At 40.4% G+C, this 133,438-nt stretch overlaps 2 protein-coding genes across 2 annotated transcripts; one reads left to right on the forward strand and one right to left on the reverse strand.

Moving 5' to 3' along the window:
* The first annotated feature begins 4,058 nt into the window (after positions 1-4,058).
* TLK1 (tousled like kinase 1) lies at positions 4,059-76,618 on the forward strand. The gene is made up of 21 exons (XM_063116402.1): positions 4,059-4,323; positions 37,827-37,945; positions 38,420-38,491; positions 40,240-40,315; positions 42,930-42,976; positions 45,355-45,441; positions 47,839-47,928; positions 49,788-49,880; positions 50,900-51,010; positions 52,815-52,951; positions 55,391-55,579; positions 56,621-56,687; positions 61,477-61,574; positions 63,935-64,016; positions 68,144-68,235; positions 68,318-68,407; positions 68,678-68,847; positions 70,118-70,253; positions 72,540-72,651; positions 72,922-73,029; positions 75,989-76,618. Exons 1-21 carry the CDS (start codon positions 4,119-4,121, stop codon positions 76,163-76,165), a joined length of 2,358 nt encoding a protein of 785 aa, XP_062972472.1. The 5' UTR covers positions 4,059-4,118; the 3' UTR covers positions 76,166-76,618.
* A 26,050-nt stretch (positions 76,619-102,668) lies between these two features.
* GORASP2 (golgi reassembly stacking protein 2) lies at positions 102,669-125,313 on the reverse strand. Its single transcript, XM_063116400.1, has 10 exons — positions 125,138-125,313; positions 114,972-115,052; positions 113,295-113,498; positions 111,898-111,984; positions 111,351-111,481; positions 110,506-110,638; positions 109,969-110,089; positions 108,464-108,541; positions 106,369-106,479; positions 102,669-103,569 (listed from the first exon to the last, which is right to left on the reverse strand). The coding sequence occupies exons 1-10, from the start codon at positions 125,198-125,200 to the stop codon at positions 103,208-103,210; spliced, it is 1,371 nt and encodes a 456-aa protein (XP_062972470.1). The 5' UTR covers positions 125,201-125,313; the 3' UTR covers positions 102,669-103,207.
* Between the last annotated feature and the right edge of the window lie 8,125 nt (positions 125,314-133,438).

A 133,438-nucleotide genomic window follows, 5' to 3' on the forward strand; every position in this document is an offset into this window, starting at 1 on the left:
TGGTCCCACCCTGATCTCTGGACGTTCTGCTGCACTGTTGTTGTTAGATCGTTAAACCACCCTTCACCCAAAGATATTTTGGCAGTGTAGAAAACAAAACTCCAAAATCATCATATAATTCTACGATGAAAACAAAACAAGAACGCCATCATAAAAGAAATTAAAAGGCAGTAAAATATAAAAGGACAAACTAAAATGCTAGCTAAAATGTCCTGACAAACAAAAAACATTCACCTAGGCACCAAAAAGATAGTAAAGTCATAGGCAGTCACATTTCTATTTGGAGGGAGTTTAACAGACAGAGAGTGTCATCACACGGGGGTGGGTGGGTATGTGTTTCCCTACTGTTGCTTCTCCACCCCTGCTTTTGTCCCTCATTACTTCCTCTTTCTTTCCAGAGGGGATAGAGGAAGTAAACAAACACCGCGTGGCCCATTCAGGGACTGTTTTTATCACACCACTTTTCCTGAACACAGCAAGAGGTCACAGTGCATTCCTTTAAAAAAATGGATTAAAAGGGGTCTACTTTGTGATGGAAAAAAGAATGGAAGGAACAGGAGGTGTGCGGGAGGCAGACAACATTGTCTAAAGAATGTGTGCACATCCATAAGTGGGTGGTAGTGAGCTTACGATAAAATGCTTGTCTTATAAATCTTAGAGAAGGCTCTCTCCCTTGTTAACACATAACTTATGGAAGGTACTTTGAGAGGACCTTCTCCAGCAGGCAGGTATAGGGTACTTTCAGAAGTTTGGGTCCCAAGCCGTTTGGAGCTTTAAAGGTCAAAGCAGCTTCATGAATTGGGCTTAGAAGCAAATAGGTAACCAGTGCAGCTCTCTTAGAATTAGTGTAATATGATCCCCTCTGGTTGCAGCTATTAACATTCTACAAGCTGCATCTGCACTAATTGAAACTTCCTGGTCATCTTTGGGGCTAGTCCAACGTATAACACATTATAGTAATCCAATTGGGAAGTTACCAGAGCACGGGACATCATGGCCCAATTATCCTTATCCAGGAATGGTTGTAGCTCATGGACCAGACAAAGCTGGTAAAAGGGCACTCCTGGCTATCATGCATGGACTTTTCTGCTTGAATGGAAATTCTAGGAAAGACAGGGTTCCTGTCTGGGTGTATAGAGCCTATGCACATAGAGTTATATGTGTATAGGGCTTTGTTCAGACATCTTTGTTCAGACATCCTAGATATATTTTTGCTGAAGAAAGTCTTGTTGATTTTTTTTTTAGCCTATTTTCAAGTAAGCATTGCTTAGCGTTGCACCCTTATTTTCATTTCCAGTTAGGTATAATGGAGCTCTATAATTCGTATGTTAAAAGTGCCTTCAGTTCAAGTAACCGCTGTTCAAGAAAAGCAGACGTGCATAACCTCTTTCAAGTTGAGGGCTGAATTCCATTTCAGAGAAGCTTTTGGAGCCACATTCCAGTGGTGGGCGGGAGACAAAAGGCAAACAGGGTAGAGTTGGAAATACAAAAAAATAATAATACCAGCATAGTTTAGTTTAATGCCTTTCTGCCAGTAACTAAGCCTTAGGACAGGTATTTTATTCTCTTAGAATGGGGGGAAAAACTGCACCAAACCATCGATGGTTATGGGAAAGAGGGTGGGGCCAGTTTGGGATCTCTGGAGGGCCAGATTGAGATCCCAGGAGGACCAAATTTGGCCCTTACGTTCAGCACCCTTTTAGTAATGGGTGGGTGGAAGAGCAAGCTACTTACCAAGGAGGACCCTCGTTGCCCTTCAGCCTTTATCTAGCACCACCTAATAGGGCTACATTCTCCTTCATAATGCTATCAGTCTGACATATTCCACATTAATATAGATAGGTTGATGCCAAGAATGAAATGAGGGAAAGGGGAAGGGGAAGCCTCAGACCTAACTATCATCTTGCTCAACGAGAAGCAGGATGGAACTGAAGAATCTACTCATAAAAATCATAAAATGGGCCATCCTGGATCAGATCAAAGGTATATCTAGTCAAGCATTGTGTTCCCACAGACACCATCCAGATGCCTTTGGGACAGCGATAGGTTTACATGCATACAACAGCACCCTTCTGCTTGTGTTCCTCAGCAACTGGTATTCAGAGGCATACTGCCTGTGATACCTGAGGTAGTACATAGTAATCATGATTAGCAGCCAGTAATACCATTGTCCTCCATTACTTTTCTAATTTCCTTTTGAAACGATCCAAGTTGTGGCCATCATGATAATGTATTCCATACTACGCACTGAATGAAGAAGTACTTCCTTTGGCTGTGATTAGGAATCTCCCACTATTCAGATTCATTAGATGATTACAGGTCTTAGTATGATGAGAGAGGGAGAACAACTTCTCCTTATCCATGTTCTCCACACCATGCATAATGCTATTCATCTCTATCATGTCCCTTGTTAGCCACACTAAAAAGAAAAGCTAAATTGCCCCCTACATTGTAACCTTTCCTCATAGAGGAGTTGCTCAAGTCCTCTGATCATTTTGGTTGCTCTTTTCTGCATCTTTAAAGCCTTTCTGAAGAAGAGCTAGAAAGGGAGGATTGGATTAGGTTTGACTTGCTTTGACTCCAGCAAGATGGGAACTAACCAGTCACTCCCTTTCATTCCCATCCCCCCCCACTGCCGGATATGGTGGGGTGGAGAGTAAAGTGTAACTCAGAAAACTAACAACACACACACACACACACACACACACACACACACGGACTGTCAATTGTGTGTGATCCAATACATCCACTTCTGGGTTATGTATCATGAAATGGCAACTCTTTTGTACGTCATTGCTTGCTGATGATGTTTCGTAGTGGGCAGTATTTTCTAAGGTATTTTTTCAACAGTCTATTCTGATTGGTGTCTAGGACCCATCTATTTGAATGGCAGCTAGAGAAAGAGTTTGGAGATACAATGTGGTTAGCAAGAAAGAAACAGTCTTTGCTGGTCTCCAAGTCCTATTGGACCCACATATCGTAGCCAACCATGGTCTGGGAATCCAACATCTGGAGGGCCACAATTTCCCCACTCCTGTATGTTTATTTGGAAGCAAGCCTCACTTTTCAGTGGCATTTACAACCTACTAGGGCTCAATCCTATGTATGCTTAGACCAAAAAACAAGAAAAAGCCCTACACTTCCCAGCACTCTCCAGCCAGGAGTTATAGATTTTTTTTCCTGTCTAAACATGCATAGGATTGTGCCTTACCTGTGCTTAGTATTGCAGTCCTGAAACCCCACCTGACCCTATGACCACGACCACATCTTCTGAGAGCAGTTTCCAAGTTGACTAAGAGGTTGGTTCGGAAACATGCCTACAATATAATGATGGAATCCGCATGTGCGCCCAGCATAAAGAGGCTTCCGTTGAGGGCGTATATTGCTCTGTGTGTGTGTGTATGTGTATCTCCCCGCCCCCCCCCGACAAACATATACATATAATGTGCGGTGGGAGGGAGCCGCGAGGTGTCACAACCAGGGAGGGCTGTGTGGGAGCGCATGATGTAAGCGCCTGAGGTACTCTCAACGAGGCCAAAGAGGGCGCGTCGCCGGCGGCCTGCTGTGTGGAGAGGCGGGAGGAGGAGCAGGTGCCCATGCCGGCTGCGTGTGCCTTCCTTCTCCCAGGCGGGCTGTGATGCGCAGCAGCGGCAGCGTCGGCGTCGCTCCCTCATCATTTGCCAGCTTGCGATAGTGTCTGCGCATGACCCCTCCCAGCCGCCCGCTCCCTAGCAGGGGAGAAGGTTAGGCTGAGGGAGAGGATTTCCTCCGTCTTTAGCATTGGCGACTGCTCGGAGGCGACGCAGTGCAGAGGTGTGGGCAGGTTGCTCCGGCCTGAGCCGCGGCTTCTCCCCCGTCGCCCGCTCGGAGGGAGCGGGAGCCCCCTCGCCTCCTCTTTCCCAAACCCACGGCGGCCTCTCCGCACCCCCCACCCCTTCCGTCGTGTTCCCGCGCCTGGGGTCGCTGCTCCCCTTTTCCTCCGCCCCACCCCCGGCAATGACCACGGCGCGGGCGGCGGCGGCGTTGCTGGTTGTCCCTCCGCCGCCGCGCCGCCTCTTCCTCTCCCCCAAGTGCTGCTGCCCCCGGCGGCTGCCGCCGGGCTCCAGGAAAGTAGCTTGATGAGTGTCCAAAGTAGCAGTGGAAGTTTGGAGGGGCCGCCATCTTGGTCCCGGCTCTCCACGTCCCCACCGAGCCTGCAGGGCTGCTCCGCGGCGGCTGCGGCGGCGGCAGCGGCAGCAGCAGCAGCAGCGGCGGCGGCGGCAGCGGCCGTGGCGGCCTCAGCGGCGGCCTCCCTGCTCCATAACAACACGGCGCTCAAGGAAGGTAAATGGCGAGGGAGGGGGAAACGCTTCGTCTCTGCTTCCCCGGCGGAGAAGGGGAGGTGAGGAAGGAGAAGATGACTGACTGGTGTGGTGGGGGAATGGGCCCTTGGGGAGGGAGGGGCACGGCCGTGTCAATGGCAGCAGCGGCAGGTTCGGCAGCCGCCGCGCCGCCACCGCCTGAGGCCAGTCCCAGGCTTGCGGGGCCGAGTGCGCGGGGAGGGCACGGGAAAGGAGACAAGACATGTCTTCCTTCCCTTCTACATCCGACTGTGGACGGTCTAGACGGCTCCCCCTCCCCCAGTGAGGGACCTTAAAAAAAACACAAAAACCCACAGCAGCCTCAAGCAGCCCAACCCTAATCTAGCTATTTATTCGAGACACCCACCCCCCTCTAAAATGTCGTCTTAATTCCTCCCACCCCCTCACTTTCAATAGCTGCTGGAGGGGGTTGATTTTAATGGTTCCACAGTTCTTTGACTAATCCCCGGTATAAATGTCTGAAATCGATATCTTTCTGCTCTTTGTTTTTAAATGGATTTTTTTTAATGGAAAGATTTTGCATGTTTCTTCCCCCTTTTCCTGATAGTTAATTCTTTCTTTTATATTGTAAAGTGGGGAGAGGGAGAAGTGGGTGCTCTTTTTTTTTTTTTTTTCTGGCTGATGGTGATTATGATGATGAACGTGGCTGTTGCTTAAATGAAAAAGGGTCGAGTCGTTTGGGCATCATGGAGGTGTAGGATGGTGGAGAAGAGACAAAGATCGAGGCACTTATTGATACAAGAAAGACACTTTCTTCTGCCATTGGTTTCCGACTAAAGTGACGGAGACACGTTAAAAGCCAGCACAGAATGACTGCAACTTTCTCCTTTTCCTCCATCGCATCTTGGATGATTCGCCCCCTCTTCCCTCCCCCTTCTCCTTCCCCCACCCCTCTTGTATTAGAACGACAGTGAGAGAGCAGGGTGTTGTGGGTGTTTGCAGGGAATATCTGTATGAAGGTTATGTGCAAACAAGTCTTTTTTATTGTTTGTCTATTTCCCCCCTTGTTCCTTGCATTAAACTGTGTTGCCACAAGATGTAGCAATTATACAGCTTATGAAATGATTAATGCTCTTTTATTTGACTTAAAATTATGGTTAGCAAGGGTTAGAGGGGAACTTTAATACAACAACATATGGTATTCTGGAAGAATGAATATTGCATATTCATGATTTTTGGAATGTTATGGCTCTCTGACTGTTGTATTGAATGGTTCTTGCTTTTGTTTGCATTATGTGTTAAGTAATTTTTTTTAGCAATTCTTAGGAAACACAAAAACTTTCAATCTTATAAATGTTATAATGTTTTTGAGAAATTAGATTTTTCCAATTCAGAAGACATTGTTCTTATAAAGAAACCCTTTTGGTATTAATCAGTGAAGATCCTTAAAGACTTGATTAAAAGTGTTTAGAACCATGGAAATGTATAATGGGAGTGTATGCCCTCTTTCTCCATTCCAGTACTCAGACTTGCATCACTCCTTGTCACTTTTGCACACGTTCCTAGATAGGAAGCTGACAATAGCAAGCCCAGATTGGCATAAAAGCGTTCTAGAAAATACCTGAAATGGTTGGATTTATGGCATATGTTAAAACACTGAAGTGGCAGGCATTTTGTTCTTGGCTGTTTCTTTTGGAAAATTCTCTGAGGAGAAGAAAGCATTGTATTTATCAGTTTGAACGAAGTTTATTGAGCTCTCAGTTGGATAATTGCTTAACATCAGTAGAGTGTATTATACTCAGTCTTTAATATTGTATCAAACCTTATTTTTAGACTATACCATAGAAATTTAACTTAAACCTTTTGTTAACATTGCCTGAAAATTTTAATAAATAGAATAATGCTCTATTTAAATAAACAGAAAATGTTTGTTTTCTGACTGCTTTTTCTAGTTTGCAGTACAGAAGTTATATATGCTTTTAAATGGCAATCTGTTCTACTTAATATTTACTGTGTAAAGGTGTCAGTCTCTAGATTTGTTAATTCAACTTTTAAGGTCATCATAGTTCTTGATATTCTTCTAGAAGACAACTCATTAGGATTTTATTTTATCTTCTGGCATGGGGAACTAGAAATACTAACTCAGTAATATGAAGAGAATTTGCATGACACATGAAAACTTTAATCCAACCTCATGCAACCTTCAAAAGTGGTTATGATGCTGTATATTCTCCCTCCATGTCTGTTTTGAGTGTGATTTAAACTGTAAACCCTAAAAAGATTACTGTACAGTACTTAGAGTTGGAAGCATAATTGTAAATCAGTGTAGTTCATTCTGGTTGTGTGTATATTGGGTACAGGCAATAAGCCTTCCAAACTTTCCAGTTTGACTTTTAATATCACTAGAAAAATACATTGATAGTAAAGGAATGTGGCAGCAAAGGACAAAGGATCTCAATGTATGTTCAGACTATTTCGTTTTCTAAGCCTCAGTTGTCATTTGAAAGGACTATCTTTGAATATAGACACTTGTCATTTCTTTGGAGTGCACTTGATCCATCTAGTTTGGAAGATGCTGCTCACTAAGAAGGGGCTTCACGTGTTTCTCAGTAGAAGAATATATTCTTGAAAATGAAATGCCTCATAAGATACAGAGGTAAATGTTTTCTTATAATTGAAACTAATCTTGGAAGTCTTCAGCTTTTGATAAGAATAAGTAGTGTCTGAACTGACACCATTGTTCAATAATCTGAGAATATGTAGACCCACAGCTCAAGATGGAGTTGCTTATTGTAATCATAATGAAGACAGAGCAACAAGATTCAACTGCTAGAATCTACTATTTGAATTGACTAATATATATTTATTAAAACATTTGTATTCCACCCTATATCACAAGGATCTCAGGTAAAATTTATATACTTTGTGCATTTTGTTTAATATGCACTTATGGGAATGCAGTTGGTAGGTGCTCTTCTTATATAGTAGTCTGATACATGTTAATCCCATTAGTTTCAGTGGGATTTAATCTCTCTCTGTTAAGGCTGCAATCCTGTTTACGTTTACCTGAGAGTGTCAGCAGCAGGTAACTCCTATCTCCAAAACGTTGTAAGAGCTGCCACTCATTTTACAGTGGAAGTGACATCATAATATGTCCGTTAGCAAGTAATACCATCCCTTGTGTGACATAATTTATATTTACATGCAAACAAATATGCAAATTTACGTTAGTTTCTTCGCTAGAAACATATTTTACTGTTATTAAAAGTGCCTAGCATCAAGTGTGTGTCAAGTGAACATGGGCAACTATGATCCAGTTATAGTCTTGGTTTGGGGAACTGGAAATGAACAGACCCTTGATTTCCAACTTTCAATATAGACAACTTTAACATATACAGTGTTATGAAATAAATAATAATACAGCTTTTCAAAGTCTTTGACTTTCCTCCATGAACAGTTGAGGCAACAGTTTGAAAACGTTAAGATACTGAGACTTGGGGCAGTATCTAATAATGCTGTTGTGCTTCACTCGTTCTGTTGCGCTAGCAGGGCTCACTGTTAGTGCAATGGGGAGTAAGTGCTTTCTAAAGCAACCCTGGAAATGAGCGGGAACTCTCATTTCTGGTTTTGAAACAGAACAGTGGAGCTCCCTTCTGCAAGCTCTGCTTCTTTCTGGAAATGAGTGTTTCTATTTGTTTCCAGTTGCTTTAAGAACTGCTAGCTTGCACTAGCAATGGGTTTCACTGGCATGCAAGCAGCATTAGATACTGCCAATGGTTTGCGCTATGAAACAACCCATGGTTTGTTAAACATGGCTTGTTTGGGAGAAAGCATGCTGGCTCCCAACTTTTTGCCTGTTTCTAGTGCACCAAACAGCCCAGGGATGCTGCGTCTCTGGGTTGTTTTCCATGACATTGAAACCTGGAACCCTGTCATAACCCATGATTTGTTCTTGGGTTATAACTCTGGGTTGTTTCTCCCTTAACCCAAAGTTCTGGTTTCAGACATCATGGAGAACAACCTAGGGACAGAGACTATTTTAATGAACTGGAAATGGGCAAGTAGTGAAGAAGCCAGCATGCTTTTTCTTCTCTGGGTTGTTTCATTGGGCTGGTTCACATGATCAAAGCAAGGCACTGTGGCTTAAACAAATTACCATGACTTCTTGTGAGCTGCGACATGGGCCGAGCACATTTGCATGATCACCGCCTGGCCATGGCTTATCGTGTCATCTGAACCTAGGTGGCATGACTTGGAGGGTTAAACAGCCCATGGGTTATTTGAGGGTTGTTTAATCCTCCAACAAGACATGTTGCATGGATTCGGACAACACAATAATTATTCAGCAAATTGTGCTCTACATTGTTTTGAGCATGTGAACCGGATTCAGTGTATGAATAACCCAGAGTGTCAGGTTCAGATGTCATGATAAACCACAGTGAGAATGTGTGGATGATGTGCGGACTAAATTGCTTGGCTTTTCTCTGGAAACTTGAGAAACATTGTTAGAGGAAAAGTTCACCTTATCCCACTTTTTTAAAAGTACAATGTAGGGTTACATTTTAGACTCCCCTAGTGAACAAGAGACACATCTAAACATACTTTTCCAGAACTTGATTTATTTCTCCTCTCTAAAGTTACCATAATAAGTCAAGAAACTAATTCCCTTAGTTTTAATGAGTTATTTTTTATCCACAACACTCTGTAATCCATTTGATTTCAATTACTGAGGCAAGAAAGTATTTTGGAATACTAAAAGAATACTAAATACTAGTATCACACATAGATTGTCTACTTGTTGAAAAACTGACCATCTATGTCAATTGAGTTCTACTGTTTTGTTTTGAAAAGTATATTCCTCTGCAATAAAATGAAGTTGCAGAGGAATTAAGGGTTAATAAACAAGGGCACTCCCTGCCCCCTTAAAAAAATAAAATAATTGAAAAACGTTAGGGTGCCAGGTTTTACGTATTGTTCTTGATCAGCTATTCAGCTGGCAGAAAGAAGTAGCGAGGTGGAGGGGGGACAGCAAGCTAAAGAGGTGTGTGTGTGTGTGTGTGTGTGTGTGTTGGGGGAGAGAAATAGGGATGCTAGGGGCTAGGAAGGAAGAGAAAGAAGAAGGCTAGGGTTAGAGAAGGGAAAGAAATAGCGAGGAAAGGTGTTGAGGGAGAGCAATAGTGAGGCTAGAGGCTGGGAGTGGAGAGCGAGAGCGAGAGAGCGCTCAAAGGGGAAGAAACGGAAGAAGATTGTGTGGATGGAAGAAGATTGGGTGGGCCAGGAAGCAACTCTTCCATTTCTTCCTCTTTTCCAGGCTCACTATTTCTCTTTCTTGCCCCCTCTTGACTAGCCAGTCCCCCAGACAGACATTATATGACTAGTTCCATATGCCATTGGAGCCATTTTGTGGTGGTGCCCACAGCAGTTCCCAAAATTTCCAAATGTGCCTGTGGCTTCAGAAAAGGTTGGTGACCCCTGCTGTGTGGTGTCTTACAGCTGGGTAGTGCTATATTCCCCTACTTAGAGATGAGAAGGCTCAGGAAAAACCTGGAAAAACACAGGAAAACCCCAATTTCCACCTATTTAGAATGATGAATAAAATGTTTGTTCATATATTGCTACCCAGACTTTACTCCCCCAAAAGGATTTCAAAAAACTAAGTAATAGAAAGACTTAGAGATGTAAAATATTTGGAAATGCTAAAGCCACAGGGTTTGGGTAGGGGCAATGATATTCATAGAATAGTAGAATTGGAAGAGGCCTATAAGGCCATCAAGTCTAACCCCCTGTTCAATGCAGGAATACACCTTAAAGCATACCTGACAGATGGCTTTTTAATCCTCTCTGTGAGATTCCCAGCATAGTTATTTTCCCCGTTCTTTATTAAAATTATTGATGTAATGTATCTTTTACTGACAGATATTTAAGAATGCCTCAAGTCATGCTCAGTTTTCTAACTAGTTGCCATATACGAAGAAATGTTCTTTCTTGATACTTTGGGTTTTGTTCTGGTTAGATGCTGTGGCAGCCAATGAGTATAGTTCCAAAATCCATATGTGACAAAAACACTGAATGTTATCCTGGCACTATCACCACATGAGATTTAACCTGTAGGTGATCCCACCAATTTATTTTTTTACATTAAAAAAAGCTTGGGTTTATGGACTTAGTGCCACAGGTTTTAATAAAGTTCCCAGTTATAATTCACTATTAGGGAATGATTCCTCAGCTATAAAATCTGACAACTCTTGTCACCAAAATAAACCCTCCATACTTTAAAGCAGCGGTTCTCAACCTGTGGGTCAGGACCCCTTTGGGGGTCGAATGACCCTTTCACAGGGGTCGCCTAAGACCATCGGAAAATACATATTTCCGATGGTCTTCGGAAACTGTATTGACTGAACTATGTCATGTATCATCTTTTGTATTATTAAAGCTATTGTTATGTATTATTTTCATTAGCAAACCATCCCATGACAATGGATCGTATAGAGAAGAACAAAAATAATTTTATGGTTGGGGGTCACCACAACATGAGGAACTGTATTAAAGGATCACGGCATTAGGAAGGTTGAGAACCACTGCTTTAAAGAAACTCTGTAGCCTTTTTCCTATTTTGTAGGCATGGGACTGACACCATCACTAGAGATCACTCTTCAAAATGAATAAAAATTAGAATGTAAATAATTCCCCTTAATAAACAAGAGAATAAAAAGTCAATGTTCAGATAATAGGTTTTCATTGCTTAAAGGTTCTTAAATGAAATATACTTTGTTACCATTCCAAAATGGTAAGAGATTTCCCCCAGCTAAATTAGTTCTCAATGGCCCAGTTTGCCCAATCACCTCAACTTAAACCAGGCACGGCACATGTTGGTATGTTCTGGCTGCCATTTGCCTAATTATCCACCCAGGCGCGGCTTGCTGTGTCATCCAAACCTGGGTGGCATGGTTTGTTTGAGAGGGAAACAACCCTCAAATAACCCATGACTTGTTGTTGGATTATTTGAGTGTTGTTTAAACCACAGTAGTTATGCAAACCAGGCCAGTAACTTCCTCTTAAGACCAGGTTTCCCTACACCTCAACCAATTTCTTACAAGCAGGAACAGATGCTGTACACCACTCTTCTTCTGCCTCAACTTTTTCTGCTGCTTCTGAGGTTTAGTATGATTCAGTTGTTGCAGGGACTACCCACTAAAATTCCTAAAATGTATTATGTATAACATGATGTGTTCAAATAATTATCATATTTGGTATATAAAATGTTAAAGTATAGTTTATTTGGACAATAATTACAAATTTGCTAACTGTGTATATTTAAATACCTTGAAATTTAATGATAATTTTATAAGTAAACAAATTGAAACATAATACTTTTTGTTTGGCGTTTGTAAAATTGTTTGTGTCCTGGGTACGAGGTCAGAGCCAGAAAACCACGCTATCCTCCCCCTTCATAGCCGGCACAGGGGGAACCACGCAAGCTACCTCTCTGTGCTCAGTAAGTGGAGTGCGGAGATGGGGGAAAGGGGCATTCTTAGATTGGGGTGGCTGCCTTATGCTGAATCCAGAGGCCGCCCCAACCCCTCCTCTGAAGTGCCACTACTAGACGGGTAAAATCACATGTCTAGTACAGAAATGTGGGGCAGCTAGAGCGTGGAGGCGAAGGTTGCTTCTGCAATCCGGCCATCCTGCATTGGATATTTGGTAGTCTCCGAGTTTGGAGGGTGCTGACTATTGACATAGGATTGCGACCAAAATGAGTTTAGATCTGTAAAGAGCACTAAAATAAATAAATACATATTGCATATATATATTTTTAAAATTATTTTTTCCTGACCCTTTTTCTTGTTGCTTTCTATTAGTGCAACTTAACTAGTGTTAGCAGCAGGACAGCATTGGATCTTTCACTTAGCGTTACAGGGGAAAATCAATATATACAAAATATTGATTAATGTGCATGGAATAAACCTGAACCATGTCAGCATAACTTAAAGTGGATTTGGTCTAGCAAAATGTGCACATGATTACTGGTTACAGAATCTAAATGATCTGAATGTCAGTGGCTTGAGAAGTTTTCAGTCTTCTGAGTGCTGCTGTTTTTATAGCTAGTATATTGATGGGATTGATGACCAATGCATGGTAATTATTTGTGTGAATTAAATTTCATGTTCACATGTAAGCTGTGACCCTCAATCAAAAAAGCCATGTTTCTATGTAAAAGAAAATATCTGTCTCCTCAAGTTGTATAGTAAGTGATCCAGTAACCCAGGTATTTTTGGTAACCCACTGGACTTTGGTACACTCCCGTGATCACAGATCATTCATCCCCAATCTGGTGCCCTCCAGATGTTTTGGGATTCAACTGTGAGTCCCAGACAGCATGGCCAATAATCAGGAATGTTGGAACTTGTAGTTCAAAACATCTGGAGGATGCCAAGTTGGAGAAGGCTGTCGCATGATAGAATCCAGGAGATGCTATTCTGTACCTCCACCAGGTTCCTCCAATGGTCCGATATGGGTGATCGTGTATTCCTATTTTATGATCTCAAGACACATTACAGAGCTCAGGTGGACACTTCTCAAATCATGAGTACTAACTACCAATAGTCTACAGCCATACTACCCTGAACACACCCGATCTTGCCGGATCTCGGAACCTAAGCAGGGGCAGGCCTGGTTAACTACCAATCACGTATCATGGACATTAAGTTTTCATCTTTATGGAAAAGCACTTATTTTATGCAGTACCATCCCTTTATTCTGCACAATTCTAGATACTTATCCCAACCTTATACATGTTTATTTTAATGTAAGTTCCATTTTATTTAGTGGGTTGCTATTTAGAAATAAGTACGCCTAAGACTGCATCCTTAGTTTTCAGATTGGTGTTGGTATCTTTGCATGTGTACAGAGATTGAAACAAATGTGTCCCTAAACAGACATAATTCAGCAGTACAACAGGCATGTAGGCTCCATGTCCAAAGGGCTTGGATTATGCTCCTTGGTGATATAAAGTCTCTAAATAGTTGCAAACCAATATATTTTAATTATTTTAGGAACAAGCAATATGCATGCTTGTTAAGGAAATAGAATCATAGAATCACAGAATAGCAGAGTTGGAAGGGGCCTACAAGGCCATCGAGTCCAACCCCCTGCTCAATGCAGGAATCTACCCTAAAGCATCCCTGACAGATGCTTGTCCAGCTGCCTCTTGAATGACTCTAGTGTGGGAGAGCCCACAACCTCCTAGGTAACTGATTCCATTGTTGTACTGCTCTAACAGTCAGGAAGTCTTTCCTGATGTCCAGCTGGAATCTGGCTGCCTTTAACTTGAGCCCGTTATTCCGTGTCCTGCACTCTGGGAGGATCGAGAAGAGATCCTGGCCCTCCTCTGTGTGACAACCTTTTAAGTATTTGGAGAGTGCTATCATGTCTCCCCTTAATCTTCTCTTCTCCAGGCTAAACATGCCCAGTTCTTTCAGTCTCTCTTCATAGGGCTTTGTTTCCAGACCCCTGATCTTCCTGGTTGCCCTCCTCTGAACACGCTCCAGCTTGTCTGTGTCCTTCTTGAATTGTGGAGCCCAGAACTGGACGCAATACTCTAGATGAGGCCTAACCAGGGCCGATTAGAGATGAACCAGTACCTCACGTGATTTGGAAGCTATACTTCTATTAATGCAGCCCAAAATAGCATTTGCCTTTCTTGCAGCCATATCACACTGTTGGCTCATATTCAGCTTGCGATCTACAACAAATCCAAGATCCTTCTCGTTTGTAGTATTGCTGGGCCAAGTATCCCCCATCTTCTAACTATACCTAAATACCTTAAGTCTAAATGATTTAAATCTGCCTTGTTTTGTTTTTTTGCTGGTTTAAATTTCCTTGATTTAAATTAGTCCATTCTTGTAATTGATAAGATTTTATTACCTTCTGTTAAACTTATCCATTGAATTCCGTCAGCTTTGAAATGCCAACATGGGTGCATATGCCAGCATACACGTAGACTAGAGCAGTTTTCCCCAACCTGATGACCACCAAATGTTTTGTATTTCAACTCCCATCTGCCCCTGCCAGCGTGGCCAGGGATTAGGAATCATGGGAGTTGCAGTCTAAAACATCTGGAGGGCACCAGGTTGGGGAGAGTTGAATTAGAGTATAGAAGGACTAGAGGACAAGGAGAAAAAAAGCCATGGGAAAGATTAGAGCCAAGAGGAAACCAACTGCTGAGAATCCTTAGATGTCCCTGAAGAGTAGCCATATTTTTAGGAATATGCTATATATGGATGGACACTGGATCATTTCAATGAAGGAACAAGATTCCAGAAGTTCTTTGAGGGCTGCTTTTTTATTAAGAGTGACAAATTTCTACTAATACTATGGTTTGTCCTAATTTTGTTTTAAATCAGAACTACACATGGTGTTAAGTTGGATAAAAGCTAACATGACTTGCATGATTATTATTATTATTATTTTGGTAATTGTTAACTTACTAAAATATTTTATTTATCAATACAATAACAAATGAAAGATGATTATAACTAAAATTACAAACAAAAACTTGAGTCTTGTAATGGATATCTTGGCTTGGATCTTAACTCTTCATTTTGTGAATGGAAGGAGAGTTGCATTCATGGGTTTTTTCTGTGTGTGGTTTGTGTGTGCGTGTGTGTGTGTGTAGCCAAAAGTTAGGGTCCAGTTTATTGTGCCTTTGGGAGTAATGGAAACAAAATAATATTTTATAAACGCTAAACACAATGATCCGATTTACATGATTGAACAGCCTTCTATGGATTATTTAAGCCATGATGGGCTCCAGTGCATTCGTCCAGACATTTTGAATATTCACCATCCAGCCACAGCTTGTTGGGTCATGCGAACCCCTGCAGTGGGGGTTATGTGATTTATTTAAATGATATTTAAATAAATGGGTTACTTAAATAAATGGGTTATTTAACCCTTGCACAACCCATGGCCTACTTCAGGATTATGTGAGGTTTGTTTAACCCTTGCACAGCCCCCACTACCCAGGTTCACACAAAACTACAAGCTGCAGCCGGGCAGTGAATATTCAAATCCTGTTCAATTTGCACCACACTTGATTGTGTGAACTGGATCATTGGGTTAGATTCAGCTTCTTTTCTCCCAGTGGGAGGTTTCTTTGAGCGAAGTTCTACTTAGAACATTCCTGCCAGCATGAAGGAAGGAAGGTGATCTTTGCTGATTTCCCCTTCCTCTGCAGCTCTCCCACTGTTCTGGAGGGTCACTCAACCCCATGGAGCAAATTTCAGGGGGGAAATAGAAGACTTCAATGCAAGGGAGGAATCAACAAAAATGGTCTCTTCCTCAGTTCCACCAGTAGGACTCCACTGTTTCCACTGATGATCATGGATGGAGGAAACCATGGATGGAGGAAACGCTTCCAGAGGCAGATTCTGTATTTAACCCAATTTCCTTGTCTGATCCCAGTAGCCGCAATTTGGCTTGGAAACGCCCTTCCAAAGTTGGAGACAGTGCTTCGACATCAGAAGGGGGAGTTGGAGATCCTCCCACTTGCAGCTGGTGTGGAGAGAACAGCGCGGGCTGCCTCTCTGAGGTCAAAAAATCATCCTCGGAGAAAGGAAACAGGGCGTTCATGTGGGTGGGGATGAGTTTGGAGATGCCAGGACATGATTTCTCCTGAGCCTCCTCTAGCCTATTTCCCTCTCGTTCCAAAGCGCCCTCACTAAAGGGGTTGAAATGCCCATCTAGTGAAAATATAGGAGATTGGAGGACAGGGAGGCAAGGATCACCTCAGTCACTCCTCCTGCCCTGCCAGCTTCAGCCTGGTGTAGGAATCTCGGAAATCTCTTAAGTTCTAGGGTTTCCGAGCCATGAAGTTGCAGTGCATAGGGGATTGTGTCCTTAACAGTGTTGAACTGTTGAAGCATTTAGATTACCCCGTGTCACTTGTTAATTGGATTAATATTGCTCAAGTGATATGTAACTATCTAAATTAAGCTTTCACTTGAGATTGGCATTATAAATTCTGAATGAAGTACTCAGCATTTGCTTTACTTTAAGCTTCTGGTTTTTTGTTTTTCCTTTTCCTTCCACAATATGTGGCCATTTCATTTACTTGAATATTTTTAGGCATACTAGACCAAGAATCCATTTTGCAGAATTATATGGAAATGGTTGCAAGACATCTTAGAGTTCAATGAAGACACATATGATGAGTTTCGGATACACAGTATTTATGGTTTTGATGTTTCTAGGTTGCTTACAGACTTTAGGTAGTGTTATTACATTAGTTTACATTTATCTTCTTTCAGTTAACATAAAGGAGCAGTTTATCAACCTTTTAATATAGGGAAAAAGAAGGCTAATAATTGTGATGGTGATTACTACTGGGAAAAGACCTTGCCATCTGTGGCAAGTTAATCTCATCATGGGCACACCTGCTCTGACCTGTTCCACCTTTAATTCCCAGAAACCTCTTTTAAAGATGTCGTATACATAATTCTGTCAACTTGAATGTCGTGGTTGTCACTGCAATGGAAACGTTAACAGACTTGTAGATTAAACTTAATAGTGTCTGCTGTTTTTAGAGTTTAATATATATGGTTATGCAAAGCATAAAATAGCACTTTGAATTATTCAACTGTAGTGTTACATATTGATCAGGTTTTTTTGTATTATTCAAATATAATGTTTTTATTAATTAATTAAATGTATACTACTTAACTGATAAGTGTCCTCAGGGCAGTTTTCAATAATAAGGGATTAAGATGTTAAGGACTACCTGTTAAACATGGTGTGAGTGGACATCCACTCACACGAAGGACTTCTCCTGTTCCTCCTCCCTGCAGACCACTACACGGCATACTTGTGCTAGCTACATGGCTACTCTTTTGGCCTCATTGTGTAAACCATATTTTTCTTCTTTCTGTACACCGTGGGCAGGTTCACATGTCACTTTAAGCCATGATGGTTTATAAGCTACCATCATGGGTTAAAACAACGTGCAAACCTGCCCACAGTGTATAGAAAAAGGAAAAATCCCGTCGTTCCTTGAGCCACTACTACGTCACCTGCATCTCTGATTGGCCTGTCCTGTGATAGGGGCATATTCTTCTGTCCCTTGTCTCCTATCTCTGACAGACCTCCACCGTTATCAGCATATTGTTAGCTGCTTTTCTGCCCTCCCCGCACAACCAGCGGCACCCTGATTCTCAAGGCATTCCTTCCTGCTCTGTCCCCTCCTCCCACCACCATTGCCCACTTCCCAGCTGGTTTTCAAAGCCATTCTCTTTTCTCCACCCATGTGCACCAAAAGGGAGTTGGGGGTGCTAACTCCTTGACAGTTCGCTGGAATGGGATGAAATTCTATAAGCAGGGTCCTCTCATGGGGAGCATCCAAATTTTGTGTTGGTTAACCGCATGACTTTCTTTTTTTCATGGAAATGTGATCAGAAAAGAAAAAAGGAGGGGGCAGGCTGTAACTCCATGGAACTTTGCAGGACTAAAGCCCAAACTCACAAGTGTCTTTTGTGAAGATGCACCTGATGCGAAAACCCTGTGCAGCTGCCGCTACACACTAAAAAAAGTGGGTAGGGGCTGTAGCTCTGCAGAACTTTGGAGGACTGGAGCCAAAACTCAGACACAGGTGTCCCTCATGGAGATGCACCTGATGTACAGCAAAACCCTTGTGTGGCTGCCTCTGCACGCTCAAAAAGATATTTTTTGACACTGCCAGGGGAACGGTTGAGATTGGCGGAGACAAGACAGACAGAAAAAGTTGCCGAACGTTGTGCCACAGCTACGTCATGTTCCTCCCTGCCACCTTCTGCTTCTGCCTTATCACCACTGATCTAATCCCTGCTTTGATCCCTGCTTTGATCCATCACCCCACCCAAGCCACGCCACATCACTCTCACCTGTCTGGTGCCCAGCCGGATTTCCATGCTTTCCCCTTCTACCCTGCCTACTTGCATTCCCACCTCTCCTTGCACTGCCGCAGCAGGTTGTAGCATGGCCATCCATAGAACTAGATTTTTCTCTCAGCATCTAGCAACTCTGATTAGGGAGTTCATGCCATGCTGCCCTTTGGTGCATAAGAGCAGGCCTGGCTGTTTTTCTTTCAAGCAGTGCTGAGTTTCTTCTATTCCAAAGTAGGAAGAAAAAGCTTTCTATCTGAATGATTTTTTTATCTGAAACTATTTTTGATAATTGGCTACTCTTCCACAAAAGAGTTCTATATAACTCAAAGGCTTGCATATTCCTCTAGGAAAGTAGCACAGCCATCAGGTTTCTTTCTATTTAAAAATCTGGCATGGTAACAATTGTTCATGTTCTCCTGGAGGGAGACTAATGTGAAAATTGCTGAATTGGAATGAATTGTGAAGTTTTAACATTGTGGAATTTAGTCTACAAATCCTGCAAATGTGTAGCTCTCTACAGAATGTTACTGTCTTCCTTGAGATTTGAGTGTTACATTACTGAACTTGCTATGGCTATTCATCACTCAGGGGTTGCTAAAGAGGATGAGTTTACACCCACATTAATTAGACTTTGCTTTTGTTTAAATTTTGTTTTTCATTTGTGTTTTGCATCTTACTTTAACAGGCCTGGTGTTATATCTTGTATTCAATGGGTTTTTGGCCTCATTGCATGTGTGTATGTATTTACACGCACACACTTAGTGGCCCGGTGGAAGAATTAAGATGTTAAGGACTATAGGTTAAACATGGCGTGAATGGACATCTGCTTGCACAAAGGACTTCTCCTGCTCCCTCCTCCCCTCGCAGATCTCTATATGTGCCCCCCCCTCTGCTCTAGAGGGTCTGGAGCAGATCTGATGTATGTGTAGGGGACTGCAGGGGGGAGCCTTCAAAGCTCATGCCACAATAAATGTGTTTGTTTTGAAGGTCATTATTACTGCTAGCTACTTGTTTAATGATACAGTGTATGTGGATTGTTTAGTAGGCCTAGTTCCAACTACTGCAAATATTTGGTGCGTCCTGAAAGAATAAAAGGATATGAATGTCATAAAAGAACATTGTGATGTCAGCACGTTAAACTCTATTGCCCAATGTAAATTTCAGTGAAAGGAATTTATCATCTTCGTGATAGTTGGCTACAAGTGTGTTATTTTATTTCATGGTGTGAAGGTTAGCTTGCTTTTCTAAAATGCAAACTTTTAAAAACAATATTCATGTTGAATGCCATCAAACAGTGAAGTTAGTATATAGCATTTCTGAAGTTTTATATGTGCTTTCTTAAGCTCCACAAAGTCCACTTTTGTTGTGATCTCCTCTGACATAGCAAGTTGATTAGTATTTTGAATGCTGTTGTTTTATATAGTTCCAGCAGTATACATGCTTTACAGAATAACAAATCAAGAGATAGTTCCTTGTGCTCTGGATTGTGCTTACAATCTAAAATTCAACAGTGGGGAAGCAACAGGAGAAAGATGGCAGCAATAATAATAAGATAAGTTAGATTTCACCTGAAGTAATAAAACACAGCCACTCAATTCAGGTGTAATGTCAAATTATGGTTTGGTCAAGTGCCTCTCTGGGCTCATGGGCTCCCTCTTCCCCTACTGCATGTGGGTATACCACATCCTGTTTTTTGCTAACCACAGTCAGTATGCTGACTGTAGTTTGGAGGTTAGTTGGGACCCATGATTTGTTATCCATGGATTGTTTGGGAGCGAGTGTACTGGCTCCTGACCATTTACTGGCTCCTGACCATTTACCCACTTTCACTGCTTACCCACATCCTAGGGGTTGTTCTCCATGCTGTGTGAACCTGGAGCTCTGGGGTATTGAAGGAGAAACAACTTAGAACCCAAGAACAAGCCATGGGTTCTAGCTCTGAGTTGTGTCTTTCTCAACAACCCACAGTTTCAGATTTGCATGTCATGGAGAACAGTCTAGGGATGAGGCGTGCTTGTGTTGTTTAGTGCACCAGAAACGGGTGATCAGGTGTATAGTTCTGGTCACCACACCTCAAAAAAGGATACCATAGAGCTGTTTAAAAGTGCAGAAAAGGGCAACTAAAATGATTAAGGGGCTGGAGCATCTCCCCTAGGAAAGTTACAACAACTGGGATTGTTTAGCTTGGAAAAAAGGAGGCTAAAGGGAGACATGAAAGAGGTGTACAAAGTTATGGATGGTACGGAGAATGTGGATAGGGAGACATTTTTCTCCCTCTCTCAAAATACCAGAACCCGGGTTCATCTCATGAAGCTGATTGGTGGAAGATTCAGGACAAATAAAAGGAAGTACTTCTTCATAGAGCGCATAGTTAAATTATGGAATTCACTACCATGAGATGTAGTGATGGCCACCAGTTTGGATGGCTTTAAAAGGGGGTTGGATAAATTCCTGGAGGAGAAAGCTATCAATGGCTACTAGCCCTGATAGTTATGTGCTACCTCCATTATCCGAGGTTGCTGGGGAACATGGGTGGGAGGGTGCTGTTGCACCATGTCCTGCTTTGTTGGTCCCTGGTCGACAGCTGGTTGGCCACTATGTGAACAGAGTGCTGGACTAGATGGACCCTCGGTCTGCTCCAGAAGGGCACTTCTTAAGTTCTTAAAGAAAAAAAGAAAGGAAAATGTGACCATGTTCCCTAATCGGGGGGGGGGGGAGGTGAAAGGTGAACAACCACACATTAATACCAGTGCTGAAGGAGTCTGCAGAAGACATACCAATTAGAAAGGACTGTAAAAACTCTTTTAGGACATGCGCTAGTTCACATATTACTTACAAGGGAAGAAAGTAGCATGAGTGACTTGAGCCTCTTATTGTCCTTGTTGTGCAGAAATATGTAGTGTAGTTAAATTATGGAATTCACTACCATGAGATGTAGTGATGGCCACCAATTTGGATGGCTTTAAAAGGGGGTTGGATAAATTCCTGGAGGAGAAAGCTATCAATGGCTACTAGCCCTGATGGTTATATGCTATCTCCAGTATCCAAGGTTGCTGGGGAACATGGGTGGGAGGGTGCTGTTGCACCATTGGTCCCTGGTCGACAGCTAGTTGGCCACTGTGTGAACAGAGAGCTGGACTAGATGGACCCTTGGTCTGATGCAGCATGGCACTTTTTATGTCCTTACAACATGTGGCATGAACTGGGGTATCCTTATGCCTTTGGAAAATCTTCACAAAATTAAACTCATTTAGAATACGGCAGCTAGGTTAACTGTAATGTTGTAAATTAGCACATTTCAGTAATGCTTAAATACCTTCATTGGATCTCACAATTCTGTTTCTGGTTTTGATCTGTAGAACCATGAATAATTGGGAGCTAAAGTACCACAAGGTCTGTCTTCATGAACCTGCCCAGCATCTGAGATGGTTATAGGATGCCCTTATCTGAGTGCCCCCACCCTTGGGGTTAATCACATGGCTACACAGTGGAGAATAAGGCTTTCAACTGTGGAATGTTTAACTGGTGCTATAGGCATTGGGCAAAGTGAATATGTATTTTTCACTGCTTTTAGGCCAGGAATGGGCAGAAAGTAGATAGATCTGCTGGTAGACCTTGGGGTGATTTACCGTAGATTGGGAAGGATTTCTGACTTCCCATTGTTTAGCAACATCAAGAATGAAAAGATTCTCTCCCTCTGCCAATATTTTGGGCTGTTGAAATGAAGAAGGCTGGGGAAATGGAGACCAGGAGTGAAGTTTTGCTAATAATAATAAAAGCACTGAAAACTGCACTGATACAAAAACAAATTTATGGGCCGAGCATGTGCTCAGTGGCACTCTGTTTCTCAATTCTGGGTAATTATCTTCCCCCCCTCCCCCATTTTGCACCTGGCTCTGTTTGTTACACCTTGGGAGTTCTATTAAAAAAACAAACTAAATTCCACAAGCCTGAAGTTTTCCCACCACTATATTAGGCTATTTTACCAGCTAGCTGCTTTGAAGCTTTGTTCTCTCTCTCCTCTCTCTCTCTAACTGCTATATTTGCTGTTTAATATAGTTTTGTATTTAAAATTATGTAAATTTTGTTTTTGTATTTAAAATTATGTAAGCTTCCTTGAATGCCATTTTGGCAAAAAGGCAGGATGTAAAAATCTAAAATACTAGAATTTCTATGTGTGGTAGAAGATGATGCCCAAGCTTAAGGCTTGTTCCACACCTTGCTAGGTGTGCATTGTTTACACATTGCAATAGAGAGTGAATCAGACCAGGAGTGTTAGATTGTGGAAAACCAAAGAGGCAAATTATTTCCTGCCATTGCGTGTCTGACTTGAAATGTGTTTTTGCTTTTAAAGGCTAGTTATTCTTCGTGGCACTTGCCACTACAGAACTACATGTGATAGCAACAGCCCCATCTCTCTCTTCCACCCCCCACCCCCCCGGAATGTAGCTGCTACAGACTGTAGTCAAGTGGCAGGGTGGGGCAACCCTTCCAGCAAGCAGGACTGCTGTATGTGTTGAAACTTGTTTTTAAAAGAATGTTCTGATTTTGTTTTCATGTTGTGATTTTATTGTACATTGCTTTGACGGCCCTGGTGGGCAGAAAATCAATATATAAATACTAATAATAACGTTCTTCCACCCAATATTTTTCTTCCTGCAGTAGGGATCATTTGATTTAAATCAAATTGATTTAAACCATGATTTAAATCATGGTTTAAATCACTTCTCTAAGGACTCATTTTTAATGATTTAAATCACTGCTTAAGTCCCTAGTGAGGAAAATTCTATTAATCATCATTTTTAGTAGAAGTGCATTATTGTTTATAACTTAATAGATATTTAGAGATGTAGGTTTCATTAGAAGGTAGGTATTAAGCAATTGTTCTTAATTGTTTTCAGATTAATTTTCATCAAAAAATGGGATGATAATTTGGTCATTTTAGTACTAAAACAGAATGAACTTGTGAAGTGATTCTGGAGATGGACCAGCTCCAACTGTTCAATAAATCATGATATTTTTGTCATAATGTGCCAGAATCAACACCAAACAGGCTTCTAAACTTTAGTAATAAGATTGTTTATATTTCAGGTTTTCTTTTTCAACAAACAACATTAACAAAATATGCACATAGATTTTTTAATGGTTAACTATTTCAGTTTTTTAGATAAATGAAAAGTACTTAAAAAAATTTTTTTAGGCAATTTCAACCACGGTGGGTACAGACGCAAAATATTCCCAAATGGGGTCTCTTACGGCCTCTTGCTGCCATGCTAGTTATTTCCTTTCTACAGTGGAGGATACATGCAGCAGAAGTTTCCTCAGGAGTCAGGTCTGCATGAGTATGTTCTGTTAACTATTGGTTTCACTTTCTATCCCCCTCCTCTATCCCTTGCATTTATCCAGACTCCTCCTCCTCCTTCAGATCTACTCCATCTCCCCAAATTCTCTATTCATTGACTTTCTCTATCTTTGCACTTAGAGAGAGGCAAGGTCTTGAAAGAGCGAGCGAGCGAGAGAATGCAGTTGTGTACATCACTTGCAGTGCAGAATATGATTGATCAGGTTATCTCCCATCTTCATAAAGTGCTTTTAACGTATTCATAGAATATAATTGGAGGCTGTAGTTAGTATTCATTATGATATCTTTGACCTAGGCTCTGTTTTTACTAATTATTTTAAGAAAATTTTGGAATCTGATTTAATTTTTTTTAAAAAATCCCCAAACCCTGTTTTTTGTTCATCGATTTCTTTTTATCAACCCTGCCCTGCATCTCTCTGTTAATCTAGGCTCACTTCTGTCCTTGTTGTTTGGCTCAGAGAAGAGTGTGGGAGAAGTTGTGAGGGGAAAAAGGAATGGGCAGAGAAAGAGTTCCATTGAACTTACTGCTCTGGCAGATGATTCCATAGTTTGGGATTAATTACTGAGTTTCAGATAAAATTATTTGAGAAAGATACTAAAACTAGTCAGGAAATGATGTGTAGTAAGGTTGTACATGATTTGTGATACTTTTAGGCTTGTTTTCATGTACCATCATTTTGGAGAGCCATTTTTGAGATTTAGGCAGAGTGGTTTTAATTCCTCACAGTAAATAGTATTGCTGGAACAAAACATTTCCCTTGGGAATGCTACATAGCAATTTTGCCATGGACAATTACTAGGTGGCCCTTCCACCTACCTTTAGCACAACATCTTTATGGTATTCGTATCTTAGAATATGGTTAAGGAATTGAAACCATTTTCAGGTCTCGGTATTTAAATTGAATATTTGCAATACCACAAAATGAGATGTAGGTAATCTTCAACTGAGACAAAAGGCTGTTTAAGAATACATAGCAATACTACTGAAGGAAAACCTAGATAGGACAACTTCAGAACATTCACCTAATCAAGATGAATTTTTCTTTAGAAATCACAGGCCAGAAAAGATCTACTTGCAACACGTAGTATATTTATGTTTGCAAGAAGAGTTGTGTCCAATTTTTTGAAGAGAATCCTTGATAAAATTGATTTAATAGCTTTAACAGCCATACAAATTTAGAGGAGAAATTTGGGGCCCAGTAAAAAGTCATTAGGAAGCATTGCTTGCCTGCTGATATCTGTTAACTTGCCTCTTTCTGTGTCTTGCTACTGATTCAGAGGAATCTGTGCTAACTCCAGATTTTTGAGGGACCTTGGGCAAGACCTTCTCACCACCTGTTATTGCTCCTTATCCTCTTTTTCAGCATTGCTACTGTTTGCTTGCGGGACAGGCAGAAAGCCAGTGAACAAGTAGCCAGTGGCATAATCTCATCAGAGCTGTTGTCTGGGCCAGAGTGAGAGGTGGGTGGATAAGCAGGTTGTAATGAGGAAGAGGAGGAGCAACTCCAGGGGGATCTTATCACTGGGCCCTGCTGGGGTGTAAACCCTTAGCAGGTGCCCAACCGTGCCAACTGTTGATGGCAACCCTGAAAAGAATGAACTATTTTCTGTGTGGCAATTTATTCATTAACAGGATTTGTTTAGAGATTAAAATAGGAGTGTATACAAAGGTCTGCCTCAATAAGCAGAATGAAACTAAAATCAATAGAAACAATAGAAAGTTGGATACTCAGGTATATGTGCAGAATTAGACCCCCCCCACCAAGATATATAAAAATTGGATGCTGCCACTGAACATTTGAAATACCGTATTTCTTTGATTGTAAGACGCCATCGATTGTAAGACGTACACTAATTTCAGTACCACCAACAGGGAAAAAAAACCTAAGACACATCCGTGATTCTAAGATGCACCCCATTTTTAGAGATGTTTATATAGGGGGAAAAGTGTGTCTTAGAAATAGGATAGTAATTTATTCTCTGTGCAAGATGTGTATCTACAAATTTACTTCTAAAAATGTGAATCTGGCAACTCCAAATTTGAAATGCTTGTGTTAGCCCTGTTAAAGAGTGCAATCCTATGGACCTTTACCTTGGAGTAAGTTCCATTGAACATAGCGAGACTCACTTCCAAGTAAACATATATTGGATTGTAATGTAAAGTAATATTCCTTTTCCGCAGGTCTTCAAAACCTTTGCTATATGATAATTTAAAACATTCACCTTACCATTGCAATATTAGGCAGGTGTATACAACATAAAAACAGGAATTAGAGGCTGGCTCCAAGGTATAATAGGCCAAACAAAGAGCATTCAGCTAAGAAGCAGGAATATTCATAGATTATTTCACAGTTTCTGTGACCATTACACTCTAAGTCAGACTTGTAAATACCTCCACAAATTACAAGCCCACAAATAATAATAATAATAATAATAATAATAATAATAATAATAATAATGATCCCACATAACTTGCTTAGCTATTTTGTGGCTTGACATAGGAGGTTTGCAAAAGTTAGTAACCTACAAAGATTTGACTAGGCTGCTACACATGAAATCATTCTTTTCAATAGAATTTCTGGCCTTGGAGAAAACAAGGTTTGGAAATGCTTACTTTCACTGTAATGTAATGTCAAAGCATACTAGATAGAAGAATCATGACCACAGCTGCTGGTTCCTTTCACAGATTCCAACTAACAAAAAGCACAATAAAACTTCTTGTTTAGCCATGCTTGCACCTATTTACAATAAAACTACGCAGGGGAACATACCTATCTCTTCCTTCCCCTACCTCTTAACTTGAGTTGGGGTTTTCTGGGCTAGAAATCATACTGCAGGACTTTGCCACGAGACTTTGCAAAGCACACATGGACTAGTATATATGATCTCTGAGCACACATAAAAGTGAAATTAATTTATTCAGTGACCATAAGCCATCAGGCATTGCCCTCAGGCTTCAATAAAAGCAGCTTACTTTGAAGGCATCTGTAGGTATCTGCTACAGTTTCTGCAAATGCAGATACCTAATTAGATATCACCCCTTGCTTTGTGACTCAGAGCAAGGAAAAGTGAAGACAGACCACACTTGGGAGAACATAGACAAGTGTGTTGATTGAGTCTTATCTTACATATGTAAGTATAATATAATAAGTGTAATAAATAAATAAATAAATAAGTTTTTAATGCTTTATGTGTATATGTTCTGTGTTTTAGAATTTTAAATTTTGTATACTTGTTTTTATCTTAGTTTTAGAGTTCCTGTAAGCCGCCCAGAGAGCCTTGGCTATGGGGGCGGTATATAAGTATAATAAATAAATAAATAAATATATTTTTTTAGAAAAAATGTTCTTAAGAACTGGTGATTATAGGACCAGGACAGTTCCACTGGATCAGAAACTTCAAATTTGCCTAGCACACAAGATCAGAATTGCAACATGATCTGGTGGTAAAGCTGAAGAAAAAAGCCACCAAAGACATGTAGTTGGCATGCTGAAGTACAAGTTAAAATCAACAGTATTTAAGGGTGTCGAAACAGAAGAATGGTTATATGAGAAGGAATTGGGGCTCCAGTGAAGACAGGATGCTTTGTGCAGCTGCAAAGGAAAAGCAGAAATAAGAGCTAGCAGGATTGTATGGGGCACAGGCAATAATAGGTGAACATTGTTAAAAGGGCAAAGTATGGGAAGAAATATTGAGACTTATAGCCTTGGCTGCTAGATAACTCTGTTTGTGGAGGTGACTGCCTTTTTAGTACTTTCATGTAAGCTAAACTCTATATCTTGTGATTACATTACTTAGCTTTCTTTAACGGCTAATCCAGCTGTGTTTGACTTAAGGTGCTTTAGTGATAGAATCAATTGCAAGGCTCATGAACTGAACTTCTGTCAATGTTGGGCTTTCTGAGGGGCTGTGGGAGTTTGGTTTCCTCTTCTCCAGTCAAAATGTCAGCTTCCTAATAGTAATAACTGTCTTAGGAGTTGGGTGGCTCAGCTATATTGTGAGACAGAATGCCTTAGGGTTTGTACTAACTCACCTCCTGATAGGAAAATGATTTTTATGAGCAGTGAATTATATGTAATGGACACAAAAACAGAAGCTGTTGATTTGTCTTCTGGCAGTCCTGGGGCAATGGTGATCAGCCAACCATTACCATATAAGATGGTCTGCATGACCAGTAACTGTTCCAAAGCTAGCAGTAAATTTGCAATTTCCTCTTGTGTCAACTTTCTATGGCCATCTTTATGAAAGGATTTAAAAAAAAACATGTGTATAACTTACTACTACATGTGCATTTGGAAGATGCTGCAACGCAAATACTTATAGTTTGTGCATATTTAAATTTGTTATAATTTCTATTTTCCCATTTCCATTAATTGGAGATTGTAGCAGACAAAGGTTTGACACTTCATTAGTATTTACAGTTATTGACCTTAGCTAATCTTTTCTTCACATAGGAATATTAACATACTGTTAACATATATAGGAATAGTAGCATAATACATGCTTTCTGCAACTGAGAAAAGTTGCAATAATGATTTTCGGTGAGTTGAAAGAACAGGGTTTTCAGTCCAATTACTGCTTAGAAGAGCCCTGCCTCTAATTTGCTCCCTAGAAAAAAACCCAAAAATGATACCTAAGCATCTGTGCTGTGTGTGTGAGAGAGAGAACTTTCTGGAGAAAGGGAAATAACTGGCCTTGTTTTGTGTGCTTTTGTGAATCCTAAGGATGATCAAATGATCCACAGATACTTATTTATAGAAAATACATTGTCCTCAATTTGTGAGTGTTTTACAGAGTTAAAGAAGGAACAATATGGATCACTCTTCCGGGAAAAAATGTACCTGTATTAGAGTTATCATGAAGGTTCAAGGGATACATTTTAATTGGTAACTATATGCTGTGTGCCAGATCAACTTCCAATGAAGATTGCAGTTACAGATTGCTTTGGAAGGCTAGTATCACAGTCTTGTGAAATATATTATCCCCAGTACAAAGTATAGGTTTTTTCATTGTTGGGAGCTCTGTTCTAGACTTTGGAGTACAATCTTGCAATTCTTTATTTCTCAGATTTTTCTTGATATTGGTTAAGCTCCAGGAGACAAATTGTTTGGGTACATTAGATTCACTTAAATATGTGGTCATGAGGCATATTGATGAAGTTCTAAGTGGCATACATAATATTGCATCCTTGTTAAATGAAGTTACATCCACATCTGTAAAATTGAATGACACCAGGAACCTGGCAGGGAGGGCTTTAAGTCAGAATGGGGCTGAGGTTGTGAATTAATTTGAGCAAGTGTGGGGGAGGGTGCCATCTCATATCACAGTTTAAAAAGTGCCATTCATATAAGAGCAAGCTAGCAGAATGCGCGAAGTAGCCACTGAGAGTCGCTAGAGGGACAAAACCTCAAAGGCTGAATTATTGATGCCCTTCAAGTTGAAAGTTCAAGCCCCTCCCCCATTGAAATGGCCATGCACTCACAAATCCAGGCACCAGGAGTGAAAGTCCCTGGGCTCAGCCTCCTGCTCAGCCCAGCCCACATATTCCCTCTCTGAGTGCTATTATGTAGCACTTACTTCTAGAGTTGGCAGAAGCAATTCAAGACGATCAAAAGTCAGAATATTATGAGTCCCCATCTCAATGTTCTCTGGTACACAGAAGTTGGGGAAAGGGGATGTCCCGTGTGCATACTTGAATGCCAAGGGGAGCAAAGAAGTCTCATTGCTACTGCCTTTTCCAAAGGGCAGCCTAATATGAGATGCCACTTCTGTGTGCTCTAAAGCTCAGAGTAAAATAAGATTTCTACCCTCTGAGCCGTCTTTACATGCCAGAGAATTGAAGATAAGGTTCGTTGTGACCACAGATAAGGTCTGGCTGCTGCATTAAGCCAAAATGTGTGGGTCCCTGTCTATGATCCATTCAGAAGTGATGTAACTGGCTGTACCACTTGTTTCCAAACAGTTGCAAACCCACAGCTCTACTACTACAGACTTTGTGGCTAAATTATCCACGGAGCTTGTCCTGTGCACATTTATGCTTATAGGACATATGAACCTTAGAAACAGTGCCAAAAAAAAGCCCAAGGAATCTGCTTCAGGACTGTTGCCTCCTATCTGGCTTGGAGGGGTGGTGTGGTGGGTCAAATAATGAAATTGTGTGACTAGAAAAAGTGCACAAAATTATAGTAGTCCTGAAAACTTTGCTTGATCAGCCCAGCAATGCCCTGTCAGGCTTCACAGAAATTTCTCCTATACAAATTATATAGCTGTTACCATAGGACATATGTCCAGAAAAGAGAGTAAAAAAGCTACAGGGACAGTTGACTTGCTGTGCTATGTTTGGAGGTTATAAATTAAAACTATTCCTATTGCAAATGCTGGTTTTCAACAAAGAGGACATGCTCCAGGCCTAGAGTACTGGTGATTGGTAGCTGATGAGCAAAGGAGCAGCATGGTAAAGCCCCCCTTAATTGAGTTCAAAGGCTGTGTTAATTGGATACTGATAGCATAAAGACAATGTAAAGGTTTTGTGTGCATTCTCATTTGTCTTGGCAAAACATATTTGTGGTGGTGGTCTGGATCAAGTGTTGTCAATATCTTGAAGCTTCTACTTGTTTTAGTAAAAAGCAGTTGCACTAATTTTAGAGATTTTTTACTTGAAACTAGAAATCAGCATTATGCTTCTACTTTAAATAGGTATATCTTTAAAAAGAATATATATATATATCTGGTATCAGTTTCCTGAAACAGCCAGCTTATGTTAGTGAGAGGCAATTTAAGACTTTGGAGATTGACAGAGTGCAAGAGCTGAATTAGCAAGATGTATCGCTTGATTAAAAAAATAGTTGGTTTTGATCAGTTATAGCTGTCTCAGTATACCATACTAGCAGAAGGTTAACTGACACTGATATAATAAACATGCCTTTCCTGATTTCTATTACACGTAAAATCATTTTAACTAGTTAGATTCAAATTGTTTTGTTCAAAGTTATGTGCTTACATAAGCACTTTTGTCTGGTTGACAGTCTTTAAAGTTATTGATTGGGTTTGCACATCACAACAATTCCCAGGAATTATCAGGCCTCAGAGGCAGTGAATGAGCATGCTGCTTTCCATGCACTGATCACTTCCTCTTTCAATCAACCCATATACACCATCTGAACCTGGAACTCTGGGTTGTTTAGGGGTTAAACAACCTAGAGTTAACCTAATAACAAGCTATGGAAGATTGTTGTGTTAACTCTGTGTTGTTTAACCCCTAAACAACCCAGAGTTCTGGGTTGGGATGTCACAATAAAAACCCAGAAATGCGACATTCCTGAGTTGTCGACTGAAAATGGAAGCAACAAGTGTGCAGGAAGCAGTATGCTCACCCACTGCTGATCAGCCCTTACAATTCCTGGATTAAACAACCCAGGAATTGTTGTGATGTTTGAATGAGGTCATTGATACAATTCTACAAGATGACAGTATATGTCTTTACTAAATAAGCTTGCATAGTGAAATTCCAAGCCCAGTAATATTCAGACTTTAAAGAAAAAATCGTAAGTTGTTAATCTAGTTATCTGTGCATTACAGACTTTAGAAAATTGAGTTTGTTTTTGATGCACATGTGTGTATTATTTAAGTCAGGTCTGGAAAAAATATTTTTAGGTGTTGGTTTCTAATTTTTAGCATCCAACTCTCTATAAGTTTCCCCCCAGCTAATATTGTCCTAGACATTATTCTTTCCAAGGGGCAATTGGCAGTCTTAGAGCAAACATGACTACTTGTCACTGCTTCCTTTTAACCGAGGATGCAAATGAAAAAAACACCATGGAATGAATGTCTTCCAAGTTTAGAACTTTTGAATTGGAGTCCATTAAAATGTTGTTGCAGGAATATCATAACATACTAAGCTGATCTACACATTATGCAGAATAAGATGATGGGATTCTAAACTGTACCACTTCAGACTGCGAGATGATTCGTAGAGAGAAGCGTTTTACATTTCTGAATGTTCTCTGATGTCTTGAGCTTGCTGTGTGTTTTAAATTAGCACATCTGTGAAACAGGTATCTTTTCACTTACTTAGTACAATGTCGGGAGCAATTCTTTAAAAAAACACCAAACCCCATTTTTCTATAGTCTGAGAGTGTAGAGTCAAAAACTTTACCACCTCCTTCTGTGTATTGTTTAGGTTGACTTGGTTTGACAAATGAGAGATGTTCCATATCAGTGTGTAGTATTGTTGTCATTTGGAAGAAGTAATGCTTATTGATGTTACTCTTTGCAGCAAGTGCGTGTTTGTGATGGAATTTTTAAATTTGAACACTACTGCAAAGGTGCTTACATGGCAAATGATGAAGTTTAGCTCAAGCCCTGAAAATGAGCAAGTCAAAACTATCTCTTGTCATTGCTTTTGGGAGATCACTGAATAAAGGAAGATGGCTAGAATATGTAGGAATTATTCTTCATTATTTACTCCTGTTAGTTTTTGTTTTGTTTAGTTTAGTTTTTGTTTTGTTTAGTTTTTTACTTCAAAAGGCATCTTAAAATAGGATACAAGTTTAGCTTTCATCCAGATACAGTAACGTAGTGGAGATAATATTTCCATGGGAATGATAACCTGCTTGCATCCTTGTGAGCCGCCCTTTCTAATTTCTCTGATCTATTCCCCCCCCCCTTTAGATTGCCATTGTTGTATAGACCAAGGGAAATACTTTTTGGCATATTTTTTATTCTTGTCTTGTACTAGGTTTGAATGCAAGATGAGTTGTGGTTTGGTAGTTGAGCAGATGTCCAATACCTTGGGCACTTTACCAATGAAACAGTCTTTTGAGTTCTAACTAGACATTGTCGTAGTAGAAGTGTATTCTAATGCAGTTCCCTGCCAGATTCTTATAAAGTAGGGAGAGGAGTGGAGATGGTCTAAAGAACAGAAGGCTGGGTAGATGGGAGGGGGATACTGAACCCTTACCCTACCTGGACTCTTCTCACTTACATTTTCTCTTAACCATTTTTCTTGTGATCAGGTTTCAAGATGAGAAATAATCTCCATGGGGAGATAAGCAATTGAGGCAGTTTGGAAGGGTCATCTGGCTCCCGGGCTAGGTTGTGTTTTTGTACCATTTGGTGTAACTGTTATCTCTCCTGGGTCTAGTGATGTAGGGTTTCTGGAAAATTCTGAATTGGAAATTTTTCTAATGCCCTAGAGCAGCTTTCTCCAACCTGGTGTCCTCCAGCTATTTTGGATTTCAACTTCCATCAGCCCCAGCTAGCATGGCCAGGAATGCTGGCAGTTGTAATCCAAAACATCTGGTGGGCACCAGATTGGGGAAGATTGTCCTAGAGAGTGATCTAATTTTGCAAGTTCATTTTATTCATATTTAGTAAACAGCAAAGCTAAAAAAAAAAAGGTTCATTTCTGTCCCAATATACCACAAGTATTTGACCTGAAATATTTGAAGCAAAAAATTAAAGCACACTTAATGTGATTTAAATGTTATAGTATGCAGATATTTTTATTGGAATACTTCTAAAAATTTAAAGAAAATAGCATGAACATCCTTTAAACTATTTAAATTTAAGGGGAAAACCTAACGATACTGAAATTTTTTGACACACTGATAAATTTTAGTAACCCAAAGAACTGTGCTATGCTGACAGGAACTCATCTACAACTTTAAAACTGCTGAGCTTGCCTAATCCTGGATTTGCAATCGATATCCATTATTTTTACTAATGAACTATGAAATGTAATTTTTCTGTGGAAAGCACCAGAAACATTTCTGCCCCATATCACAGCCTGGGACTGGGAAAACTGTAGAAAATACAGTGCCATCGCTGAAGTAGATATTGGTAGCTCCTGAAGATAGTTTATCCAGAGGTTACGCCACATATTGCTACTTTGGTAGAAATTGAGAAGATTGTTCTGTTGGGGTAGATCTCTCAAGATTAATTTGCATATATTAGAGAGGATATATAAATCTTTTGGTGTAGAAATATGCAGAATGAAAACATGCTGGGAACAGGGTGGTTAGCTTGTGTATGTACGTGCATACATACATAGAGAAATGATAAGAGCTAGAAGGACAAGATGTTAAGTGTTCCTTCTCATCAAGAAGCTCTCATGGAGTCAAAATTGTTTCAGACAACATTGATGATTTCAATGCAGAATTATAGTCCTACTTGCAGTGAATGGTAATTTGTTGCTGACTCAGGCTTCTTTGAGAATCTAGACTAATGGTCTTGGATCAAATTGGGATGTTATACATTTTTGATCAAATGTGTCACTTGTATGTTGCTACAGAAAATAAGCCTGACCTTCTCTTATTCTTTTATTGCACATCACTTTGGGCAGGCAACTGATGGATTTTAAAGTGAAATATCTTCTAGCATGGTAGCCAGATTTCCAAGCTATAGCCCTCAGTGCAGTGGTTTGCACTTCAATGCAGAGTTAATCTGTAAACACTATGGCCCATAGGAGTACTATAGTATTATGCAGCCATTTCAGTTTTGAAAAGTGGCATAAATATATTTTTCATCCTAGCCCCTTAAAAATATATCTGGATTTGCATGCAATATCTTCTAGCTTCTGCCATCAGCAGCTTTCTTCCTCTGCCCTATTTATGGCTTTTCTTGGGGGCGGGGGTGTAAATTCAAAGTTGGTGAGTTTAAAATGTGTACTTTGTTTGCTGCCGTATACACTGATTTGTTCAACTTCATTCATTTGGTTTACTTGGTTCATGTGCAAATACTCCTTATTTCATTTATCAATGTGGTTTATTAACGTTGGCTAGTTCTGGAAGAAAATATAGCTCATGTTTACAGTGGCAATCAAGAATCAGATCTATAACTCATTTAAGCCTAAATGTTTTTGGATTTACGTAGAGCTCAGATCATAGCTTTTCAACTTAACTGGGTTAAATTTGTGTGTCTGAATGTAAAAATGAAGGCATCTGAAAGTCCTTTTGAGGAAATGACTAGCTCTTCAGTTGTGAATAGAGTTCATTGAATTCAGTATCATATGTTAGCTAAATGATGAGTACCTTTTCTATGTAATATGTTTTTAGAACATATGTTAATATGTTAATAGAACTGTTTGTGTTATAACTAATGGAGAACATTAGTGTGGATTGTCATTGTTATGGTTCTTCCCATTATCATTGATTTCCCCTTTTTATCTTTCCATGTCTTGAAGTAGAACAAATGAGTTGTGCTGTTTCACTGATTGGCACGACAACATGCATAATGGATTATGAAGTTTTCAATGTCTGTTAAGCATATAAAGTAAATTTAACATCCTTTGAAAAGTAAAAGGGACTGGAATGTATATCTCTTCTGCACTGGAATTCACACAATCTTTTGGAGTGCAATGTATAGTAAAAAAAAAAAACAGGCAGGGAACTGGATATCAATGAATTGATGGAGTTTTTAGATAGGTAGAGAAGTTGACTTTTCGATATGCATTTGTTTATGCTATTTCTCTGTTGCTTGTCTTTGCTTGACTCCTAAATGTTAGCATTGTTCTCAAGAGGAGTGTGGGATGGGCAGGAGGTAATATGTTAGATTTGCCTGGTGTCAATATAATACAGGGGTGGGGAACAGTTTCAGAGTGGTGGTGAATCTTCCAGCCCTTTGTGGGCTGGATGATGTCAGGTGAGAATTTCAATACAGAAATCTTAAAATATCAGTTTCTGGTTAAATGAATGAATCTGATGAAGTAAGCTGTTGGCTATAAAAAGCTTTTGTCCCAATCAGCTACACTGCTTAATATCTATAAAGCAAGAATACAGTGGCTACAATTCACTGCATAGTTATGTTCACGTAGGAAATCTCATTGAGCTTCATCCAAAGACTCCCCGCATGAGTTCCCTGCTAATAGAAGGCAGCTGCCCCCAAATTCCAGCAATTCCATGCCCCTGTTGCAGCCCAGTGCACCTCATCCCAGACCTTTCCTGAGGGTCACCTCAGCTATGGAGAGGGTTTTTCGGGGGCATTAGTGAGGAAGAAAGGGGCAAAAGTGCCCTGTCACATGAGCAGGCTTCTGCTCTTGTAACATTGAATGAAACCCATTGAAATCAATTGCACAAGTGTATCTGACTCTGCTGGATTGTGGCCTCTGTCCCTTTTAGAATATAGCTGGGCTCTTTAATCTTTGGAAATATATTGTTAGTTTTCCATTCTGATGTGGATTCCGTTTTAGTTTCATTGAATGATTCTTTGCAGCTTTCAAACACGTCCATTACAAAGGTATTTTGGATTAAAATTATTAGTATGCCATCTCCCTCTTTCATATTGACGCTATCATTGTTAAATGTGTGTTGACTTGTGGGGTTAAAAATGCACCCCATTGATTGCAAGCCTCCAAACTCAGAGGCTCACAGGCATCCAGTGCAGAGCAGGAGATGCGCTGGAGGCGGCCTTTGCCTTCATGCTCCTCCCACTCTGCATTTTCACTTGATGGGCTTTTCTGCCTGTCTAGCTGGGGCACTGAGTAGAGGGAGGGAAGGAGGCTGGAGAGGCCCAGGGCTGCTTCATAAGATGGCATCTCCAGTCCCTTCCCCTGCCGCCGCCGCACAGAAACGTTCCTTTTTCCTCCTCTCTGAGGTCGCTTTCGTGACTTTGGAGAGGCAGCTGTGGGATGGGTTGCCTGGATTCCTGGATACGAAGTTGGAGTGCTGTCTCCGACTTCAGGTCCAGGAATCTGAAATACCCTATGCCCTCTTCTCCAGATGTTGTTTAGGGGCCATACGTTTTCTCCCTCCAATCAGTAGTTTCAGCAGTTGTGTTTCATACGCCTGTGGTTGAAAGATTAGAGAATCTCTTTGGAAGACATATGTTAGCAATCTCTTTGCAAATGTGGTAATAGTTCATTAATACAAGTTAATTAGTGGCATTTTTCATCTTCTATTTTGGTTGTTGAGCTACTGTTTTTGTGCATTTGAAAAGTAGCAGTTATAACTGGTTATATACAGAGATGCACAAGTGTAAGGACATTCAGACAAGGGGACTTCCCTCCCCTCCTCCCTTCCACAGACCCCTGTGTCCTCTAAAAGGCTTTGAGGGGAGGGCTCAAGTGGGAATTGGCCAAAATCAGCTAATGCAAAGCGCTTCTGTCCAATTTCAGTCAATCCCCACTGTATCCCATCCCATGCTATTCCAGAAGATACCCAAACTCTTAGGAATGACTTTCCAGGTGACACAGTGGACTGTATTTGGAAAGGGTGGACTACATGAGTGTCTTTACACTTCTTCTCTGGATAAAGCCCAAGTGTATCTACTGTGTGATAACCCGGGAAAATCTTTCATGAGATTTCAATAACTTACAAGTGTCTATATCTTGATTATTTTTAATGGATGATATAGATTTTAAGTTCAGATTATATAATGAAGTAGTACTTTCCTTCTAGAGGAAGGAACCTGATGATAGTACCATTCATTTTGTCTGTTAGCAATTTGCAGAAGATTATTAGCTAATAAAGACAAATTTCCTTCATGTCTAGTCCCCAAGGTTTTAAAATTGATTTTGCTGGGGTGGGAAGGGGGACGCTTAAAATCCACTGTCTGTTTCATTCTTGACTACCTTTCACACTATGCCTGAACAATTAGTGTACACTTGCAGTTTTAGTTTAGGGAGAAATGATAGATTTTTTTTAATAATTATGTGTGTTATGGAGAAAGTGGGTTCTTTCCTAATACTAGAAACTGGGATCCTTCAATGAAACTGATTTGCAGGACATACAAAAGGAAGAACCTCATGCAGTGCCTGATTAATGTATGGAATTCACTGCTGCAAGATGTGGTGATGGTCTCTTGCTAAGATAACTTTGAAACAGGATTAGATAAATTCATGGAGGATAGATCTATCAGTGTTGCTGGGGAGCAACAACAGGAGATGACTACCGCCTTTATGCAGAGCTTTTAAAATAAGCCTAGAAATCTTTTGGAATACAGTTTGTTTCCTGAAAAAAACACTGCTATTAGTCACAAATATGCAATTGTGCATACAGCAATATAACAAGGATAATTTCTTCTAATTTTGGAGATGAAATGGGATATAATATATGGTATGTATCTTGGATTGCGCTTCCATAGGACATCTGTGCAGATTGAACACTGGTAAGTTTCTACTAGAAGAAAGATACCCCTTTCTGCGAAATGTAAAACTTCATTTAAAATGTAGGAAACAATAGTAAGAATGTTTGTAGTGATAAGATACTGTCTGCAGTTATACATTCTATAACAATGAAAAATGTTTTCTAGGTGCAATGGATGAGCTTCATAGCCTGGATCCAAGAAGGCAGGAATTGTTGGAGGCTAGATTCACAGGAGTAGTGAGTGGCAGCACTGGGAGTACAGGAAGTTGTAGTGTTGGAGCAAAGGTAAGTAGGTATATGCACTGCACAACATTAATGTTTGTCTCTTTTCAAAGGTGATCTACCTTAGTAAGTGCATTAAACAAAATGTCACAGTGAGGGACAAGAGAAAATGCTGAAGTTCACAGGCTATCTGGAGCTTTGCTCTACACATTTTCCCATGGAATTAATTTCATGTGTTATTGGTTGTGTTGGACCCCTATTTCTATTTACATGGTGACCAGAATATGTGTGGCCATCAGCCTTCCTTAACCTTGTGGCCTCCAGATGTTTTGAACGTTAGCTCCCGCCCAGCATAGCCAATGATCATAAATGCTGGGAATTGTAGTCCAAAACATCTAGAGAGCACCAGGTTGGGGATGTATAGTTCATAAGGGTTGTTGTTGTTGTTTGAAGCATGAACACTGCTAGTCAGACATTATTAACTCTATAATGAGCAGTTTAAAATGTTTATCATTTGACTCCTTTATTTCTTAACAGGCCTCAACTAATAATGAGAGTTCTAATCATAGTTTTGGAAGCTTGGGATCTCTAAGTGACAAAGAATCAGAGGTATGAAATAGTTAAAACGACGGTATTATAAGTTTGTCATAGCTCTATTTTTTTCATAGCTGTGTGCAATAGACTTTGTTCTTAAAAGGAAGACATGTACATGACATTTTCCTGTATAGTTCAAAATTTAGAATATTTGCATTAACCATTTGTAGAGTACCAATATTTTGGTGCTTTTTCAAGAAGATCAATTTAAGTGTTATACAGGCCATGTGCTAATTGAATTGGTACTATGCAAATGAAATTTGAGATAAATCCTATAAAATGATACTTTCTGGATGGCAGGTCAATGAACCAAGGACAGTTTTCTTTAGTATACTATCAAATTTTAGTTTTGTTTGGTAACTTGCTTGAAATATTGGATGTTTTTTAATGCAGAGAAATTATGTATCCCAAAATTGTTTCAGTGCATTGTGTAAATAATAGGATTCACACTGTCTTGATTCACATAATCATCATGGCTGACGCATACCAGCATGTACATTATCAGTCTCTGTAACCTGTTATTAGAATGTGTGGTGTCTACAGAAGCATCTGAGGAAGACTTTTTATAGTTGAAACGGAATCATATTGGTAGACTTCTTACAGCTACAACTTTTCTGTAAAATTGACTGCCAGATATAACTGATATTGCTGTTTGAAAAACTGACTTGCTTTCTATAACTGATATGAAAAACCATTTAGCATAATTATACCATCAAGTATTCTAAACTTTATCAAAAAATATATTAGCTGGTCCAGTACAGTATTGTCAGGTTTCTTACATTTGGACTGAGTTTGGACTTCATGATAACCCATGGGTTATCGTGTCATTTGATGGGAGGTTTTTAACCCATGATGGCTTATTTGGCCAAAATAACCCACTCTGATAACCCATGGTCTGCAGAGTGGGTTATTTAATCCATTGTGGGTTATCGTGTTGTGTGGCTGTCACAATGGGTTATTTTGGTGGCCTACAGAATAGCTTGGCAAGAACAGTTAAAGCTGCTGCTGAGTCTCTCTTCCAGCTGGCAGATCTCTGTTTCCACAATCTGCCTAGCAACTGATTGCACTTGCAGCCCAACCCCACCCTAACCCTTCCCTTAGCAGTGCGCTCTACAACCTCCCCAAATGTCAAACACTGTCTTAGTCGGGTGTCATTTTGCCTTGTGTGCATCATTGTCAGGGGACACCGTGTATGAAGTTTTCCTCCGCTCCTGCAAACTTCCATGGAGTTATAGCTTCCACCCCCTTTTTGGTGAAAAAGTGCTTTCCCTTGCTGGGTTTTGTCAGTACTCATGGTTTTCAATGGGCCTCATGTGCGTCCCTGCTAGGGGAGGCTGTGTATGAAGTTCAGTCCTGCTCCTTCTAACTTCCAAGGGTTTATTTACACCACCCTCTTTTTGGTGCACTCTGGGTTTTTACTCCTTTGTGCGTCATCACGCAGGGTTTTGATGATGCATTGGATCTAAGCCATTTTTTTACGCTTATAACAATAAATGTAACTGTTAAGAGGCTAGATATAGGAATGTTTTCAATATTTATAAACAAGCAGATTAAAGGAATAAAAGGTTTTGTTTTTAAATTAAAACATCTCAGTTTAGTATGATAATAAAATGAAGTAGTCCTGGTAACTTAACACAAAAATAATAAGTTGATTGTCTTGGAAATAAGCGAAGTTGCTTTTTGTTTGAATGCTTCTTTTTAATTACACACACGAGTAAAGCTGCAGTCCTTTTGCATTGAAAGACATGTTTTGTCTGTTGCAGACTCCTGAGAAAAAACAATTGGAACCTTCCAGGGGAAGGAAAAGGAAAGCAGAAAACCAGAGTGAAAGCAGTCAAGGTATGATATGTGTGGTATTGCATCAATTAGACCTCATGTACAGTTGTTAGCTGATCAAAATGTATCATTCAGTAAAGCTTCAACTTCTTGTAACAACGTTATACACTTCTTTGGGTTGTTACATCCATTCCCTTTGTTAGTGTTACTTTATGACTGGCATCTAGCTTTTGTGGCTGGGCTAGGGGGGAAAGTTCCTGGAACTTTTCTTATGGAAAAGTTGAACTCCACTCATATGTATTATGGTTGCTTCCTCACTGACCTGTGAACTCCAGCAGTGCTTTGCACAGTTATGGCTTCTGGAGTTAGTTTTTTTCCAGAAAACACTTGAGTGACTCATTACTTTTATAGTCATGTTGTCTCCATGTTTGTTTGTTTTTCATTTTCCTCTATGAATTAATACTAAAGTGTGACAAAGTGAATGGTAAAAAATTTTTAAAAGATTTTTTAAATGATTGTGAACTGCCCAGAGAGCTTCAGCTATTGGGGTAGTATAGAAATGTAATAAATAGATTTAAAAAATGAAACCAAGTGACATTGTTACTACCTTGGGGTCCTTCAGATCCTTGAAAATCTCAAATTAGTCTAGAAGGGACAGGCCTGCATGCTTTGTGTTTGGGTATACTCCTTTTAATAGGCATTCATAGCCTGCTTATTAGCATCTATAAACGATCATCCTGTCTCTTCAGTTATTCTTTTTTTAGATAGATTTTTTTTTTTGCAGCTGTATCCACCTGAGACGAAGTAGAGTATAACAGAAAAATAGCTTCAGGTTGGGGGTTACTATTAGAATTTTGTTTACACTGGAATTGGTAAATAGTATTCTTTACTGTTATGAAGATTTGGAACTGGAAGTTCTGTCTGGTTGCTGCTTTGTTTATTTGCTTCAACTTGTCAGTGATTGATTGTTGAATATCTCATCGTTCTAGCACAAAAAGGGGGAGATCAAGCAATGTTGTGGGCATACTATGTTTTGGGTTCTGGAGAAAATGTTGTAAAGTACATTTTCTTATCTTTGTAGACTGTTCAAAGTACAAATGTCTTTGTGCTTGTTGTGCATAGATACATGCTTATGCAGAGTAAACCTGGTTTCTGTGTCATTTAACATGAGGAATATGATGATCTAGATTAAATGTGACTGCACATATTTACAAAATGTCAGAAAGGTGACATGCATTATTTAAGCTGCTATGGCATTGAAATATGTGTGTGTGTGGTCATTGCAATGCTGCTGCACAGTAATTATATAATCTTGCATCTCTGTGTCTTCACTATCTGAAAATGAATTTAAAAATTGTAGTTTGAGTGCAGTCCACAAATCATGTTTTGAGCTAATGATGTGTCAAAGGGCTCACGCTACTAGACCTGGTTTTATTATTTAGTTATTACATTTTTAGACCTCCCAATAGCAAAACGTTATTTAAGTGGCTCACAATAAAAGTCAAGATCAAAAAATATTTACAAATAACATAATTAAACTATAAAATGTAACCCATCATAAAATCAGCAACAAGAAGATAAAATCAGTCTAGCAAACCAAAAAGTGCTAAAAAGCACATGATACAATGACTGGAACACAAAATACACAAAATACACAAAAGTAATAAATACATTTTATTGCAAAGTGTTTTCATATATATTATACATGGAATAAAGTCAAATATGCAAAGCCTAAAGGCTAATAAGCAATTAAACCCAACAAAAGATCCAACATTAAAATATACATATGTTGGAACAAAAGACACTAAGTTCAAAATTCCTAAATAGTAGATAATGTTTATTTTTAAGACATCTCCACTTGCCATGGTTGAATAGAAGCCAACAGACTTTTAGTTGGTTGTCTACAGGCTTCAAGGTGGATAGTAACTGGAGAGAACAAAGAAACATTTGACAAAATGTTTTAAGAAGACCTTAGTTTTTAGGTAGTTGATGATCATTTTGGGGAAAGAACTGAAAGAATTGTGTATGTGGCGAAAATCTTTGTTCATTTAATGGCAACTTCTGATGAAGCTCAGCAAAACAGGATATTACAGGATGATCATAGTTCCCATTTGCTCTCTTTGTTAGTGCCTGCTTACGTTCTTTGTTAATGTGTTAATTTTTTAAAAAATGCATTTAACTATTTAGGAAGTTTAAGTTGGAGCAAATTGGGACAAGATGATTTGGTGGTTTTTCAGCTCATTTGCAGTTTTCCCCAGTTTTAAAAGGTTAAAATTTCTCTCCTAAGGCATAGTTACGAGCAATCTTTGTGGACTCTGTGGCTCACACACAGGCCCATAGTCTTCTAAAATTTAACTAAAGTTAGTCATCAATTACTCCCACTTAAAGCAATAAGACTTAAATCAGTAGTAAGTCTAAATCTGGAGAAATTAGCCTTGATCAATATTTTTTTGAAAAAGTGGTTGTTTGGTTTATTATATTTCCATGTTTCAAATTGATATTTTTAAGGAAAATTGATTTAAATATTTGCCAAATTAAAGAGATCCTGCTAGAAAATAAAATGTGAACAAAACTTGACAGGCTGCATATATCTATAAATACTAGTCAGCATCAATTCTGCTTTTCGTCTCTCCTGATACCTCTAAAAAAGTAAATCATGTTTTTGTTTCTGCTTCAGGGAAAAACATTGGGGCACGTGGTCACAAAATTAGTGACTATTTTGAAGTAAGTTTGATTTTCATATACTTCATGGCATTTCTCTGTTTATATGTTAAATATAATTTTATTTGGTGGGATACAAATTTGTACTTTAGATTTCACATTAAGAAATTAGCAATGTCATTTTCTTGCGGGTGATTGTGTCAGATAAATTTGGCTCTGCACAAAGAAAAACACCAAACTCTTCAAAACTAATGCTTAATGCCGCTGGATTTTCCCTCTTTCCCCCTTTCCATCATTCTATTGTGCAGAAAGTGACCAAAGGTTCTTTAATTCTTAGGGATCCAAAAAATAATTCTTTCACATAATTACTTGTGTGTATTCCTAGAGGCTTTCAAGAGGCAGCTGGACAGCCATCTGTCAGGGATGCTTTAAGGTGGATTCCTGCATTGAGCAGGGGGGTTGGACTCGATGGCCTTATAGGCCCCTTCCAACTCGACTATTTTATGATTCTATGAAAGTTGGGGTTTTCAAACTTTGACCTGGTTTTCTTCAGGAGACAAACATCCTTTGTTTGTCTCATTGGACGAAAGAGGCCAAATTAAACCGTGTGGAAGGAGACTGTGAGGTATATCTTAGTAATTAAATTTCGAATTCAATTCAAAAATATTTTTGTATTTTATTTATTTATTTATTTAATTTATATACCGCCCCATAGCCGAAGCTCTCTGGGCGGTTTACAAAAAAAAAACCAGTGGATGTTAAAAAGTATACAAAAATTTTAAACCATAAAAATATATAAAAACAACAGTATACAGTAACTTGCAAAGATAACTTGTATTACTGCAAACAGAAAATATCCAGATAGTAGTTGGAAATCATAAATACATTTAAAATGCTCAAATTGTTCATATTATTTACTGGATAAGAGTTTAAGAACATTCTGTGGGAAGAAAAGACAGATGACACTCATCTTAATTAATTAGGTCTTCGGAAACTGTCAAAATGTAGAAAGAGGGTTTGTGTTCTGCTTTGTATTCTAACCATAAAAGTTTCAAGAGAAAATCCTGGATAGTGTTTCTGTTCCTCCCCTTTCCAAGATATGTCAATTGAAAACTTCTTAAGCTAATAGAATATGGCTTAGGCAGGACTATGACAAGGTGAGATTTATAGAGGAACGTATGGATCAGTGATTTTTCAGCAGTGCAGATTTTGTGAAAAAACTGCAGACATCCCAAGTTTGTACAGCTCCTCTGGAAACCTTGGAGCAAAGATGCCATTGTAAGTCTCTAATAATTTCTTGTCAGGAAACCTAGGACTTCTATAACATGCAGCTATTGTTTACCTTTTTGGCATGCGCTGGCAAAATGTGTAGGAGAATGGACTGCTACTAATTTCCTCAATTTTAGCTCTGTGTATAAATTTACAGGCAGGCAGCTGCTCAAATTTACATATACGGACTTTATGGCATTCTCTCCTGCAATGAGTATCTTAATAGATTTATATTTTATGGAAGGAAATGGATGTAAAAGTTGACTTTTTCTTGCCTTTCCTGAGAAACTTTAAAATCCCTATTTCCCCCCAAATATTACAGTATATGCCTTCAACAATTTACTTTTCCTTCCTATTATGTTTAGCTTGCTTAGAATTTCACAAAATCCAGAATTAAACAAAAGTGAAGTTAGGTTGCAAAATCATCATCAAAGTCTTTCAACAGTATTGTTGCTAATCATTGCTCACTGGAGGCTTTTCAAAACTATTAATTATGATAATCAACAAGCTATTGAGTTTGTAGGAATTAAATATCAGTCCTATTAACACCCCTGCAAGAGGACACTTTTGACTTAAATCTAAAGTTATAATAGAGTGACTAGCTGTGATAGTTTGCCAATCAACTGATGTTTGAGTAAAATAGCATTATACATAAAATATAAAGAATTGGATAGTTTTGAATAACAACTCACAGTCATTAACACATTTGTCTTTTATAGCTTCCCATGCAAATTTTTCTAATGGGTATTGTATTTTATTTACATAATCAAAGTTTTGCTAATACATTATGACTGGGTCCACACAACATGCTAACCCACCTAGTTGAACCATGGGTTATCAAATTGTCTGAATGCAGCTCTTTTTCTGCAGGGTGGTTTATTGTGTTGTCAATGCAGCGTGTTTCCATGGGGTTGCTCATTAACCATGCATTGTGGCTTGTTAACTACCCTGAACAACCCAACAACAGTCTGTGGGTTCTCAAGGTGGCTTGTTAATAAAAAATAAACCACACTGTATGGTTAAAAAGCAACCCTGCGAAAAATGTGCTGCATTCAGACAACACACTAACCCATGATGTGTTGGTGTGTTGTGTGAACCCGGGCGATATATTGGTTGTATTCAATAAACCTATTTTTGTTAACTGATAATTTTTTGGTTACATTTTTTCCCAGTACCAAGGTGGAAATGGGTCTAGTCCAGTAAGAGGAATGCCTCCTGCCATTCGTTCTCCTCAAAATTCACATTCCGCTCCTTCTTCTGTAAGTTTTAATATACATTAGTCATTTTTTTCAGCATCTAATATAAGAACTCTCACACGCTTTAAAACTTATCTTGCACCATCATCAGCATATTAGATTATGTTATTTTAGCAGCAAAATAAAATACTTCATTATTCTTAAGAGTTTGGTTTGGTGTGGGAGTGTTCCATTTCTTTTGTGTGCTTGCCCATACCCAGAAATCATGTAGTGGGGAATCATTGTAAGTAAATGGGGGGGAAAGCAGAATCCTAAATAAAAATAATGTGTTAAAAGGTTTTAAATGTCTTTAATAAAATTAAAGTGCCAAGCTTACAAACATTAGCTGATTTTATCCTAGTACTGTTTGCACAAATTGACCATACTGTGGGATGGTTGGATCAGGTTCTTGCCAAGGTATTTGGTAAAATACTGCCTTAATGTTTTACTCATATCTTCATAAGGAGAAGACTAAAAACCTGCCCTTTTAAAATTAAAGACTGCAATTTCAGGGAAGGGACTTGGAGTATCAAGCAGGCAGTTCTTAGCATTGAAAAGATGAAGATAACATCCAGCCTGTGGTAAAATGGGTTTTAGATACCTAGTTCTATGTTGGTGAGGAAAATTCCAGGCAGACTAAAATGGAAAGTTACAGACGATCTCAAAGAGGAGAATTTCCCTTTTCCCTTAGTCCTATTCCTTTGCTACTGATAAAAGGCATGTAATTTGATTGCCATTACCAAAAGAAAGTGAAGGTTCTTCTAATTAAATGCCTCTCTACATTTAACCTCCACTTAAGGTATGGAGCATTCAGTGCTACCAGATTACTTCATTGGTATTTCTTGCTCAAGTCTGCTGTTTGCAAAAATCTAGTTCCTAGGAGTCCCTCTTAAGTAGAGATAATTACAATAAAAAACACTAACCCCCTCTGGATTTTCTTTAAAAGCAATACATTTTTACAAGTTGATATACTGAAAGTCAAAAGGATAATTGAGAGAGGTTTCAGTTTTACATATTCTGAAGATAGATAGGTCATTTCCTAAACTACTTTAGGATGTTTCCAAGGATCATAGGTTTGGACAGCATAAATGCACCCCTTTCCAACCAAAGGTTCTATTCAACAACCAGCATTTCTTTTTCCCCAAGTTTCTCCTGGTTGTTTCTGCTTTTGGGATGGTGCCTTTGGCTGTGGTCTCACAAACAATCCCTCACCGCTAATTAATTATTTTCCCTGGAAGCTTCTAGTAAATTATTACCTAGAAATGTGTTGGTAGTTCTAGCATACTTGTTCTTTTACAGGTAAAGTTCTTTTAAATGACCCCCCCCCCAAAAAAAAGAATCACCCTGGGAGGCTGGTATTATGTAGACTAGCTTCAGAGCATAAAAAGAGAACAGACTAGATATTTCCATCAAGAGTAAGAATGTGTCACGATTACTTGTGGGTGAATTATAATTACCACATAACCTTTCTTAGCTACATGCAGTTGCAGTCCTCTAGTTGATATTTCGTTACTTATTGAACCTTCTTTGTACCATCTTGATATATGATGATATTTTTCAGAGGCGGTACTAATTTCTAATAGCTATAATTGTCGTGGCCATCTCTGACAGAATACTAGGTGCTAAAAATATTTTGAAGCTATCGCAAACTTCACCAGCGGTTACCCATTTGCTTGCATTGATAGTCTCTGTTATAGTGGAAACTTGTAGCCAGCTGGCCAGTTCCACTAAGGTGGATGATAATGCAGGAGAAGAATTATTCAAGTAAGAACTAGCACCTTGTGTTGTATGCACTCTAGTCTTAAGTTTGAAAAATAAAGCGGTAAAGTCTGAAGAAGTTATTATTTTCAATGCAAAAAGGGTCAAGGGTAAGATACAGAGGTCCCTTGGTGCTCCGCTGTCTCTCAGAGACCAATTATGTTGCCTTATCATTGCAGACTTCTCTTAAGATACTCTGATTGCCCCATTAGCAACAATTTGAAATGGGATTTTCATTGAAGGTATATATAAAATGAATTGAAGGTATTTATAAAATGAATTTGTTCCTTTCATCAGGGTCAGTTTTGATCCTTGTAGTGCAGGCAAAGAGCAACTTCCTAACCTTCTCTGCAGATGATATTCTCATGCACCTTGAGGAAGCTCCTGTCCTCTGAGCTCTGAGCAGTGGGCAGCCTTAGTACTTGAGAATAAAAAACAATGTACTTTCCTGTTGTGCATTCTTGTCACGTTTTGTAGAAGAAAGGGGTGGTACTTTTACTCAAGGCCCGAGAGCAAGGGATTCCACTTTTAAGTCTGAGGAGGGTGGAAGAGGCCAACTTTAGCCAGGCAGTCTCCCATATCAAATTAAAAGGAGAATTTAGAAAATGTCTCAGTTTTCTACTGAAATATAATTATTGTGTGTATGTGTACATATCTATCCAGGTTCGGCAGAATAGCCCTTCTCCCACTGCATTGTCTTTTGGGGACCACCCTGTTACACAACCAAAGCAGTTGTCTTTTAAAGTTACTCAGGTAAGCATTCAGGATTGTAATTCTATGTTTAATGCTAACAATACATGAAGACATTTTATTTCAATTTGCTCTCTCTCCTTCCTCTTTCTGCTTTGGAGCCCCTGCTTAGAAAAGGTTGCAGGTGCTTAAATCTAAACTGAAATATTTGTTATCCTGCAAGACTGTGAGTAACTAGAAACAAGCCATTCTGCTGCCTCAGCGTTTTACAACCGCTTCCAGCATAACACCATGTGATCTCCCCAGAGACATTTAAAACAAAAACAAATATTGACTACAACATTCTCAAAACAGATGCTTTGGGATTTAAGTTCTCATGATCCTGATAGTTGAGGTGGAAACATCAACCAGAGATTTGAAAGGAAGAAGGGAGGCTGCAGGTAATTATAATCGGGGCTGTTTACTCCACGATAAAATAAAAATTCATAGGACACATGATGCTGCCTTATACTGAGTCAAACCATTAATCGATTTAGCTCAGTGTTGTTTATTTTACACTGACAAGCAGCGGCTCTCCAGGGTTTCCAGACAGGAGCCTTTCCCAGCTCAACGTGAAGGTGCCCAGGGGGTTGAACCCGGGGTCTTCTGTTGCAAAGCATAATTCTCTACCACTAAGCTTACAGACCTTCCCCCTAATTCTACACCTGGAAAAACTAAATTCTCTGACTCTTATGAATTCAGCCAATTTGCATATTTCCTCTTTTGTTCCATTTTATTCTGGCTTTGCACCTTGGGGGTGGGGAGAGTCAAAGACCTCAAAGCCCCTCCTCCAATCGCTGAAAATCTTATCCAGCCATCCCTCTGGCTTTTGAAATTTCACCGGGAATTACCTACACACTTCAAGCATATCTTTAAAAAAGAAAGTTGAAATTCTCAGGAAGCCGATCAATTAATTGTTTAATTTGTATTCCAACTTAATGCCAAAATGGCCCTCCAGGCAGCTAACAATAATACAATACAAATTCTATACCCATCACCACGTTCTGCATTTTTCCCCTGTGCTCCTGCAGCATACACACAGCCCTGATTATAGTGGTGTGGCGTTACATGGTTCATGATCTTGCAGTGCTTAGAATCAAAGATCTGGGTCAGTGGAAATTTTTATCTTGGATTCTCTCCTTAGTATATCCCCTTTTCAAACTGAGATTTTTGACAAAGTTAAGTTTCTGACTGGACCTTGAACTGGCTTTCCTGCTGACACAAATCGCTAATGGGTCATCAGCTTGTTTCTTGGTTATCAGCAGGTTTAGAGTTAACCAAGGCCATTAAGAAAACCTTGCAACTAATTACTGAAAGGGGTGAGGAGGGGGTGGCTGATTGCTTGTCCCTCTCCTGCTGCCATGTCCCTCCCTTTAGACTTGGGAGGGCTCTTGATTCCAAGGGAAATGGTAGATAATTTATCCTGCAATGGAAAGTTGGGCACAACGACAGATTCCCTGCTGCTGCTTCCCTCATACCCAGGGTATTAGTGACACAGCAGAAAAATGTGCTGTGTCAGGTGGCTATGGTTTTCTGCTCGTACCTTGCAGGATTGCGTAGCTGTTAAGGCAGGAAAATGATATAGCTGTGTGTGCGATTATGGTGGCCACTTCAAACTTTCTCCATGAACCTCATGAGCAGCTGGTTTGACACTTTCTGAATAAAGCATAGGGTTATTCATACTGCTGATTTTCTCCCTCTAAGGAGGGGGAAAGCATGGACCTGCCACTTGTGTACTTATCTGGAGGCATTTGCTATTTTGCTTGTGTTGAACAGGCCAGTGGTAAATTAGCAGGCTGCATTGTGATGAAATCTATAATGAATCTGATGAATGTTTGCTTTCTATCGCCCCACCCCATCCCGTCCCCTCATTTCTCATGTAGACTGATCTCACAATGTTGAAATTAACTGCACTTGAAAGTAATAAAAATCAAGACTTGGAAAAGAAAGAAGGTCGTATAGATGATTTGCTCAGGGTAAGTGTGATCATGGTAAGATTAAGAGAGAAACTTGGGTAATGACATTGTAACACAAGATGTAACTGGATGTTTCTGATTATTTGGACCCATTTCATAGGGCTTTTTGCCTAAGATATAGGGCTGAGACTACTTTGGTCATCTTGGTAGTTGACTTATGCTTGTTCACAAGCTAAATTGAACCGTTTTGGTGTTCTATAGCCGTTACAGACACCATTTATTTATTTATTTTGCTATCTGTGTAGGGTATTGCATCCTGTGTGGGTGATCCAGCGGAGGGCAAAAATGCCCTCTGGAACTCCACAGTTGTCCATCCTTGCTCTAGAAGTAGCTTACACTACCACAATGTAATTTGTCAGCACTTGTGTTGAATAGGGTACTCTCCAATGCCTGTATTTAAATTAGAGAAGAGAGGGAGGAAATATTTATTTATTTATTTATTTATTTTATTTATTACATTTTTATACAGCCCAATAGCCGAAGCTCTCTGGGCGGTTCACAAAAATTAAAACCACAAAAAACATCTAACAGGTTAAAAACACAATTTCGAAATACAGTATAAAAAGCACAACCAGGATAAAACCACACAGCAAAGTTGATTATAAGATTAAAATACAGAATTAAAACATTAAAATTTAAATTTAAGTTAAAATTAAGTGTTAAAATACTGAGTAAATAAAAAGGTCTTCAGCTGACGACGAAAGCAGTACAGTGTAGGCGCCAGGCGGACCTCTCTGGGGAGCTCGTTCCACAACCGGGGTGCCACAGCGGAGAATATATGCTCTTTTAAAATGGCAAATTACTTAATTGCATTTGACTTAAGGTACCAGGAAGACATAAGATGGCATATAATTTGCTAGCAGTTTTTATAATATATTATTCCATTTGCTTAAATTTATTCCTTTTATTACACTGGACATTATTCTTTTGTGAGCAAATGTCACACATTGAACAGAAGGTGCAACACTGATTTTATGTATATAGAATTTATATTAAATATAATTTCCTTTAATTCTTAGGCTAATTGTGATCTACGAAGACAGATAGACGAACAACAAAAGTTACTTGAAAAATACAAAGAAAGATTAAACAAATGCATTTCAATGAGTAAGAAACTTTTAATTGAAAAAGTAAGTTGAATTTTATTTTATTTTTGTTTAGGATCTAAACTAAAGAACATTCAGGCACGCTGCTCCTGTAACTCAGATGAAGGGAGCAATCCTACAGCTCCTTAGACAGCATGTGAGGGGGCCATAGGATATTTCAGATTCCCTGATCTGAGATCAGAGACAGCGGTCTGACCTCAGGGGGGAATTGGAGCTCCGAACCCCCCCTTCCCCTAACAATTGGTGAGGAAAGAACTGTGCCAGATGCTCTCAGAGGTTGGGAACACTCCACCTTGGAGAGGGCAAAAAGGGGCGTTTCGGAGGGTGGGGAGGGAAGGAGACTGGGGAGGCCTGGATATGAATTACCCTGAGGCTTCTGCATCCTCCATCCCTCCTCCTCTGAAGCGCTCCAGCTAGACAGGCAAAAAAATCCCATCTAGTGAGAAATTCAGGCAGGAGGACTGGGAGGAGAAGATTGCCTCCGCTGCTCCTACTGCCCTGCATAGGGTGATCATAAGTCTCCAGGTTCAGGGGCTCATGATCATCGAGGAGGCAACCCATAGGATTGTGCCCTAAATTGCGATTGAATAAATTAAAACTGTGCCAATTCAGTAAGAGCCTGTTCCAATGGATAGTAAGATGGATAAGGACCTTCCAAAAGGGCCCTCTTATTGTGGCAGTGCAGAAATTGCTCCTCTGTGGGTGATTCCCACACTGTAATAGAGTGGAAATACTATATTTAAGGTGAGCCCAATTGCCTGGATTGTTCCGATTTTTGACATCTATCTCCTGGAATTAAAGTGACTGAACAGCCTGACAAGAAGCTTCTGTGCTGCTGTGGTAACATGTATGAAAGGGCCCTAGAACCACCCTGATTGTGCAGTATTTAAATACAGAAATGGATCCAGTGCAGCAACAGCAGTGGGCCCTTGGATCAACAGAGTTAAGGAAAGCAGCAGGCCAACTAATTTGGATTGGGGAGGCCCATTAGATAAAGGCCTGCAGAGCTGTTGTTACTGCCTCTGGTGGTGTTACCATCTTGCTGGGTGGTGGTGGATAGGGAAGTGTGTTGTATGATGTTGTGGGTGCAGGGCCGTGCACCTGGTCATCCTTTGCAGTATCTAGGTGCCAGTGCAAACTGAGTGGTTTCACTCAAAGTGTGTATGTGTGGTGGTGGGAACTCACTCAGCTTTCCACCTCTCTCGGCATTTCCATCCTCCCAAACATTCCAAAAGAGAAGTAGATTTGGCATGCTGTCTACAATGCTTGCGGTCTTTTCCAGCCACCGTGTTTTGTTTTTGAATGCAGGGTGAGTTTTCCACCTCTTTGAATTGGTGAGTTAGGGGCTGGTAGGTGAGCAGATGCTCTGCCTTGTACTCCAGTTCTTGAACAAGTGACTTGTCTCTCAGACTCACCAGTTTGCCCTCTGTGAAATGGCTGCTTTCTAACCACTATAGCAGCCATTTTGTAAATGGGCTTGCCCCCATGTCAATCATTTTGTGATAATGCCCACAACACTTTCTCAGACTTCCAGATGTGGCCATAGGCCCCAAAAGTTGGGGATGCCAATAGTAAGGTAATTGTATTCTACTCAGCAACCATATTCTACTCAGCACTGGCCATCATGGCTCATGTGCTTATGGGTGGAGATGTTTGTTTTGTTTCGCTTTCAGTGCTGAGAAATTGCAAAGTGCTCACAAAATAGAAGCCTTGAAGGAAGATACCTGGATGCTACATGACAAATAACTAACAATGTTGCATTTATTTTACTAAAAATCCATGTTGGGAAAGACTCTGAAATTAACTGATAATATCTTGGGTTCCTTAGAGTACACAAGAAAAGTTGGCAAGCAGAGAGAAGAGTATGCAAGACAGATTACGCCTTGGGCATTTTACAACCGTTCGGCATGGTGCTTCATTTACTGAACAGTGGACAGATGGCTTCGCATTTCAGAATCTTGTGAAGTTAGTCAATATTGTGTTTTTAAATTGTTAGTAATTACCAGTTCCCTAGAGTGGATGTTGTATATTAATTAAAACTGCTAGCATTGGAGCTACTATTTACATACGTCTTACAATTCTGCTTGTTGACATCTCAGAATTCAGTGAAGAACTTGCAGTCCACAACTGGCTATTGAATTCCCTACATTTGGTAACTTTGGAAAGGAGCACATGAGTAGATTCACCTTGTTCCTCAGTGAGCCTTAAAAACAAATAAGAATTTACTAAATGAGCACTATATAGACAGAAAATGGTAAACGTAGACTAGTGACTTTCAAACTGGCCCATGGTTTGTGCATTGCTTTGCTGGTCACATGGCATAGGCTCCACATCTGCCAATATAGCAGCTATCTAAGACATCAATATGCTTGTTTCCAAAGAAGGAACATCAACAAGGAAAAGAGAACCTAGTTAACTTTACTGTGGGCTTCTTCTGGGATAAAGGGCGGTGGCGGCAGGAAACCTCTAGTTGCCAGTGGCAAAACAGCTGCCTCAGTAATGTACTTCAGCAGAGATTTCTGAGAAGGAAGCTACTGGGAGATACAGAGACAGGCAGATAACTGAGGACAATGGGTGTGAGGAAAAGTAGAATTAGTGTATTCAAAAGTATGGCTTGCATAGATGGATGCCTTATGTAATCAACCTGTTTACATAATAAAGATACTGGGCCAAGGTTGGGAAGACAGTGTTGGGTGTCCCTTGAAGTGGGTACACATGTTGGATTTCTGATTTACTAACTGGCTGATTTGCATGTTGGATTGTTAGGTCTTTTACACATCTGGCACAATATCTATATCTATATCTATATATATTTAGCTTCCATTGCTGTTGACAAAAATTAAAGCATTTCATTAATCTGAGATTGAGATTAAAGATAATTCTAATTAAATCAGATTTTTAATGAGGTAATTTTGATAACAATGATATTTGGGATCTTTAATGAGCGCCCCCCCCATTTCTGTTTGAAACAAGAGTTGTTTTTTCAAAACATCTGGTGATATAAGTAAAATAACAGTACTAAAAGAATAACACCATCTAATCTTAACTGCTTAACAATGTCATTGTGAGGTTTAGTGACAACTTTGAGCAGGGGGTTGGACTCAATGGCCTTATAGGCTCCTTCCAACTCTACTATTCTATGATTCTGTGATTCTATATTTGAGGTCATTTAGACCCCTCCCCAATGCCATTGATGTGCGTACTTCCCTTTTTCCTTCCCTTTCTCAAATTCAAACAAATTTCATTGGGAGAGAGGGATTAAAACAGATGGCAGTATCCAAAGCTCACAGTCCACCAGTGCTCATTTGGTTGCACTAGCAGGAATGACCACTAGACCTCAAAGGGAAGCTTGTGCTTCCTAGAGTAACTCCAGGAACTATCTGAAACTAGCATTTCCAGAAAGGGATAGGTCAACAGAGCTCTGTTCTGTGAACTCTGCTGATTTGTTCCATTCCAAAATGCTAGTTTTGGATAGTTTCTAGCTGCTCTAAGAAGTGCCATTGATCATCCCACTAGCTCAAGGGCAGCTTTGGATACTACGCAGAATAAGAGCTCTTAGCTGAAATCCTATATACATTTCAGGATTAAGCTCCACTAAATTCAAGGGGGGTTATTTTTTTGAATAGACATGCATAGGATTCATCTATTACTGTAAGAAAGTAAATGTAATATGAAATGGCACAAGTAAGACAAAGGCTCAGTTCAGACAACACATTTCTCAACAGTGGTTTTAGAACTCCATGGTGGAATTTTTACACCACCGTTAAGAAATGTGTTGTCTGCCGGGAAAACTCCATGCAATGGTGGTGGTTTTTTGGAAAACACTCCATTATTATTATTATTTATTATTATTTATTTATATAGCACCATCAATGCAGAATATCCACAACGCAGAAGAGAGTTGCTGCACAACCATTGTGTTGTGTATTGTGTGGCAAGCTCTGTCGAGTTTTCTGTTGCATTGAGTTGACTTTTCTCACTGGCTACAGAGTTCTCTGGCAAGAGCCGTGACAGGAGCGAGTGCCGCTCTAAGAGAGCTGCCAGGATTGGTTTTTTTGCAGGAGTGGCTGAGGATACCATCGGGAGGACCGGGGGAGGAAAAAGGGTGGAGGAACAGTCAATCAAGCGTCGCGATGGATTTTACTTAACCCCACGGTAGCCCACAGTCACACAACGGTGGAGTTAGAACATGTTGTGTGGGGAATATCCCCTAGAAACGCAACCGTTCAGTGGAGTTTTCACACTGAGTTGACTAATGTTTTGTCTGAACTGAGCCAAAATGTTTTATATCACTTTTATATCCCTTTAGAGGGTCAGCTTGAATTCAGAAGTAGGAAAGTTAAAATATTTTGTAAAGGAGTACAGATTTTGAAATCATTTTAATACAAAGTTTTGGGTTTGCAGGCAACAGGAGTGGGTAAATCAACAAAGGGAAGATATTGAGAGACAAAGAAAACTCCTGGCAAAGCGAAAACCCCCATCTACAAATAATTCTCAGGCTCCCTCTGCCAATTCAGAACCTAAACAGAGAAAAAACAAAGCTGTCAACGGAGCAGAAAATGATCCATTTGTCAGACCCAATTTACCACAATTGTAAGTTCATACAAGTGTGCTAGTTATATATAACAGCAGAACAAAGCGCTTGTCCTGACTGGTTGCCACAGTCAGCTGTGTGTTGCCATTCACTTAAATGGTGTATGTGTGATTAAAGTGTTGTACATAGTGACACTAGGAGAGGAGAGCTAAACCTCTCTCCCAAGTTGAAGTGTCCCGGGTAGGGGTGGCCTTTGTGCCTCTTTCAGCAGATTTGTTAAATGCGTCTTGGTTGTTTTGGAATTCCATTGAGGAGCCTGCACTCAGGGTTCTGTATTTTGATCATGCTAGACCATGACAAGGAGATAGCACTGGGAACTCTCTCTTACATTCGATCAGAGACCCTGTTCAGACAACGCACTAAGCCACAATGGTTAAGCATTTTGAGCTAAACCTTATGGTTTAGTGTGTCATGTGAACCTTTCCTAACTGTGGTTCCTCCATAACCATGGTTTAAACACACTCACTAACCATTTGCTGAAAAAGGATAAGTGGCCTAACCGTCTGAACAGGCCCAGACAGTACAGTTAAAAAATACATCACTGTGTACCATTTTTCATTGTAGACTCAAAGATACATTTTCTGCCTTGTCTATTACTCCTTTCTATAGTTAAAACATGACCAAGCAAGTTCTTCTATGCCTAATGTGTAGTCCTGCATTATTTCCATATCTATTATCTCACTGCTTTCCTAACAGGAAGACTTGCAAACCAAAAATACTTGAGATGTGTAGCAACATCAGCTGTGTTTGAGTCAAACACCAAAGAGACAGTACAGTTAAAGAATCTCTACTTTGATCCCTCACTGTCTCCGTTTTGGGGAAGAGTGTGGAATGGAGTGTGGATGCAATCTTTGCTGTCGAACGTTTTGCTCCACAACAAGCTCTTGATTATCCACAATGTAACTGATTCTACAAGATGTTGGAGAGGCTGACATTCTCTTTTATAAGCTAGCATTAACATACACCGTCATCTTTTATTTATATGTAACTATTCTTGTACTTTGTTCAAAATAGTTCATTACCTATGCTAACTCTTTCAGGCTAACACTAGCAGAATACCATGAACAAGAAGAAATTTTCAAGCTTAGATTAGGACATCTCAAAAAGGTATGTTTAATATTTAAGATCTATCTTTTTCCTGATCACATAAAAATCTTAAAGTAGTCACTGAGTATGCTGCCTTACAAACTTTTTAAAAACTTTTTCTATTGTGAATATCGACAAACAGAACAGAAAATACATAGTGAAAACGGAAAAAAGCTGCCTTACAAAGTTTAAGCTCCTACTGAATACTGATGTTTGTCTCACTTGGCTATAAACATAAGCATGCCAGGCTGAATAGCAATTGGTAATCTAAATATGTACTGTACAAATAACACTAGCTTTCTTTTTCTGTTTTATTAATGTTTAAAAAATAATAATGTATTATTGTTGTTGTTATATTATTGTACATCATTAAAACATAATACATAGAATTATACATAAAACCACATACAAAGATAACTTTAAATAAAACCAACCAACAAGGTTCGTTGCATTCTTAATTTAATCAGAAATTCAAGGTAGTGACAGTTACATTTTCCTGAAAATATATGTTCCAGAAGACATCAGGTTCCAGTTTACTATGAAATTCCATATACTGACTCGCTCTCTCTTCCTTTCTCTTCTTGAAAGTGTACTAAATGAGAAAGGTTTTGTATATAAATTTGACACCAATTCTTGTTTACATTTTGGTATTCTATCTTCAGTATAACAAAGGAGAATAACTTTCATGTAATAAATGTCATTATTCTTGTAATTATTTCAGCGGCCAAAATCATTAATTGTTTCTACATGCCCACCACATATGAAAATCATCTGCTTTTAGTGAAGTGTATCTCCAACAAGAAGGATCTATTTTGCTTAACCTTAATGATGTGAAATGTGACTTCTAAAGAACTTTAAAATGGCTTTTCTTTGGAGCTTTTGAAATTGAATTTTAAGTTCGTTGAAAAAGACTGCTTTCCATTTATTTTCATTAATCTTGGCCCTACAATAGTTTGATGTGGAAGAAGAGGTGGGGGGGAACCCCACGAAAAGGCTATGAAGAAAAGAAGAGGCTGGCTCCGGTGCTATAAAATATGAAAGGAAGTTTTCTTTATTTTCCTTATCCAAAATGGAAAAATTCCAAAAACTTTAAACTAAACTTGTACAAACGCTCAACGTTTTGGATCTGGAGATTCTTTGTCGTTTTATAGCTCCTGACGAAGGATCTCCAGATCTGAAACGTTGAGCGTTTGTACTAGTTTAGTTGAAAGTTTTTGGAATTTTTTCATTTTGGATAAGGAAAATAAAAGAAAACCTCCTTTCATATTTTATAGTAGCAGAGCCAGCCTCTTCTTTTCCTCATAGCCTACAACTGTTTGACCATTCAATCTTAAAAAGCTGGATTTTCATTTTTCCTCTGCCTAGTATATTTTGAATGGCACTCCTTTACTGTCCTGTGCTTATACCAATAATTTTTAAAACCAATTTAATTGTTGTCCTGCTCTAAAATTTCTCACTAAAAAGCTTAATAAATGTTTTTTGGCTTTCTCCACCAAGATCAATGTTTCTCCGCTGCAGTGAGAGCAGCACTCAGAGGGATCATAGAGCCTTCTGAAAGTAGCTGCCAGAGCATCTCCTAGCATGCTCTGGTTTCCAGCACCAATAAGGCAAGCCTTTTGAGACCGGGTCCTGGATTATCTTCCCAGAAGCAGCATCACTCAGCATCACTGAAGGTGATCAGTGGTGCAAGGGGCAAAATCATCAGCAACAGAGGCAGCACGATTGGGGACAAATTGGTGGCAGTAAATTTGATGGTGGGGGTCATGGGGGTACACAACGTCCATTGGGGGGCACGGGTTGTGCACTCCTGGACTATAGGAACAAATATCTATTCATCCCCACATTTCTGTTTGTGGCTCCAAGGTTTTTAACCAACTCTTCTGTATAAACATTTTAACCCGTCCAAAGCAATTGGCGCTATAGCTGTACTTTGATTAGACTGAACTTTTTCCAGTTTGTGCATGTTACTCCATTATAGGGGTCTCTAAACCATACTGTTCTTGTATCGTGTATAAATCTTAAAAAGTCAAGAACCATATTGAGCGATCCACCATCTGCTGCTATATGTTTTATTTTAGGGATTCCCATACCTTCATTTAATTTCCATTGATACAATAATTAATATACAATTTGTGCTCATTTACAACTTGTTTCCTTTAAGTAAAATCTCATTTTTATAAATTTAAGCAGGAAGCCCCCACCCTCGTGCCCCAGGGTCCTGCCTTTCCCACTCAATTCCTCTTCGATCACTGAGCAGTAACATCGTGAGAGCATTCTTTGTTGTCTCTTTCCTTCATGAAGAGACTGAGCTGACTTTCTTAATCCCTTCTTTACTTTTAGCCTATTGTTCCTTTCCTATCTTATGTTCTTCCAGAATTTCATGTTTTTATTTCTGTTGTGTCTGTGCCTTTAAGTGCTTTGAAGGGCTTCCTTGCAGTTTATGGCCCTGAAAGCTCCATTCCATAAGTGCTCCAGTTGTGGCAGCAAACATTTTCCTTCAGACTTCGTGTTTGCTATTCCCAAATGAAGGATGTATTGTTGCCAACTGTCCTCATTGCCTCAACTTTACTTGCCAGTTCCAATGAACAGTCCTCCCAGATAAAGGAAATTCTTTGGGAAGAGACTAAGGGTGGCTAAGGCTTGACCTGTCCAGTCACAAACCTCAGGCCTCTGCTCTAAATTAGCACCAGCTATTGCGCTACGTGTCCTGGACGTGGTGTAGATTGTACCATTCCTTGTTGGTCCTGGAGTGGGTCCAGTATTGTCAGTACCCTCTGAAACTGCCTCCTTGGAATTGACTGCCTGGAACCCAACATACTCCTTACACTTACCTCAGTACCAAAAATGGGGCCTTCTGCTGCACCTCCAATTGGCACCTGCCCCACCTGCAGTAAATTTCTAATAACCCATGAGTGTGATGCGCAAGGACCACAAAGAAGAATGCTAGCTACTTACCCATAACTGTGGTTTTTCTTTGTGGTCTCTGTCATTCACACAATCCACGCTCGCTCCATCTTAAAAATTAGCAGTGGTGATTTTTGTTGCATGTAGAAGGCAAGCTCCATTTAGCAATTATTACATAGTACTGTTCCCTTGAGCGGAAAAGCAAGAGCCCACACCCTGAGGCATGTTTTTCTCAGCTCTAGAACATTCCAAATGAAACTCTTGTGTAGGCACAAAAACCATATGTGTGAATGCACAGATGACCTCTCAAGGAATCAAATTACAGGCAAGCAACCTGTCTTTTTCAACCCAAAATTTCATGCTATATCAGCTGTTGTATAGATTGCTTACTCTATGTTTGTAAGGGAAAGCAAGATATAAGAAATGTACTTTGCAGTAATGTTAAGAATTGTTACTGGAATGTTTCAATTATATTATAAGCTTTCATGGTACTCTGTAAAGGGACAAATAAACTAAATTGTATACTTAATATTTCCTGCATGTCTCTGATACTTCTTAAAAATTAGCAGTGGTGATTTTTGTTGCATGTAGAAGGCAAGCTCCATTTACCAATTATTACATAGTACTGTTCCCTTGAGCACTGAAAGCTTGTTGTTGTAAAGGAAGGCATTATGTTTCTGTAGAACATTCTTCGGGAAAAAGATTGCCAACAGTCTCTTGTTTTTATGCTCTTTCAGCTCTTTAGGAACAATGGCATCAAATGTCAGGATGGATAAACAATCATTTTGTAAAATTTAAACCCAATTTTAAAATTTTAAATTGTTCAGTATAATTTTTTCATAAAGAATAACTTGGTTAATAGCAAATATTCTGAATATAAGTCTGTACATCCTACAGTTAATCAAATTGAATTAATGACCCTTACCAGATACATTGAGTTAAAGGAGGCTTTTCTAAAACCAATTTGAACACTTTGAATATTTGTACTAACCTGATTTGCAGGTGCTTTGGATTTGTACCATTGTTTAGAAAATATATGAAGTATCCATGTGAAACCAGCTTTAAATCAATAATTTAAATCTGCCGGGTTTTATGCGGATTTAAATAATGGACTTAAATCACCTTGATTTAAATCAGGCCACCTTGTCTAATAATCTGTTAGAGTGCAGACTGTTGTGACAGATATGATAGGAATAAATTTAAATGTCTGTATAAAACAGGGTAGGTCTCCATAGAAGTTGCTTATAAAATGCTTTGGGGTAGGGACTGAATTTCAGTTTTAATCCGGACTTTGTATAATATTCAGCTCTATCGGTCATCTGTCTTTGCAACTATGCATCAACTGTGTTCATGCTAAATTTAGAATACACATGTACAACATACATGAGTTGATTCAGACTTTTGGATAGCACTTATTACTTTTAGTGTCTAAGGATTACCTCCAAGTAACCAGGCAGGAAAGATTTGCACTTTTTTAGGTGAGAAACCAGCTGCATTTCAGTTTGAGCAGTATCCCTGTGCTATAAGAAGAAATGGAATAACTAGAGGCCTTATGAGAAGAAATATTCCTTGAATTCCTCTTGAAAATGTTCACAAGTAGGGTTGTATCCAGTAGTGGCTTTTCCTTAGTGGAAAACATTTCTGTTTGTGCCACTTACGCAACTGACTTTTTTGCCAATCCCCTCTGCAGCCCTCTGTGACATACCCCATTCTGTTGTGGATGGGGGCTTAAATGAGATTTTAAAAAATTGGATGCCCCAACTGGTGTTAAGGAACGTCACCACTGGACATAATCCACTGTAAAGTTATGGAATTCTTTTAGCGCTACCGAAATGTAGGTATGGGTAAAGTTATCATTTTCTTATTGCTAAACCGAGCTTTCAGAATTCATTCTTTTTATTTGCAGGAAGAAGCTGAAATACAAGCAGAACTTGAACGTCTGGAAAGAGTTAGAAATCTTCACATACGAGAGCTCAAAAGAATAAACAATGAAGATAATTCCCAGTAAGACACGAGATTTTAATCTTGCATATTCTTACTAGCTTTGGAATAAATATGATACACAGATAACCACAGTTGTCTGTAACTTTACATAGTCTGTTTTTGGTTTTATGCTTGTTTTTTGTTTTTGTATTATTATTATTAATAATAATATTAATATTATATTTATTTGTATCCCGCTTTTTGCCCAATGCTGGGCCTAAAATGTTTTACTAAAGTTAGGTTAATAACAGACTATTTTCTTAAATTATACAAAGCGCTTTTGGGATTTCAGAACTGCTAAGTTAAAATACAGTAACATTCTCTTGGAAAAAAACGATAGTAGGGAATTGCTGGTAATAAAAGAAGGGTGCTTCAAAAGTAAGAAATTACAATATCCTTTTTTCCCACTCTGTTTCCTTTCTCCCGTCTCTCAACTAAAACAGCAAATTTTATTTATTTATTTATTTATTTTATTGTTGCGTTTATATCCCGCCTTTTTTTGACCAAGAAACCTAAGGCGGCGTACATAATCCTCCTCTCCATTTTATCCTCACAACAAGAACCCTGTGAGCTGGGTTGGGCTGAGAGTCTGTGACTGGCCCAAAGTCACCCAGTGGGTTTCCGAGGCCGAGTGGGGGCTAGAACCCGGATCTCCCGACTCCCTTTCCAACACTTTTCAGCCACTACACCACAAATTCAATATATACTAGAAGCTCACAGGTTCTCATCAGCTAACTTACTATTTCATACCTAGGGAGTTCTCTGAATATGTAGAAACCACCATCTTATTTTTGGGTGGGCTCATTTTGGTTTCCTATTGAATTGATTGCTATTGGAGAGAATAGCTTAGATCCGAAGCTTCACCTGCATGGAAGAGGTTCCTCCTCCCTCTACCTCCAGTTCTGTCAGCACTCCCAAAAGACCCCTCAACCACAGAAACAGCTTTTCAGGGGGCGGGATTGCAAAGGGCTGCAGAGGGAAGGAGGAAGTGCAGAAGTCCTGTTCCCTGAACGTAAACTTTCTTCTGTTCATGGAATGGTAGTTAGGATCCAAGCCAATGACTTTACATGAATATTTAGAACAATAAACCAAACATACAACCACTATACATTTTAATATATCCCATGTTGCACACCTAGACAAATTATTTTAGATTTTGCCTGTGTGTGACCCAAGATTTATTTAAATGGGTGTAGGTTTGGTTTAATTGTTTGTAAGGTAAACTGCTATAAGTTAGTTTTAATTTATTCACATTTTAATGTCTGTATGCTTGCATGTGCCTACACAAACAGCTTGTGGTGGTCTGGCAGTTAATATAGAGTGGGATCCAACATAGTTGCTCTATTCACAGAGGTAACTTCCGTTCACAAAAGAACCTCTTCTGTGGGTGCAATTCTCCTTCCATGAACAGAAGTTCCTTCCATTTACTATATTGGGTTCAACATAAATGTTTTCATCCCTATCCAGATTAAGAGTTTCAGAGGCACAGAAAAAGAGTTTCAGAGGCACAGAAACAGGGTTCTTCCCTGTTGTCACTGCAAGTGACCATCTATCTATCTATCTATCGAATGTTCTCCTTTTCTTCAGTGAAAAATGATCCCACAGTTAGTTTGTGAACCGCCCAGAGAGCTCCGGCTATTGGGTGGTATAGAAATGTAATAAATAAATAAATAAATAAGCCAGAAAGCTAGGCCGTGGTCAGAAGACACCTTAAACCATGGCTTTAACCACGGCGAATAAGGCTTTTTGCTTTATTCACCACGGTTAAAGCCATGGTTTAAGGTGTCTTCTGAACGGGGTCATAATGATCTGCTGAAATGGAAGCTGCTCATGGAGACAAGGAGCCTGATAAAATTGGCCTTTCACTATAGCTGCTAGAATGGCCCTGCTCCGCATCTTCCTCTGCTGCAGTTTCATAGAATGACTGCTGCCAAGGTGACTACTGAATGTCCCCTTGTGATTCCATTTTCCTTTTAAAGGGCTATCCATGTGCAGCTCCAGCTGCCGCAGGTGCATATTACGGGATCAAAGCTAAGCAAATCTACATCCTGTTGGAATCAGTGGAACAACATGTAAACGTTATGCTTGCATTCATTTACAGGGGAATAATTCCCATTGAAATCAATTAATTAGGATAGCACTGCATGTGACATTGGTTTCAGTGGAATCTACATGTGCCTAATTTTATCTAGGTTGCACTCCTAAATAACATCATACTATGTTTCTGTTACTATTGTTAGGAGTAGTAAAAATAGAAATACGTCTTTGCGGAGGCTTCATCTCAAATTTTGAACTAATTATTTTCTGTCATGTGTTTATAAAAGTAATAGCACTAAGTACTTGCCTTTCCAATTAATAATTTTCTGCTTGATTTTTTTAAGGTTCAAAGATCATCCTACGTTAAATGAGCGATATTTGTTACTTCATTTACTTGGTCGAGGTGGATTTAGTGAAGTATATAAGGTAATATTCCCTTTTTGCTTGGTTTCATTTATTTATCAAAAAAAGTACACCTCACCAATATGCCTCCAGAGAATACCACCTAACGCCATAAAAATATTATTCACAAAAATATATCTACTTAAAACTATATTTCCCACCTCTCTTATGCTGTGGATTAGTTGACCATATGGAAGACATGTACAACATACATGAGTTGTTTGAGACTTCTGGATAGCTGCTTGCCTATCACCTTTGGTAACTAAGGATTACCTCTAAATGACCTTGCAGGCAAAAATTGCATTTTTTAAAGGTATGAAACCAGCTTATTTATTTATTTATTGCATTTCTATACCGCCCAATAGCCGGAGCTCTCTGGGTGGTTCACAAAAATTTAAACCATTCAAAGTATAAAACAACAGTATGAAACCATAATATAAAATACAATATAAAAGCTCAACCAGATAAAAACAGCAGCAATGCAAAATGACAAATTTAAAACACCAAGTTAAAAAATTATTTATAGACCGTTAAAATGCTGGGAGAATAAAACGGTCTTCACCTGGCATCTAAAGGCATATAATGTAGGTGCCAAGCGAACCTCCTTAGGGAGCTCATTCCACAGTCGGGGTGCCATAACAGAGAAGGCCCTCCTCCTGGTAGCTACCTGCCTCACTTCCTTTGGCAGGGGCTCGCTATATTTCAGTTTGAGCAGTATCCCTGTAGTGAAAGAAAAAATGGAATATCTAGAAGCTTTGTGAGAAGAAATATTCCTTGAATTCCTTTTGAAAATGCTGTGAGGAATTCAGAAGCTTTCACTTCAGGTTTAGATTAACTGCAAGTTGTTACACTGTCAAAAACTGGACAACTGTAGTTAATTTGGATAACAAAATGGATAAAGAAAAATAATAATGCAGAGAGTATACAAGATTTGAAAAGATGATTACACAGAGGGAAGATAAAGAATAAAATATAATTAAAAAAGTATAACAAGTGAAATTTACAAAATGTTGTTGGAAAGTGAGGACCAACAAGATTATCTTAAAATGGTATGGGATCATGATTTAACAGGACAAATAAGTATTCAGAGCTGGGGGAAGATATGGGATATGTGTATTTTGAAAACCATGTCGGTAAGGATAAAGGAAAATTATTATAAGGTGGTTTGGAGGTGGTATCTAACACCAGTAAGATTAAATCAAATTGATAAGAAATTATGTTGGAGAGGATGCCAGGAAATTGGCACCTATGTTCATATGTGGTGGAGTTGTAAATATTTACAGAAATTTTGGCAATTTTAAAGAGATAAATGAAATAACTGGGTTAAGTTTAGAGGTATGTCCTACTATAGCATTATTAACAATTTATGATAAAGTCCAGGGAACCCAAGCTATTGAAGATTTAATCACAAATTTATTGACAGCAGCAAGGCTAATGATAACTAGAAAATGGAAAGTGCAAGGTAATTACCAAATAGAAGAATGGTATAAAGAGGTGTGGGATATTGCTGTTAATGATAAGTTATTAATTATTAGTATTTTATTAATTATGTATTAAGTATTATGATGTATTGTTATTATCAGTGGTGTGTATGTGTTAGTAATTTGATGTTGTATAGTGTTTAAATTACAATAAAATTATTTTTTTAAAATGATAAGTTAACATGTAGCATTAAAGTTAAAAGAGGACTATCGAATAGAAATGATTTTGAAAATATATGGGGAATATTTTTAATTTTGTTTTATCAAAGAGGAAAGGATGTACACCTTCAAAAGAGTCACTACAATTCTGGAAGGATGTTTAATTAGGCAGTTTAGTTGGTCCCTGTGTGTGTGTGGTGCACTTATTAGTATTATTGGTTGGATATGATTGTGTGATCATTTAGTGTTAGTTATATAATTTGCAAGTTATATATTTTATAGTCTATATGAAAATTCAGTAAATAAATTAAAAAAAAACAGCTATGGTTTCTTGACACAAGCAAATTATATACCACAGTTCTGGGGTCTCCAAAGTGCCTGCAGACCCCTCTCTTGGTCCTTGTCAGGCTCCCTGTCCCTCCTAGTTTTTATTTCTTAAGATTTTTTTAAAAAAATAAATCAAATTTTAAGACTTGGAGGTTGGCATGCTGCAAAGTGAGGAGTTGTCTTCCAGCACCAGCTTTAATTGAGTTCCAAAAAGTGGTTTGTGTGTTTTGGCATTCAGACCCCCACCCATGCCTTGTAATTAGTTTCTTGGGCCACTTCTCTTTTAGTCTCACCAGTTTGCCTTCTGAGAATTGAGTGTTTTGTGACTGAGCATACCCACCATGCCAGTCATTTTATGAATGGACAAGCCCCCTGTGGCAGCCTTTTTGTGAGAGTGTCCACAGCACTCAAAATTCCAAATGTGCTCAACAATCCCCCCAGAATGGGTAACTCCTGTCATAGTTTATGGAATAGGCTTGTTTCAACTAACCCGAGTTGAGATTGACCACAGTTATCCTTGAGATAACACACTAAACTGTGGTTAAATTTATTTAATTATTTTAAAAACTTAGATCCCATCTTTTTTCACCAAGGTGGGTTACAAAACAACCTTGTAGTAATAAAAAAAATCCATCAAATTATAAATACATATGATCATAAAACAACATGTCAGGAAAACATTCAGTCAAAGACCATTTTTAATCATGTTTTTACCAAATGCTGAAGAGAGCAAAGTGTTATTTTAGCCTAAAACAGAAGTGGAAACTTCTGATGCCCTTGCAGCTATGCCAGGGGACAATGCATGAGCCGAAGGCTGACTGAGGTTCATTCTAGTATTTGCTAAGTCATGGTTTAGCATAATGTCTGAACACAACCACTCTGCTCATATGCAGATTGAATCTGTTGACTGACCTGCATATGATCAAATAAGATCCTGCCTAATCTACAGTGGTCTCAAGGTGTCTTATGATGAGAGTAAAACAATTTAAGGCCCAATCCTATGCATGTTTAGACAGAAAAATGTTCTGCAATGCGCAGCATGGGTGTTGTCAAACTTTTTTTCCAAATAAGCATGCATAGGATTGTGCCCTAAACCCTATCAAAGCAGCAGGTAAAACAACCCAACTAGTAAAACCCATTTAACCATCAATATGCATTAAAGCAGGGACGGGGGACTTGTGGTCCCTGCAGATGTTGTTGGACTGCAATTTCCATCAGCCCTAGCCAGCATACCAAGTGGTTAAGGGACCCTGGGAGTTGCATTACAAAAAATATCTGGAGGGCTACATGTTCCCCACTCATACATTAAAGACAATTAAGGGTCTCCAAACAGTAGTAAAAGCTGTTAAATGCACAGTGGGCTGAGCTTCACCTGGTGCCTAAGGAAGGTGCTACAGTGGCACAGGTCTAGGGAAGGTGATCCATAGTTTGAGCACCACCATTGAAAAGACTCTCCTTCTAATACCTCCTGCCTAATTTCAGGAAGTGGGGGCAGAAAGACCTCTAAAGCAGGTTTCAATTTGTGGGCAGATTCATGTAGGAGAAGACAGTCCTTTCAGACTGTCTAAGCCTCCATTTCAATTCTGTGTAATAGAAATAATGCAATCTACCACAAATGAAGGACACTGAAGTAGTAAATATGCTAGTATTTATCACTATTGGAAATGAATGCTTATATTAGGAGATGGCCCTATTTATTGTTTTGCTTCCAAACATATCTTAGAATGTGTAGAAGTGATGGGGAAGAAAGGGTGGTGCTTTTGAATAGCTCCAGAGGCCTTTCAAATAGTTTGGTGAAATAAACAGAAACCTATAATGCTAAGTTTGCATGATTTCAAAGGTGCTGCACAAATTCTTTGACTCATCTGAAACTATTAACAATAATAGACTGCTTAGTGGAAAGACTCTCAGAAACTGTGCATTAGAATTCAGGGTTGTTGTTCTTCTTACAGCTTAATTGTAGGTCTGTTTGATAGAATTTAATTTATTATACTTTGTCTCTCAAACTATATTGAAGTTCCTGTACCCTGTATTGACAAACCCTAATAAATACACTTCACTGCACCTCATAATAAAGGGAAGCTATGTTAAATTTGTGTATTTGTTTGAAGGTTTATTTAAGTGGCTTGTGTGTGTTTTTAACCTCAAAATTTCCCTACTATTTTCACCCAATGGGTCTTGTAGGCTTTTGATCTCTACGAACAAAGGTATGCTGCTGTGAAGATACATCAGCTTAACAAAAGCTGGAGAGATGAGAAGAAGGAAAACTACCATAAGTAAGCTTTTTTGAAATACCTTTTTGTCTTTGTAGCAAGTTAAATAGTATTCTGGTGGTAATGAATAATTATCTCCTTTTAGGCATGCCTGCAGAGAGTATAGAATACACAAAGAACTGGATCATCCAAGGATAGTAAAACTCTATGACTACTTCTCCCTGGATACAGATACGTAAGTATACAAAATTACACCTCTTTTCTTTTTGTTTTTAGAGCAGTTGAAATAATATAATACCTTACTTCAAGAATTCTGGCTGAACATTATATAATTTAAATTTGGTGGTGTTCAGCCTTGCTGGCTTAGTATTTTTAAATATTGTAAAGTGAAAATGTATAATAATGAAATGTTGCATCAAATTATGTTAATATTTTTCTTGGGTGGTTGAATAATTAGATGGTCTTTGTTTTCTTAAGTAACTTTAATTTCTTTCCCCCTTTCTAGGTTTTGTACAGTATTAGAATATTGTGAAGGCAATGATTTGGATTTTTATCTAAAGCAACATAAACTAATGACGGAGAAAGAAGCTAGGTCCATTGTAATGCAAATAGTAAATGCACTACGATATCTAAATGAGATTAAGCCACCTATAATACACTATGATCTTAAACCAGGTAAATCAGAGATATTGGCAAACATGGAGACATCAGGCATTGCATATCATCTTCCTAAAACTTGTTTTTCTCTTCTTACTAATGGGCCAAGTGTTTGTATTTTTTTCTTTTCTTTACTAAATCCATCAGGGTGCACATTTATTTTGATGTTTTTTTCATACTACTTGGAACACAGGAAGGGTGTCTGGTATCCATTTAAAGAGAGAGAAAATGTTCCATTGCCTCTGATCTTTTACAGAAATATTCCTTTTGTTATCAATGTATTTATTTTTTCTCTCACTTGCCACGCTCTCCTTTTTCTAACCTCACGTGCTTATTCACTCCTTTCTACTGTTCCACTTGAAGGCTAATTGTGCTCCCTCTGTTTCCCATATTTACTTCCTAACTCATGCTACTACTCATTTTATGTTTTGGCTAATATATGTTTTCTTGACCTTTTTGCTTGCTTTCCATCTTCCTTAATGCATTCAGCTGCATTAGATTTTTCTTGCGCGCGAAGTCACTGCATATGCTCTCAGTCTGGTTTAGGTATAGCATCATTAGAAATAGCTTAAAGTAGCAATAAAAGTGTATTCATCTTTGAACGCGGATTGAAGCTCTTCTTCAAATTATGTTTCGACTCCTCAGTCGGAGCGCTTGCTATGTGTACAAATATATATCATTAAGAGGATATATGTGCACATCCCAACTTAAGACTCTGACCAAGCAGACTTTATGACTTTAACATCAAATTAGCCTTTCCCCCTCCTCTTCCTCTCCACCTGCTTTTTGTATACCTTGCTTAATGAAGCTAACTGGAGATCTAGAAAACGTATGCACTGTTTTGTGACCATTGAGTTGGGCTAATAAAGGTATTGTCATAATATGGATTTTGGATTTTTTTTCCGTATGGCCAACACTTTTCTTTTTCAATAAAATGTTATTTATCTCTTTATAGTGTGCTATAAAACAGCAACTGACTTCACTATATAAGAAGCTGTTAATGATGTGCTTTGCTTTTAAATATGCATGAAATTATGTTGCAGCCACTCTTCTTTCACACAGTTTCTTGAGGCTTTTGTTCTTGTATAGAATGTTACTCAGTAAATGAGAAAGTTTATCAAAACTGCTTCAAAAAATTTTCTAAGGCAAATGGAATAGCATTTTATGATACCAAAAGGTGCAATATTAAGGGAAGTCCATGATTATTTGACACATCTATGAATTACATAGTTATGGGGCTATGGGGCTGGAATTGCATGTTTTAAATAAAGTCTGTGTGTCTTGATAGGAAACATCCTTTTGGTAGATGGAACAGCATGTGGAGAAATAAAAATCACAGACTTTGGTCTATCTAAAATAATGGATGATGATAGCTATGGTGTTGATGGAATGGACCTAACTTCACAAGGGGCTGGGACATACTGGTAATTATTGTTTTCCATTTGCTAAATGCAATGCTTATTCCTATGAAGACTACTTATATACAACACCCATAAAGGTGTAGTAGACAGAAGGGAATGTTTTATGTCCTTGGTTAATTCAGATTATATCCTAACGGTATAGAATTTCTCTTCCAATAGATGAATAAAACAACTGAAAATTAAATAACGACTGTGAAAATGTTTGTTAAAGTTATTCCAGGGATCTGGTTTCTGGTTTCTAGCTGAGGTGTAATTATCTTCCCTAAATACAAAGTCTTGGTTTAGTTTTTTAAACATGAAGTATCAGGCCATAGCTAGACCTAAGGTTTATCCCTGGATCGTCCAGGGGTCAAACCTGTTTATCTAGGCAACACACAGGGGATCCAGTGCTCAGGCAGGGGTGAACCCTGGATGATCCCAGGATAAACCTTAGGTCTAGCTGTGGCCTCAGTCACTGTTGAAAAAGGGAGAGATAAAGCTTATTGGCAGAGATACTGCTCTTCGTCATTCCTACTTCTGTTCTGTTCATGGCAATTGTCATGTGTGTCACTGTTAAAATGATCAGAAACAGCATCGCACTAATATTTCTATGTGAATAAAATATATTGGGCAGTATATAAATTCCATCATGCTAGTGTAAGTAGGGTGACCATATGACCAGATTTGCCCGGATTTGTCCGGGGTTTTGATGGCAAATCCAGGAGGGGGAGGGGAAATCCGGATTTTTTTTCAAAGAGCAGCTCTAATGGGAATTAACAAAAATGCTTATAACTGTCATTTTTTAAGATAAAGACATGAAACTTGGCACAATGGTAGCTCTTAGGAACGGCTTTAGTCATACCAAATTTGAAATAGATCCGTTCATCCATTGATTTTTTAGGAATTTTTTTAAAAATGAGGTTTTAAAATTATTTTTTAAACTGTCATTTTTAAAGATAAAGAGCTGAAAGTTGGCACCATGATAGCTTTTAGGTAGAGCTTTAGCCATACCAAATTTGGGGCCAGTAGCAAACCCTGTTAACAACAACAGCAGCTTGAAATAAGTGAAGATAAGTCAGAAAAGATATTTGAGGGAAGGGGAGAATGTAACACACAGAGTATAGCAAAAGCTTCAAAGTACAGCAAAACCTACAAAGGAGGAGTGAGTGAAGTTAATTTCAGATACATTGAATCTCTCACTTGTTCTTTATTTCAGTGATTTTAACATTAAGATGTTATGTAGAACAGATTTGTCTTAAATGTGTGCTGTAAAATCAGACATGTGACCAAGGCTATGTTCGGGTGGGCACGCCCCCTTGGTACTGGACACGCCCCCTTGGGGCGACCATGTTGTCCTCCTTTTTGGATTCCAAAATATGGTCACCCTAGTGTAAGGGACTGCTTGCATAACACCAATACCATCAGCTGATGCACTGGGTTTTCTGGGGAATTCTGTCACACCAGCTAATGTTATTGGTATTACACTAAAAGCATTGCCCATTAAATGCATTATTTTAATTTTTATCATATTTTTATTGAATAATATATGCTTGCTTACATAGATTACCTTTAAAATGTCTAACCTTCCTTCTGTCTGCATGTACATTGATGGTGCTATATAAATAAATAATAATAATAATAATAATAATAATAATAATAATAATAATAATAATAATTCAAGGTAACTTAGGCCATGGCTAGACCAGGCCTATATCCCGGGATTGTCCCGGGATCATCCCTGTGCATCCAAATGACACAGAGGGGATCCCGGGAACAGTCCATTTGCCTGGGATAATCCTTAAGTCTAGCTAAGGCCTTACATGCAAGTCCTTTGTTCTGTAACAGCCCCACGGTTTGATAACCATGTCTGAACTTTGGGCTCCTACTTTCAGATTCCCTCTGTCATTTCTTAATTTGACCATATTATAGTCATTTAAATGTGCTGCTGTAAATTTGTGCTTACTAACTAAACCCGAACTGGAAACCACTGATTGAAGTGGGTTTCCACTCCTGGTTTGGAGAGCAAGCACAAACCATTGCTTGCTAATTGAGATGTAATGGCAAACTATGGTTTGCACAAACTTGGAAAGACAGGGGAAGAGAGGAGGCAGTGCATGAGCCTTAGTTTTTGGAGCCTTACCATGGTTTGGTGTTACAGATGAACTGACTGTTTATAATCTATTAAATTCCTAAGAACAGCCATAACTAGAATAGATAATCCCCCAATTGAATTGAAACATTGGACTCCTGACCATTTTTGATAGTGACCGAGCCTTTTTCCTTCTTTCTGTCCATCCTTTCTTTATTTAGGTATTTACCTCCAGAGTGCTTTGTTGTGGGCAAAGAGCCACCAAAGATTTCTAACAAGGTGGATGTATGGTCGGTCGGAGTAATCTTTTTCCAGTGTCTGTATGGACGAAAGGTACAAACGAACCCTTAAATATGAAGCTTTCCAGTATATTAGTCTACTCTAAAGTTTGTCTATTCCAGTGTCCTTTAAGTAAATAATTTCCTCAGATAGATACGGTTGTTCAGTCTACGCCCACTTATCTTTCCCAACGCTCTGAGAACTTGTTTTAAAATGGCAGAATTTTAGAATTTAAAAAGCAGTGGTGCTAGGTTTTTTTTTTTCTTTAGAAAGGTATTTGGACATTTAACATCATGAATTCTGAACATTTTTCTTCCCCTCCAGCCATTTGGTCATAACCAGTCCCAACAAGATATACTACAAGAAAATACAATATTAAAAGCCACTGAAGTACAGTTCCCAGTGAAGCCTGTTGTGAGCAATGAAGCTAAGGTAATGTTAATGGGCTATATATGTTGTTAGAATACTATATCGCAATGGATTTTTTTCCAGGGTAAAGTCAAGGGGCTCAATCAGAGATAAAGTTTAGAGGCTATCTTCAACACAAAATGTATGTAATTCTTTTTTATAACACAAGCATGTATGTCAGTAAAGAAATTTGAAAGCAAAGTAAAATAAATGTGGACATAAAATTTGTGGAAAGTGTGTTTACACAAAAGTGTGTGTGCACATATATATTTCCTGGAAATCTAGTTTTCAGATTCTTTCTTTCATGCATATTTTTAAAATATTGAACTATTATGAAGTTAATTAGTTTTTGAGGTTCCTAATTAACTGTGAAAATAGACAATTATTCCAGGTTGCAGCATCTTGTTTTCCACTTTATTAAAAATATTTTGATCACTTTAAACTATTTTGATATTCTAGCATCTTTAAACAGATGTGCCCTCTTAAGTTATCCTTTACTCTTGGTATGTATCCAAAGCTGTCACTGCAATTGACAATGATTCCCCTGCTCTCCCAGCATTTACAAAATCTGCTCCAGAAGTCTAGGAAAAAAAACCTTAGAGCAAAATTTTGAGCAGCACAAAGGGCTATAAGAGGGAAGAGAGAGGGACAAGGTGATGCCAGCAAATTTCTGCTAGTGCAACTGGATTATTGCTTTTCTTTATAGAAAATTTTCAGTGGTTGTTGTACCCTCACCTATTTTTAGTGTGTATTTGCAATTGTGGATTAGCGCAGACATAATGGAATGATTGAATGTAATGCTAAACCATGGCTTATCACTACTTGTATGAGCTGGAAGTATCCCAAGCAAAGCCTTATGCTCACACACTCCTCTTTTCCTCTCCTGCGGAATCCCGGCTTCTCATTGCATTCAAACTGGAGATCATTGTTTAAAACAAACTCTGGTCATTTTCTAAACAAGTCAGCTTCAAACCATGGGTTAGGAAGTTTGCTTGTTTAATGAACTAAGGTTTGTTTTAAGCCGCAATTTTTGGTTTGTATGTAATTACAAGCCGGAATTCTTTGAAAGTGAATTTAAACACTAGCAAATCCTTCCCCTGGCTTTTTCAGTCTTGTTCCACCTCATGCATGTAATGCTAAACTGTAGCATAGTGTCATGTACGAGCGAGCCGTTTGTCACTGTGCAGCTTGGAAAGGCAGCACTGTCTTGTTTGGGGGCCGGGGTGGGGGAGCCAGAATCCCCTGTTCAGTTAACAAGCTAAACAGAACATTTCTCGTTTGTTTCGCGGCTCATAGTAGCAGGAAGAGCTAAGTGGGAGAAAAATGGTAAGTTAGGATTCCTCAGGGTCCTGGTTTACCATTTCATGCAAATGCAGCCCATAGCCTTGTTATTTTCTGTGCAGCAAAATATGAGGTTGCATTTTCACCCTACCTATCACTGAAGAACTTGCTTAATTAAATACAACTATTAATCCTCACAGTATGCTATTTTTTTTTTTGGAAGCAGTAATGGAGATTTTTCTGTGTAAGCCCCACCCAAGATAAACAAGTTCTGTAAGCTATGCAAGAATGAGCTTGCCCTGCACTTCTGGGCTTAGATTTTTTTTTAAAAAAAGTGATATCAGGTACTGAGCCTTCTCTCACGGCTTCTTATCTCTGTCAGTCTGGCTGTCTACCCACCCTGGTCTATAATTCCATTCTTTCTTTGGGCTCTCACCCAGGTTCTTGAAAAAAAATTAAATTGGCGACTATATACATTTTAAGTTTCCATAATGTATTCTGAATGTTAACTTTGAGATTTTATTAGAACAGAATGCAATACCTTAAGTATAGAGGATGCTGGTAAATGAAAATTCTGCACCCAAAACTAGGCTAATGCATCTTTCACTCTCAAAGTTATGCACATAAAATGCTATTTTTCTAATCATGCTGTAATAAATCTTTTACCTTTTACTTTTGCACTTACATGATAATTATATGTAAAAATTACCTTGTTGGATCAGATCAAAGGGGTATCTTATCTAGGGTATGCTCTCAACCTCTTGAAAGGTGGGCCTTTTGTGTGGAGCTGCCTGTATACTTCCACACGCTTTAAATAAAACCTAGCAGTCCTATTTCTAAATACTTGTTTTGATAACATTTTAAAGTTCTCTCCTTTTGTAATTATTGACTTAATTATTGATTCTTCATAAAACATAATTTCTGCTGAGTTTGGCATTACCTGCCTTGAAATAATTTCCCCAATAACACATTGTCATGTTAAAAATATACAATAGACAAGTGGGTAGGAATTGGTAGAAAACTGAAAATAAAAAGCCATAAAATTGCAGAATTAATTGGGTTATGAAGATGGTCAGCAAGATATTTTGTTCTCTGCCTTTTCAAAGATGGACACCTAGTAAATAAACCAAGAATTTTACTGGACCATAGAACAATAGTACTTTCTTACTCCTGCTGTTATAAAAGTCCTTATGGCTTTTTAGCTGATAAGGCAGTATATTAAAATAAATAAATAAACAAATAAAATATCTGATGCTCACAATGGCTGCATATGGTTTTTTTGGGCACCATTTGGCAATTCATTTATGTTCCTGCATGTATTTGCTTACTATTACTTGGGGTGAAAGTACTATGTAAATTGGCAGCCCTAAGGACTTCACAAATTCATGCCCACAACTCTGTAATTTGGGTGTGACGGGGGGTGTCTGAGGAGCCTCTAGTTGAGCATGGCTTGAAAAACATGAATGATCATGATCTAAAATTCGTACTAGGGACTTTCCAGCTCATGCTTCTAATTGCTATGGTCTCTGGTGATACTGAGTGTATATCCATATTGGATCAAGAACCCAATGATCCACTTCAACATTTATTTGTAATATCTTAAAGAGCTCAGATCTTCTACTAGGAGGAAGTTCATAAGCAAAACCCATTTATTGTCAAGGGATTATAGTGAATTCTTTTCTCTTTCTCTCCACCCACCCAGGCTTTTATCAGACGCTGCTTGGCATACCGCAAGGAGGACCGGTTTGATGTCCATCAGCTGGCTAATGATGCTTACTTACTCCCACACATGAGAAGATCAAATTCTTCAGGAAACTTGCATATGACTGGACTGGCAGCCTCTCCCACGCCACCTATATCAAGCATTATTCCCTACTGAAACTTTTTGACACAGAAGGCTTGCATGATGCCTTCATGTAGTTTTGCTGCAGCAGACTTTTGTTTGAAAGCGCTCAGTTTGTGTCTTTACACACAGCAGGACAATTTTCACAATGGGACTTTCATACTGTGGCCATTCTACAACTGTCATGTCTATGATGGGACTGCAACATGGTCCGAGAAGGTTACATTTACTTCAGACTTTCATGTTGGAAACATTGAAGGACAGCATTGCTTGTTGCCTCCAAGCAGAAGTACTTTGTGTTTTTAAGACTGAAGAAAATGTGTGCTGGGTCTTGTAGGGAAGGGAACACTGTAAATAATCTTTTTAATACTTACAAACTCTTTTGGTTGATACTGGAGAGTTCTAATAAGGAGGGTAGTTTTTCATTATTTGAATAAAGAAGAAAAAAAATGGAGCACAGAAGAACAACTCGGTGCCTGGACACACACACGCACACACACTAATTAAAAGAATCTTCCCAAGGAGTTGATATTTTAAAAAACCAAAGCAAAGATGAGTGACACAGCTATGTATGTTAATTTCTTTGAATAGACGTGATTTAGTATTTTGGGGGCTGGGGAGAAATCTTTGAAAACTGTTTGAGGGTTGGTTGACTGTATTTCCAAAGGAATAAAATAGCATTTTCCGAGGGGTAGCAAAAGCTAGTTTTCAAACTAGTTCAATTATTTAAATGGTATTTTGATACTTAGCGGTATTGTCAACTGATATCTGCTATCCAGGCTTTTGCGGAGGGATATACAAAGGCACGTATGTAACCAAAAGCTAACCAGTCATGTTCAATGTTTCTATGCAGGATAATGACAAATTCCCTTCTAACTCTATTGTAAATATATTGTACAGACGTCATATTTTCAGTTTAAAAAATTTCAGCAACTTATTCCTGTACAAATGTTTAAAGTATGGCTTTTCTAATTGGATATTGTATTTTTTTTAAGTCTCATTGAAGGCGCTTTTAATTGCTGCTAAATGATGTTGCTTTTGCTTTTGCAAAAAAAAAAAAAAAAAATCAAATGACCTCCTTAAGGTGCAAGTCAACTGTACGTCCTAGAGAGACTGAAAGTAGATAATTCATTAACAATCAAGGCATGTAAAACCGATCTGTGTTGGAACTATACAGTACAGTTCAAGTCAGTTTCCTGAGCTGGAGCACGTTGATACTAGATGTAGAAGTTGTTTATGGTTATTCTCGGTTTCTGGAAGTTCTGTCTACAAGGTGGGAAGATGTTCTTCTAAAGAGATGTTTCTTGTGGCTTGTACAGATATTTTAAAATGTGAAACATTTTCTAACTGCCTTGTATGGTAGAATCTTTTTTTCAGAATGCAGTATCTCTCTCCCATACAAGATTCCTTTTACTGTCACATTCATAATGCTGAATACCTGTACGTAACTTTGTCCATGTTGCAGAAAGGGAGGCTGTATTACCACAGGTTTTTCATTTAATATTGTACAGTTAAACTGTGGCTCTTGTTTCTGATGTTGCAAGCCATTTTGTTTTCATTGTACATAAGGATACATTAACTGTCTCTTCAAGATGCTGCTGAAATTGTAGAGAATGTAGCCAAAACAGTAATAAAATAATGACAGTTGGAATTTCAAGTATTTTTAAAGTTACTGCTTTGGAACATGAAGGGTATTGACTATGCTTCTCATTCATAACTCAAAAAGAAGCAGTTCTCCAATGTTCCTAAATGCAAAATCACTTATTTTCATTCTGATTGTCTAAGATGATCAGACTACTCAATTCTTATCTTAGAGCCAATCCATACATTATCTGGAGACAATACTGTATGTTGGATCCAGAGTTCCCCCACCATGAACACAAGGGCCACTACTATTGGTAGTGGAGCCAGAATCTGGCAGAGGTTCCTCATTGAAGAAAGGGGGTGATAGGTGGTGGGGAATTTTGCCTATTTCTCCTTCCTTCTGCAACCTCCAGGGCCACTCAGACACTGTTTTAGAGGGTCCCAAACTCCATATCAGATTTTCAGGAGCTGCAGTGGGGAGCTGGAATTGGCATTCTGTCCACAGACCATCCGTTTCATGGAGTTCTATACCATGCAACTCTGGATTCATGCCAATGAAAGAAACAGCACAAATGATGAGGGCTACTACTTTCTTAAGTTCTGCAGTGATGTATGCAATGTGTCTTATGCACTTTTCTGCAGTGAGAACTAAACTTCAGAGGTCATTTGGGGCTCTCTAATACCCCAGAGGTAAAATGTTTGCTTCTCACTCTACATATTTCTGTACCACAAGGACAATAGGAGGCTCAAGTCACTCATGCTACTTCCTTCTCTTGTAAGTGATATGTGAACTAGCTCATGTCCTACAAGGGTTTTTACAGTCCTTTCTAATTGGTATGTCTTCTGCAGACTCCTTCAGCACTGGTATTAATGTGTGGTTGTTCACCTTTCACCTCCCCCCGATTAGGGAACATGGTCACATTTTCCTTTCTTTTTTTTCTTTAAGAACATAAGAAGAGCCCTTCTGGAGCAGACCGAGGGTCCATCTAGTCCAGCACTCTGTTCCCACAGTGGCCAACCAGCTGTCGACCAGGGACCAACAAAGCAGGACATGGTGCAACAGCACCCTCCCACCCATGTTCCCCAGCCATTGGTTCACACAGGCGTACTGCCTCGGCTACTGGAAGTAGCACATAAACATCAGAGCTAGAAGCCATTGATAGCCTCCTCCTCCAGGAATTTATCCAACCCCCTTTTAAAGCCATCCAAATTGGTGGCCATCGCTACATCTCATGGTAGTGAATTCCATAATTTAACTCTGTGATTTATTTGTTTTGTTTTGTGGCAATGACATCCTGACCATCAACAAAAGAGTGGTGTGCTACTGGGGCTGCTGGGGAGGAGAAATATTTAGAGACAGCATACCGTGAGCAGATAGAAATTATGCTTCTTTGCAGGTTCAGGGCAAAAGGTGCAAAAGCATGGATCTTCCACATCCCCTGGTCTTCAGATCTACTGTCTGACTTTCCAGTGACTGACGTGATATCAAAAGTGCTCTACAGAATTTGAGTGGAGAGGGCAGAGCTAATCCTAGTGCGGCCCTCAGTCTTGTTCGTTTCATCTGGTGGCACTAGCAGTAAAAGAGTCTCTGTTCCTTCCAAGGTCACAGGACTTCCTTAGCCAGGGGACCTTTCTAAATGTGGATCCCAATTATTTCTGCCTGATTATTGAAGGGTTGAAGCTGGAGTGTAAGGTCTACAAATGGAAGGTCATATAGATAGAATTCTGGCTTCTTACAGGGCCTGCACCAACAAATCTGTGAAGTGACCCTGAAGGCCTTTACCAGGTGGCACACAAGGAAAGAGATGGAGTGAACACAGGGATTAAAGGTCATGCTTGAAAGTCAACAGGAGAAGCTTATATTGGATTCTGAGGTGAATTGGTAGCCAGTGAAGGGATTTCAGGAGTGGAGTAACATGATCAAAGCGATGAGCCAAGAAGATGATCTTCGCAACAGAGTGGCGAATAGAGACCAACAAACTGACATGAGAAGAAGGAAGGCCAGTCAGAAGAAGATTACAATAGTCCAGCCGAGAAATAACCAAAGCGTGAACAAGAGTCTTGGCAGAAGAGACAGGAAAAAACAATAGGATCCTGGCAATATTATATAAGGGGGGAAAAAAGACAGGACTTAGCTACTGCTTCAAAATGTAGAGTAAAGGAAAGTGAGTCAAATATAAAACCAAGACTACAAGCTTCCTCAACTAGATTAAGTGTAACATATTAATAGTAATAGAGAATGCAAGATGGGGAGAAGGTTTGGGAGGAAAAACAAGCAATTCTGTCTTTGGCGTACTGGTCCCATTCAGAAGACACCTTAGACTATGGCTTTAACCATGGTGGTTAAGCCTGAAAGCCGGACTGTGTTCAGAAGACATCTTAAACCATAGCTTTAACCATGGTGAATAAAGCAAAAGGCCTTATTTGCAGTGGTTAAAGCCATGGTTTATGGTGTCTTCTAAACACAGCCTGGCTTTCTGGCTTAACCACCATGGTTAAAGCCGTGGTTTAAGGTGTCTTCTGAACAGGCCCATTAAGTTTCAAACGATGATGAAGCATCCCAGCTGAGATATCTGAAAGACATGCTGAGATACAATCCTGAACATCAGGAGAAAGATCCCGAGTTGAAAGATACAATTGTGTATCATCAGCATACAGATGATATTGGAGGCCATGAGATCAAATAAGATTACCCAAGGACAACATATATAAAGAAAACAACAACGGGTTGAGCACCGAGCCCTGTGGAAACCCAACTAAAAGGGGAAAGGAAGAAGATGAGCAGGCATTAGCCAACACTTTGAATGAATGTTGCTAGAGAAGAAGCAGACCAGTTATAGACAGAGTTGCAAAATCCAAGATCATGAAGGGAATCCAACAGAAGATCATGATCAACCATGTCAAAGGCTGCAGTAAGATCCAGGAGAATAAGAACAGAATAAAGGCCTTTAGACAGCTGTCTTTCCTTTCATGGGCACTTCATTGCCTTTCCATTTGTGTGCATGTAAATGGGATGTGTCTGTCTGTTCCATGCCAGCGGCTGGGGGGGGGCTGCATGCCAGCAATGAGGGTTCCCCCCCCCCACTTTGGGGTGTGCCCCCTCCTATTGCTGGCATACGACACACGCTGTTCTTGCGTGGAGCTAATTAGGCCCCTGGGGCTAAAAAGATTCCCCACCCCTGGTCCACTTGGAAGTTCGGTAATCTTATGAAATGCATGTTCGGTAAAACTGGCACTAGAGCCTGAACCTTTAGAAAAATGTAATTGTTTTAATGACAACTTCCTGTTTGTTTATTGTAATTGAAAGAGTTCTTTAAAAAGTTGTAACAACCAGAGTTAATGGAAGGCTTGACTGCCCTCTCTAAAGGTAGGGGAAATCTACCAGGAAGGGAGCCTTTTTGGGGGTTGGATGCCATCCCCAGAGAGGCTCACCTGGCACCTCTTTTATGGTCATTTTGGTGCTGGGTAAAGGCCTTTTTATACGCCCAGACCATTTGATTTTGCAGTCTTTAGGCTACAGGTTGTTGTTTTTTAGTCCATTGTTTTCATCTGTCAAAACTGGTGCTGGATACTTTGGTTTTATTTTCACTGCTGTGAACAAGAAATGCCATGTGCAGTTTATCTTTTGTATTTTATTATTTTATATTTTGTATGCCATCGGGAGAACATTGTTATTGTGCAGCCTACATAAATATTGTCCAAAATAAAATGATTAGCTGGTACCATTAACACTAGATTTGGTCAAACTGGGGCTTACAGTTCATAAGTCATCTTTTCCCCATGAAAATTGAAGCTGGAAGAACATAAGAACAGCTACCATCTAGTCCAGCACTCTGTTCCCACAGTGGCCAACCAGCTGTTGACCAGGGATCCACAAGCAGGACATGGTGCAACAGCACCCTCCTGCCCATGTTCCTCAGCAACTGTTGTACATAGGCTTACTGCCTCTGATACTGGAGGTAACACATAGCCATCAGGACTAGTAGCCATTGATCGCCTTCTCCAGGAACTATTGGTGCGTAACAAAACAAAATCTAGAAGCTGCAGTCTTGTAACACCTTTATTAGGATCAACCAAAATGCCACAATCTCATGAGTAAACTTCTGAGTTCTCCAGAACTCATCAGGCCAGATGTTGAACAAACAAAATATTTTCTGACGGTCCTTTGTAAGACAGAGTGCAGGAATGGTTGGTTTCTTGGGTAGCGAGGAGAGAACGAGGGGACTCTTTTTTTTTGTTTTCCAGAAGTATTGGCGTGAATTGTTTTGGCATTGCTGGCTTCCTGCCCAGATGCTATTGTTGGCACACATTATGGCGATTAGTGAACTGCATAATAAGTTGCACTTTAAGGACTCACAGGGCCTTCTGTAATCTTTAAGTATGCAAGTCATGTGTTATACTAACTGAGATGTGTCTGATACAGCAGCAGTATTTTTCTGGTCACTCTTTATAAGTTAGTGAGTGAGAATTACCAGCTTGTCAAGTCCAAAGTTCTCACAGGTTTCAATATGTGCTTACTTAATCGCCTTTTCAAACAATTGGGTCTTTTTTCTTCTTTTTAACACAATGTTTAATGCATAATCATTAGTCATTTCTTGAGGAGGAGCCAAACATCTGTCATCAAAAGTAGCACTTTATCGTGCAGAGATATCACATTTCCTCCAGCATCTGACTTGCATACATTTTAGCAGTGTTAAAATGTTGTTCTTTAAAAACCCAACATCTAATCCTTACCCCACTTTGCTATTGGTTGATATCTCTATCAATCATTTATGACATGTGATGCAAATTCCTGTCCCATGCTTATGTCATTTTATGACCTTTTCAATTTTATTTTTATTTGTTCATTTTTAGAAGGTGTGTACTGCTACCGTACCAAATTCAGTAATACTCATGTAGCCCAGCCTTCCTAACCTGGTACCCTGCAGATCTTTTGGATTACAATTCCCAACATTTCTGACCACTGACTTTCCTAGCTAGGGCTGATGGGAACTGAAGTCCAAAACACTGGGAGGGTAACAGGTTGGAGAAGGCTAATATAAGCCATTTAAAAATGCGAAGCAGACACAGTGAACACCAACTTGGCTATTCTTTTTCTTGGAGCAATGCCTTACTATTTTATGAACTGTTTTGTTTTGTTTTAAAATATTTTTTTAATTTGAGAATGGGTTACTCTTCCTCCTTGCTGCTGGGCTACATATCAGCCTGCAAATACTACACAGTTACTTGAGAGTATTCTCACATGATAGGCTCTTTCGATTGCCACCATACTTCCTCCATTTCGATAAGTGGACTCAGTCATCATAAAGGAAAGTTTACTCCTCTCCTAAAACATAGATTATGCTGGTGAGAACAATTCTCAGACTCTACAGTTTTCCTCTGCTTTTCATGGGCACGAACTCCTCCCCACAGGCTCGGACCCAGGTTCATTGCTATGTCCATTGTCTTAGTTTAAACTAGAATAATGGTTCTCTGTCTTTGCAGTAAGAGGCTCAATTTTCTGCTCTAGTTTAACAGTAAGCTCTGCTTACTGCTGTTAATCTCTTCAATAAGTAGCTATAGGTCATCTTTAGTAACTTGTGATGGTTGAGTACATTCTTTGTTAGCCTCCTTATCATCTTTCTCACCATTACTCACATTTTCCCATCACAATTTCTTCAGAGGCAGAATTTCTCCTTGGGAAGAAATCTCTCATTCCCTTTCCCCTTTGTATTGAAACTATCTTTAGACTTTCTCTTTGTTGGCCTTCCCATTTCTCATACATCACTCTACTGATGCATAGGTCAGAAGTCAGCAATTGAGAAGAAGAGCACAGAGCCTACATGTCCATCTTAGATGGCTCATGTCACTTCTCCATACATAATGGTTTCTAATCTTAGCTCAGGGCATCATAGTTGTGTTGGTCCAACAGAATGACAGAGAAATGAGTGGATAAAAACTCACGTTACTGTACTTGCTGGTTGTGTTAATGTTGCAAATTTCCAGGCTTCATGGTGTACCTCATCAGGTATGGGGTGTATAGAAGATCTGAAAGTACTAAGCATTGCAATCTTCCCTTTAATTGTTTTAACACAAATGGACTAAAACCTTCATAAATGGAGCAATGATCAGCTTGAGTGGCAGCTCAATTAATCAGTAGAATTGGTGGTGAAATCTGATTAATTAAACGCTTAACAAATTTAATACTGAAATGATGCCGTTTTAAACTAATGCTTTCCCACTTGGCAGGCCTCTGTTTGTAATTAAAGTTGTCTTAACATAATTGGAAATGAGAAGCTCCTGTGGAATTTATCTTTGGGAAAGATGATAGTAAATAGATGTCAAAGCTTTGATTTACAGAATGTTGAATAGCTCATACAGGAAAGCTTTTATTTTTCAGTGACCTGGCTGGCTGGTTGGCTGGCAAGAATAGTGCCCCTGAATGTGAACAGAGTGCTTTTTCCTCATTTATGGATGAGGGGAAAGCTCCTGGTTTAGAAGGCATGAATATATATATATATATATATATATATATATATATATACACACACACACACACACACACACACACACACACACACACACACGCCTTAGCACATGTTCTTTTATCAATTAAGTACTGATCTGAATATCTGTGTTCAAGGTAACTGCTAGGAAATGGTTTACCTTTATCTAGTTAATTCGTCTAGAGAAAATGATCTGCTTCTAAGTGAAAGGTTCATATAAAAGAGTTGTTCCACTGTAGTTAATTTTCTGAAGTTAACGACAGGTTCAAATATCTGGGTTCCAACAAGCCATTATTAATGTGACATTATTAACATTATTAATGTGACACCCTTTGAGCTGGTGGTGTTCCAGTGGATAAGAATGGAAGCTCCCCAAATCAGAGGTGGAATTTTTGTGGTGGGGGGGGAGGGCAGAGAGGCTGGATAGGCATAGTCTAACCAGGTACTTTAAAGGGTGGACCCGGTCTACCTTATTGTTATTACCTTTGGGTCTCAAAATTTAACATTTTAGTTGTGTGAAGTTCTCCGCATTTAACTTGGAAACTGAGCACAAAAGGAGGAAGCACAGACTAGTAAAGGGTTCAAACATGAACTGTGAGGAGACTGTCATTTGTTGGCTTGGCTCACCTGGAAGGAAGGTAAGACAGGTAAACCACCTGGCACAGTGTGAGTGATACGTTTGTGAGAAGAAGGGGTGGGTAGGTGTACTTGTTTTACCACAGGATGAGGTGTGCCTCAAAAATTCTGGTTGCTCTTCCTCTCTCTTGCCTTGACTACGTCATTCCTCTTGGGAAATAAAAGAGTATGTTTTTTGTCCACATCTTCACCTTGCCATAGGAGATGAAATGGTGAGGCTATGGCTGGACACTGCATCTGTTGAGCTATGGTCAAGGCACAGAAGATTCTTGGCGTCCACAAGAAGGATGTGTGAGTGTGTGTGTGTGTGTGTGTGTGTGTGTGTGTGTGTGTGTGTGTGTGTGAGAGAGAGAGAGAGAGAGAGAGAGAGAGAGGTGTTCTTCAACCCTCCCCACTTCCTGTGTGTTGAGGTTTCTAGTGCTCTGGGTGAATAAAGTCCCCCATTCCTTCCTTCCTGCTACTGCTGGTAGCCTCAGCCATCGTTTCTTCTTACAAGCAAGAGATCCTCTTGCTTGGTGTTTCCAGTTAGAGCCAGGAAGAGCAGAACATATACTGCGTAAAGGTAAAAGACATTCTCTTAGCAGCATTTTCACAGGTCTCTGCTTGTAAACTTGTAATAGTATATTAGTCACCAGTATAGTCCAACTGTCAGCTGCCACTCCAAGGTGTGGTAACCATCTTGTTTCAGGCTATGAGTCAGAAATCAGCTAGTTCTGATACCAAGCTGTACATGGGATTTAATTTGTACCTCAAAATATGCAGAAAACGGTTGTATATGTGGGCTCCTTTGCTTTTTGTGTGTCTTGGAGAATACTGCATTTAGTCAGTCATGAGGGAGACCCTAAAACCAGAGAAAGATTTTCTATCATCTAATGATGGGACTTCACTTTTATAGTTCCATCCTCTCCTATCACTGGGCCATCCTTCCCCAACCTGCTGCTCTCCAGATATGTTGGACTACATCTCTCATCTGGAGGGCACCAGGTTGGATACGAATGCACTAGATCAGGGGTGGGCAACATACAGCCCATGAACTGCATGTGTGGCAGGCCTTTTTTGCACACACACCAGTGCCCCACCACTGCTTCTGAAATTTGGCGGCACAGGAGCAGGAAACAGCCGAGATTTGGTCATGTGGCAGCAGTGGCAAAGAATGGGCTATTTTGCTTAAAAACTAGGTGTGGCATCGCTGCCACAGAGTAGGCTCAATAGTGACCTCTTCCTTGTGTTCGATTGTATTTGCTCTTCATTTTCCTCCACTTGCACTCTAGGGGCTCCTCTAAACAAGTGATTTATTTTACACTCATGACTGGCCACTCGAGTCAATTTCATGACGTTGTCAACAACCAGGACGTTGCCTGCAGAATCCTCTGGAAATCCCATGATAAAAAGGACCACTTTTAAAGAGGTAATAGCTGGGAAACAGCAGGATCTTCTGCCAGTAGATGATGCTGTCTCAACAGAACTCAATGGAACTGAACGGAGGGGAATGATTTAGTTCAATCCCCTTGTTGCCCCTCTACTCCCATGTAATGCAGCCCATAACAATCACACCAAAAAAACAGGAAGCACAAATCCCTCGGTAAACAACTTGATTTCCCTTCATGTAGACACAGTCTAGATGTCTCCTGGCTTGCTTCATTGCCTGAATAGAGCCTAAACTAATTAAGTTTGCAATCTTTTCCTTTACTCCATTTAAAGACACTGATTAAATGTGGACTTTCCATCTTCAACATCAAACCATCTTTTTCTCCCCCACACTCCATTTTGCTTACCATCCAGTCTGGTGAAGTATCCTGGAGAACCTGAAAGCTTGCTCACTATTTCGTGGCATTTGGATTGAATCTAGTATGGACATTGCCTGAATGTGGACTTTTCATCCTATAATTGTATCCCATTCCATGTGGAGGCCGGTCTACATGAGATTCCTATTGTGTATGTTCTGAGTAATCTTTTTTTTTATTTTTTTTTTATCCTGCAGGGTAATTCAGACATTTGGCAAATCATCTGACATAACCTTGGGAGTATAAGATTTGGAATACATCCAGGCAACCAGTTGATTCAAGTGAAATAACGAAACATGGTACTAACAAAACATGTCTACATAGGCATACACATGGAAAAACGGTGACGTCATATCAATACCTCAGGGAAAAGAAGCAACAAAGTGCGGCGTAGTGACCAGAGTTGATCCCACCCCTCTAGTGCTCAGTCATAGGCCTCAGCTAGACCTAAAGTTTATCCCAGGATCATCCCTGTTCATGTAAATGACACACAGGATATCCCGGGAGCAGGCAGGGATGACCCCGGGATAAACCTTAGGTCTAGCTAAGGCTGGCCTAAGCATGGTGAAAAGTCATCTGGCTCCAACAGGATCCTCTCTTTGGCGCCAGGCTAAATTTCCCCCCTACTCCGAAGAATTTGACAGCCTATATGATGGGGCTTTTAATTCCACTTGTTTTATCAGGACCTGGCATGTTGTTGTTCATTATTTTTAGCTGTTTTCAATTGTAATAATAATAATAATAATAATAATAATAATAATAATAATAATAATAATAATTTCCTGCCTCTCCATTTTGATCGAGGTGGGAAACAACAGTAAATATAAAATACATAAAACTGTATTAAAACATAATATAAATTGTTAAAACATCCTAAAAACATTCTAAAAGCATCCTAAAATTAAACTGGATAGGCCTGCTGGGAGAGATCAGTCTTGATGGCTTTCTTGAATGCTGATAAGACTTAAGTTGACAAGTCTTCTCCGGCAGGCCATTCCACAATCTGGGAGCAGCAGAAGAGAAGGTCCTCTGGGTTATGGTTGTCAGCCTAGTCTTTGCTGACTGAAGGACCTAAGTGTGTGGGGTGGGTTGTACGGGACAAGGCAATCCCGCAGGTAGCCTGGTCCCAAACCATGTAGGACTTTAAAGGTGATAACCAACACTTTATACTTCGCTCGGAAACTAATTGGTAGCCAGTGAAGATATTTTTAGACTGGTGTAATGTGGCTGCCATATTTTGAACTAGTTGAAGTTTCTGGACTAGGCACAGAGGTAGCCTTATGTAGAGCGCATTGCAGAAGTCAAGCCTCAAAGTTACCAGCATGTGCACTACTGTCTTTAGGTCTTCCGACTCTAGGAAGGGGTACAGCTGGTGTATTATGCATTTTTATATGTTAAAGATTGCATTTTGGGTTTTAATTTTGGAGAATTGCCCACAGAGATTTGGTGATTGGGTGGTATAGAAATGAAATAAATGCATGCATATAGGCATGAAAGGTTTCATCCTGGTGATGAACAGAGCCATGGAGGAAGCTTTCTGGTTGGGCAGTCTTCCCTGTGGTTCAGTCTGTTAACTCTGCTTTGATGTCCGCTCTTGAGAACAAGGATGGGTAAAGCTGACCATATCCAGTCCGTGTCACTTTTTGCATGTTTTACCCATAAGTATTTTGATGTGTTGAAACTGCTGAAAACTGAATCACATTTCTTTTTGTTTATTAACACACACAAATGTGTGTGTGTATGTGTGTGTGTGGCTTTCCAGATGTTGCTGGACTGCAACTGCCATAATCCCTCACTATTGGCTATGCTGATTAGGGCTGTTAAGAGTTGCAGTCAGCATTTGGAGAGCCTCAAATTGCCACAGGTTCTGTGGCCCCATTCAGAACCCACCTTAAACCATGGCTTTAACCATGGTGAATAAGGCTTTTTTTTGCTTTATTCACTGTGGTTAAAGGTGTCTTCTGAACACAGCCCAGCTTTCTGGCTTAACCACTGTGGTTAAAGCCATGGTTTAAGGTGTCTTCTGAATGGAGCCATCAACTGTGTAGCACTCATTAGTCTCATATTTTGATGTGGTACAGTGATGGTGTCATACAAATGCCTACTTTGGGAGACTAAGTTCTTTGGAAGGACATATTTATTTATTGCATTTTTTTTCATGGCTTTTCATCCCAAAAGGCTCCCAGAGGAGTTTGCAGGTCAATTTAGAAGTCCCTGCCCCCACGCCCACCCCGAGCTTACAAACTGGTACCCAGCTATTGCACTCATGCCCTGCTGGTGGGTTTCCCGTCAACAGTTGGTCGGCCATTGTGTGTACAGAACGCTGGACTAGATGGATCCTTGGTCTGATCCAGCATCAGGGCTCTTCTCATGTTCTCTTCTAAAGAACCTCCTCTGTCAAAAGTGGCCACACTGGAAGTGAAGGATTACAGTCATCCTAAGGACTTTCTAACAGCAAGTTCAGGCCATGGATGTGTGAAGTCATTACATTACTCTACTAGCTTAAATAAAAACATTTTCACATAGTAGAATAATAGACAAGAATGAATCATCTCTGCAATTAATAAGAATCATAGTCTTGTATCATAGTAATAACCAAAGCAATTGTACTTCTTTTTTTAAAACATCGATTGCCATTACTAAGCATAGTGTGATCTTAAAAGTTTCCATAGGATATGTGGTTCTTTCATACAAAAGCTTTTCTTTTGAATGATCAACGATGTGCAAAACAATATTTAATATTATTAATAAACCATGCAACAAGCACACTTATTAATTAATTGGAAAAGCTTAGGAACAAATTAATTATGCAATTAATTTATGCCAAGCATTCACCTTGCCATACATTGATTGTACAATTAATTTTATTCCTCAACTCTTCCAATTAATTACTAAGTGTGCTTGTTGCATGGCTTATTATTAACTTTAAATATTGTTTTGCACATAATTGATAACACGAAAGAAGCTCTTGTTAATGTTTTTGAGAACAGGGATAGTTAAGGATGTGACAGCTGTGACAAAATGCCTTTGTTCAGCCATTTTCAGCAACATCGGGCTCCATCACACGTGGGAAAACACGCTCCCTCCCTCTGCCCATTTTTGTTGCTCAGTTACTTCCTGTTTCAAAAGAGGAAGTAAACAACGAGCACAAGGCCCATTCAGTTGGCTGTTCTAATTGCGCTGCTTCTCCTACACAGCAGGAGAGAACAGCAACTTCCAGGTTTAAAATTATATCGGACTTCGTGGAGAGGTTTTTGTTGCGCAAAGAAGGCCAGAAGGGGCGGAAGGCACGTGGGAGGCAGGTGATGTCATGGGAGGGACCTGCAAGAAATCCGTGAGTGCCCAGACGTGCAACAAAATGCTCGTCAGATGGAGCCCATCACGAAACCTTTCCCAGATATATGATTCAGGCTATATAAAGTTAGCATCTCAAATCTGATGCTTGAGGGTGGAATGGTTGTTGATGTGGAAGTGCACAAGTGGTTTTCTGTTGTCATTGCTATAAGCATTGGTCTATGGCATTTACACAGCAATCCTCAGCCAGTGGTGTATCCCATGGCGGATGCTGCAGCCAGGACAGGAGATCAGGAGATCAGGAGGCAATATCCTATACTGCTGCTACGTCTCTGCTAGTTCTGTTGTGTCCGTGGGACACAACAGGAACAACAGGAACAGAACAACAGGAACTAGCGCTTCCAAAAGCAACCCCAGAAATGAGCAGAAACGACCTCCAGGCCCAGTTCATAAACTAGCATTTTTGCTTGTTTCCAGGGTTGCTTTTGGAAGCACTAGCTAACTTACTGTTGTGCTAGTGGTGAGTCATCTTAGTACATAGGTAGCATAAGGCACTGCTCGGTGTTGTGGTAGTGCCTCCCTGCAAACAGAACAGCATTTACTTCCTCATGGTCTTTGTGCATCACATACATTTGGGCGCTGTGCATGCACAGTGCCCTGGCCAGAACATTCTGGAGCTGAAGAGCATTTTGCTAGGAGCCCCACCCATCGCACGTGTCCCCACGCGCAGCTCAACCACCTTTGACCGCCAAAGCAGACACATTGCGAGGAACATTCTCTAAGCCTCCTGGAGAGATTAAGAGACTGATCTGTTGACTTTCTTTATTTGTAGTCCTTTCTTTCTATCTTCTTGTATTTTCTCCTTTTAGTCTTGGTTTTATTTTTTTCCCCCTTCGGGATTTCATTGCCCTGGGCCTTATGGCCTTGAGGGCACCCTTCCGAAAATACACTTGCTGCGGTGGCTACCTCATCCAATCGTCACTCCCTCTATATCCTATGTCTCAGGGAGGGCCATCAAACAACTCCACTGCCTTGCCTTTCTTAAGTAGAGGGTTGTCTTTACGATGACGCTTCGGCTACTCATTCCTTGTAGCATTGCAGCTTCAAAACCTTGCAGCATTGCAGCTGCGGGGTGGGAATGGTAAATCCCAATGAGCAGGAAGGAGCATGGGCTATCCAGCCAAAAAAGCTGCAGCACTGGTGGCCATTTGGCTCATCAAACTTGCCCTCTGTTCTGTCTTCTCACACCTATCCTGGGCTTCGATTCACCCCCAGGAACGTCTCCAGCCTCAACCCAAAGCAAAGTCACCACTGATGGAGGGAAGAAGGTGGTGACCTCGAAGCAAACGAAAACGTTGAAGTATGTCAGCACTTTTCAAATGCACAGTTTCAGGCAGGAAGTCCATGATGGCTGCAAGTCGGTGGCTGTATTGTATAAACAACGCAGCACCACTGCACAGCCCAAATGGTCTAAACAAGGCATATAGACAAGCCCCAGGTATGCCACAAATGGACTTTCGTGGGACCAGGCATTGCTGGCTGCAGCTTCTAACACTGGCACCTGTACTGCTCCACTTCTGATGATTGCCTCCCTGAATTTGGGTATGGCTTTGTCCTCCTCACTACGGATATGGACCCCTGGGACTGAGTGATCTGTCTCTACAGTCTCATGTGACTGGGCCTCCACTCCACCGCTGAGTGTCCAATACGCGCCACCTTCAACTCCTGGGAAGTCAGTGGACACTACACAACCTAAGAAACCTAGGTTTAAGCACCAAGCCTCCCCCCACCCCCGGGGACCTAGGAAACTGAAAGGAAACTGAAGAGAAAGGAGCCTCATAAATACACGTCCTCTAGAACTGAACAACCAAATTCTCTGCTGGATACTCCTTCCTCAAATTTACCTCAAGGTCTCACCATCCTGATAGGCGTTCTGGAACCAGCCCCAACTCCTTCTATGTTGGACAAGTTTTCAGAGGTCCTGCTGCTTCTGCCTCCTGTGATCCAAGTTGTGGGCTCTGCCTCTGAAGGAGAGATTAGAGATACATCCCCACTTCCTCCTAAGCAACCAGTTCAGAACTGACACTGTTATCTCCATCACCACAATGCCATCTCTCGAGGGATCATTCCCCTTCCTGCAGGTCCTATCAGATGTCTCCCAAATCTCACTGCTCTCGCTCAGCCTTGTACCACCACTGTTCCTTATAGGACAGATACAGATGCTGTTAGTCCCCCTTCCCCTCATATACCTGATGCTGAGCATCCTCACACTACCACAGAGTGTTTCAGAATTACTAAGGAGCTGGTCACCATTCCAACTACAACTGTGAGTACTGTTATTAGGAGAACCAGTGTGGTGTAGTGGCTAAAGTGTTGGACTGGGAGTCGGGAAATCCGGGTTCTAGTCCCCACTCGGCCATGGAAACCCACTGGGTGACTTGCGGGATCGCCTTCTCCCATATAGTCCGCCCCGCACACTCAGGTCCTCTGGGGTGAACTTACTTCAGTCAGCTAAAACTAGGCTGACATCAGTTTCCCAGAGGACCTTTTCTTCTGTCGCCCCCAGATTGTGGAATGGCCTGCCGGAGGAGATTCGTAAAATTAACTCTATGTGTGATTTTAAGGCAGCTTTAAAGACTAGCCTTTTCCGGCAGGCCTATCCAGATCAATGTTAAATCATGAATTTTTAAGATGTATTGATTCCTGTTCTAATGTTGTTCCCCGCCTCGATCTAAAAGGAGAGGCGGGTAAGAAATACATTTATTATTATTATTATTATTATTACCTCACAGGATTGTTGTTGTGAGGATAAAATGGAGCGGAGGAGGATTATGGGTTCCTTGGAGGAAAAAAGTCGGGATATAAATGTCATCGTCATCGTCATCATCATCATCATCATCATCATCCACCTTGCCATTACCAGGTCTGCTCCACCTCTCCTCGATAACATCCTGTAACATCCACCATACCGAGATTGCAGGGGATAGTAGGCTTTGTAGTCCAATATATCTAGACAGCACCAGAATGGGGAAAGGTACTTGAATGGGTTAGCTCTTGCAGCATGTCCAAGGAATGCAAGTGTGGCATCCGCTTCGACTCACCTGCACACAATACCAGACCTGCCCCTTCGACTCACCTGCACACAATACCAGACCTGCCCCTTCGACTCACCTGCACACAATACCAGACCTGCCGCTTCGACTCACCTGCACACAGTACCAGACCTGCCCCTTCAACTCACCTGCACACAATACCAGACCTGCCCTCAGGGGTACTTTAATGTGTAGGGCAAAGCATGCTACATCTATACAGTAAGGTGAGAAAGCTTAACAACCCCCTCTTTCATCTTATAAACCAATCAGCCTCCCACTCATCTTCCTTTTTATGTCAACTTTGCGGGGGGGGGGGGGGGAGAGAAAAGGGGAGAGAAGGCTGCAAATCATTCTGCAAAATGGAGATTTCAATTGTCTGTTTATATAAATACCGCAGCACGTTAAACCTGTTAAATTATTCTAATTAGCGGCTTTTATGCTTTCAGTCCTTTTGTCGCTTCACAGGAGGCATTTTAATCCATTATTTGTTTGCGCAGCCGCTGCACTTGACAACAGATCCCAGGGAAACGGTGCATTAGTGACAGCAGCAGGTAAAGGCTCTCTGCGGACGGCGCCTCCCGAGCTATTTGTTAAGGCATCTGATTTAGTGCCATTCCACCGGCGGCTAAATAAGCTATTTCCAAATCCTTTCGGAAATCTTATCAGTACCCGTCAAACTGGGGACAGCTGTTTTATCATCTGAGAATGTGGTGGCATTACTCCTCATTAGGGAGACAAATGGCAATCCACAATCCGTTACTATCGCTTCAGAGGGAGGAGAATTGGGTAGAAAGTATTAGGAGTATAAGGTGGGGCAGGTTCCCCACGGTCCACCCTTTCTCCATCTTGTGCCACAGACGGATGCTCCAGTTGCGGTTCACAGGCCATCCTTAGCTTTTGCTCAGAGCTTAATCAGGCAGTTTACCTGTTTTTATTTATTTATTTACTGCATTTTTATACCGCCCAGCAGCCAAAGCTCCCTGGGTGGTTCACAAAAAACTAAAACCATTCAAAGTATAAAACAAACAGTATAAAAACATGATATAAAATACACATTAAAATGAATTATAACATACCATACATGATTAAAACATCCTGAAAACATTCTAAAATTTCACTGGATAGGCCTGCCAGAATATCAGTCTTTATTGCTTTTTTAAATTCTAAAAGACTGTCAAGCTGACGAGTCTCCTCCGGCAGGCCATTCCACAGTCTGGGAGCAGCAGAAGAGAAGGTCCTCTGGGTAACTGTTGTTAATCTAGTTTTTGCTAGCTGAAGTAAATTCTTCCCAGAGGACCTGAGTGTGCGGGGAGGATTGTACGGGAGAAGGCGATCCCGCAGGTCGCCTGGACCCAAACCATGTAGGGCTTTAAAGGTGATAACCAACACTTTGTACTTCGCCCGGAAACTAATTGGCAGCCAGTGAAGAGATTTTAAGACTGGTGTAATGTGGTCTCCCCTGGGTGTACCAGTGACCAGCCTGGCTGCCATATTTTGGACTAATTGAAGTTTCCGGACTAGGCACAGAGGTAGCCCCATGTAAAGCGCATTGCAGAAGTCGAGCCTCGAAGTTTCCAGTGCATGCATTACCATCTTTAGGTCTTCCAACTCTAGAAAAGGGCGCAGCTGGCGCAACAGCCGAAGCTGATAGGAGGCACTCCTGGCCGTCGCATTTATCTGGGCTGTCATTTGGAGCGACGGATCCAGAAGCACCCCCAAGCTGCGAACGCAGCCTTTCAGGGGGAGTGTAACCCCATCCAGAACCGGTTGACACCCCTCCAAACCCAGGTTGGGGCCTTTGACAGCAAGCACCTCCATCTTGTCTGGATTCAGCTTCAGTTTGTTTTTCCTCATCCAGCCCATTACCACTTCCAAGCATTCATTCAGCGGAGACACACTATCCTTAGCTGATGCTGTTGTCGAAGGCATAGAGAAATATATTTGGGTGTCATCAGCATACTGATAGCACCCCGCCCCATGCCTCCGGATGATCTCTCCCAGCGGTTTCATGTAAATATTAAATAGCACTGGGGAAAGGATAGCACCTTGCGGTACGCCACACAGCAGCTCCTTTTTTGAAGAGCAGCTGCCCCCAGGCATCACCATCTGGAACCTGCCCGAGAAGTAGGACTGGAACCACCGAAGCACAGTGGCCCCGATTCCCAATCCCCTCAGGCGTTCCAGAAGTATACCATGGTCAATGGTATCGAAAGCCGCTGAGAGGTCTAAAAGCACCAGCAGAGACAGACTTCCCCTGTCAATACTTAGGCGTAGATCATCCGCTAAGGCGACCATAGCGGTCTCAACTGCATATCCCGCTCTGAAGCCAGTTTGAAATGGGTCTAGAAAATCTGTGTCATCCAACACTGCTTGGAGTTGATGAGCAACTGCCCTCTTGATCACCTTACCCAAAAATGGTAGATTTGATAGTGGTCTATAGTTATTAAGATCTAGGGGGTCCAGGGAGGGCTTTTTTAGAACCAGCCATACCACCGCTTCTTTTCAGCATGATGGAAAACTACCCTCCCTGAGAGATAAATTAATAATATGTTGTAATTGTGATCTAACTGCATCTCCTCCCTCGGCGACCAACCAAGAAGGACAGGGATCAAGAGGGCAAGTCGTTTTCTCACTCGTCCAAGCAGCTTGTCCACGTTCTCAGGACTCACCAACTGAAACTGATCCAGTATAATCCTACTTGTGGAGTTGCTGGACACTTCATTGTCAGCTTCTGCCATAATGACAGCATCTAAGTCGGCTCTTATCCGAGAGATTTTATCCGTGAAATTAACATTAAAGGCATCACAGCAAACTACTGAAGGCTCTAAAGTCAGGTTCAGGGGGGAAGGCGTCTGAGTTAGACCTCTCATCACCCTGAACAATTCAGCTGGACACGAATTCACAGACACAATGCATGCAGAGAAGAAAGCTTTCTTCGCTGCACGTATTGCCACCCCTTAGGAATGAAGATGTTTTCTGTGTTGTGTCTTGTCGGATATGAGTCGAGTTTTCCGCCATCAGCACTCCAGTCATCGTCCTTGCCGCTTCAGCTCCCTGAGTTCTTCTGTATACCAGGGTGCCCTATTAGAAGCGGGTCGGAGAGGACGTTTGGAGGCGATTGTGTTGATAGCCCTAGTCAGGTCTTGATTCCATCTGTTAACCAGGGTTTCAACAGGATCATTGACAACACCAGCCACACCCTCTGGAATCCAAGAGGATCCATCAGCCTTCGACGGCGGACTGTCTTAATAGGTGTCTTAATATCCTGCAGGGGCAGATAGTAGCCGCGATACTAACCTTGACCAGAAAGTGATTTGTCTATGAAAACGCAGAGGTATTTAGCACCTCTGCCCACAGATCTGTCTGTTTGGAACTGAAAACAGCATCGAGAGTGTGACCTGCTGAATGTGTGGGTCCAGAGACCAATTGGGATAGGCCCATGTTTGTCATGGATGCCATGAACTCTCGAGCTGCACCTGACAAACCGGTCCCAAATGGGATGCTGAAGTCGCCCAGGACCAAAAGCCTGGGCGACCCTGACCTGTTGCCTCTTCCTAAGCTGGAAATGCATCTCAGGAAGAGGACATCTATATCAGTAGCAAACTCATTCTCTGAGCACAAATCCTTATGTACCCCAAACAGGCATGGTCCACACACAAAAGGGAGGTATTTGCATGCTTGGAGGAAGCCCAAGATTTGCAAAAGTACAAAAAAAATATGTAGGGAGACATCCCTAGGGGAGGATCCCCCACTCACATCCACCCCAATGAGGGTTGTGCATGCTCACTGGCCACAGAATGAGGGACTCACTTGTGTGCGGGGAGACAAAAGAAAACCAGGATGGAATGGAATGATGTATTCTGGAAGCGAACCCTGACCAGGAACACACCACACTGCCAAATTTTATTGCAGGTCCCATTTGTGTTATTAATTTTCAATGTTTACTTGATTGTCTATTGAGGACAGCCTTATTTCCAGTTAAGCCTCTTTAAGGGCAGTGCATAAGCATGGTCATAGCTCACGGATGGGGAATATGCGTCCAGTTCTGGGCTCCACAATTCAAGAAGGACGCAGACAAGCTGGAGCGTGTTCAGAGGAGGGCAGCCAGGATGATCAGGGGGCTGGAAACAAAGCCCTATGAACAGAGACTGAAACAACTGGGCATGTTTAGCCTGGAGAAGAGAAGATTGAGGGGAGACATGATAGCACTCTTGAAATACTTGAAAGGTTGTCACACAGAGGAGGGCCAGGATCTCTTCTCAATCCTCCCAGAGTGCAGGACACGGAATAAAGGGTTCAAGTTAAAGGAAGCCAGATTCCGGCTGGACATCAGGAAAAACTTCCTGTTAGAGCAGTACAACAATGGAATCAGTTACCTAGGAAGGTTGTGGGCTCTCCCACACTAGAGGCATTCAAGAGGCAGCTTTAAGGTAGATTACTGCATTGAGCAGGGGGTTGGACTCGATGGCCTTATAGGCCCTTTCCAACTCTGCTATTCTATGATTCTATGCAGCACACCAGATGTTGCTGGACTGCAACCATTCCTCACCATTGGGCCTGCTGCTGTGTGTGATCGGAGTTACAGTCCAATGTCATCTGGAGGTCCACATGTCCCCACCCATCAGAGCCTTTGCTACCCTATTTGCAAGATAGTGTGGACTGGGGTAGCTGAACCATCAAGACTGGTTTCTAAATTGAATGCAGGAAATGTACATGCAGAACAATCCTATGGTCCCTAGACAGTGGCTGCATTCAAACACGGTAGTCAGCAGTTGTTTATCTAGGAGGTTCCCAAATGATATAATAAACAGTGGTGTGGGTTAGGATCAGTGCTAAGTTGACTATTAGTCCACGCTGAGTTCGACTTACTCATCCCCTGCCCATCCCTCAGTCTTCCCAATAGTATCCCATCAGCCATTGCCTCCGAAAAACTATCTTGCCGCTTTCACCGCTCTTGCCTTGCGATTCAGTGGCTGATGAAATAACCAATGGTGCCCACTGCACGAACAATAACCCAGGTTGGGTTAAATAACCAATAGTCAACTATTTAAGCCACCGTTGGTTATTGTGTTGTCTGAACCCAGTCACAGTCTGGGGTTCCGCAGGAGGCTGCAGAGCTCCTCCTCTCCGTCCGTACAGAGCTATGAGAGTGGAGGAGAGCCGATCATGGAAAGCTCTGTGGTAGCTCCTTGGGGAGGCTGGAAAGGATGTGTGTTGGGGTTGCGGGGAGGGGGGGGGAAGGATACACGAAAGCCCAAAACCTCTCCATCACCTGTCCTTGCCCACTGAAAGGTAGGACAGCTAGCTGTGTCATGAAGCCCGTCTAGTTCAAAACAACTTTGGAGGACTGGGTGGGCTGTAAAAGCCCCCGTCCTCCTCCCACTCTCCCTGGCTCTTGCTGGCATGGCTTTGGGTAGACAAAGGGGTCCAAGCCATAGGACTGCGCTCTAAGGAACTGATCCCATTCAGGCCCATGGCAGAGCTGTAAGATAAAATGTAGCCTGTTAAATTGGGAGAGAAATTAATTAATTAACCTAGCACTGCTAGGAATACTGCCAAAGCTATTAGCATATTTAGCTAGTTTGTTTTTAGAAATTACAGCAGTTGAATGTACTCCTTTTGGAATGCCTCTCACTAGAAAAACGTGTGTTCACTGAACTTCAGCTAACACAGAAATACTAAACTTCAACCCCCATTTTAAATAAAATAGGGCCTGTCTGAGAACCTTCGAGATTGTAGAAACCTCTGAGACCCAGTTGCTGCCTGTTAATGAAGCAGCTACCTTTGTACTGACATGCGTTCATTAAATTCAGACAAAAGCCAGAGTTCACTTGCGTTCAGCAAAACAGTGCCTGTTCATTACAGCGATTCCTTCTAAAAAATCATGACTGGACTACTTTTCCTTAAATCTTCTTAAAGCAACATTCTCCAAAAGGCTCCAATGATATAGATTCAAAAACATAGCTTAGGTGGTTTCTAAGAAAAACCACGTGCCACCACTGCCTTTGTCGAAGGCGGTCTCCCCGTTAAATAAAGTCAAACCAGACTGTGCTCTGCCATCTAGTGGTGTCCTTTTTTATTATTTCCATAAGGGTATTACCAAGACAGCATCACCCATTCACCAGCAGGAAGATTGTATCCTGCAAGCTGATCAGCAGTGCCTTTATTTTGTGAATTGCAGTGACAAAATAATCATGGACAGATCTTTAAACACTAATGATCATTTGAATCTGCATCTTACTTCAGATGAAGTGAAAATGGCACAAGCCGTTAACATATGTACATAAAAGTTGGACACAGGATCTGCCTCCAGCAAGAGGAAGGACTGCTTTTGGAAGGTCTCTCTGTCTGATTTTAGGGGATCTCCCTCCCCTTCGACACTACAGCTCACCCTCCAGTGGGCAGGAGGGGTTAGGGAAGTCCTTGTCCATCAGTGCAGTTGATCCAGTGTAAGCCTGGATCCAACCCATAATATTATGGCGGCCTGAAAGGGCCAGGCTCTCCAAAGAATTTTCCTGTAACAGTTACCAGGGGAAACACATTCTCAGCATTAGAGCCAGTGTGTAGTGGCAAAAGTGTCGGACTGGGAGTCATGACATCTGGGTTCTAGTCCCTACTTGGCCATGGAAGCCCACTGGGTGACTTTGGGCCAGTCACAGACTCTCAGCCCAACCTACCTCACAGGGTTGTTGTTGTGAGGATAAAATGGAGAAGATTATGTACACCACCTTGGGTCCCTTGCAGGAAAAAAGCAGTATATAAATGCAATAATAATACATTATAAACAAGGAAGTTCTTTGCTAAGGTATTCTTCAGAAGCACATGGTTTTTAGCTGGCAAGTTTTTTCATGTAAATATATCCGTTTACACGGAGTCACAAAGTAAGGCTAGGTGGGTTGTTGTGTTGAGCAGAGTTGTACGTCGTGCAAGCATGGATTGCCTGCCCAATTCAGAATGTAAGAACCAGAGAGAGAACACACTATAGGCCATGAGGCTGCCAAAATACAGTTGAAAAAATGGAAGCAAATCCCGTGAAACTTCCTAAGTCCAACTGGCAGCTGAGGTTGGAACTCGAAGTGAAGTTCCCAAACTGAAGCAGAACAAATTATGAAAAAACAAATTAAATAACTTAGATTGTATCATTTATAAGGCTAAATTAGCTTGGAGTAAAAGAGTGTTAATTTGTTCCAAGCAGAGTTGTGGTTATATAAGCCACAGTAACTCCTTCTAGTGCAACAGCTACTAGACAAGTTCTTAAACTAAGACAGACTAGTCTGGGCACATAATAAATATCTTAGTATTGAGAGGCTTTTTCAGTGTTGTATTATTGTAGTTATAACTGAGAAATATCAATTTTGAAATGTCATTACACAGCCTGAGCACACATGTTGCTGGCTTCCGTAGTATGAATGTATGTATAATCTGAAAAAAAGCTGAAATGGAGAAGGCATTTTGACTATTTCATGGTTATCATATCACTTTTAGCCATTCAACAGTATGATTTTATGCTACCTGAAGCTGGGATTTCATTCTGAGGCTACATCTCCTCCAAGTAGTAGGTAAAGCTACCCAATTTGGCATCTATTGACTTCATTATTATTTTAGCCTAGCACACCATCAAAATTATCTTTAGCTCTTAATATAAAAACTACCCAGTGTCTCCCTCCTTTTGTTTTCCACCTGCCAACGAATCTGTTTCTTGCTTAAGGATAGACATTTCTGAGTAACAGGTGGATTTCATATTTTCAAAAATGGGGGACCAACTATTGTTGGCTTTTCTTCTCCATCCCAGCAGCCATTGTGTACATTTTCTTTCTCTCTCACACACATACATTCATCTGTATGCATTTTCATGTATATATTCAAACCTATGTAGCCACATTTTTAAATTGAAATTTTACAACTTTAAAAATAAAAATAAGAGTTGCTCTAGCCCCTTGACCACTTTTCCCTACTCTACAGTATCCTTTCCTAGGTGTGGTGACCAGAACTATACACAATATTCCAAGTGTGGTTCCACCATAGATTTGTAGAAGGGGAACATGCTCTCTTTATTTTATTTTAGATTTCTTTTTTAATTATGCCTAATGTGGAATTTTCCTTTTTCACAGCAGCTGCTGCACACTGGATCAACATTTTCATCAAGATGTTTCATCGAATTGCTGGTTATCTGACTTGAGTTGTAAGGCAGGCAGGCAGGAACCACCAGCAAGGATTCCTCTCAGATGCACACTATCCACTCACCCTCTTGAGAGGGTTCCACTTTAAACGCAGCCTAGAAATCGTTTTTGGGAAGATAGATTTTAACTTGAGCGAATCTTCTGTCCAAACACAAAAGGTAGACCTATGGCTACCCTACATTTGCAAGACGAAAACATTTTGTAGAAGATGGTTTAGTTTTCAGAGAACCCCAACTTCTAAAAGGAAATGTGGGGAAAAACCCAGCCAAGGCACAATTCTCCCTTTTTTGTAATTGGACATCACTGCTGTACAGGGATATGCGATTCCTGATTTGAGGCAGAGAAATGGCAGCTATCTCCCAAGGGTATAGAACTTTTAAAACCCTTTCTTTGAAAAGTGGCTCAGGACAGAGGTTTCGACATGTGGAGGGAATGCAGAAATGAGTCATTTGACCAATTACTTCTCTGCTAGACAGAGGCGGTGATTTTACACATCCTGGGGAGTAAGCCTACTGAACTCAGTGGCAGATATGGCTGAGCACCTAAGCCTATTGAATCCGTTAGGAGAGGCACATGTTTACATGGTCATGGCACTGCCTGTGGTGTCCCCCTTTTCTCCACCGATTCTAGTCTTAGCAATGCTAGATTCCCACGAAGTGAATAGGTGCAACTGGGCAGGCGGAGTGTCCCCTCCACATGAGGTAAGATACCCCCCTCCCTTTCTTAAGTGGGACCCTGAAAGAGCTGAAGCAGGAGATCTGTTGGAGGAGAAGCAGAACAGTTTGGCAATTTCTGGATAGGTGGAACTAAGAAATCTTACCTACATTCCATATAAAGGGCATCTTTAACATTTGTATGAAGAACTACAAGACTGATTTATTCTGCATACAAAAGGGCGAAAGAAAAGCCATCTATTTGGCTACTTAATTTTTTTAAACGCAGTAATATCTATTTATTGCCTAGCAATCAGTTCACAGCTGCAATCCTAAACTTCCTTTTTGCTGCTGGAAAGCAATGTTTGGCAACTCAGACACAATTTTTGGACCCTTGGTTCAATCGCCTATAAAGCTTTTAACAGAAGCCGCGTTCCATGTTGGATGGCCTAGGATACAGGACTAGGATACAGTGAGTAGTCCTTGCCCACTAAGTGAAGTTTGTTACATTTGTATAATTTCTTATGTTCTAATTTAATGAAGTGCTCATTTTATGTCACAAGAAAAAAATTCTCAGAATTTATTGCCATTACGTAAACTCTTTCCATACAACTCGATTTACAAAAAAGTCAAACGTTTCACCCTTCTGCTTTTGAGCTATGTCAATGTTAATAGGTTTGTTTCCTTTTTGATTTCTTCAAAATGCTTTTCAACAGTGGGCTCATAAAGCAAAGCAGCAGTGGTTAAATTCAGGTAAAGAAAGGCATAAGTTCAACAGAAATATCTGCATACAGGCAGATTTTAAAATGATACTGAATTGACAAGACACACTCCGAATTTATTTTTTTTAATAAAACAGTTTTAGTTTGAAGGTCTTTATAGTGCTAAAATGTACAACTTGGGCAAAAGTAAACACTTCCCGCCCTCACAATGTATCACCGAGATTCTAATTCTTGCAAAGTACAAGAAATATGTGTTTCAAATGCCACAAGCATGAACTTCTTCTTCATTTCTAACAGAAGCAAAACATGAGGGGGCGGAGGGAAGTAAGCAAGGAGGCCTACTGAATTCAGGTTTGATTTAAAAAAATACCTCAAAATTTGGCAGTTGGAAGTCTGCATATTCTACCTTGATATTTTCTTTCTTTCTTTCTTGTTTGTTTTAAATATAAGCACTTCCTCCCCTTTATCCTGCTCTGCATCAAGCCTGTTGTAAAAATCCCAGACCCTTAAGTCACTCTCAGTATATTTACAGGAATCCTAACAGCAAAATACAAACTAGCATGAAATTAATGATAGTTTGCATTTTTTTTTAATATTATCCCATAGCTGAATAAATACACCAAGCCCAATTCAACCAATCAGCTGAAGTTATGATGATTCAGAAGCAGCTATATCTGTGACCAAGGATGCTGGTTTTTCATTGAATGTGGTTGATCCATCTCCCCTGTCTTCAGGAGCAGATGGCTTGGCAGTGGGAGGACTGGAAGTTGTAGTAGTTGTAGTAATGGAAGGAGGAACAGCAGTATCCAGGATGAATGAAGAGGTTTGTTCCACACTTACAGCAGTGCCAAGATTACCAGGTAGGGTGCTCACCTGAGGAGCAGAGGCAAGCAGATTTGTAGGTAGAGTGGACCCCTCAGTAACCAATGGAAACTGTGCAAGAAATTCTGGTGTCAGAGGAGTGATTCCAGAGAGATTTATTGGAGGCAAGGGAAGAAGTGGTGGAAAACCTAAGAACATTCAGAGAAAAAACACGAAACACATCACATTAACAGTAGACTGTGTATATGTATCATAGAATCATAGAATAGCAGAGTTGGAAGGGGCCTACAAGGCCATCGAGTTCAACCCCCTCCTCAATGCAGGAATCCACCCTAAAGTAGATGCATTCTTTCTTAGTCTAGAGGGCTGAAGTATTCTAAATAATAATACTTTGCATGTATATTTCACATAGCAGTGTCAAAGCACTCCCCACATATCAGTAAGCCTTACAACAATATAGGTCAGTATCAGCCCCCACACTACAGATGAGATGCTGGAAGTGGTGCAGGTGCATTCACACAAACTACAAGGTCTAACTTAAGGCTATTAATATGAAATCTGCACCAAGGTCTTACTGGTTCACTGTTTAGTTTCCTAGCCACTATATTAAGCTAAGTATCAGCCATGCTATGTAAAGATGGTGACATCTCATACCAAACAGTGTCCACCAAGTACTACAAAGACTGGTGGTTTAAATGGTTGATGGTTGGTTATTTAACCCACCATGGGTTATTGTGTTGTGTGGAGGGCGTTTTTCAACCAGCAGTTGGTTATTTGGCTGAAATAAGCAACTCAAATAACCAATGCTGTGCAGAGTTGGCTATTTGAACCATCATTGGTTATCGTGTTGTGTGGACAGCAGCATCGGTTATTTCGTCAGCCACAGAATCTCAAGGCAAGAGCAGTCAAAGCGGTGGCTGCTGCTATCGTCCAGCTGGCAGGATAGATTTTCGGCAACAATGGCTGATCAGATACTAGTGGGAGGTCTGAGGTGGGGGGGATGAGTGAGTCAACTCAGTCAACGCTGATCCTAATCCACACAATGGTTCGTTATTATCATGTTGTGTGGAGAGTACCCCTTAGATAAACAGCTGCTGAGTTGATAATTACCCCACTGTTGACTATTGTGATGTCTGAACACAGCCAAAGACTGCAGTCAAAATCCAGCATCAGTTCCACATAAAGAAACTGGCTTTTGCAAATGAAACAATCATTTCCCCCTTGCAGACACTACATATAAGAATCCCTCAACCATATTTGAACACATTTCTCATACAAACAGTAATCCCATTCCCTTTTGCAACTCATGGGGTACAAATGAATGAGCAAGCGCTAGCAAACATGGGTAAGAAAAGTGCAAGTGCCTTTATTGTCCTGTGCCCATAACTCGCTGGATTCACCCAATATGTTCTCAAGAAGGTTTCAAGAGAATGGATAGAAAGCAAAGGCGATTCATATTTCTGCCACAACATAATGCAGAGGTTGTGGATCTTACTGTATTTGCATTTAGTAAAACTGGTTGAACTGGTACGTTTGCAGGAGGAAGAGTCACCACCTTGTCCAATTTAAGCGATTTCCCACTCCCTGGTCCTTTTCAATCCCCACCCCACCCCGGCTACCACCAATTCCATTATTTGAAACAGGAGCTATATTCTACTTAACATTACTTTCTATTCTATGCTCACCAAATATGTAGTATTAACTGTTTATTCAGTGTCATAAGTCTAGTTTGACTTTTTGCCATATACTTTTATCCTGATGGTAATCTTGCCTTAGATTATTTACCCTGCCTTTGTACCAAAAATGGCACTCAAGGTACCTTACAGACACAATTAAAATTAAAATTTATATCATGTTTTTATACTGTTTGTTTTATACTTTGAATGGTTTTAGTTTTTCTGAACAACCCAGGGAGCATCGGCTATTGGGCGGTATAAAAATGCAATAAATAAATAAATAAGATAATAAAACAACACATTAAAGAACAATTAAAAAAAGTTACAGAATAACCCCCCTCCTCCTTACAGAGTAAAGTCATAATTCTGACCATTTTAGAGCCTAAAGCCAGGCCTGGTGATTTATAGTAAGAATTATGAACATATGAGGTTTGCATGTGTTTTGTTGTTCCAGTTTGCCTCTGTTCCAAGCCAGGTTTTCAGGTTGTTACTATATTCAGGCCATGAGTACTCAGGACTAAAACATGCACACATTCAGTGGCAATTTTAAAAAAACTATTTAACATTATTTATTCTGGGGTTGATTGTCGCAGGGAGGGCAAAGCACTACACAGTGCAATGAACTTCTGCATACAACCACTGAAACCGTTGTTTAGTCACTCTTGCAGCTCTGGGATTTCAGCAGGGATTGGTTTGAATCCAGAGTTCCAATCAGCAGAACTCTGTTCACATGGCACTTTCTCTGGAAGACCAAGGGAGGTGAGTTTCTCTAATTCCTCCTTCTGCACAGCTCCCTGTGCCTCCTGAAATCCGGCACTGAAAGGCTGGGGAACGTTCCAGAACTGTGGAAATGGTGCTGGCTGGGGAAAGGAGGAATCAGCAAAAATTGTCTCCCTCTTTCTTCCTCTAGGGGGAGTCTCCACTGGCTCTCAGTCCCTTCTGCCAACAGAAGGAGCCCTTCCATTCACAGAAGAAACACACTGGAGCCAACCCAATGTCTGTACACTTTCAAGCATAACCACTAAAAACTTGCTCTGTTTTAAAAATGAAAGCTGAAATTCTCAAGAAGCTGAGTTCTGTGCCCAATGCCACTTCCTGCTTTTCACGTCCCCTGCAGACAGCACACATACAGACATATTTCCTATTGTGTCACGACACAAAGTCCATACTACTTTGAGCAAGCAACTGAATGACTGACTCACTGTATTTTTCAGTTCATGTACAGATTACATAAAATCCACGTATACCAGTGGATTGTACAGGTTAGATACGGTTTATCTGAAGCCAATCTAGAAATCTGCAGAAACATACCAGGATGTCCAATGTCTGCTACTCCAGGACCAGCAATTAAGTGTGGGGCAGGTAAATTCAGGTTTGGAATATTACCGAGATTGGGAAGTCCAGCAGGTAAAGGCATCAGTCCTAAAAAAAAAAGAAGTAATTTGGGGAGGAGGATAAGAAGTTAAAAGCCAAATACAGTATAGATATTAAATTTTTGAAAAGCTCAACAAATCAGCCATATATACTGGATGAGGAATCTGTGCTCTCATCCAACAATCCCCGATGTGCCCAAGGAAGCATCTCTAGCACATGCATTCACCGCTGGATCAGGAAACATCAGAGGCTGAACATTTTTAGCTTGGCAGTGCCAATCCTTGCAAGGGACCACGTGTCTGTGTGAGGGGCTGGACTGAGTGCCCCATGCCTTTCCTGAACAGATGAGCAGTACGGATAGAGTTGACAGTGCCAATCATCCAATGATTACAAACACAGAGAAACAGCAAATGTCTACCTCTGGATCAAGGGCTGTCATAGTATTTGTCAGGAGCAGTCTGTCTACAAGGGAAACAGCTATTGACTGGGCATATTTTTTTTTGCTAGGTAAGTCCTTGTGGATATCATACTGATGTCAGGGATCCAGTTTTCCCTGTGGCTTTCAAAAAAATATTTGCACACAGGTCAAACAGCGATATTGAGCAGTGGCAAGGAGAAAATGTTTCCCAAAGTGTTCTCTGTCAACTGGAAAAATCTGCCAATAGTAATATTTGTTTATTTATTTTATTTATTATTGCATTTATATCCTGCCTCTTTGCCTCCAAGGAACCCAAGGCAGTGCACATAATCCTCTTTCTCTCCATTTTATCCTCACAACAACCACCCTGTGAGGTAGGCTGGGCCGAGAGTCTGTGACTGGCCCAAAGTCACCCAATGGGTCTCCATGGCTAACAGTTTTTTATACTGTTTTTATATTTTTGATCGTTTTAAATTTTGTATACTTTTCAATGTTCAGTTTTTAACTTTTGTAAACCGCCCAGAGAGCTTCGGCTATGGGGCAGTATATAAATTAAATAAATAAATAAGTGGGGACTAGAACCCGCATCTCCCAACTCCCAGTCCAACACTTTAGCCACTATACCACACTGGCTCTTCTCGCTTAACCGGCTGCATTACTACATGCATTCAATACAGCACCTTCAACAGAAGCCACTGTCATCTAAGCATTTTTGACACCCAATAGTCTCACAACTAGGCCCAATTCATTGTGTGACCTGCACCTTGTGCAACGCAATATTAAAAGTAGTAAATATCACTTCAACATATTACTGTGCCTGGGATGCACCACAGACCATTGATCAAAATGCAGCTGCTCCATATACAGGCTTGGACACCTTCTGAACCTAGTCCAGGGTCTCCTCCACACTAACTCCTTCTTGTGCGGGAGCACGGGATCTCTTTCAGCCTCAGGGCCGAATTCCATTCTGGAGAAGTGTTTTTACATTGTCTGTCAATATTGTTTTATAATTACATGTTATTGGAATATATTCTGTCTTGATTGCTGTTTTCTTGGGGAGTGTATACAACTTTTATGTTGTTTTATTTTCTAGTGAGTTTTAACAGGAATTTATCTTTTATGAATTCAGTTTTTAAATACATGTATTATTGGAAACTTAAGCTGAGAAGCAAGTTAAAAGCAGAATTAGAAGTATTCCTAAAAGCCTGACTCTTATACTAGACCCCTATGAGAACTGCGATTTGTAATTGTTTAAAAATAAGAGCTACTGAGACTTTAACTTATCAGTTGGTGTGTACCAATATGAAATTGGTGGGGCTGTGCTTAAGAGAACTCATATTGTGTGTATCACTAACACTAATTAGAGTCCCTTTATCTCCAGGTTAAGCATGTGAAGATGCACTACAGTAAAAAATACATTATAGGAGATATAATCTGAAAAAGTACACAATTGGAGCACTGACAAAATTAACAACTGCATGATACACACCGTCAATTTTGAAGTAATTATAACAGAAAGAGGTTTCATACTCTGCCTCCCCTTGAAAAATATCCCTTTTGTGTTTTTGGCTGTTGTACATTTAAAGTTTCTCATTCAGGTTGTTAACACTTTACCTGGTGATGTACCTGCTGGGTTAACTGGAGGAAGGGCCTGACTTGCTTGGGGAGGCAATAAAGGTACCGTGGGAACACCTAATGGAAAAGAATACCATCTTTCATTTAATACCGTATGCCATTTTGAACATAACAGGCAAAACTACATGTCTATCTGGCCAAGAAAGAAAGAACATCACCACACAGAGGAAAACCGCATTTCATTACTGTTGCTTCTCTGCCCCTGCTTCTGTCCCTCATTACTTCCTCTTTCTTCCCGGAGGGGAAAGAAGAAGTAAACGAAGGCCACGTGGCCCATTTAGGGGGTGTTTGTATCGCCCAGCTTTTCCTGCACACAGCAGGAGATCATAGCACAGCGGTTCTCAACCTGTGGGTCGGGACCCCTTTGGGGGTCGAACGACCCTTTCACAGGGGTCGCCTAAGACCATCGGAAAACACATATTTCCGATGGTCTTAGGAAACTGTATTGACTGAACTATGTCATGTATCATCTTTTGTATTATTAAAGCTATTGTTACGTATTATTTTCATTAGCAAACCATCCCATGACAATGGATCGTGTAGAGAAGAACGAAAATAATTTTATGGTTGGGGGTCACCACAACATGAGGAACTGTATTAAAGGGTTGCGGCATTAGGAAGGTTGAGAACCACTGTCAGAGCACGTTCCGTTTATTTTAAAAAAGTTGGATTAAAAGGGGTCTATTTTGTGACTGAAAAACAAGCGGAAGGAGCAGGAAGTGCGTGGGAGGCAGATGACATCGTCTAAAGGACACAGTAGTGGGCAGTAGTGAGTGTGCGATAAAAAACGCATCTGATGAACCTCAAAGAATAAACAGGTAGCAAGAGGGAATGGAAAGGAGCATTCTAGAGAAGAGCCCACGTAAATGAAACGCAGAGACCCTACGCACCAACATTTTGTTGCAGCTCCCACTTATAAGAATATATTGTAGATCATACGTTGCCCTTAGGATAAAGGAAAAACGTAAGAACCTCTACTTTCTTTTAGAGGCCTTGGTTTTCAGGGGATTCAAGAAATCAGTTGGTCTGACTCAAATCCTTTTGCTCTCTTTGGGAGGCACACATCCAAAACACACACCCAGCCACTCATACCTATGCCACGACACCTCTTAAGTGTTTTGGCAGGAAGCAGTATTCTTTCTTTCAGCAGATCCCCCCAACCCACAGGACCAGATTAATGGTGGCTTAAGGGGCTGTAGCAGGAAGGGAGAGTGGGGGGGGGGGAAGTCCTGACCTTTCAGTGGTACTCCACTCTTGGAAGTAAGGGTCCCAACCAGTGTTAAGAACAGGGCCATTCTGCGGGCCGTGGACTGAATAGAACTTCAAACTCCCTTATCTCCAATAAAGCCCCACTTGGCAGTGAGGCAGCACAAAGGTTAATGAGCCCCTGTCTTTTGCCCACTGATCAAATAACACTTAGAAAACAGAGTAACTAGCATTAGACATATCTTCACTTGCTAACGCTGCTACGTAAGAAGTCAAACCTGTATTGAGCACGTTGGTGACCGCAGGCGCTGAGTTGATGGAAAGCTCAGCCAGGCTCTGCTCAGTTCCTGTAGTTCCAGGTGGTAATGAGGGTGGGGGATTCACTGAAGAGAGCTGAACCTGATTGAAAACAATGCGATATTTAAGAACTGCTGCTTCCGTGGCATTTGAAACAGTGAAATAAACAGAATAAAGCTCTCAGTAACGATCCATCCCTAAAACAGCACCATCAAATAAAAAGTCAGAAAGGGACATGCAATTTTTTCAGTACAGGGGAGGCTACAGGGAAGACTTCATGCTTGTAGGATCCACTTGGGGGTGTGTGTGTCATTTTGTTGTTGCTCTTGTTAAACAAGGAGTCCGAAAACCTTGGTGATATACTGCAAAACATCCAGAAATCTATTAGTAGATCCTGATCTCTTTGCTCCCACCCCTTTGTCAGTACACTGTGCAGCAGCTGCAGGGATGCTCTGACACAAGTGGTTAGGATCAGGGTATAAGTTACATTCCCACTCCCCAAAAGCATTCTATCTTACTTCTGTAAAGCCATCTTTGAGTGGACTAATAGATGTATTAGACAACTGTCCTGGAAGAGAAATTTTCTTTCCCTCTTCAAAAGGGCGCGTAGGTATTCGATGCAAGTATCCATATCCAATGCCACAACCTAGGCTTTTAAATCAGAAACATAAAAAGAATTAGACTACCCCAGAAACAAACAATTCATCATAGGTCTTTTGCCAAAGAGTCTCCTTTTCAGAAGTCTATTATTTTGCATTATCAGGATTCAACCAACAGTACTTTTCCTTCACTTATAAAGCTAGTATACGGCATGTATGTGCCACTTGGACATCAATGTTTCATTTTTAAAGCCTCAGTTTTGAACCTAAGCTTCCACAGCAGCTTAGAAAAGCATAAAAACAAGACAGTAGAGCTACTATTTAAAAGAAAACTGGCAGAGAAAGAGAGAAAACAACTTAGAATATTACAGGAAAGCAGCAGCTAAGGTCAACTGGGTAAATAAAAACTCTTAGCCTAAAGCTTCTCAAGTTAGGTACCATTTTAAGAGCCCTGGGGAAGAGATTCCCCATAGTTAAGGCACCCTATTTCCAGTCATCCATTGCCTAATCTCAGATGGCAGGGGAATCTGGAGAAGGGCCTCTGACACAATTCTTCACGCATAGGCAGGTTAATGGGGAAGGTGGCAATTGTTCAGGTACCCCAGGGCTTGAAGCTGTATACACTACGACCAGCAAATGTCCAAGCATCCCTTCAGTATCAGACCAGTCCTTTAATACAAGTCTAGCTGTGTGGGACTAATCCAGAAATAGTGCCTGGTGACACAGGCCGACTAATATTATACTTGAATAAAAAGTTACTTTACCTTCCATCTCCACCCCAGGAAGAGTTTGGGGTAATAACCACTTCCCGACAATTATCAGTGTCTGTGTTGTATACGTAAAGTTTTAATGGTTTGCTTTCATGGGTTTCAATAAGGGAGAATAAATCTTCAGACTGAAGGGGGGAAAAAAGGATATTTTTAAGTGACTCACAATATGCATAAGCTGGCACTTCAATAATCCAGGTTTAATACAGCCCTTTTAAGATAAGAAGTAATAAATTGTCTCCTGAAGTTCGGAACTGAACCACTTATTGCAGGAGAGGTTAGCTCATTTTATTTCAGTATAAATACGAAAATAAAGACATGGAAAGTTAAGAAGTCATAAAATGAACCTTCTTAGTAGTTTGCATTAGCTCTATCCAATTACACTGAATAGCAAATTTTGAGTTCAAGTTATGTTTATCTACACAAAAACAAAGCTCTATGATGCCTGCCACAAAGCAATTCTTTAAAACATCCTGAGTAACAAATTACTTAGGGTTAGCATAGTCCCAGTCCTGGTTCTGTAATAAATGAAATAAGCATTTACCTCATTCATGACAGTATCTGCGCCAATTATGTAGTCACTATGAGGTCTAAGACCTGCGAGTGCAGCAGGAGAATTTGGTTCAACTTCCTAGTTTCAAGACATAAAATTGAGAAGTAGTTTGACTAAGTGAGAAAAATTAAAGGCAACAACCATAGCTCCCAATCAAACACATGGTTTTGTGGTCTCCTGCTCCTTTTCCCCAGCCATCTTTCCATCGTAACTCCCTGGACAACCCCTGGCTCATAAGTTAATAATGCCCCTTTGGGCATGGGAGGGTGCAACAAAATCAACCTATGTATTAAGCGATTTTGTGCTGAAGCATTATTGTTTTATAAAATACCTTATTAAATATTCTAGAACTGCACCAGTCACAGATCTGTCCCCATTTCTCAACCGGTTAGCCAACACGACTCAACGTGTTTTCTAGAGATTTCCTTAGCAAAGGAAATATGCAAAATATAAAAAGTTATCCCAAATACAGAGAAGCAACTGAAGGCTGTGTGTGCACACAGGTACACAAAGGTGAATGCCTGTGCAATCACTGTTGCATGGGGGATCCCATATAAGGTAATAATAGACTCCATTTAATGCAATCCTGTGTTGCTGAACGCGATCTGCAGCTCCTGCACAGAAGCTTTTACCCACCAGGGCCGCAAATGGAAACCTCATTTCAGCATAGACACTATTCGTTGGACATAGACATGCATTGAACTGGGATGATAAAAATCCTGTTGGTTTTACTGGCCCAGAATTTCACTCAATGAACAAAGTGGGATAAAGGAAATGGATATGATTCAAAGAGAATTATTCCTATATCAACCACTAAAGCAGGTGAAACCTGCATGAAATTTCAAATTAATTTGGGGTAGGCATGGGGAAACTTCAGCCCGCCAGCTTCTTCTCCAGGCCCAGCCCTCTCACCTTTGATCAACAGCTGATCAGATATATTTTTCCTGCTCAGCACTGAGAAATAACCCCTCTTCAGCTGATCTGCATGGATCAACTGGAAGGAGGGAGTTTAGAAGGGTATGTGTGTCTCCACATGCATACGAGAGAGAGGGGGAGAGAGAGAGAACGAACGAGAACATATGGCATGGATGGTGTATGTGCATTTGGTGAACTGTGTGTGAGAATGAGATGGCCATACCCATTCAGGCTGTGGTCATGCCCAATGCTGGCATGTGGCCCCTGGGATATTTCCTGGTGGCAATCTGGTCCTTAGACTGAAAAAGGCTCCCAAGCCCTGATTTGGGGCTTGTATAAGATATGCTCCAACTGGATCGCTCCAATCCCAACCCTGTGCAAATCGTCCCAATTAAGGCAGAAGGAGTTGCGCACCCAGATCTATAGCAAATTATTTTCTCCACTAAGAAAACCCTTTGGAAGTTTCCACTTACCAGAACATGCCAGACATTCTCATTGGCCCCATCAAAACTGCAAAAACGAATGCTCACTCCCAGCAGGCCTTGCCCACCCCACATGTTGCTGGGCGTTACTGATGTCTCTCGGAGCTCCAAAGTTTTGCTGCTGTAAACCAGCATCTTGACAGGCTTTTCCACATTTGCTTTCAACAGGTCCTTGAGTGTGTCATTGTCTTTATTCTAGGAAAGGTGTAGAGGCATTGTTTTCAGAGTTCATTTGCAATTTTGTTCACCACTGCAGTAGCTTATACGCATTTCAAAGCCGTTTATAGACAAATGAGAGATGAAATCTGAACTGGATTTTTTTCATACACACTAGAAGTCAAGACTAACTATTTAGGTATAAGAATCCCTACTTACTAAAGCAGTGTGCCAACTAATAAACTAGCACAATGTCATCAAACATGATGATATGTTTGTGCAACTGGAACATGCTGTAATACCTCAGGAAACATGGTAGCGCAAATGGTTAGAACTGAAATGTCAGGTCATTTTTGCATGCTTTATAGTTAACGGAATTTGGAACCAGGAACATGTCATATAGTCCTCGCAAGGTGCCCAGTGCAAAAGGTTAGAATGTTACAAGTATTAAGCACCCACATTAAAAAACGCACACCAATACTTATAGTTAAGAGGCCTTTTCATGTATTTCAGTCTCCTTAATATTTTTAAATTCCAGCTTTCAACTTCATGTTCTGAGCTTGACCCAGAAAAAATACCACAAAAGTTGAATTTAAGACAACAAAAATATTAGAGTGGATCTAGACTAAGTTAGTTGAACTCCCACTGATTTCAATGGGAACCAAGGGCAACTTAGTGTGGATCTAACATTTCCCCCCCCCCCCCCCAGTTTTCAAGGTGGATATTAGTGTATCTGTATGGTTTACATTAAAGATGGTGGAATATCATATATTCAAAAGAGAAAGAGGCCAACTTGAATGTCTGATACCTCCCAAGACACTCTTAGTTTTACATTCCTTAAAGAAGGATGGTGTCCTAGGTAACACTGCAAATAATATTCCATCCATCTCTGTTCTGCTGACATAGATTTCCCCCCTACCAACTATGCCCAATATCCTTCACCTCAACTTCCCTGCTTCTTCATCCATCTTTCACAGATACAGGGGAAATTAACCTGGGTACTTCTGTTCTGAACTTCTCTCTCTCAAAAGCACGGAAAAATCCAGACGGGCCATGGCCTTGTAATCATCCCTCTCCACTTTGGCCTAACATACTCATGCAATAGATGCTAGGGCAGGACCACAGCTGAACACAGAGACCAATCATTTCTTCTTTCAGCACTGATCCATCAGCAGAAATCTCATGTCTGAGGAATCTATGCCTGAAGTGGCACTTTTCCTTTGGCTACTCAAAATAGCCATGGAGAGACTAAAACAGCTAATGTAATTTGCACCTCTCTCAAAATATTTCTGAGCAGATCATGACCCTCTTTTTAATTGTGAAAAGAGAATCTCCCCCCACCCCCTGGGCAGGTCTAAATCCAGCATGACATCATTGTAGAAATCTAATTTTAAAATATGTTAGCAATCATATGTGAATACTAGGCTGTAAATTTAAGAGATTTAAATTTTGGTTCTCAGACACCCATCTCAAAAGTCTGACACCCACAAAACCTTTCAGGAATTAACTTACCAGTCTTGAATTGTTAATAGAAACAATAAAGTCAAAGAATGGCTCTAATCCAGCTCTATGTCCTGGTGAATTTTCTTGCACCTATAAGAACAAACATTGCATGAAAAATTAGGGAGATGATACAATGGGTTTGATAACTTATGCTTAGTCTAAAATTCCCACACACGGGTCCATAACTGCAGTCAAAGACACCAGTATATGACAAGAGAAATAAACTTTTAAAGAGCCAATGGCAACAAAGGAATACATATTTCAAAATGGTAGCAGGTTGAATCTTGTGCTGGGAGTTATTGCTGAGTAAGGGGGGGAAAGGTTGCTACAAATACAGACGTCTGCCACTCTTCCCCTTTTAAAATTGTCTTTATAGGCAGGCAGTAAAAACAGGATATACTTTGCCTCAAGGAAGGAGGAAACAAGAAATCTAGCTTTTGCTGGCACCTAGGAAACGATTGGTTACCAAGCCCTGCCAAAATTTGTAGATCCCTATTGGCATCAGACTAATTTCAGTAAATCCAACCAGCCACACTGGAGATAGCAGCTCATGTACTATGGCCTTTGAAATCCAGTTCTCACTGAACTGGTTTGCACAGAATACTAACTTATGGTTTACTTAACCCATGGTTTTTTTCCCCTAACAAGAGTTTGTCTAGGAAGTGATTGAACGAACCCTGCTTTGTTTTCTCAATCCCTGAGTTGTTTGTCTACCTTCTCCTTTACCCACTTCCTCCATCACAAATGCCTTTACAGCACTATAGAGTTTCTGGGTTGTTTGTGCTTAACGAACCATGGTTTGTTAGTGCAGCTGTGTTGGCACATCATAACAACCCAGAATTCAACACTCATTGGTAAAATAAACCATGGGTTAGCATTATGTGCAAATCAAGTCATTGACTGGGATCAGACAACACGATAACTCACACTCAAGGGTTGAGTATGAGTTCAGTGTGGGTTGTCAAGGGTTGAGTATGAGTTCAGTGTGGGTTGTTGAAATGTGGGTTATCTTATTGACACTGTTCAGACGACACACTAAACCATGGTGGTTAAGCATTTTAAGCTAAACCTTACAGCTTAGCATGATGTGTGAACCATTCCTAACCATGCTGGCTACATAATCACAGTTTAAACTTGCCCACTAACCATTTCCTGCAAAACGGTCTAGTGGCTTAACCATGGCTTAGCGTGTTGTCTGAACAGGCCCATTGTCTGAACCCAGCCACTCTAACAACTCATGGTTTGTTAACCACAAGCAACCCCTGAAGAGAACCCATGGTTTGCTGTTGGGTTGTGAACTGTGGATTGTTTACCATGACTTATTGCGGCTGGGTTCAAGCAACACAATAACCCATATTTCAACAACAACCCATGGTTCAACGACTCCCTTGAGGGAGGGTTATTGTGTTGTCTGAACCTAGCCTATAATGAGCCTCTTCCTTCATCCTATACAACATCTTGCCCTGTGAAAAATATTTCTACTATTGTGAATTCAAGTAATGCAAACGTAGCATATAAAAGTTAGGCATGGTGTATGCCGACAGCCACACTACAGATTGCAGAAACCGTTCTATCCCATAACATTTCAATTTTATCTGGAATAGATAGTTGTAATAGCACAGGAACTAGAGGTGATCTGGGGTGGTGGTTGTTCAGGGACTAGGAAGTAGGATAATCAAGAGCAAAGATAGGCCTAAATAATTTCTGGTGCTGGCTTCTAGCTGACTTGTGCATGTCAAGAGAGATTTTATAGTATTAGTTTAGTGAAGCAGTAGCAATTCCAGAGACAAGACTGAGAACAGTTTGGCAAAATACTGAACTTAATTAGGGCTGAACCTCTATGTCAAGTGAATGTTTGCTGAAAGATGAACAAAAGGTTAACTTTTCTGCTCTGGTTTGTGTGCCCTTGCTCAGAAATTGTCAGTCAAATTTGATTGTCTGCATTATAGCACCACTCGTAGTAGGAAGGAGGACTTTAGGGGAAAGCGCTATTTTGATTTTAAAAGGGGGCTGAATCTGAAGCCAATCAGAGATGAAAAGAGATTCTCAATGGGACACAACAGTGACCTGTATGCCAGGCATGCGGAATGGGGCCACGGTGTTCCTGAGCACATGCTGAGGGTGCAACTTTTCTTTGCAGTGCCACCTCCCCCATGAAAGAATCTCCCCAAAAGATTTCTAAGGGGGAATTGTTCACAAAATGCACCCTTCCATTTTGGGTCAGTTCTACTCCCAATATTTATTGCGCAGCATCAAGCAGTTCATTCATACACGCTTCTACCTGGGAACATGGGAAGAGCAGTAGCTCATGCACAGCTGCATCTAAGCCATTGTGCAGACGCCCCTTCACAGTTAATGCCTTGCCAAAGTGACAGGTGCTTGCTCACAATAGCTCTCACTTATATTTCAGACACTACATCTTTTTTATTGCACAGAGAAGTATTTCTGCTGAATATCTGACGAGAGCATCTTCCGCAATTTTTTTTTTTAAAGCATGTTGCTCGGAGACAGCTTAAACAACCCGTCTGTGACTAAACAATAAAGCTTGCATTGCTACAGAAAAACCCAAATTCTGAACCAAGAAAAACTGAATTCTGTGACCTGTATTTCCTCAATGCATAATTTATTCTGTTTCAACTAGTCATAAGGGGAACCAAAGAGCTACATGGGGCAATATTAATTCTGCTCAGTCTCTTCTCTGGGTCCTGAAATTTCCTCAGACATATTCAAGCCTATCAACATAAGGGCCAGGAACTTAAACACACACAAATCCTACAATATTTTTTTTTAATGATGATCTCTTTTTTAAAATACAACCACTCCCAAATCTTCATTAGTAGTTTTTACATACATCCTGATCATTAGAAAACTCTTGCGTGCTTCTCAGAAAACTTACTCTTAACTTGAACAAAGCAAACAGTAAAATATCTTCAACCGATGGTCAGGAGAGCACGCCAAATTAAAGTATATATGTAGCAGGCATCTTTAGCCTAATTACATGCGCAGCAATCATATCTAAACCCTTAATTCATAAATTATCAAGTAGATTATTCCTCCTTCTGCAGTAGCATACAGACAAACCTCAGAAATATAAAGTTTTGTAGGGCAAAGGCTTGGAGCAGCATAAATAACTACCAGGATCTTTACCATACAGCTAGCTAACTTTTCACATCTGCTTTAAAGTTTAGGAGTCAACAAGTATACCTTCAACAAGATGATTCAGTCTATCCCCAGTCCCTTACTGATATTAAGAGCCATGGCCATATATTTGGAAAGGCAGGATAGAAAACCTTTTAATAAATAAAAGGGAATGTTCCTGTTTAAGGGTCCAGCCACCCTGGAACAGGAACCTTGTAGTGTCATGTAGGCCTCTTGGAAAGACAAGGGAGTTTCAGGAGGGAAGGAAAAAGATATACTTTTCTCCCTCTGCTGTCCTATATAGAACTTATTGCTATATAGCAGAGTAAGGGGGTGTCTGGGGAGTGGTAACGGAAAAATGTGTCCTTTTCCCTTTCCTTTCTCTTGAAACATTTCTGTATACAGCAGGGAGGCAAGGTGCTTTTTCCAAGTCATGTTACACATCCCCTAATATCCCCACTAGGACACTTAATGGGTGGGTTGACATGATCAAGCTTATGAGCAAGGGTCTGGCTGTGGAACACCACAGCAAACCATAGTGGCTGAAAGTCATCCTGAAAATCAGGTCATGGATTATAAGTTGTTAAGGCGTTGGACAGTAAAATTCCCCTCCCCACTTCCAGTTTTCTCTTCTTACCCTCTATCTTCCAAATTACATACATCCTGAAAATTCACAGGTACCTGTCAGGATATTTTTGGGCTTTTAAATTGTTTGTTTTAAGTTTACAAACTCATACTTCTGTATACATAGGAAGTCCCCGCCCCCAATTAAGGAGAAGCCACTACCTTGTTCTGGGATGGTCTTAATTAATTTCCAAACTGATAAGCACTCAACTAGGTTTACGGTTAGAGGAAATGGTGGCATGGTGTACCTTAATGTAGCTTAACAACTAAGGTGTACCTTAATGCAAGGCTTCCGGTGTTTATTAAGCCAGTGCTTCTGTTATGTTTCAACTGGGAAAGTGCAATTCAATGTGGTTTGAGCCTAGATTACACAAGCAGTTCAGTAACTTAACTGGACTTATTTGCAAGTCTGTCTTAAAGGCATTTTCTCAGAAGGCAGACTAATTAATTTCAAAATTGCAAAGTTACAGTTTTAGATGGCTAACTGCAAGCATCAAGAGTGTGAAAAACTAGGGCTTAATTCAACTAGCTGGAATTACTATTGCACAGCACCTTGAAACAGCAAAGTTTAAAAGGGTTTTTACACAGAAGCTTGCGAAGTGTCAACCAGTTTATCAGCTGCAAAATGCTGAAATAGAGATTTTTTTTGCAATTCAGTAGAGACCCAATACAATAAAATGTTTCAGCATACTATCTGCATTAAAGGCAATTCTTCAGTTTGCTCTATTAAAATTGATTGTGCTTCTGTCTGATATTTTATATTAAATAGTACAGATTTCCATTGAACTTCCTTCAGACACAACCTATTTTTCAGGAGAAAGAGCTTTGTAAGTGAATTGAACCAATGGTTAAAAATAAATAAATCACCTATATCACCTATACTGAGCAGTGATTCTTTTCCCCAAGTACAGATAGTCAATTGTTTCAGGTTATTTTATAACCATTCATTCTAGACTAGCTGTAATAGAACAGGTGATAAGAAAAAATAAAATTAAAAAACTCTTACGTTGATGTGCTTATTTCTAAATCTCCCCAGTATGAAGAAAATTATTCAACATGCAAATAGTTTTAGCCAGTGTATTTTTCCTACTGTAAATAATGAGAAGATCAATACCAAATGCACATATTAATTTTTAACTAACATAATGAGCAAATTATTATGAGGACATCAGGCTGTTTTACAATTCTATTTGCGGAATACAGAACACATATAAATCATCATCAACATCATCATCATCATTTATTTTTTACCCGCCTCTCCACTTGGATCGAGGTGGGGAACAGCAATGAATATAAAACACATTCAAACTGATTAAAAACACAGCATACATGATTAAAACATGTATTTGTGAACCGCCCAGAGAGCTCCAGCTATTGGGTGGTATAAAAATGTAATAAATAAATAAATAAAACATCCTAAAAACATTCTAACATTGTATATCATACTTTCAGTAGTCATACAGCTTGAGATGTCATACAGCTAAATATTCTGCAACCACCTACTCCAGATCAGTTCCCATTGAGGTCAACATAATTCTTCCCCCCTGCTTTCTTTACCTTGCCTAATAAAACATCTTGCAATGTTCAAGTTCAGGCTTTGGAGGACCTCCAGGAAAAATTCTTATATATATATGTCCTCAGTGATCTATGGCTGTAAAGGAGGAAATTAGCAACTTGTTCAAAAGGAAGCTGGGACACAAATGATAGTATGGATGGAACTCTATCCCATCAATTCTACTGAACTCTATCCCACCAATTCATAATAGCAGCTTGATACACTATCCTTATGAGTGCCAGTGTAAAAACTGAAGCTACTGGACCAAGTTAAGATGAGAAGGAAAAGTAGAGTGAATTGATGGCATTAACTATCAATTAACCAACAATCTCATTCAGCAACCTAACAAATATCTAACAATGAACGCTGAACTGCAAAGTATTACAGTGATTACAAGTAACCGCCTTTCACTACCTTTTAGTACCTGACTGTCCTGTATATACCAGCAGTTAAGTGCAGGCAGACGAATCCCTTCCAAGTTCTACCAAGATATCAACATTTCAGTCAGTGAAACCAAGCAAAGGTCCATTCAGTTACTGTCAACTTCCAACCAAAACGCACTGACAAGGAAAAAATCTCAGCATCAGGTAAAACAAATTAAGCCTATTGTCAGAGGCCCAACCAACGTTAGTTGAGGATAGACCAAGTTCCAAAACATGTTCAAATGTTGTGTCCTCCGCATGCCCCAGAAATCACAAGGTGGTAGCTGGCTAATGAATCCACATGAAGATTTCTTAAGCAAGACTGGGACAACAGCAGTTTGGTGAACATCCAACATCTTATTCAAAAGGAGGTGTTGACAATCAAAACCCAAAATGTCAGACACAGCATCAACTCATAATTTACTGTCCACATTTTAACACACATCTTCACATTGGGGAACAGTATCTGTACAAATACAACAAGCAGGGATAAAAAAAAATCTGGGTCCTGCAAAATCTTGCAATAAAGTGCATTTAGCTTTGGTATATGAATTAAAGAAAACAAGAAATGAACTGCATAAAGCCTTCTTGTTTAACAGCAGAAAAAGTGACTAAGAACAACTTGAACAAAAAATATCCATAACAAAATTATATCAGATGACTATCAGAAGTACTATAAATAATATTTTGCTAAAATAATGCATTATAAAGTATGAAGCTCAACAAAGAATTATAACCAACAAGATTCAAACATCATATTTAGATTGCTTCTTACTATCTCAAGGGTTCAAAGGCAAAGTTATAAGAGATATTTCTAACACTTTAGATTGCAATATGGATTAGGTAGTAACATAAGAGGCTTGGCTTTGGAGTTCATAGTTAAGTATATGAACCTAGGGTATCCTACCCACTATATCACATTGGACCTGTTTGCACCTCATGACAAGCCATTGTGGATTAATTCACCTGCACTAGCTGTCATTTTGCATATACAAGGGATGGCATGTGTGTGTGACTTGTCATGTTGTGTGAACCTAGTGAGGATGGGTTGTTGGACATGACTACTAAATCATCCACAACTCTAAAATGGCCCATGGGTCCATGCGAACCCAATCACATACTTGACATCTATTGTGACGAAGGTTTCCACTACAGATTCTTAGGTATTAATTTTCTATAAAACAAATCTTTACTACTTGAAAAAACTATTTCAGTCACTCTGTGTTCATTAACATACAATTTAGATGGAAATGGATCTGGAGGGGGGGGGGAAATGACCCCGCTCAAATACATTCAAGAAATCACTGCTGTAATTAAGAAGCAGCTTTCAAAACTCTGACTCAATGCTGAGCCACAGTTTCTTTTGACAAATTACAGGCTTTGAGGTGTCTAAACTCTTAAAAAACTAAGCAAAACAGGAAAAGTGAAGCCCACACGTTGTTGAAAGTTTATTCTATTCCCTCCCTTATAATATTATATAAGGTATTAAGAATATACATGTTGTACATTTGCTTTACTGATACTGTTTTCAATTTTATTTTGCTTATTTTTTAGATTCTTTCTTTGATGTTATATTGTTACCTGTCTTGGTTGTCTTCAAAAGGAAGTTGAGGTATAAACTGACTGAAGTAAATACAACAAGGGAGCAATCCTATGTGTCCCCGTCCCCCCAGACCGCATTTGGTGGATATAGGATTGTTTGGTTTCCGGGTGCAACCTCCCAGCCCAGAAACCTCACTCTCCACCCACTATCCCTCATTGCCAGCACGTTTCTGGCTATGTCTCCACATTCAGAAATAAAGTGTGGAGATAGGAAAAGGGGGTGTTCCTGGGGGCAGAGAGGAGACTGGGGCGGCAGCCATAAGTCATTTCCTATGGCTGACCCAGCCTCCTCTCTCCCTCTCAAACGCTGCTGTTAGATGGACAAAATCACCTGTCTAGCAAAAATGCAGGGTGGTTAAAGTGAGGAAGCAAAGACTGCCTCTGCACTCAGCCGCCTGGCAATGTCTGCCAATTATCTTCATAGGATTGTGCCCCAAATATTCTTTCTATAGTACTAAGACATTCCTTTAAATTTGTTCCAGTTTTTCAACACACTTCTTTTCTGAAACTGAGGACACTCTTATATGAAACTCAGGAAATTATTATTTATTTATATCCTGCCTTTTTCCCAGTACTGGGACTCAAGGCGGTTTACAAGATTAAAACACGTACAATTAAAACATATAAATTACAAAAGTTAAAATAGAATTAAACCTACAGTAAATTTTAAAAACATGTTTTTAAAAAATTAAAAACTGTAACAGGTTAAAAGGGAGGGGGATCCAATACTTTACACGGGTCCAGTATAATTCCAAAAATCTGTTGAAACAAAATTTTTTTTGCCTGCCTCTGAAACTGTAGCACAGAGGAAGCCAGCCTAGCCTCCCTGGGAAGGGAGTTCCAGAGCCTTGGAGCAGCCACCGAGAAGGCCCTCTCCTACGTACCCATCAGCATGCTCTTGGGCTTATAGCCATGTCTGAAAACGTTCTGGCGCACAAAAATAAAACTCTATGTATGCACTACACAAAGTTGCTATATAACTTCATACACAAAGTAGAAGCTGACAGCAAGCAACTTTCTCTGAGGCGATTGCTTTGAAGTTAAATGAAGTTGCTATAGATGACAGTGTGATTAGTTTACCTGGTATTTATTAGGTCTGGAACAACGTATTTTATATTTCTTGCCCCAAGCCCCTGAAAAAGCAAGTTACAGAAGATTCCTATCTCCCTTTCAACTAGTCACACTGACACAGGAATTATTTCAATCAAATGAAGAATAATCCCAGGATCAAAACCTAAAAAACGGGATCTATAAACAAACTTCACTCAAGTGTAAGTTTTCACACAGAGCTGAAATCAGCATCATTTCCTACTTTAGGAAATGATGCTTTGAACAAAGTGTATTGAAAATGTTCAATACACTTTGTTCAAAATGTTTTGAACAAAGTGTAATGAAAATTATTCAGATAACTCAACCAGACAATAAATTTCTTTTAGGATTCCATTGTTTATAAGAGAACATACTGAGATCAAAATGTAACCCAAAAATTATGAACATTGTTTTGGCAATTATATCCAAGTTAATCAAAATTTCAACTTTCAGGAAAAATGAAGTTAGAAACCTCCACTGTTGACTTTTCTAAAAATTGAGAAGCACTCTTTAATAATACAATGACAGATATGAAGTGACAGTATTCCTTACTTTACACTACAATAGGATGCTTGTATTGGTTTATTATATAATAGCTCACCTTTAGAAGTTACTTAAAATGGTAGATGCTCCTTAAAACAAGGAAGGCACACTGCACTGGTTGCTGCAGAAACGGCTAAGTCATGGTATCAGCCTTCTCCAACCTGGCACTCTCCAGATTGTTTGGACTGCAACTCCTATAATTCCCAGCCAGCATGGGCCATGCTAGCTGAGAATGATGGGAGTTGCAGTCCAACCTATCTGGAGGGCACCAACCAGAGTTTTTTCACATGAACTCAAATCAAGGTCGCTTACACTTCAAACATCACCTCTTTCGACCATTTTGCATTTCACTAAGGGACAGCTTAACACTGTGGTGCAGGGGTAAGCGATTTTCTTGGGCCAAGAGCACATTTGACACCAGCACAAAATTGCTGCCATGGAAGGCATGGCAATTGGACAAGTAACCTGCCCCAAAGACTGAGTACAAGGCAGGGTTGGGATCAGAGCCCCAACACAGTAACCAACTACTTTGAACTCACAGCTTTCGGTTTTTAGCACTAACAGAAACCTATTTCATGGCAATCCCAGCAGCAGGTAAAGAAATGTGTTAAGTGAAATAATAAAAAAAGTGGGAAGGATAGGGCATCTTGTTGGGTGCCAAGAAAAGTGTCCAGCGGTACATTTGTGTTCACAGGCACCACACTGCTTATCCACACTGTGGTGGGAGAGTAAGTGTGAAGCATAAATACACCTGTCACGTGGGGCTGCTGCCCACCCAACCCAAAGCAGTACACTCAATACAGGGACCAGGGGCAGGCAGAAGGGATGACATCGAGGAGGCTCTGGACCAGGCAAGCTGCCAAAAGGCCACAGCTTCCTTTTCAACTGACAATTTGCAAAGGACACGTCCCTTTTCATCCCCATAGCTCTGGCAAGGCTTTGGCAGAAGAGTTTTCTCGAGGGTGGCTGGGTGGGAAGGAAGGAAGCAACGAAGGCAAGGAAGCATCCCGCTTCACCGCTCCCTAGGACACACGAAAGCGACCCTGCACGCACACGCACTCGCGTTTCTTCTTCCCACGACCAACCAGCCAGGCCCCAAACCCAGCCGCGTCCGACTCTCCCTCAAAGCGCGCAGCCCCTTCTCGCACAAGCATGAGTCCCCGTGTACACCCCTTGCCCCCGGCTCCGACTCAGCTGCTTACTCGCAGGACGTGATAGCCTTCGGTGCCCCCGCCGGGGATCTCCACGCTCTGCGACGAGCCCATGGCTCAGGCCCAGCGGTGGCGGTGGCGGCGGCGGCGGCGGCGGCAGCTTCTCGCGCGCGCGCACCCGAACACACGCACACACGCGCGCGCGCGCACCCCGCCCTCGCCCTCGCCCTCGCCTTCCTCCTCAGCGCCGCCACACTAAGGACGTGGCACTCCGTCGGGTCCGGGCGCCCGGTGCGCAGGAAGCTAGGAAACAGAAGGGCCTCCGTGGCTGGCAACCCGCCCGACAGCGCCACCTGCTGGGCCAAGGCCACGATGGCAAACGAAAGAGAGGAAGGAAGACAGCCTCGCGCGCACCGACTTGTGGGACGGTTGAATAAGGCGGAAGGAGAATCAGCTTTTAAAACACACACACACACACACACACACACACACACAGACAAAAACACACACGTGCGCGCGCACATACATGCATAGCAACGCGTGGCGGACGTTTCTACGGTAGCCCGTGCGGGACTAAGTGTCGGAGCGTCGCGTCGCACGGCTCCGCTTGTGGAGTGGTGTGTGCTGCTACCTGGCGGTGCAAGAGGGGAAAGGGCTTCGTTGAAGGAAGGTTCCGCGGTAATGACTGGGCAGCGGCGTCCACCGTAATTACTCCTCCCGCAGCGCAGAATCTATCCTTTAAAAAAAGAAAGAAAGAAAAAAAGGTCTGAGCAAAATCTTCACTCAGAAAACAATGCAAAACAAACAGCAAGACAGCCCAAGCCAAACTTAGAAGAACATACGGCACATCTGCCTTCCCCAACCTGGTGCCCTCCAGATGTTTTGGACTTAAACGCCCATCTGCCCCAGCCAACATGGCCAATAATCAGGAATGCTCGGAGTTGTAGTTCAAAGTATCTGGAGGGCACCAGGTGGAGGAAGGCTCTTATCTATCAAAAGAGGTTGCACTACCAGCATTTCAATCCCAGCCATGCCCTTTGCATGTGTGCAGTTAGGCTGGTGTCCACATGAGAGAGCCTTTTCTGCAGTGGCCCCACACCTCTGGATTAAGCTGCCATGGGGGAGAGGGTCTGCCAGGCCCATCATCTCAGGATTTTAAGATGTCTCTGAAAACCTACTGCTTTCCCCTGGCTTTCCCCTAATTATGTTTTAGTAGACTGGGTTGTAGCTGCAGTTACCTGCTGCTTTCTTTTATGCTGGTGTCTGTTTTTTTAAAAAATGTTTGCTGCTGTTGCTCTTTTTACTATTTATATCACATCTGTTTTTATTATTTAAGTTTCATTGTTGTATACCGCCTTGGGAGGGCTTTTGCCCTGAAAGGCGTCCAAGGAATATTTCAAGTAAATAAATAAAAGTCCCATTGAGTTCAATGAGGCTTACTCTCAGGTAAATATTGCAGGATTGTAGCTAAAGTACACCACTTATTTGTAAGTAAGGACTAAAACAGACATTACTTTAAAGTACTGTTTCATTTTTACTCTAGAGTAGGTGTAGGGCCCCAATTTGGATCAGGACACTAGGGGTGGGTGGGTTTAGTCTCCAATACCCCTGCTATGGACCAGTATGGATAATCACTGGGGGCACTAGTGATTAGGTCACTGTTGATTGCCGCGGTGGGTTGGGGATCATAAGAACATAAGAAAAGCCCAGCTGGATTAGACCAAGGGTCCATCCAGCCCAACACTGTTCACACAGTGATCAACCAGCAGCTGCCTGTGGGAACATGAGTGCAATATCACGCTCCTGCTTGTGCTCCCCAGTAAGTGGTGAACATAGGCATATTGCCTCTGACCATCGGAACTAGTAGCCATTGTTAGCTTTATCTTCCATGAATTTTATCGAAGGGTCTGGGAGAAGCTTTAACCTCGCCCCCCTACCAACGATGTTAAAGTCCTGCTAATATTCACTGGGCGGAGAGAGGCTTTAACCTTGCTGTCCTTCCAACAATCCTGCGGGGTAAGAAGACATGCCGTAATGACTCTCTGGGCATCCTCTTCCCCAGCGTCACTCTAGGCAACGCTGGCGGGCCCTGTTTTCCTGAAGAACCGGGCTCCTGAGAGCCTGCCTAACAGTTGCCCAACTTCCAGTTCAGCTTGGAACAGACTGTATGGGGATGGCTTTCGTCATGCACCCTGCTCTGCCTCATATTAGTGTTCAATGCTTGATATCTATTAAGGCATATGGTTTTATTAATGTAATCTGCTCTGAGACTCTTAGTTGAAGAGTGGCTAAAAATATAAAAATATTAGGGTTTGAGACTCTAGGGGAAAGGGGAGCTGCTCATTTACTGACTTAGTGCTGTTTAGAGAGAGACATTATGGCAATTGCTCTAGTAAATAATTTGTATAAGGGCTACAGGGAAGCATCCCAATTTTCTGGAGCTAAGATGGGAATAAAAATGCATGTGCTTGCTAATATAAAAATTGGTGTTACATTAATTTTACTCCACTTATTTTATAAAAACAGATGGAGGAAAATTAATGTATGAATAGGGTGACCATATGAAAAGAAGAACAGGGCTCCATTATCTTTAACAGTTGTATTGAAAGGGGAATTTCAGGTGTCATTTGTATGCATGTAGCACCTGGTGAAATTCCCTCTTCATCACAACAGTTAAAGCTGCAGGAACTATACTAGAGTGACCAGATACAAAAGAGGGCAGGGCTCCTGCTGCGTTAGCTGTTGTGATGAAGAGGGAATTTCACCAGGTGCTGCATGCATACAAATGACACCTGCTGAAATTCCTTTTTCTATACAACTGTTAAAGATACAGGAGCCCTGCTCTCCTTTTCATATGGTCACCATATATATGAGGACCCAATACAGAACAACCACTGAATTAAAGTTCTTTGTTATCTCTGGTGAGTTAATATACTATGTGTAGGGGTCGTTGTAAAAATAGAAGTGTTTGTGAAAATTATTTGTTTATTTATTATTAAGGTGTGTACCCTGCCCTTCAACGCCATTGTCAGGATGGCTTACAATAAAAAATAAGAGGTCATTAAGAATGCAATCCTAGATCTACTTACCTGGGAGTATGCCCCATTGGACTCAATGGGACTTCTGAGTAGACATGGATAGGATTGCACGGTAAAATAAAAATGAGTTAAAAAGTGGCGTAAAATAATATAAGTAAAAAAGAGAAAATGTATTTTATTTTATTAAATCAAAACACTGGTGGAATTACATAGGTTGGATGTCATTAATCTTCTCATGCTTGTGACTGTTAAGTGCAGCTCAAACATTTTAAAATCTAAAATTGGTTGAATGATAAACACCCAAATCAATAATGACAGTTCAAGCCAGTGTTGCCAAAGGAAAACTTCTGTTGAAACTAATGCAAGATTCTTCCAGATGGGACTTTTATTGTGCAATCTTCCTGCCTCATTCACAGAATTTTACATCATCATCTTTCATTTGTTGCTGTCCCATATTTTCCCACTGCTCTTTCCATCTTTTTTCTTTCTACAATAGACAAAATAGCTGCACAACGTTTTTGGATTGGTAGCACTGGGAGTTGTCTGTCTAGTAGCACCCACAGTCTGAGATGGAAAAAGGCCACAGAATAATGCATTACATGTGAATACTATATGGAGCTTTGCTTCTAAGACCTGAAGATCAGTCCTATGAGCCTTTCTTATAAAAGACCTTACATAACTCAAAACATATGCAATGGTAATACATTTCTGGAATGATGTATCTTTCCTAAGCCAGCCACCAGCTACAGTCAGCAAGAATTCCCCTGGGGTAATGCTGCCTTTGTTGGAGAGAACCCATTTCCTAGACTTTCCTTTTTTACAAGTAAATTAACAAGGATGGAATTGTGTTGGTTCAGCTTTTGCCAGTAGCAAAGCCAAGCTGCCTAGCGAGAGAAAGCCCCAGTCAAGGAGCCATAAATAAAACTCTTGAATGTGTTTTAGACCAGACAAGTACATGCAAGTGACAATGCCATTTGCCCTCCAGATTACACACAGCCAAATGACTATGGAGCTGATAAACGTTATTAATGGCAGGTATCTTCGCCTACCCACACACCAAAATTTACTATGGGTCAGATGTAATTACTACTAATGCATTTCCCTGAAGGTATATTAAATCCTCACCTAAGCCTGTTGTACATCTCATTATTTATAAAGCCATATTTTATCAAGATGTTCTATATTACAAGCTTTGCTTTAGACTGAAACTTAACAAAACAATTTTACCGCTGTTTCTAAACATTGTTAAATGTAGCCTGATTGGGGAGCGGGGAGTTCACCTGCCTAGGCTTCTTTGGTATATTGCTTTCTGTTCCAAATCAGGTACTATCAGTATCAACTGGCAAACAAGACTGGGGATGAGGTGTTTCATTCTGTTTCATTACTGTTCCTCAGCAGATTATGTAGTTAGGAGGAAAGGAGAAAACAGAGTAGCCTTCCTTGACTTCGTGCCCTCTGGATGTTTTGGACTGCAACTCCCATAACCCCCAGACAGCATGCTGAATGATAATGGGTCTTGTAATCCAACACATTTCAGCAGGCGTTGGAAGGCTTACTTGGAACATATACAGGCAATTATGTTTGCAGTTTAAGGGAAGTCACTTCTCCCTTAATGGTGTTAGTCCTAATCTTGCAATGGTAATGTGATCTCACTGGACATACATAATGGGGTTTAGAGAAGCCGTTAAGGATAGACTTGGGAAGACCACAAAGTCTGTCATGTGTTGGGTAGGGCTGGGCTAGGAGGGGTTTAATATTGGTTAAAAATGGGGCACAGTGCGACAAATGGCCTTTAAAAAGGCCTTAAAAGTGTAACATACTTTATGGATGATCCCTTGCAATATTTATGCGAGGAAGACTCTTGTTTGTCTGTTCGAAACATTGATATCTCTCCTATCCATCCTGTCAACAGGGATGCCCAAGGTGGCTAACAGCCCAGTTTAAAAAACAATATATTTTTCATTTTTGAACTATGTTGTTCATACATCCCAGACACAAGCCCCTCCAGATCATTATATGATTTTGCTGACCTATTAAGAGAAAATAATTTTAGCTTGAAGGTTTTGCAATTCTCTACTCTGGGCATCCTAACTGAATTGGCTGTGTTGGACTGTTTTCTTTAACTTTTTTCAAGGTTATGTTTGGCCCATGTTCATTGCACTGAAAAAAATTATATAAAAATAGTTAAAAACACATCCCTCCATATATCTATATCTGAGACAAGTAAAAAGGCTAGAGGATTTTTTTTTAAAAATAGCGCTCATAAGAACAGAAGAGCCATGCTGGATCAGACCAAGAGGGGATCTACACAGCGTCCTGAAGGCGCTTGCGTGCGCCTCCAGTGCGCCCCGAAACTCCTTGTGTAGATCCTGCCTACCTGGCCAGAAGAGGCGGAGGCGGCGGCCCCGCATCGCCCCTCGCGGGGATGGGGCAAAAAGTTCCCAGGGCTCCTGTCAGATGCGAGGAGGAACGGCTCCGAGTGAGTGACACTGTTGGTGCCTAGAGCGTCCTTGCCACCGTTGCCCACCTCCCCGCCGGCCTCCTGCTGCCGGCAAAAGAGCCACCCGGGTCGGAGAGCTCGGCGGAAGAAGCCTCCTCCGCCTCTTTTGGCCAGGTAGGCAGGATCTACACAAGGAGTTTCGGGGTGCACTGGAGGCGCACACAAGCGCCTTCAGGACGCTGTGTAGATCCCCTCCATGAGTCCATCTACTCCAGCATTCTGTTCACACAGTTACTAATCAGTTGCCCATGGGAAACCCACAAGTAGGACATAAGTGCAATAATCTCCTTCTGCTCATGTTCCCCAGTGACTGGTATACACAGTCATGTTGCCTCTGATAATGGAGGTAGTCTATTGACATCAGAACTAATAGCCACTGATAGCCTTATCCTCCATGAATAGGTTTGATCCATTTTTAAAGCCATCCAAATTGGTGGCCATCACAGCATCATATGGTAGCAAATTTGATAATTTAGCTGTGCAATCTGAGAAAAAGTACTTCCTTTTGTCTGTCCTGAATCTCATGAGCTGGTTGTCTCAGAGGCATCCTAGAACAAAAAGGACTTTACTTGGCATCTTAGGGACGGGGTCAGCCAGATCTCCCACAGCAGGGAGTTCTGTAGCCTGGGCACCACAGCAGAGTTGGTCCTCTCCTGCACTGCTTCTTATAGTGCACTATAGGACAGGGCCTCTCCCAATCTCTTAAGTAGGTGGGCGAGATTATGTGGGAAATGATGACTCTTAAGTATCCTTTAAGTATCCTAGACCGCGGAGCATTCAGCAATTAAACATATAGGTGCCACTGCTGGACAAAGACCTAGTAGAAAGCACACAATGGAATTGTGTTTGTGTATGTGTATGTGTATGAGAGAGAGAGTGATGGTGGGGAATACCACACTTGCCAGTGTGGCCCATCACAAAGTGATTTTCAGTCATTTCAATCATGCTGTATATGCTCATGCAATCTCAGTGTTTTAATACATATTTAGATCTTTCAAGGCCCATCCTGTATTTGGGAAATTAGATGATGATTTTGCAGATGTGCATAAGAGGACAGTAAAGGGGGGGATTTCATACAGTGATTTTCTCCTTCGCTACCTTGTTCTTGTCTGAAGGCAAGCTTGGAAAACACAATGGTCCTGCTCCATAGTGTCTGCGCAGCAATCGGGACTGCACACAGCAATCACTGACAATAGCATTTTCCCCCCAGGAAGGAGCAAGGGAGAAGGAATTAATCAACCTCCCTGATCCCTTGTATTTGCTTCTGTCTGCATATGTCCTCGCTGGATCAGGGTGCATATATATTATATGAAATAGCATTCACCCGATACAAATTCCTTCCTTTCACACCTGGTGAAAACAACTGTTTTGCTAATTTCATCTGATTATTTTTCCAGTTAAAAATGAAATATTTTGCTTTCTGAGTCTGGTATCCCTTATCTATTCTGGTATTAAATTGAAACTTCCGTGTCCTTTATTTACAGATATTTCAAAATCTGAATGAGGGTGTAAAGGTGAAAATCTGAATACTACTTAACGAGGGAAAGAGAAAAGAATTTTTCATAGGGTGGCAGGAGGGGAAGAAAATACTAGAGGCAATGTGAAAAAATAGGGAGATGATCAGCAAATACTGCCCTTTCTCCAAAAATTGTTTTTAAAGGAAGAAGTTAATAAATATGGACCCAACCTGGTCTTTTTAAACATGTATTTAAGCAGCTGTATTTTGAAAGTAATTAAAGTTAACGAGCAGGAGGTTTTGGTAGAACCATGCAACCTTAATTGCTGTAATTAGTTGTGAATAGGTAGGTGCTTTTACTGGAGTTATACCAAATCACCATCTGAGAAGAATTTCACAAATCATGCCCTTTAAATATGTTAATAAAGTAATGAAGTAGAAAGCGTACCTATGTGCAAATAAAGAGTTATTAGTTTAGAAATCATATAAGACCCACTAAACAAGACAGATGGTAGAGCAGTCTTCTTGAATAATAGTGATTAAGCAATTCTTGTTTGCTAAAAATCTAGCCCCAGATTTTGTTGAAAAGTGTTGCTGAAAATATTATAACTATGTTGGTTATTAGCAGCATAGTCCTATACACATTTAGTCAGACATCAATCTCATTTGTAGAATGGGTCTGAGTCTCAAGAAAGTTCATAGTATTTCAGCCTAACCTGGTTTTCAAAGGAGTGATAAATGCAACTACTGAAGAAAGTAGGCTCCAGTACCTTCTTCATACTTCGTGAATTATTAGCACAGCACAAACAGGAATAAAGATGGAAGCAGAAAACAAATCATGTGTAACCAAAAGGGAGGATCTCCTGAAATATTGTCTGCAAAATGACCTATTTGACCCAAAGAATTCAGGAAAGAAGACAGCCATAAAATGATGATTTATTACAGAAGGGTGTTTTAATGCAAATGGGTATTTCAGAGCCAGAACTTTTCAACAGCATATCAGTCCCTCTAATAATAAACTCAGGTTGTGAGTGCTGACGGAAATGGAATCAAAACAGGGCCAATGAGAAACAAGAGGTAGGTACCAGTGTCCTTTGGGGCAGCCCTAAGTTTGGAGATGTACAAAAAATTGTTTAAAACGTTAACCCCAGGAGGCACACACACCCTCCGCCATATGGATATTGAGTGTGCTTAGTAGCTATGGAATGGTAAAATGGAAATGGAAGGAACATGTTTCCTAATTGTACTTTTACCACAGACCATAGTATTGTTTTGTGGCTGACTAGCAGAATGGAACTTCCATAGTAAAGGGTAGTGCTATAGAAAATACTGACATTTGGTCAGGTTTTTCCCATCCA

The sequence above is a fragment of the Elgaria multicarinata genome, chromosome 2 (genome assembly GCF_023053635.1).
Source record: "Elgaria multicarinata webbii isolate HBS135686 ecotype San Diego chromosome 2, rElgMul1.1.pri, whole genome shotgun sequence".
NCBI classification, from domain to species: domain Eukaryota; kingdom Metazoa; phylum Chordata; class Lepidosauria; order Squamata; family Anguidae; genus Elgaria; species Elgaria multicarinata.

Coding starts and splice junctions, on each gene's coding strand:
- TLK1 (XM_063116402.1), top strand. CDS start 4,119: ATGAGTGTCCAAAGTAGCAGTGGAAGTTTGGAGGGGCCGCCATCTTGG. Junction 37,946..38,419: donor GTTGTAGTGTTGGAGCAAAG/GTAAGTAGGTAT, acceptor ATTTCTTAACAG/GCCTCAACTAATAATGAGAG. Junction 68,848..70,117: donor ACACTATGATCTTAAACCAG/GTAAATCAGAGA, acceptor GTGTCTTGATAG/GAAACATCCTTTTGGTAGAT.
- GORASP2 (XM_063116400.1), bottom strand. CDS start 125,200: ATGGGCTCGTCGCAGAGCGTGGAGATCCCCGGCGGGGGCACCGAAGGC. Junction 111,985..113,294: donor AGAATGTCTGGCATGTTCTG/GTAAGTGGAAAC, acceptor TCTTGAAACTAG/GAAGTTGAACCAAATTCTCC. Junction 103,570..106,368: donor AGCAGACATTGGACATCCTG/GTATGTTTCTGC, acceptor GAATGTTCTTAG/GTTTTCCACCACTTCTTCCC.